This window comes from Hordeum vulgare, chromosome 1H (assembly GCF_904849725.1).
Source record: "Hordeum vulgare subsp. vulgare chromosome 1H, MorexV3_pseudomolecules_assembly, whole genome shotgun sequence".
In the NCBI taxonomy this organism is placed as follows: Eukaryota; Viridiplantae; Streptophyta; class Magnoliopsida; order Poales; family Poaceae; genus Hordeum; species Hordeum vulgare.
The window spans coordinates 328,852,167-328,996,345 of record NC_058518.1 but is presented as its reverse complement, the minus strand read 5'-3'; the positions used below and the strand labels follow the sequence as shown (position 1 = coordinate 328,996,345).

The 144,179-nt window shown below is 44.6% G+C and overlaps 1 non-coding gene across 1 annotated transcript; it reads right to left on the bottom strand.

Moving 5' to 3' along the window:
* Positions 1–51,284: 51,284 nt before the first annotated feature.
* On the bottom strand, positions 51,285–51,391 carry LOC123422833. Its single transcript, XR_006620746.1, has one exon. It is a non-coding gene; the product is annotated as a small nucleolar RNA R71 (small nucleolar RNA).
* Positions 51,392–144,179: the final 92,788 nt, after the last annotated feature.

Genomic DNA, 144,179 nt, shown 5'->3' with positions numbered 1-144,179 from the left:
TGCTGGTGTCTATTTTGCACGGGCTTTTACCCAATTTTCCGAAGCCCGAAAAAATTTAGAAAAAATATATATATAATTAGCGAAACAGAAGATTCCAGATCATCGAAGGAGGGCCAGGGGCCTCCCAGGCGGCCTGCTGGTGCTGCCAGGCCCTAGGCCGCGCCAGGAGGTCGCCTGCGTGGGTCCCACCTCCTTCGGTTCCCTCCTTTGGCCTATATTTAGAGTCCCGAGAGGAAACCCTCGCAAACTTTCTGGAATCGCGGATTTCTCCATCGTTCCGCCGCTGCAGCGCTTCCGAGATCGGGAGCGTCCGGATACCTCTTCCCGGCACCCTGTCGGAGGGAGGATTGATCTCCGGGTGCTTCTCCATCACCATGGACGCTTCCCGGATGTGTCGTGAGTAGTTCCCCTTGGACCATGACTCCATGGCCAGTAGATATGTGATGTCGTCCCTCCAATCTTGTGCTTCAATGGTTAGTCCTTGTGAGCTACCCTACATGATCAATGCATCTATGTAATTCTCTTGCTATTGCTATGCTCGGTTTGTTGGGATCCGATGGATTATGAGATTATGTTCAGATTGTTATGAGTTATATATTTAATTATCCTTTTATATTATGTTCCTTAGTGATTCATGCATGTTCTCCGTTGCTTTTTATTGCTTTGGCCAAGTAGTAGATCGTAACTCCAAGAGGGAGCATTATGCATGATCGTGGGTTCAGGCCCCTCGATGTCTAGCTTGAGTGATAGAAACATGAGACTAGGGGATGTGCTTGTTGCCACCAGGGATAAAACAACAGTGCTTGTGCCACGGTTACAAGGATTGTTTACCTTACGCATGGTTCGTTAATGCAGTTGTCTGTTGCTTTAAGTTTACACTTTGGGTGGGGCTCGCAACTTATTACCGGAGAGATGTTCTGGATAGATATCTCAAGGTGGATGATTAGTAAGTAGATGCTGATGAATAAACGGTCTACTTGTCTTGGCATACTGCCCATTACTATTGAACCTCTAACTATCAAGGAGCATAATTAGCATCGCGGTGCAAACATAATTCTGTCAATTGCCCAACTTTGATTTGTTTACCCTAGCATAGTTGTTTTTCGTCTTTTGGGAGAGAGACATCACTAGTGAACGTCATGTGACTCTGGTCCATATCACCATCATTATTTGCACCTCCATCATTTACCGCTTTCATTTAATTTTCCGTTGCAATCACTATTACCTTCCCGCTTGTGTTTTGATCCTTTGCAAACTACAAGGCCGGAGAGATTGACAACCTCTCTGTACTCGTTGGGAGCAAAGTTATTTGTTGTGTGTGCAGGTCTACATCTTCTGCTAGCGCCATGGTGGAAGACACCTACTTGTTGAGCCTAGGAGTTCTCCTGGTTCGATAAACTTTACAGTCTCCGTGTAAGGGAAATTTTGCTGCTGACTACATCTCCACCTTCCACTTGGGGTAACCAACGAGGGGCGAGAAGTATATCCATCAAATCGTCATCAAGCGAATTTCGGGCGCCGTTGTCGGGGACTCCAGTCTTCAATATAGGGGAGTTGCACACTATCTTTTACCTTTGCTTTTTAGTCTTGTTAGTTTGCTTTTTAGTTTTTCCTTTAGAGTCCTATACCAAAAATCACAAAAAAATAGTTGCTTTGTTCTTGCTCGTTGCCGCTGCTATGGGTTCCACTAAAAACACCATGTTGGGTGACTCCACTAGTCACAACAACCATGATTACACCTTCTCCTCTATTGCTCCAGTTACCAGTAAGGGTCTTTTTACAAGTAAACCATGTGACTATACTAGTCATTGTGGAGAATTATGCCCTTGGCATGGTTGCGTCAGGAAGCCAAAAGATCTTTGGTTTAAAGTTGCCCCTAAACATCCCCAAACTTGGGAAGACATCCAAACTCTTATAATAGAGATCAAATAAAACATCGAGGATGACACTACAATTTTACTTAGTAGCAATATTATTGATTTTAACAATTGTAGTCTCTCTGAAGTCATCACCTTTTTGCAAAGAATGGCTAAAGATCCCCACACTAGTACACTCAATATTGCCTTCACCGAGCATATTACCAATGCTCTTACCAAATCTAGGGAGGAGAAGCTCAGGTTGGGGAACGTTGCATGGGAAACAAAAGAATTCCTACGCACACGCAATACCTATCCATGGTGATGATCATCTATGAGAGGGGAGAGTGAATCTACATACCCTTGTAGATCGCTAAGCGGAAGCATATATAACGTGGTTGACGTAGTGGAACATCTTCGCGATCCAAATCGCAGCCCGTCCCACGATCTCATCACGATCTGTTCCGCGATCCCATCACGATCCTTCCCGATCTAGTGTCGAACGGACGGCACCTCCGCCTTGAGCACACGTACAGCCCGATGACGATCTCCACCTTCTTGATCCAGCAAGAGGGTCAGAGAGGTAGATGAGTTCTCCAGAACGGCAGCGTGGTGGTGGTGGTGGTGATCTATTCCTACAGGGCTTCGCCTAAGCACCGCAGAAATCCGATCTAGAGGAAGAACTACGAAGTAGAGGTTTACGGCTACACATGGCAAAGTTGTGTGTCAAAAACCATAAAACCTCAAGTATATATAGGAGGAGGGGAGGGGCTAGACTTGAGGCTCAAGGGATCCCCCTTGACTTCGAACAAAACATATATATGCCAGAATACCAGATACTAATGGAGCACCATGGGCTATACTAATGGCGCACTGCCTGGTGCGCCATTAGTATATATGCCGTGAGAGGCATACTAATGGAGCACCATGGGCTATACTAATGGCGCACTGCCTGGTGCGCCATTAGTATATATGTCGTGGGACGCATACTAATGGAGCACCATGGGCTATACTAATGGCGCACTGCCTGGTGCGCCATTAGTAAAAAATTCTAATGGCGTGATGCTAGTGGCGCACCTGTAGTGCGCCATTAGTAGCCAAAACAGGTGCGCCACTAGCAGGCCTTTTCCTAGTAGTGTCACTATCTTATCTAGAATATTAACTCCCACTTGATTAAAGCAATTGTTGCACTTAGACAATCTGAGCGCATGTTCAACGATTGAGCTTTTCTCCTTTACTTTGTAGACAAAGAATCTTGTCGGAGGTCTCATACCTCTCAACAAGGGCACGAGGATGAAATCCCAATTTCATCTCTTAGAACATCTCATATGTTCCATGACGTTCAAAATGTCTTCGGCACCACAATTCTAAAGTATTACGCACTAAACTATCACGTAGTCATCAAAAACGTGTATGTCAGATGTTCACAACATCCACAGACGATGCTCGAGGTTCAGCACACCGAGCGGTGCATTAAGGACATAAGCCTTCTGTGCAGCAATGAGGACAATCCTCAGTTTACGGACCCAGTCCACATAATTGCTACTATCATCTTTCAACTAAATTTTCTCTAGGAACATATCTAAAACAGTAGAGCTACAGCGCAAGCTACAACATAATTTGCAAAGACCTTTTGACTATGTTCTTGATAATTTAGTTTAGCTAATCATATTACTAATAACTCCCACTCAAATAGACATACCTCTAGTCATTCGAGTGGCGCATGATCCAAATCCACTAACTCAAGCCCAGTCATCACGTGAGATGAGTATAGTTTCAGTGGTGAACATATCCATGTTGATCATATCAACTATATGATTCATGCTCGACCTTTCGGTCTCTTGTGTTCTGAGGCCATTTCTGTACATGCTAGGCTCGTCAAATTTAACCCGAGTGTTCCGCGTGTGCAACTGTTTTGCACCCGTTGTACGTGAACATTGAGTCTATCACACTCGATCATCACGTGGTGTCTCGAAACGACGAACTATTGCAACGGTGCACAGTCAGGGAGAACACAATTTTATCTTGAAATTTTAGTGAGGGGTCACCTTATAATGCTACTGTCATTATAAGCAAAATAAGGTGCACAAAAAGGATTAACATCATATGCAATTCATAAGTGGCATGATATGGCCATGATCTTGTGCTTCTTGATCTCCATCACCAAAGCACCGGCATGATATTCATCATCACCGGCGCCACACCATGATCTCCATCATCGTGCCGCCATCGAGGTTGTCGTGCTATCTATGCTATTACTACTAAAGCTACAACCTAGCAATATAGTAAACGCATCTGCAAGAACAAACATTTGTTTAAAGACAACCCTATGGCTCATGCCGGTTGTCGTAGCATCGACGTGCAAGTCAACTATTACAACATGATCATCTCATACATCCAATATATCACATCATGTCTTTGGCCATATCACATCACATGCATACCCTACAAAAACAAGTTAGACGTCCACTAATTTGTTGTTGCGTGTTTTACGTTGCTGCTATGGGTATCTAGTATGATCGCATCTTACATACGCAAAGCCACAATAGTGATATGCAAATTGCTATTTAACCTTTCTCCAAGGACCGCCTCGGTCAAATCCGATTCAACTAAAGTTGAAGAAACAGACACCAGCCAGTCATTTGTATGCAACAAGTTGCATGTTAGTCGATGAAACCGGTCTCTCGTAAGCGTACGAGTAAGGTTGGTCCGGGCCTCTTCAATCCAACAATTCCGCCGAATCGAGAATAGACTAAGGAGGGCAGCAAATCGAACATCAACGCCCACAAAAACTTTTCTGTTCTACTAGAGATTTCATCTATGCATGAACCTAGCTCATGATGCCACTGTTGGGGAACGTTGCATGTGAAACATATTTTTTTCCTACGCACACGTAATACATATCCATGGTGATGATCTTCTACGAGAGGGGAGAGCGAATCTATGTACCCTTGTAGATCGCTAAGCGGAAGCGTATATAACGCGGTTGACATAATGGAACATCTTCACGATCCAAATCGCAGCCCGTCCCGTGATCTCATCACGATCCATCCCGCGATCCCATCACGATCCTTCCCGATCAAGTGCCGAACGGACGGCGCCTCCACCTTCAGCACACGTACAGCCCGATGACGATATCCACCTTCTTGATACAGCAAGAGGGGGCGGAGAGGTATATGAGTTCTCCAGCACGGCGGCATAGTGGTGGTGGTGGTGATCTATTCCTGCAGGGCTTCGCCTAAGCACCGCAGAAATCCGATCTAGAGGATGAACTACGAAGTAGAGGTTTAGGGTTGCACGTGGAAAAGTTGTGTGTCAAAAACCCTAAAACCTCAAGTATATATAGGAGGAGGAGAGGGGATAGCCTTGAGGATCAAGGGAGCCCCCTTGACTTCGGCCGAAGTGGAGGAGGGAGGAGTCCTCCTCCAATCCAAATTGGATTAGGACTGCTTCCTAAATTTCCCACATCTTTTGGATTTTCCACTTTTACCTCATGGGATTTCCTTGGATGACTTTGTCAGCCCATTATGCCTTATTGCGCATCCAATAAACCCATGTGGACCCCTTGGGGCGTGGTGGTCCCACCCAGTGGGCCCCCGGAACCCATTCGTCACTCCCGGTAAACTGTCGGCAATGCCCAAAAACCTTCCGGAATCCAAATACCAACTTCCTATATATCAGTCTTTGTTTCCGGACCATTCAGGAACTCCTCGTGACATCTGGGATCTCATCCGGGACTCTGAACAAAACTTCGGTCACCAACACATATAAGTCAACTATACTGAAACGTTAGTGAACCTTAAATGTGCAAACCCTGTGGGTTTGAGAACTATGCAGACATGACCTGAGACACTCTCTGGTCAATAACCAATAGCGGGACCTGGATGTCCATATTGGATCCCACATATTCTACGAAGATCTCTATTGGTTGAACCTCTATGTCAAGGATTCAGTTAATCCCGTATATTGTCCCTTTGTCCTTCGGTATGTTACTTGCCCGAGATTCGATCGTCGGTATCTTCATACCTAGGTCAATATCGTTACCGGCAAGTCTCTTTACTCGTTCTGTAATACAAGATCCCGTAACTAACTCCTTAGTCACATTTCTTGCAAGGCTTGTTGTGATGTTGTATTACCGAGTGAGCCCCGAGATACCTCTCCGTTACACGGAGTGACAAATCCCAGTCTTGATCCATGCCAACCCAACAGACACCTTTGGAGATACCTGTATAGCACCTTTATAGTCACCCAGTTACGTTGCGACGTTTGATAACCCACAAGGTATTCCTCCGGTGTCCGGGAGTTGCATGATCTCATGGTCATAGGAACAGATACATTGACATGCAGAAAACAGTAGCAATAAACTGACACGATCATACAGTACGTTTATAGTTTGGGTCTTGTCCATCACATCATTCTCCTAATGATGTGATCCCTTTATCAAGTGACAACACTTGTCTATGGTTAGAAAACCTTAACCATCTTTGATCAACGAGCTATTCAACTAGAGGCTTACTAGGGACAGTGTTTTGTCTATGTATCCACACATGTATTTGTGTTTCCAATCAATACAATTATAGCATGGATAATAAACAATTATCATGAACAAAGAAATATAATAATAACTAATTTATTATTGCCTCTAGGGCATATTTCCAACAGCTCAAGCTAGAGACTTCTATCCCTAGAGAACTAGAAGATGGTTGGGATCCTATGGTCAAGATTAAATTTAATAATGTCTCTTGCTTTGCATTGTGTAATGTTGGAGCTAGTGCTTCCGTTATGCCCAAAAGAATGTATGATATGCTTAATTGGAAACCTTATGATCCATGTTCTTCTGGTGTTCGTCTTGTTGATTCTTCCATAAAGAAACCTTTAGGGAGAATTGATGATGTTCTTATTATTGTCAATGATAATTATGTGCCCGTTGATTTTCTTATTATGGACAATGAATGTGATCCTTCATGTCCAATTATTTTGGGACGTCCTTTTGTTTGCACCGTTGGTGCTATCATTGACATGAAAGAGGGAATTATTAAATTCCAATTTCCTCTTAAAAAGGGATTGGGACACTTCCCTGTAAAGAATATTAAGTTACCTTATGAGTCCGTTACATGGGCAAGCTATTCTTTTGGGGTTGATAACACTTGATCTTCTTGCATTAAAAGAAAGCGCTTGTTGGGAAGCAACCCAATATGTTTTTACTTTATGTTTTATTGGTCTTGATGCTTGTTACTATTGTAGTAACATCATTGTATCTTTATTTTTAAGCTTTGTGCCAAGTTAGAGCCTGTGATTGCAAGAAAGTTCAAAATTTGTGACATGCTGTCCAGAAACAGATTTTGTTTGCTTGACGGAACAATTCACCAAAAATCACCATATCATCTTGTTGATCGGAATTGTTTTGACAACATGCTCTATATAATCGCCTTTCTGGCATCTATTCTGAGTTTTTTGATTTGAGTTGCAGAAGTACCCCAAAAAAATTATTTACTACCTGTTGTTCTGTTTTTCACAAATTCTGCCATGTTTTGGGTTTTCATTCTTTTGTGAATACTAAGCTTGCTTTTTATTTGCAAAAATCTTTTGGCATTCATGATAAGCAGTAGCTTTTCATGAAAATCTTTATTTCCAGCAGGTATTGAATTATTTTATTAAGGGTACTAACCACTCTAATCAGCTTATGATGAGTTTCGTATGAAGGGAGTTTTCAAGTATGCGATGGGAGAGATGATGAAAGAAGATATAGGAGTGTCAAACACTCAAGCTTGGTGATGCCCCATGCATCCCAAGAAATATTCAAGGAGAATCAAGCGTCTAAGCTTTGGGATGCCCCCGTGCATCCCCTTCTCTATCAACAATCATCAGGTTGTCCATCTCCATGCTATTTTTTATCACTTCATATCATATCTGCTATGCTTGGAGCGTCCCTCTATTTGCATTTTAGTTTGTTTTAGTTTTGGTAGATGTTCATAACAATTCGGAACCTAGCCTACATTGTTTGTGAGAGAGACACACTCCATTCCACTCTAGAACACAACATAGGTTTTCATGCTTATCTTTTTGTGTGTTCTTTATCCTTTCGTAGCTACTGTCATGCTTAGCTCTTAGTTTTCATGCTTATCTTTTAAAGAGCTTTTATTTAGGTTGCTTTTGGAAATCTCTTGAGTTATCATGCTTATCTTGTTTAGAGAGTTGGCTCGTTGCACTGAGTTGTGTGTCTTGCATGAGTAGGTAACCGAGGTTGCTATTTAAGTATAGTAGTAACTTGCAATAGTTTTGAGGTATTGATTTGAGTAATGTTTGGACTATTGGTGCCAAGAGCTTGAGCCTATTAGTGATAGGTGTTGTATTTTGGGAAATCTGTGTGTTTTTCAAAAACTAAAAATTAGTTGAGAACTCTAGCTACTAAATTGATCGCTAACCTATGGAGGGGTTGGAATATATAGAGTACCCTCACGTTACCATGAGTCGAGGATGCGTAAGGATAACCAAACCCCCAAACACTCCTCCTCGGGGTACTTGTCTCTTTGTGAATTTCCTAATTAGATAGAGAGTTACCGATGATAAGTGTATGAGTTCTTCGGACTAATGTGAGCATTCGATTTTTGGCACTTCCACCATCCATATTTTGCTAGCCTCTTCGGTACCGTGCATTGCCCTTTCTCACATTGAGAGTTGGTGCAAACTCCGCCGGTGCATCCAAACCCGTGACATGATACGCTTTGTCATACATAAGCCTCATTATATCTTTCCTCAAAACAGCCACCATACCTACCTATTAAAGCATTTCCATAGCCTTTCTGAGATACATTGCCATGCAACACCCACCATCTCATGACTTGATCTTCATGTCATAGATGATTTTGCTTGATCATAGAGCCACATGCTAGTTGGGCCTTGCCCTTATTACTGCTACATGACGTGCTAGTATCATTGCATCTCCTGCTACACTGGCAGAGGCATACATTTGCATACATCATGATAGTTTTCACTTGTCTTTATGTTGAGTAATTCTTATAAAGTGTGACGATTTTTATTTTTATTCATGTAAAACATAGAGTATTGCCCTTAAGAGAGGAAAAGATCCCAAAGAGGACAAACAAAAGATCCCAAAGAGGACAAATGAGAGATAAAAAGAAAGAGCCAAATAGGCCACACAAAAAATAAAAAATAAAAGAGAAAAGGAAAAAAAAGCAAAAAAGATATAAAAAGAGAGAAGGGGGCAACACTACTATTCCTTTTGAAAGATCCACACTTGTACTCCATTGTTATATTTGTACTACATAGAGATTATCATTCATGCATAACTATGTGGGGATCCTTACACTATAGAACTTGGTTTGCATATTCCAATGATGAGCCTCCTCAAATGAGATCTAGGTATTCATGAGCAAACAAGTTGGATGCACCCCCACTAGTTCCATTGGAGAGCTTACCTTAGCTCATATGTGCCTCCGTTACATGGCAATCCCTACTCCTCACATCATAACTATCATTTGGCTTTCTCTCGCCTATGGTTGTCCTCATTGATGTGAGCCTTTGACACATTTTTGTCTTCCTTCCCCATCATGATTCTATTTGCCATCATAAGTGCCAACATATCTTGCTTAAGCTCATCCATTGCATCAGTGCTCAAAGTCGAAAGGGAGAAGATCATTTTGACTTGTGCCTCACTAGTGGTCTAGGGATGAGTCAAAATAAGATTCCGAAGGAGACCAAGTGTCAAAGTTTAGTAGATTGAGTTCTCAATTAAAAAAATATTTTATGATCTCAACCCATCTCCCACTTCTTGCACGCAAACACCATTTGGAGACATTCGAGTCACGGACAGCGAGAGCTCTTGCACCTTTATGTTCTTACTTTGCTAAATTCAATACTAGATATAGACTCTTGCTTGTTATTGTCTTGACATGAATTCCATATCTCTGTCGGGACCCCGATCCTAAGCCATAGGAATCCAGCCTGTAACACATTGCATTCATTTGCGGTCTCACGCACGGTTAACCCCACGGCTGCCACCTTACCTTAGCCGGGACCGTTTGTGCCTTTTGACTCACGTATGCATTAGTGTTGCTAGCATCCCAATGTCAAAGAACCCGGGTCGACATATCTAGTCATAAACTCAAGTGGCTCATTTGTACATAGACAGGCATACATAACCCAGCAAAGCAGGTGTCGGTCATCAGCGAGTGTAGACGAGTCGTAGCAAGCTACAAGGACTCCATTACACCGGGTGACATTTCCCCGTAGGGACAGACACAGCAGCTAAGAAGGATACATGCCGGTCAACCAATGTGTCCGGAGTAGTAGCGAACTACCAAGGCTCGGTGGAATCACAAAGGGGCATTTCTCTATATAGAGAGCTACTAAGGGCATATGACTAGGTGTCGAATCCCATACATATCACAGTGCATCACGCGTACGCATGACATACTAGATATACATAGATACAACAATGGCATCACAACATAACCATACAACATCACGACATTTATTTAGAAGACTCGGAAGAGTCTTGCATAGTATGTTCATACAAGCAGGGGTCACACGACCCGACACTCAAAGTCATACAAACAGAGTCATACAAACCAACGGAAGCATAAAAGATGTCTGAGTACATACAGTTGAAAGGATAAGGCATAAAGCCTAACTATCTGCACGTCCCTTCTACACCAGCTACTCATCATCATCGATGTCTAGAAAGAACCCACCTGTTGGCTCGTGGGTATCCTCTACAACAATTATTAAGCAAACATGAGTACAAGAGTACTCAGCAAGACTTTAGAACAGATCTATCTACTCATGCTCAGGTATCAATAAAGGGAGTTGTGGTGTTTCATGCAGCAAGCCAGCTTTGACTCTTAGCTAGACTAAACTACAATTTCAAATAATTTTAACAATTTTCATAAGTCCTACACGAGTCCACTACCACCACAACAATACACATGAACTCCTTTCCGTCTCCCTACAGAAATGCCATACATGATACTCACGCTTATCTTGATACTTTTATGAGTAGCCATTAAAGTTATTACGAACAACATATGTTTCCAAGTTGTCCATATCCGTGGACGCGGCTATTAGCATAGATCATAACCCTGCAGGGGTGTACTTATTCACACACACTCTCGCCACTTATCGCTATGTGCACGCCATGCACCTCGGCAACCTTCAAGCGGAAGCCCAGCGAGGGAGTCGGCCACGACCGTTAACCACACTAATACCTAGTCCAGGTTTATCCCCTATTTGAGAGTAACCCGCACGGAAGTCCGGCCGAGGTTTCCGCCACGAACCCAAACGATGTCTGCAGGGTTCCCAAGCCCACCATTCGGGTGCTACTTGGTACACCGTGCCACTGCCTACCGCGTCATAACCCACCTCTAAGGTCATCACTATGCACGGCCTCTAGCATGACTATAAACACCATAAACTACTTGTGACTCCTGGATTGAGTACTAGGCGATTAATAAGTCGAGCGGGGTCATATTTCAGGGCCCATCATGTGGTAGTAACTAGTCTTGGATTACATACACGGAACTCAGTTCGTAAGGACGGTTCCAATGAAACAACCCGCCATGTACTCCTACATAGCCTTTCATCGGTACCTTTACCAAATCAGGTTCCACACTTATTCTTTGCCACTAGAATACATTCATCCATTCCTCTTCATCACCCAGATGAAACAGACCTGACACTACTCTAGGCATAGCAAGCATAGCAGGAAATAGCACAATCATGGCTCAAGCAACTACGAGGTATGCTAGGTTGCAAGGTTTGGCTATTTACTATGACAATAACAGGTCATGCAACGGAATAGGTTCAACTACCGAGGTAAAGCATTTGAAATATTTTGTTATAACGCAATAAGTGGGAGCAGGAGCACGAACATGGGATTATATCGGGATGATCAAAAGGGTGCTTGCCTTGTTGCTCAACAGATGGATTAAATCCGTGAGTCGGATAATCAGACGTATCCGGAAGGGCAGAGCCTACCGAAATAATAACGACAATCAATAACATTCATATGCAACAATATGATGCATGATCATGGCATGAAATAAAATGTAGCAGGAGCTAGTGTGCCTATCAAACCTTTGGGATGATGTTGATTTGAATTCAATTCAAATATTAGTTAACATAATATATTTATCATATTCATTTAATTGATTTGACGTGATGCTGTTTCATAACTTTGTTTGTCATGCATGAAAGTAGCACCATTGTGTTCATTAACTTTTTATGATTAATTTCATATATTATTTGTCAATTTTGGAGCTATAATTAATTTTCTATGAATTTCCAAAGTTTTGCACTTGTTCTAGAATTAATATAAATCAGAAATATAGTTACTGCATCACCATGACATCAGCAGGTCCAACTCGCCGTTGAAAGTCAAACCTGACTAGTGGGACCCACTCGTTAGTGACTCTAGCCAGATTTTAATTAAATTTAAAGTTAATTAGTTATTTAACAAGGGCTGGCCACATGTCAGTGGTTGTTTAGGGATTTAGTTAACTATTTATTTTTATTAGTCTAGACTTAATTAGCGAGGGGGTTGGCCCCACTTGCGAGTGACTCTAGGGAGTCAACCCCACCAGCGATGGGGTCAAACCCACCGGCGATGAGGCTCCGGCGACCACAAAGATGGCGGAGGGCATCGGGTTTTCGTTTCTAGTGACCAAAAGGACTGCGGAGTGGCTCAAACGATCGGCCACTCGATCGCGAGCAAGATGGAGCAAGCCTCGGGGACTGGGGTGACCGGAATCGACGCTGGCGACGAGCCCGGCGGCTACCGGAGCTCAGCCATCGTCGAGGTCATTGAAACCAAGTGCAAATCATGCGGGGTTGGGCTCCTAGAACATCTACGCGGCGAGCTGGAGCTGATGGAGGCCTCAGATGGACCAAGCGATCATCGTAGGGTCACCGGCGACGAGCTACATCGGCGGACCTCGTCAGGCTTCGGTGAAATCGGGGCTTAGAGCTCGGGATCGAGGAGGAAAACAAGAAGAGAAGCACCCTGAGCTCACAGGGAGTGCAGCGACGTAGAAAGTGGTCTCGGGGATGGCCTGGAGAGGAAGAACAGCGGTGGTGAACGTCGGCGATCCATGGAAGAAGATGCCGGCGTCGGGGAGATGTAGGGCTCGAGAGCTTGCGTGGCTTGCTGGATAGCTTCACGGAGTCATGGCGAGTCTTCTGCGTGGCTCACGGGAGAGAGAGAGAGGGGCTGGAGCGACGGCGAGCTCGAGCTCGGCTCGGGCTCTAATGGCGGCCGAGAGGGAGTGGGAGGAGAACGCGAATGAGGAGAGGATGAGAACGGGAATGGGTTCCGGGGAGGCTTATCTCCCTTGCCAGTGCGATGGAGGGGCCAGGCAGGCACGCAGGTGCGTGGCCTTGCTGGAACAAGCGGCGGCCACCTCCTGCTGCTCGCTGGCAAGAGGAAGACGACAGGAGGGGGAGCTGGGCTGGGCCTGAGAGACAGGTAACTCCTTTCCACTTTTTTTCATTTATATTTCTGTTTTAAACTTTCTCACATTTGTTTCAGTTTCTTTTTGGCTCCAAACTAATTCTGAAATGGAGGAAACAAAGTTGGGGTGTTATTTGAAATATTTCCAAACTCTCATAAAGTTTTCAACATTTATGAAACTCTGAAATATTTAAAAAACACATGTTTGGGTGATTTCAGTAGCTTTTATGAATAAAATAAAATGCTAATAGTAGATTTAAATATAAATCCACCCCTGAATTGTGGTTCCCAATATTTATCAAAAATGATGGACTTTTATGAAGGCCATTTTGGGTTCATTGATTTGTCACCACTTGAATTGTTTTGAATAGGAAGTTCCTAGAGATTTTGTTTTGATTTCCATTTTAATTTTTAATGCAAGAATGAAAATATGAGCACAATCTTGCTATTCATGAAAGGGGTAGCTAGGGATGTGACAACTCACCCCCACTCAAAAGAATCTCGTCCCGAGATTTGGAAGTCGTCGAGAATAGCGGGGGATACTCAAGTCGAAGACGGTCCTCTCTTTCCCATGTTGCCTCTTATTCAAAATGATTTGACCACTGAACTTTAAGAAACTTGAGGTTTCGACGTCGAGTGGTACGCTCAGCTTGATCAAGAATACAAACAGGGTATTCTCGGTATGAAAGGTTATCTTGGAGATCAAGCGTTTTGTGGTCCACTTAACGGATAGGATCCGAAAAGCTACGCCTGAGTTGCGAGACGTGGAAAACATCATGAACCTTGGAAAGATGCGGAGGAAGTTCCAACTGGTAGGCAACTTCTCCTCGTTTGACAAGAATGCGAAAAGGACCAATGTAACGAGGAGCCAGTTTGCCCTTGATACCCGAAAGTATGGGTACCCTTCAGAGGTGTAACCCGAAGGTAAGCCTTCTCGTCATCTCCAAAGGTCACGGCCTTATGATGACGATCATATTGGCTCTTTTGACGAGACTGGGCTGTTTTCAACTTTTCACGAATAATGCGAGAGACCTTCCAACGGCGCCAGAAACACGTGCTGACGGCAGACTGTTCTTGTCTTGATACTCCTCAGCAACGGCATCAGGAATCCTTCTACTACGGCTACGCCTTTAGGGACTTCCTAGGAAAATATGCAAAGGATTTCCCCGTGGCCTTGGAGCCTTGCGTTGGTGTTCCCTCGAAGCAGAAAGGGTTATGTAGCACAGCGGTGGTAAGTATTTCCCTCGGTTTTGAGAACCAAGGTATCGATCCAGTGAAGGAGTATCACAAGTGCCTGCACAAACACAAAAAGCTTGCTCCCAACGCTATGAAGGGGTTGTCAATCTCGTATAGATTGTTTGCCAAGTGAGAACTAAAAGCAACAAAGTAACAAAGCAAAGTAAAAGAAAAAGTGGAAACGATAGGTGTGAATAGACCCGAGGGTCGTAGTGTTCACTAGTGGCTTCTCTCATGAAAGCAAGTAGACGGTGGGTGAACAAATTACTATCGAGCAATTGATAGAACCGCGCAAAGTCGTGACATCATCTATGGCAATTATTATATCTATAGGCATCACGTCCAAAACAAGTAGACACATACTTTCCGCATCTACTACTATTACTCCACACGTCGACCGCTATCCAGCATGCATCTAGTGTATTAAGTCTGAAAGAATAGAGTAACGCCTTAAGCAAGATGACATGATGTAGATGGACAATATCATATCTACGACAAAGCCCATCTTGTTACCCTTGATGGCAACTACACGATGTGTGCCTTGCTGCCCCTACTGTCACTGAGAAAGGTCACCACACGGTAAGAACCCAAAACCAAGCACTTCTCCCATTGCAAGAATCATAGATCTAGTTGGCCAAACAAAACCCAAGACTCGGAGAGACTTACAAGGATATCAAATCATGCATATAAGAAATCAGCAAAGACTCAAATATATATCATAGATAATCTGATCACAAATCCACAATTCATCAGATCTCGACAAACACACCGCCAAAGAGGATTACATCGGATAGATCTCCATGAAGATCATGGAGAACTTTGTATTGAAGATCCAAGAGAGAGAAGAAGCCATCTAGCTACTAACTACGGACCCGTAGGTCTAAAGTGAACTACTCACGAGTCATTGGAGGGGCGATGATGTTGATGTAGAAGCCCTCCAACTCCAAAGTCCCCTCTGGCACGGCAGTGGAAAGGGTCTCCAGATGAGATCTCGCGGACACAGAAGCTTGCGGCGGCGGAAAAGTGTTTTCGTGGATTCCCTGATTTTTTTCGATAATTTAGGGAATATATAGACGAAGGAGCTAGGTCAGGGGGCGCCAGGGAGGCCACAAGACTGCTAGCCGCCCCCCTGGTGGCGGCTACAGGGCTTGTGGGCCCCCTGTAGCTCTCCTGGCTTGGCCCTCAAGCCCCCTGATCTTCTTCCGTTCGGGAAAAATTTATTTCGGGGATTTTATTCCATTTGGACTCTGTTCCAAAATCAGATCTGAAAAGAGCCAAAAACACAGAAAAACGGGAACTGGCACTTGGCACTGAATTAATAAGTTAGTCCCAAAAAAGATATAAAAGGTACATAAAACATCCAAAGATGACAAGATAACAGCATGAAACCATCAAAAATTATAGATACGTTTGAGACGTATCAACAACCAGTCATCAGCGTCGAGAGGATCGACGGAGTGATGGAACTTCGGGGGATTCAACTTCACGAAGTCATTGAGGGACACTACGTCATTTCGCGGCTAACGAGCCGTATTTTGCTCAATACTCTCTAGCAGACGGTTAGTCTCTCTCTTGTTTCTTTCCGCCTCAAGCATAACTTCCGCCACAGAAGGCGTGTGAGGCAATTCCTCATGTGCTGCCTGACTACCTTCTCCCTCCTCATGGGTAGGGGCACGGTTCAGCCTAGTGAACACCATCCTGTCCAACAAACTCACAGCTTAGACTAATATCAACATCAATACTAACTATGGATTAAGAATGCACTGGACACATGGAATGCGGGAATGAACATCCGAACAACATGGTAACAAGCAACTGCTATATATACACCATGGTTCATACACACCATTACATAGTTCAGTACAACCTCATACCGAAGAGCAAACTACTGAAAAGATGATACTACTCATCAGAGGCTTTCCAAGCTTCCTATACATTATTTATCTATGCCTCCGGAACTCATCTCACGACATAAGCATACTCCACAAGACATACGGGACTGTCGAAGTACAACTACTACCATACTACTCTTCCACTCACGGGTTCAAGCATCCGCGTAAAACATTTCATAAAGGTTGCATCCATGCCCTGGGAGCTCAACCTACGGATGAGGAAATACTCGAGTCTGAGACCCCTGGGAACCGTAAGGACACGGATGTGGCCTTGGTCCCCTGACTGGTGGTAGTAAAGGTCCCTGAAGAGGGGTAACTCCTCCTATAGCAGGCCAGTCAACATGAGCTGGAAGATGAGTCCTAACAGGGTTCAACATCTCCATATCTCCATACCCTGTCTGAACTGCACGTGCCAGCTGTTTCAAAGTTGTCCACAAGCGGGCACGTTAGCATAGAGCTCCATACGAAGGGCGCGAGCATCTCTGTCTCCATTCTCTAACATCTCAGCGGTGGACTGCAGCAGCGGATCCTCCATAGAGGAATCAAAGTAGACCCCACTAAGGTATCCTTCTTCTCCTGGCTGAGAAGCGAGAACATAGGAGAACTCTGAATTCTGTAGCAGTGCATGTCTGGCTATCATGATGGTCAACATTGAATAGGCAGCATCTTGTACCACCATGTCAACAGTAACCCCCAATCCATAAGACCAATGGATCGGCTCCTCGGCTCCAGGGTAATCTGGGAATACCCTAACAGTGCACAGGTACAGACTCTGGTTGAAATCCCGGTATTGCTCCTCCACTGTATACTCTGGGTACCAGCGGTAACCGGCTACTGACATCATCCTGGCCAGCATGGCCGTGTGACCCGGCACATCAATGCACCTAGTGAGACGAACCACCTGACGAGAAGGACGACCAGGCATCTGAAATAGAGGGTAATGCAAGAGGCATTAGAGCTCTGGAGATAAAATTGGGCAGCATAACGGATGTAAATGCTCAAAAACAATTTTGAGACAACCCACAAAAGATAGGATAGCATAACCACTCAAGTATCAAGTTAAATTCCATGGTCATCAAAACTTATTTTCTTTTCCTTGGAACAAAAGAGACTCGGATTAACTCTCGAGCCGTTTTCCTACCATCTGCCGATTAGTAACACGCGATCCTGAGAGATAGATAAGTAACCTAGTTCTTAATCCCCGCAGAAAAGATGAGGATGACCAGAATAGAATGACTTGAGAAGAGAAGCAAGAATCTTTCGTTCCCTTCCACAAACAATTCCCTTACATATAACTAAAGCAATTCTAGACTCAACTTCGACCAGTTTGGCTTGGTAATCCTACAGTCAGTCAGGCTCTGATACCAACGCTGTCGGGACCGGATCCTAAGCCATAGGAATTGTCACATCCCTGACACCTTAAGCAAGTTAGTCTTGTGCTCATGTCTTCTTTGCATTTGCATCTAAGAATTTTCAACAAGATCAAAGAAAGAGGTCAAGGAAAACTCAAAACCCTAGCCACTACTTTAAATAAAGGAGATCTCAAACTAGTTAAAATCAATGAACCCAAAATGGCCTCAAGAAATGTTCAAACTTTCTGATAAATCATGAAAGTAAATGAGCATTGGAGAAAACTATTTTCTTGACACTTTAAGCATTTTAAATAAATGCAAAAAGCTACTGATTTCAAGTTTTAAATTTGAAAACAGAAACTTTAAACTTTCAAAAATGTTGAAAACTTTAGGAATGGTTGGAAATATTCCAACAAATATTCTAGGGTGCCTCAAATAAATTTTACAAATTATCTGGGAGCTGAAATAAATAGAAAATTATTGAAATAGCTAAAACCGAAACAAAAACAGAAAAAAAAAGGAAAACTCTTACCTGTCGCTCACCTGGCCCGGCCCATCTCAGCTCCTGTCGTCTTCCTCCCCGCCAGTGGGCAGCAGGAGGTGGCCGCCGCGTTCTTCGGCGCGGCCACGCACCTGTGCGCCTACCTGGCCGCCGCCTCGCGCTGGCAAGCACGGGGATAAGCTCCCCGTGGCCGACCCTATCCATTCCCAGCGCCAGATCCCCCCCCCCTCCTCCCGGATCTCTCCTCCCTCCTTCTGCCGCCATTGGAGCCCGAGCAAAGCTCGAGCTACCCGTGCCCCTAGCCATAGGATCCCCTCTCTGAGTGCGCCGTTAGCTCCGCCTCGTCGTTCTGGTCCTCCCTGCAGAAGGAGAAGCTTCCCCGAGCCCTGCAACGCCCACGGCACCGTCGTCTTCAACCTTCGGCCGTCGGCGAGCTCTGCTCGATTCGTCGCCCCCAGGCCTTCCCCGAGCCATCTAAACCCTGCTCTGCACTCCCCGTGAGCATGCGGTCCTTTCCCCTAAGCTCTCCCGTCGATCCCCTCCTCTAGGCTAAGTTCCATCGGAGCCCGACGAGGACCGCCCCTGCAGCTCGTCGTCGGTAACCCTCCGGTGAAGTGATGGTCCGTCTGAGGCTGCCAACAGCCTCAGGACGTCGTGTAGGTGCGTTAGGTGCCCAGCCCCGAGCGTTTTGACCCCGTATCCGATGGCTTCGACGATGGTCGAACTTGGTCGCCGCCAAGCTCGTCGCCGGCGTTGATCCCGGCCACCCCAGCCCCTGGGGCTTGTTCCATCATGTGCGCCATCGAGTGGCCGTTCCTCCCATGGTCTCAGCCGTGCGTTTGGCCCTCTGTGCGCCATTTCCGAGCCCTCCCGACTTTCTGTTGCTCGCCGGAGGCTCCCCGCCGGCTAGGACGACCTCGCCGCCGGTGGATCTCGGATGGCCTGAGGCACTGACGTGTGGGGCCAGCCTCTGGGAGATTAAGTTAAAAGAAAATAAATTTAATTAATCTGCTAAGTCACTCACATGTGGGTCTAGTGGGTTTAATTAACTAAATAAGATTAATCCTAATCTAAAATTGACCAGAGAGACTGACCAGTGGGTCCCACTGGTCAGGTTTGACTTTCAACGGCAAGATGGACCTGCTGATGTCATGCTGATGCAATAAAAGTATTTTCCAGTATAAAAATAATTCCAGAAATGTTTAAAACTTCAAAAATTCATAGAAATTAATCTGTAACTCCAATGAAAATAATTTATATATGAAAAAGTATCAGAAAAATTCAAGGAATCTGAATATGCTACTTTCATGCATGTTTGAAAAAGTTACAGAACCCTAACATGTAGAATAATGAATAATTCAATTCTTATAATTACTTTATAAATGGAAATTGGAAAATATTCAAATTTCATTATGAATGACATGATCACACACTGTCCTAATTACAAATCAGTACCCTAACATGACATTTCATGCATGTTAACATCAAGTTGATCTGAGCATCAGGTCGAATCAATTAAATCGGTATCCGGGAATACCTCGTTTGAATTGATATACGAATATGATTCAAATCAATTACAAACCTAATACATGTTAATTACAATAGTTAATCACCTTGCATGCCATACTCATGCATCATCTTGCTTGCATATGATTGTTATTGATTGATGCCATTCATTTCGGTAGGCTCCGCACCCCCGGATTCCACCGAATATCCGTCTGACGGATATTGTCCCTCCTCTGAGCAACAAGGCAAGCAACCCTTTTGATCATCCCGATAATTCCCATGTTCTTGCTCCTGCACTTATTTATTGCATTAGGATCAAATGCTTCAACTGCTTTTGCCACGTTAGTTGAACCCACTTCCTTTGCATGACCTAACCTTGTCACAGTGAATAGCCGAACCTTGCAACCTAGCATACCTGGTAGTTGCTTGAGCTATGATGTGCCTTATCCTGCTATGCATGCTATGCTTAGAGTTGTGTATGGTCTGTCATCTGGGAGATGAACAGAATTGTGAGAATGTGCTCGGTAAGCAAAGGTTGCGTGTTGAACCTGACTTGGTAAAGGTACCGGTGAAAGGCTGTGTAGGAGTACATGGCGGGTTGTTTCATTGGAACCATCCATAGGAACTGAGTTCCGTGTATGTAATCCAAGACTAGATACTACCACATGTTGGGCCCTGAAATATGACCCCGCTCGGCCTATTAATCGCGTAGTACTCGGTCCAGGAGTTGCAAGTAGTTTATGGTGTTTATAGTAATGCTGGAGGCCGTGCATGGTGCTGACCTGAGAGGTGGGCCGTGATGCGGTAGGCAGTGGCACGGTGTACCAAGTGGCACCCGGATGGTGGGCTTGGGAACCCTACGCACAACGTTTGAGGCCGTGGCAGAAACCTCGGCCGGACTTCCGTACGGGTTACTCTCAGATAGGCGATAAACCTGGACTAGGTACTAGTGTGGTTAACGGTCGTGGCCGACTCCCTCGCTGGGCTTCCGCTTGAAGGTTGCCGAGGTGCATGACGTGCACATGGCGATAAGTGGCGAGAGCGTGTGTGACGAAGTACACCCCTGCAGGGTTATGATCTATTCGAATAGCCGCGTCCGCGGATATGGACTACTTGGAGACATATGTTGTTCATAGATAACTTCAATGGCTACTCATAAAATTGCCAAGATAAGCGTGAGTGTCGTGGACGGCATTTCTGTATGGAGACGGAATGATTCCACGATAGTGTATTGTTGTGGTGTTAGTGGACTCGTGTGCGAGAAATCAAGTTGTCAAAATTATTTAAAAATGCAAGTTGTCTAGCCACGAGTCAAATGTTGGCTTTCCGCATGAAACCCCACAATACCTTTTGATACCTTGCATGAGTAGTTAGTTATCTTAAAGTCTTGCTGAGTACCTTCGTACTCATGTTTGCTTAATAAATGTTGCAGAGGTTGCTAATGACCCTAATGGAGGGTTCTTCGTAGACATCGACGACGACGAGTAGCTGGTGTCCCAGCTACGATCTGGCCCTACGTTGGGTCTGTAGTATAGTCAGGCCATGTGCCTTCTAGTTGCCCTGTCTGTACTCAGACAGTTTAAACTCTTCCGCTGGCTTGTAACTGAATGACTGCTATTATGGGTCGTGAGACCCTTAATGTGTAATATTATGTGTGAGGCTCCTCCGAGCCTCTTAAATAAGGGTTGTATGTTTATGGTTATGTTGTGATGCCATCGATGTATCTATACATATCGGTATGCCATGCGTACGTGTGTCATACTTGATATGTATGGGGTTCGATTAATTAGTCCTGAACTTTAGTAGCACTCCTTACAAGGAAATACCCCTTTGTGATCCAATGAGCCTTGGTAGTACGCTACTGCTCCGGACACATTGGTTGACCGGCATGTGTCCTTCTTAGCTGTTGTGTATGTCCCCTTTGGGGAAATGACACGCGATGTAATGGAGTCCTTGTAGCTTGCTACGACTCGTCTACATCCGTTGATGACCGACACCTGCTTTGTTGGGTCATGTATGCATGTCCTTGTGCGGTACTGCCACTTTGGGTTATGACTAAACATGTCGATCCGGGTTCTTTGACATTGGAATGCTAGCGACACTATTGCATACGTGAGTCCAAAGACGCAAACGGTCCCAGCTAAGGTAAGGCTGCAGCCGTGGAGATAACCGTGCGTGAGACCGCAAAGGGATGCGATGTGTTACAGGCTGGATTCCTATGGCTTAGGATCGGGGTCCCGACAGCGTTGGTATCAGAGCCTAACTGACTGTAGGATTACTAAGCCAAACTGGTCGAAGTTGAGTCTAGAATTTCTTTAATTATATATAAGGGAATTGTTTGTGGAAGGGAACGTAAGACTCTTGTTCTCTTCTCAAGTTATTCTATTCTGGTCATCCTCGTCTTTTCTACGGGAATTAAGGACTAGGTTACTCATCTTCTTCTAGGCTCGTGTTTTTGATCGGTAGATTATAGGATTACGGGTCACGAGATATTGGGTTTCTGTCATTCCTAGGAAAAAGGAAGTAAGTTCGATGATCAGAGAGTTGAACTTGATAGTTGAGTGGTTACACTATTCCATTTTTGGGTTGTCTCAAAATTTGTTTTTGAGCATTTACAGCCGTTATGCTGACCAATTTCTCATTCAGAGCTCTAATGCTTTTGCATTACTCTCTATTTACAGATGCCTGGCCGTCCTTCTCGTCAGGTGGTATGTCTGACCAGGTGCATTGATGTGCCGGGTCATACGGCCATGCTGGTCAGGGTGATGTCGGTGTGCGGTTACCGCTGGTACCCCGAATACACAGTGGAGGAACAGTACTGAGACTTCAACCAGAGCCAGTACATCTGCACTGTTAGGGTATTTCCAGACTATCCTGGAGCTGAGAAGCCAATCCATTGGTCCTATGGGTTGGGAGTCACTGTTGACATGGCAGTACAAGATGCTGCCTATTCAATGCTGACCATTATGAGAGCGAGACATGCACTGCTGCAGAATTCAGAGTTCTGCTATGTTCCGGCCTCTCAGCCTGGTGAGGAGGGATACCTCAGTGGAGTCTATTTTGATTCTTCTATGGAGGATCCACTACTGCAGTCCACTATTGAGATGCTAGAGAACAGAGACAGGGATGCTCGTGCTCTCCGCATGGAGCTTTATGCTACTCGTGCCCGTCTGTGGACGGCTTTGACGCAGCTGGCACCGGTAGTCCAGACAGGGTATGGAGAGATGGAGATGCTGAACCCTGTTAGGACCCATCTTCCGGCTCACGTTGGAATTATGCCCTAGAGGCAATAATAAATGTATAGTTATTATTATAATTCCTGTATCAAGATAATAGTTTATTATCCATGCTATAATTGTATTGAATGAAGACTCATTTACATGTGTGGATACATAGACAAAACACCGTCCCTAGCATGCCTCTAGTTGGCTAGCCAGTTGATCGATGATAGTCAGTGTCTTCTGATTATGAACAAGGTGTTGTTGCTTGATAACTGGATCACGTCATTAGGAGAATCACGTGATGGACTAGACCCAAACTAATAGACGTAGCATGTTGATCGTGTCATTTTGTTGCTACTGTTTTCTGCGTGTCAAGTATTTATTCCTATGACCATGAGATCATATAACTCACTGACACCGGAGGAATACTTTGTGTGTATCAAACGTCGCAACGTAACTGGGTGACTATAAAGATGCTCTACAGGTATCTCCGAAGGTGTTAGTTGAGTTAGTATGGATCAAGACTGGGATTTGTCACTCCGTGTGACGGAGAGGTATCTCGGGGCCCACTCGGTAATACAACATCACACACAAGCCTTGCAAGCAATGTAACTTAGTGTAAGTTGCGGGATCTTGTATTACGGAACGAGTAAAGAGACTTGCCGGTAAACGAGATTGAAATAGGTATGCGAATACTGACGATCGAATCTCGGGCAAGTAACATACCGAAGGACAAAGGGAATGACATACGGGATTATACGAATCCTTGGCACTGAGGTTCAAACGATAAGATCTTCGTAGAATATGTAGGATCCAATATGGGCATCCAGGTCCCGCTATTGGATATTGACCGAGGAGTCTCTCGGGTCATGTCTACATAGTTCTCGAACCCGCAGGGTCTGCACACTTAAGGTTCGACGTTGTTTTATGCGTATTTGAGTTATATGGTTGGTTACCGAATGTTGTTCGGAGTCCCGGATGAGATCACGGACGTCACGAGGGTTTCCGGAATGATCCGGAAACGAAGATTGATATATAGGATGACCTCATTTGATTACCGGATGGTTTTCGGAGTTACCGGGAATGTACCGGGAATGACGAATGGGTTCTGGGGGTTCACCGGAGGGGGGCAACCCACTCCGGGGAAGCCCATAGGTATTTGGGGGGGTCACACCAGCCCTTAGTGGGCTGGTGGGACAGCCCACCAAATCCTATGCGCAAAGGAAGAGAAAATATCAAAGGAAAGAAAAAAAAAAGGGAGAGGTGGGAAGGGGGAAGGACTCCCTCCCACCAAACCAAGTAGGACTCGGTTTGGGGGGGGAGAGTCCTCCCCCCTGGCTCGGCCGACCCCTTGGGGTTCCCTTGGACCCCAAGGCAAGCTCTCCCTCCCTCCTCCTATATATATGGGGCTTTTAGGGCAGATTTGAGACGACTTTCTCACGGCTGCCCGACCACATACCTCCATAGTTTTTCCTCTAGATCGTGTTTCTGCGGAGCTCGGGCGGAGCCCTGCTGAGACAAGATCATCACCAACCTCCGAAGCGCCGTCACGCTGCCGGAGAACTCTTCTACCTCTCCGTCTCTCTTGCTGGATCAAGAAGGCCGAGATCATCGTCGAGCTGTACGTGTGCTGAACGCGGAGGTGCCGTCCGTTCGGTACTAGATCGTGGGACTGATCGCGGGATTGTTCGCGGGGCGGATCGAGGGACGTGAGGACGTTCCACTACATCAACCGTGATCTCTAATCGCTTCTGCTGTACGATCTACAAGGGTACGTAGATCACTCATCCCCTCTCGTAGATGGACATCACCATGATAGGTCTTCGTGCGCGTAGGAAAATTTTTGTTTCCCATGCGACGTTCCCCAACAGTGGTATCAGAGCTAGGTTCATGCGTAGATGTCTTCTCGAGTAGAACACAAAAGGTTTTGTGGGCGGTGATGTGCGTTTTGCTGCCCTCCTTAGTCTTTTCTTGATTCCGCGGTATTGTTGGATTGAAGCGGCTTGGACCGACATTACTCGTACGCTTACGAGAGACTGGTTTCATCGTTACGAGTAACCCCCTTTGCTCAAAGATGACTGGCAAGTGACGGTTTCTCCAACTTTAGTTGAATCGGATTTGACCGAGGAGGTCCTTGGATGAGGTTAAATAGCAACTCATATATCTCCGTTGTGGTGTTTGCGTAAGTAAGATGCGATCCTACTAGATACCCTTGGTCACCACGTAAAACATGCAACAACAATATTAGAGGACGTCTAACTTGTTTTTGCAGGGTATGATTGTGATGTGATATGGCCAATGATGTGATGTGATATATTGGATGTATGAGATGATCATGTTGTAATAGAAATATCGACTTGCACGTCGATGGTACGGCAACCGGCAGGAGCCATAGGGTTGTCTTTATACTAACATATGTGCTTGCAGATGCGTTTACTATTTTGCTAGGATGTAGCTTTAGTAGTGATAGCATAAGTAGCACGACAACCCCGATGGCGGCACGTTGATGGAGATCATGATGATGGAGATCATGGTGTGGCGCCGGTGACAAGAAGATCGTGCCGGTGCTTTGGTGATGGAGATCAAGAAGCACGTGATAATGGCCATATCATGTCACTTATGAATTGCATGTGATGTTAATCCTTTTATGCACCTTATTTTGCTTAGAACGACGGTAGCATTATGAGGTGATCTCTCACTAAAATTTCAAGACAAAATTGTGTTCTCCCCGACTGTGCACCGTTGCTACAGTTCGTCGTTTCGAGACACCACGTGATGATCGGGTGTGATAGACTCAACGTTCACATACAACGGGTGCAAGACAGTTGCGCACGCGGAACACTCGGGTTAAGCTTGACGAGCCTAGCATGTGCAGACATGGCCTCGGAACACATGAGACCGAAAGGTCGATCATGAATCATATAGTTGATATGATTAGCATAGGGATGCTTACCACTGAAACTACTCTCGACTCACGTGATGATCGGACTTGGGATAGCGTAAGTGGATCATGAACCACTCAAATGACTAGAGAGATGTACTTTTTGAGTGGGAGTTTAGCATATAATTTGATTAAGTTGAACTCTAATTATCTTGAACATAGTCTAAGTCCACTTTGAATATATTTGTGTTGTAGATCATGGCTCACGCAAGTGTCATCCTCAATTTTAATACGTTCCTAGAGAAAGCTAAGTTGAAAGATGATGGAAGCAACTTTGTAGACTGGGCTCGTAATCTTAAGCTAATCTTACAAGCTGGAAAGAAGGATTATGTCCTTAATGCTGCGCTAGGAGATGAACCACCCGCTACGGCTGATCAGGATGTTAAGAACGCTTGGCTAGCACGTAAGGACGACTACTCAATAGTTCAATGTGCAGTCTTGTATGGCTTAGAGCCGGGACTTCAACGTCGCTTTGAGCGTCATGGAGCATTTGAGATGTTCCAGGAGTTGAAGTTTATCTTTCAGAAGAACGCCCGGATCGAGAGGTATGAGACCTCCGATAAATTCTATGCTTGCAAGATGGAGGAAAGCTCGTTTGTCAGTGAACATGTGCTCAAGATGTCTGGGTACTCAAACCGTCTAGCTGAACTAGGGATTGAACTCCCGCAAGAAGCTATCACTGACAGAATCCTCCAATCACTGCCGCCAAGCTATAAAGGCTTTGTGTTGAACTACAACATGCAAGGGATGAACAAGTCTCCCGGCGAGTTGTTTGCGATGCTGAAAGTCGCAGAGTCTGAACTCCGTAAAGAGCATCAAGTGTTGATGGTGAGCAAGACCACCAGTTTCAAGAGAAACGGCAAAGGCAAGAAGGGCAATTCGAAGAAGAGCGGCAAGCCAGTTGCCAATCCGTCGAAGAAACCCAAGGCTGGACCTAAGCCTGAAACAGAGTGCTTCTATTGCAAGGGTATGGGTCACTGGAAGCGCAATTGCCCCAAGTATCTGGCAGATAAGAAGGCGGGCAAAGAAAAATCAGGTATATTTGATATACATGTTATTGATGTGTACTTAACCGGCTCTCGTAGTAGTGCCTGGGTATTCGATACCGGTTCTGTTGCTCACATTTGCAACTCGAAACAGGAACTGCGGAATAGACGGAGGCTGGCGAAAGACGAAGTGACGATGCGCGTAGGAAACGGTTCCAAGGTTGATGCAATCGCCGTCGGCACCGTGTCACTTCAACTACCATCGGGATTAGTGATGAACTTAAATCATTGTTATTTAGTGCCTGCGTTGAGCATGAACATTATATCTGGATCTTGTTTATTGCGAGACGGTTACTCTTTTAAGTCTGAGAATAATGGTTGTTCTATTTCTATGAGTAACATCTTTTATGGTCATGCACCGAATGTGAGAGGATTGTTCATATTGAATCTCGATAGAGATACGCATATACATAACATTGAGACCAAAAGAGTAATAGTAAACAATGATAGCGCCATATTTTTGTGGCACTGCCGCTTAGGTCATATTGGTGTAAAGCGCATGAAGAAACTCCATGCTGATGGACTTTTGGAGTCACTTGACTTTGATTCACTTGACACTTGCGAACCATGCCTCATGGGAAAGATGACTAAAACTCCGTTCTCCGGAACAATGGAGCGTGCAAGTGACTTATTGGAAATCATACATACCGATGTGTGTGGACCGATGAGCGTGGAGGCACGCGGCGGATATCGTTATTTTCTCACCTTCACTGACGATTTGAGTAGATATGGTTATGTCTACTTAATGAAGCACAAGTCTGAAACATTTGAAAAGTTCAAGCAATTTCAGAGTGAAGTAGAAAATCATCGTAACAAGAAGATCAAGTTCCTGCGGTCTGATCGTGGGGGTGAATATCTGAGTTTCGATTTTGGTACTCACTTAAGACAATGTGGAATTGTTTCGCAGTTAACACCGCCTGGAACACCACAGCGTAATGGTGTGTCCGAACGTCGTAATCGTACTTTATTAGAAATGGTGCGATCTATGATGTCTCTTACTGATTTGCCGTTATCGTTTTGGGGTTATGCATTAGAAACAGCTGCATTCACTTTAAATAGGGCACCATCGAAATCCGTTGAGACGACACCATACGAACTGTGGTATGGCAAAAGGCCAAAGTTGTCGTTTCTTAAAGTTTGGGGATGTGATGCTTATGTCAAAAAGCTTCAGCCTGAAAAGCTGGAACCCAAAGCGGAAAAGTGCGTCTTCATAGGCTACCCAAAAGAGACAGTTGGGTACACCTTCTATCTCAAATCCGAGGGCAAAGTGTTTGTTGCTAAGAACGGAACTTTTCTCGAGAAGGAGTTTCTCTCGAGAGAATTGAGTGGGAGGAAGATAGAACTTGACGAGGTTGTCGAACCTCTCATCCCTCTGGATGGTGGCGCAGGGCAAGGGGAAACCCCTGTGATTGCGACGCCGGTTGAGGAGGAAGTTAATGATGATGATCATGAAACTCCAGTTCAAGTTTCTGTTGAACCACGCAGGTCGACGAGATCACGCGCTGCTCCAGAGTGGTACGGTAATCCCGTCTTGACAATCATGTTGTTAGACAACAATGAACCTGCAAATTATGAAGAAGCAATGGTGGGCCCAGATTCCAACAAATGGCTAGAAGCCATGAAATCCGAGATAGGATCCATGTATGAGAACAAAGTATGGACTTTGGAGATACTACCTGAGGGCCGCAAGGCTATTCAGAACAAATGGATCTTTAAGAAGAAGACGGACGCTGACGGTAATGTGACCGTTTATAAAGCTCGACTTGTGGCAAAGGGTTTTTCACAAGTTCCAGGAATTGACTACGATGAGACTTTCTCTCCCGTAGCGATGCTTAAATCCGTCAGAATCATGTTAGCAATAGCTGCATTTTTCGATTATGAAATTTGGCAGATGGATGTCAAAACGGCGTTCCTTAACGGTTTCCTTAAGGAAGAGTTGTATATGATGCAACCCGAAGGTTTTGTCGATCCTAAAAATGCTGACAAAGTGTGCAAGCTCCAGCGATCCATTTATGGACTGGTGCAAGCATCTCGGAGTTGGAACAAACGCTTTGATGAGGTGATCAAAGCATTTGGGTTTATACAAGTGGTTGGAGAATCTTGTATTTACAAGAAAGTGAGTGGGAGCTCTGTGGCGTTTCTAATATTATATGTGGATGACATATTACTGATTGGAAACAACGTAGAGCTTTTGGAGAGCATAAAAGGTTACTTGAATAAAAGTTTCTCTATGAAGGACCTAGGAGAAGCTTCTTACATTCTAGGCATTAAGATCTATAGGGATAGATCAAAACGCCTGATAGGACTTTCACAAAGCACATACCTTGATAAAGTTTTGAAGAGGTTCAAAATGGAACAGTCCAAGAAAGGGTTCTTGCCAGTGTTACAAGGTACGAGATTGAGTAAGACTCAGTGCCCAGCAACTGATGAAGATAGAGAGCATATGCGCTCCGTCCCCTATGCTTCAGCCATAGGCTCTATCATGTATGCAATGCTGTGCACTAGACCGGATGTTAGCCTGGCCATAAGTATGGCAGGCAGGTTTCAGAGTAATCCAGGAGTGGATCACTGGACAGCGGTCAAGAATATCCTAAAGTACCTGAAAAGGACTAAGGAGATGTTTCTCGTGTATGGATGTGACGAAGAGCTCGCCGTAAAAGGTTACGTCGATGCAAGCTTTGACACAGATCCGGACGACTCTAAGTCGCAAACCGGATACGTATTTATTCTTAATGGGGGTGCAGTAAGCTGGTGCAGTTCCAAGCAAAGCGTCGTAGCAGATTCTACATGTGAAGCGGAGTACATGGCTGCCTCGGAGGCGGCTAAGGAGGGTGTCTGGATGAAGCAGCTCATGACGGATCTTGGAGTAGTGCCAAGTGCACTGGATCCAATAACCTTGTTCTGTGACAACACTGGTGCCATTGCCTTAGCAAAGGAACCAAGGTTTCACAAGAAGACCAGACACATCAAACGACGCTTCAACCTCATCCGCGACTACGTCGAGGAGGACGTAAATATATGCAAAGTGCACACGGATCTGAATGTAGCAGACCCGCTGACTAAACCTCTTCCACGGCCAAAACATGATCGACACCAGAACTGTATGGGTGTTAGATTTATTACAATGTAATTCACATGGTGATGTGAGGGCTAGATTATTGACTCTAGTGCAAGTGGGAGACTGTTGGAATTATGCCCTAGAGGCAATAATAAATGTATAGTTATTATTATAATTCCTGTATCAAGATAATAGTTTATTATCCATGCTATAATTGTATTGAATGAAGACTCATTTACATGTGTGGATACATAGACAAAACACCGTCCCTAGCATGCCTCTAGTTGGCTAGCCAGTTGATCGATGATAGTCAGTGTCTTCTGATTATGAACAAGGTGTTGTTGCTTGATAACTGGATCACGTCATTAGGAGAATCACGTGATGGACTAGACCCAAACTAATAGACGTAGCATGTTGATCGTGTCATTTTGTTGCTACTGTTTTCTGCGTGTCAAGTATTTATACCTATGACCATGAGATCATATAACTCACTGACACCGGAGGAATACTTTGTGTGTATCAAACGTCGCAACGTAACTGGGTGACTATAAAGATGCTCTACAGGTATCTCCGAAGGTGTTAGTTGAGTTAGTATGGATCAAGACTGGGATTTGTCACTCCGTGTGACGGAGAGGTATCTCGGGGCCCACTCGGTAATACAACATCACACACAAGCCTTGCAAGCAATGTAACTTAGTGTAAGTTGCGGGATCTTGTATTACGGAACGAGTAAAGAGACTTGCCGGTAAACGAGATTGAAATAGGTATGCGAATACTGACGATCGAATCTCGGGCAAGTAACATACCGAAGGACAAAGGGAATGACATACGGGATTATACGAATCCTTGGCACTGAGGTTCAAACGATAAGATCTTCGTAGAATATGTAGGATCCAATATGGGCATCCAGGTCCCGCTATTGGATATTGACCGAGGAGTCTCTCGGGTCATGTCTACATAGTTCTCGAACCCGCAGGGTCTGCACACTTAAGGTTCGACGTTGTTTTATGCGTATTTGAGTTATATGGTTGGTTACCGAATGTTGTTCGGAGTCCCGGATGAGATCACGGACGTCACGAGGGTTTCCGGAATGATCCGGAAATGAAGATTGATATATAGGATGACCTCATTTGATTACCGGAAGGTTTTCGGAGTTACCGGGAATGTACCGGGAATGACGAATGGGTTCCGGGGGTTCACCGGAGGGGGGCAACCCACTCCGGGGAAGCCCATAGGTATTTGGGGGGGTCACACCAGCCCTTAGTGGGCTGGTGGGACAGCCCACCAAATCCTATGCGCCATGGAAGAGAAAATATCAAAGGAAAGAAAAAAAAAGGGAGAGGTGGGAAGGGGGAAGGACTCCCTCCCACCAAACCAAGTAGGACTCGGTTTGGGGGGGGAGAGTCCTCCCCCCTGGCTCGGCCGACCCCTTGGGGTTCCCTTGGACCCCAAGGCAAGGTCTCCCTCCCTCCTCCTATATATATGGGGCTTTTAGGGCAGATTTGAGACGACTTTCTCACGGCTGCCCGACCACATACCTCCATAGTTTTTCCTCTAGATCGTGTTTCTGCGGAGCTCGGGCGGAGCCCTGCTGAGACAAGATCATCACCAACCTCCGGAGCGCCGTCACGCTGCCGGAGAACTCTTCTACCTCTCCGTCTCTCTTGCTGGATCAAGAAGGCCGAGATCATCGTCGAGCTGTACGTGTGCTAAACGCGGAGGTGCCGTCCGTTCGGTACTAGATCGTGGGACTGATCGCGGGATTGTTCGCGGGGCGGATCGAGGGACGTGAGGACGTTCCACTACATCAACCGCGATCTCTAATCGCTTCTGCTGTACGATCTACAAGGGTACGTAGATCACTCATCCCCTCTCGTAGATGGACATCACCATGATAGGTCTTCGTGCGCGTAGGAAAATTTTTGTTTCCCATGCGACGTTCCCCAACAGGAGAGATGGAGATGCTGAACCCTGTTAGGACCCATCTTCCGGCTCACGTTGACTGGCCAGCTATAGGAGGAGTCACACCTCTTCGGGGACCCCTCTTACCACCAGTCAGGGGACCAAGGCCACATCCATGTCCTTATGGATCCCAGGGATCTCAGGCTAGAGTGTTTCCTGATCCGCAGGTTGAGCTTCCAGGTCATGGAGGTAATCTCTATGAGATGTTCTATGCGGATGCCTGAGCTGTGAGCGGAAGGATAGTATGGTAGTAGCCGTACGTTCACAGTCCTGCGTGACTTGTGAAGTATGTCTGTGATGTGAAATGAATTCCGGAGGCCTAGATAAATAATGTATAGGAAGCTTGTAAGCCTCTGATGAGTAGTTTCATAATTTTAGTAGTTTGCTCTTCGGTTAAGGTTGTACTGAACTATGTAAGGGTGTGTATGAACCATGGTGTATATATAGCAGTTGTTTGTTACCATGCTGTTCGGATATTCATTTCCGCATTCCGTGTGTTCAGTACATTCTTAATCCATAGCTAGTATTGATATGATATTGGTCTAAGCTATGAGTTTGTTTGTCAGGATGGTGTTCACCAGGTTGAACCGTGCCCCTGCTCATGAGCAAGGCGAGGGTAGTCAAGCGTCGCAGGAAGACCTGCCTCATCCGCCTTCTCTGGTGGAAGTGATGCTTGAGGCAGAAAGAAACAAAAAGGAGACCAACCGACTGCTAGAGCGTATTGAGCAGAATACGGCTCGACATCCTAGGAATGCTGAAGTGTCCCTCAATGACTTTGTGAAGCTGAATCCTCCAAAGTTTCATCATTCCGTCGATCCCCTCGACGCTAATGACTGGTTGTGCAGCCTCTCACGCAATATTCGCTCTGCGAATGTGTCTGAGGCCGACAAGGTGACCTTTGCGGCGTATTTCCTAGTAGGACCCGCCAATCTATGGTGGGAGAATTTTGAAGCTATGCATCTCGCTGAACCAATAGCCACATGGGCAGACTTCAGTGCATCTTTTCGTCTGCACCATATTCCAGAGGGCCTGATGGACAGAAACAGAGAGGAGTTATGTGCCCTCACTCAGGGCAAGTTGAATGTGGATGCCTATAGCCGCGAGTTCGGTAATCTCGCCCGCTATGCAACAGAGGAGGTGTCTACCGATGCCAAGAAGCAAGCAAGATTCTATAAGGGTCTGAGCCCTGAGCTTCATCGTGATCTGCGCCTCCATGAGTGTGCAAGCTTTCAAGCCCTGGTCAACAAAGCGATCAGTGCCGAGACTGGTCATACTGACTTCGAAGCCACAAGGAAGCACTCCCGTGACTTTGGCTCGTCTTCTGGTTCCGCGTTTCCAAAACGCAGGCTGTGGGTTCCAAACAGTTCTCTGCCGCCAAGATACACTCCGAGGCCATCCTACATGGTGCCTCAGACGAATCAGGCCAACCCTCCAGCAAAAGTTTATGGTGGTCCAGCTAGTAATGCTGCACCACGTGCCAACCAAGTGATATGCTACAAGTGTGGAGAACCAGGGCACTATTCCCGTGAGTGTCCTCAAAATGTGGGTGCCAAGCAACCCGGAAAGTCCGTCGGGCAGGCCAAGTCGGGCAAAGCTTACTATGTGAAGCCAACTCCTGCACGTGGCCGTGTGAACTATGTGTCAGCAGAAGAAGCTGCAGAGGATCCCGACGTCATGCTGGGTACGCTTCTTGTTAATCATCACCCAGCGTCCGTTCTCTTTGACACTGGGTCATCTCATTCCTTCATTTCAGAAAGTTATGCACAGTTGCATAACATGTCTTTTTGTGATATGCCAATCCCATTGGTTGTCCAAACCCCTGGTAGTAAATGGCAAACCTCTAGGGTAACCTATGACAATGAAATTCTAGTAGACAGGCTAGTTTTTCTAGCCTCATTGATAGCCTTGAAATCTTAGGATATTAATATCATCTTGGGCATGGACTGGATGTCAGCTCACTATGCCAAGATTGATACTCATTCTAGAAATGTCCAGCTTACCCATCCCTCGGGTGAGATAGTAAATGTCTCTACTCGAGTTGCCAAATGCCAACTCTATTCCTTAAATGCCAACCCTCTTCCGGAACTTGAAGACATTCCGGTAGTCCGTGACTTCCCGGATGTTTTTCCAGAGGAACTGCCAGGAATTCCACCTAACAGAGATGTAGAGTTTGTGATAGATCTTGTTCCGGGAACTATCCCAATAGCCAGAAGACCATATAAGATGGCACCCCTGGAGCTAGCCGAACTTAAGAAGCAATTAGATGAGGCCTTGAACAAAGGTTTCATTCGTCCTAGCTCTTCTCCTTGGGCTTGCCCCGTCCTCTTCGTCAATAAGAAAGACGGAACGGATCGGATGGTTATAGATTACCGACCAGTTAATCTGGTCACCATAAAGAACAAGTATCCGCTCCCCAGGATCAACGACCTGTACGATCAGCTCGCTGGATCCTCAGTCTTCTCCAAAATGGATTTGAGGTTGGGATACCATCAAATCAAGATTAAGAACGGGGACATTCCAAAAACGGCTTTCGTTACTCGTTATGGCCAATACGAGTACACCGTCATGTCCTTCGGTTTAACCAATGCCCCAGCCACCTTCTCTCGTCTGATGAATTCAATCTTCATGGAGTATTTGGATAAATTCGTCGTGGTATACCTCGATGATATTCTCATCTACTCGAAGAACGAACAAGAACATGTCGAGCACCTAAGGCTGGTATTGATGAAACTTCGAGAGCATCGGCTTTATGCCAAATTTTCAAAATGTGAATTCTGGTTACCAGAAGTGACCTATCTAGGACACGTAGTCTCTGGTAAGGGTATTGCTGTCAATCCCGAGAGAGTTCAAGCTGTCCTTGATTGGACTCAACCTGAATCGGTTAAGCAAGTTAGGAGTTTTCTTGGTCTAGCGAGCTATTGTCGCCGCTTTGTCGAGAATTTCTCCAAGGTTGCAAAGCCTCTAACTGAACTCCTCAAGAAAGATAAAAGGTTCGAGTGGACACCATAGTGTGAGCATAGTTTTCAGGAACTGAAAAGACGCCTGACTTCCGCACCTGTGTTGCTACCACCAGATTTTTCTAAGGACTTTGTTATCTACTGCGACGCCTCGCGACAAGGATTAGGTTGCATTCTCTTGCAAGATCGTCATGTGATCTCGACAGTTGCGTCCACATGAGGATAAATATCCCACACATGACCTTGAGCTTGCAGCTGTGGTCCATGCACTAAAAACCTGGCGACATTACCTTCTGGGTAATCGTTGCGAAATATTCACTGATCACCAAAGTCTGAAATATATCTTCACCCAGCCGGATTTGAATCTCAGGCAAAGACGGTGGGTTGAGTTGATCTCGGATTACGACTTAGGGATAACTTACACCCCGGGGAAGGCCAATGTTATGGCCGATGCACTAAGTCGTAAATCTTATTGTAACAATTTGATGCTACAACAAGGTCAACCACCTCTCCATGAGGACTTTCGGAAGTTGAATCTTCATATTGTTCCTCAAGGATTCCTTTCTACACTGGTGGCGAAGCCTACTCTTAAGGATCAAATTATAGCTGGCCAAAAGCGTGACAAGGGTATATCACGGATCAAGGAGAATATTTTTAGCGGAAATGCTAAAGAATTCTCCATGAACGATCAAGGTGTTGTGTTCTTCCAGAATCGTTTAGTGGTTCCTAAGAACCCACATCTAAGGCAGTTAATCCTTAAGGAGGCTCACGATTCTCCTCTCACCATTCATCCCGGTAGTACTAAGATGTATCAGGACCTACGCCAGAGGTTCTGGTGGACTAGGATGAAGAGAGAAATTGCTGAGTTCGTTGCTAACTGTGACGTTTGTCGTCGAGTTAAGGCAGAACATCAAAGGCCTGCTGGCACCCTTCAACCTCTAGCTATTCCTGAATGGAAATGGGATAAAGTTAGCATGGATTTCATTACCGGATTTCCCAAGACCAAGAAAGGGAATAATGCTATCTTTGTGGTCATTGACCGTCTCTCCAAAGTGGCTCATTTTCTTCCTGTTCGTGAGAGTATAACAGCTAGCCAGCTAGCAGAGTTATATATCTCCCGAATAGTGTCTCTTCATGGTGTTCCCCTGGAGATTAACTCGGACCGTGGAAGTATCTTTACTTCTCGCTTCTGGGAAAGCTTTCAAAATGCCATGGGGACTCACCTATCTTTTAGCACTGCTTTCCATCCCCAATCAAGTGGTCAAGTAGAAAGAGTGAATCAAATCCTAGAAGATATGCTCCGAGCTTGTGTTATATCGTTCGGTATGAATTGGGAAAAGTGCCTTCCATTCGCCGAATTCGCTTATAACAATAGTTATCAATGAAGCTTGGGCAAAGCTCCTTTTGAAGTTCTCTATGGACGAAGATGTCGAACACCTCTTAATTGGTCAGAAACCGGAGAGAGGCAACTCTTTGGCCCGGATATGATCCAGGATGCAGAAGAGCAGGTTCGCATTATTCGTGAAAAGTTGAAAACAGCCCAGTCTCGTCAAAAGAGCCAATATGATCGTCATCATAAGGTTGTGACCTTTGAAGTTGACGAGAAGGCTTACCTACGGGTTACACCTTTGAAGGGTACCCATCGATTCGGTATCAAAGGCAAATTGGCTCCTCGTTACATTGGTCCTTTTCGCATTCTTGCCAAACGAGGAGAAGTTGCCTACCAGTTGGAACTTCCTCCACATCTTTCCAAGGTTCATGATGTTTTCCACGTCTCGCAACTCAGGCGTTGCTTTTCGGATCCTATCCATGAAGTGGACCACGAAACGCTTGATCTCCAAGATAACCTTTCATACCGAGAATACCCCGTGCGTATTCTTGATCAAGCTGAGCGTACCACTCGACGTCGAAACCTCAAGTTTCTTAAAGTTCAATGGTCGAATCATTCTGAAAAGGAGGCAACTTGGGAAAGAGAGGATCGTCTCCGACTTGAGTATCCTGCGTTATTCCCGACGACTTCTAAATCTCGGGACGAGATTCTTTTGAGTGGGGGTGAGTTGTCACATCCCTGACACCTTAAGCAAGTTAGTCTTGTGCTCATGTCTTCTTTGCATTTGCATCTAAGAATTTTCAACAAGATCAAAGAAAGAGGTGAAGGAAAACTCAAAACCCTAGCCACTACTTTAAATAAAGGAGATCTCAAACTAGTTAAAATCAATGACCCAAAATGGCCTCAAGAAATGTTCAAACTTTCTGATAAATCATGAAAGTAAATGAGCATTGGAGAAAACTATTTTCTTGACACTTTAAGCATTTTAAATAAATGCAAAAAGCTACTGATTTCAAGTTTTAAATTTGAAAACAGAAACTTAAACTTTCAAAAATGTTGAAAACTTTAGGAATGGTTGGAAATATTCCAACAAATATTCTAGGGTGCCTCAAATAAATTTTACAAATTATTTGGGAGCTGAAATAAATAGCAAATTATTGAAGTAGCTAAAACAGAAACAAAAACAGAAAAAAAATGGAAAACTCTTACGTGTCGCTCACCTGGCCCGGCCCATCTCAGCTCCTGTCGTCTTCCTCCCCACCAGTGGGCAGCAGGAGGTGGCCGCCGCGTTCTCCGGTGCAGCCACGCACCTGTGCGCCTGCCTGGCCGCTGCCTCGCGCTGGCAAGCACGGGGATAAGGTCCCCATGGCCGACCCTATCCATTCCCAGTGCCAGATCCCCCCCTCCTCTCGGATCTCTCCTCCCTCCTTCTGCCGCCATTGGAGCCCGAGCAAAGCTCGAGCTACCCGTGCCCCTAGCCATAGGATCCCCTCTCTGAGTGCGCCGTTAGCTCCGCCTCGTCGTTCTGGTCCTCCCTGTAGAAGCCGAAGCTTCCCCGAGCCCTGCAACGCCCACAGCACCGTCGTCTTCAACCTTCGGCCGCCGGCGAGCTCTGCTCGATTCGTCGCCCCCAGGCCTTCCCCGAGCCGTCTAAACCCTGCTCTGCACTCCCCGTGAGAATGCGGTCCTTTCCCCTAAGCTCTCTCCGTCGATCCCCTCCTCTAGGCTAAGTTCCATCGGAGCCCGACGAGGACCGCCGCTGCAGCTCGTCGCCAGTAACCCTCCGGTGAAGTGTTGGTCCGTCTGAGGCTGCCAACAGCCTCAGGACGTCGTGTAGGTGCGTTAGGTGCCCAGCCCCGAGCGTTTTGACCCCGTATACGATGGCTTCAACGATGGCCGAACTTGGTCGCCGCCAAGCTCGTCGCCGGCGTTGATCCCGGCCACCCCAGCCCCTAGGGCTTGTTCCATCGTGCGCGCCATCGAGTCGCCGTTCCTCCCATGGTCTCAGTCGTGCGTTTGGCCCTCTATGCGCCATTTCCGAGCCCTCCCGACGTTCTGGTGCTCGCCGGAGGCTCCCCGCCGGCGAGGACGACCTCGCCGCCGGTGGATCTCGGATGGCCTGAGGCACTGACGTGTGGGGCCAGCCTCTGGGAGATTAAGTTTAAAGAAAATAAATTTAATTAATCTGCTAAGTCACTGACATGTGGGTCCACTGGGTTTAATTAACTAAATAAGATTAATCCTAATCTAAAATTGACCAGAGAGACTGACCAGTGGGTCCCACTGGTCAGGTTTGACTTTCAACGGCAAGATGGACCTGCTGATGTCATGCTGATGCAATAAAAGTATTTTCCAGTATAAAAATAATTCCATAAATGTTTAAAACTTCAAAAATTCATAGAAATTAATCTGTAACTCCAATGAAAATAATTTATATATAAAAAAGTATCAGAAAAATTCAAGGAATCTGAATATGCTATTTTCATGCATGTTTGAAAAAGTTACAGAACCCTAACATGTAGAATAATGAATAATTCAATTCTTATAATTACTTTATAAATGTAAATTGGAAAATATTCAAATTTCATTATGAATGACATGATCACACACTGTCCTAATTACAAATCAGTACCCTAACATGACATTTCATGCATGTTAACATCAAGTTGATCTGAGCATCAGGTCGAATCAATTAAATCGGTATCCGGGAATACCTCGTTTGAATTGATATCCGAATATGATTCAAATCAATTACAAACCTAATACATGTTAATTACAATAGTTAATCACCTTGCATGCCATGCTCATGCATCATCTTGCTTGCATATGATTGTTATTGATTGATGCCATTCATTTCGATAGGCTCCGCACCCCCGGATTCCACCGAATATCCGTCTGACGGATATTGTCCCTCCTCTGAGCAACAAGGCAAGCAACCCTTTTGATCATCCCGATAATTCCCATGTTCTTTCTCCTGCACTTATTTATTGCATTAGGATCAAATGCTTCAACTGCTTTTGCCACGTTAGTTGAACCCACTTCCTTTGCATGACCTAACCTTGTCACAGTAAATAGCCGAACCTTGCAACCTAGCATACCTGGTAGTTGCTTGAGCTATCATGTGCCTTATCCTGCTATGCATGCTATGCTTAGAGTTGTGTATGGTCTGTCATCTGGGAGATGAACAGAATTGTGAGAATGTGTTAGGTAAGCAAAGGTTGTGTGTTGAACCTGACTTGGTAAAGGTACCGGTGAAAGGCTGTGTAGGAGTACATGGCGGGTTATTTCATTGGAACCGTCCATAGGAACTGAGTTCCGTGTATGTAATCCAAGACTAGATACTACCACATGCTGGGCCCTGAAATATGACCCCGCTCGGCCTATTAATCGCGTAGTACTCGGTCCAGGAGTTGCAAGTAGTTTATGGTGTTTATAGTAATGCTGGAGGCCGTGCATGGTGCTGACCTGAGAGGTGGGCCGTGATGCGGTAGGCAATGGCACGGTGTACCAAGTGGCACCCGGATGGTGAGCTTGGGAACCCTGCGCACATCGTTTGAGGCCGTGGCAGAAACCTCGGCCGGACTTCCGTACGGGTTACTCTCAGATAGGCGATAAACCTGGACTAGGTACTAGTGTGGTTAACGGTCGTGGCCGACTCCCTCGCTGGGCTTCCGCTTGAAGGTTGCCGAGGTGCATGACGTGCACATGGCGATAAGTGGCGAGAGCGTGTGTGACGAAGTACACCCCTACAGGGTTATGATCTATTCGAATAGCCGCGTCCGCGGATATGGACTACTTGGAGACATATGTTGTTCATAGATAACTTCAATGGCTACTCATAAAATTGCCAAGATAAGCGTGAGTGTCGTGGACGGCATTTTTGTATGGAGACGGAATGATTCCACGATAGTGTATTGTTGTGGTGTTAGTGGACTCGTGTGCGAGAAATCAAGTTGGCAAAATTATTTAAAAATGCAAGTTGTCTAGCCACGAGTCAAATGCTGGCTTTCCGCATGAAACCCCACAATACCTTTTGATACCTTGCATGAGTAGTTAGTTATCTTAAAGTCTTGCTGAGTACCTTCGTACTCATGTTTGCTTAATAAATGTTGCAGAGGTTGCTAATGACCCTAATGGAGGGTTCTTCGTAGACATCGACGACGACGAGTAGCTGGTGTCCCAGCTACAATCTGGCCCTACGTTGGGTCTGTAGTATAGTCAGGCCATGTGCCTTCTAGTTGCCCTGTCTGTACTCAGACAGTTTAAACTCTTCCGCTGGCTTGTAACTGAATGACTGCTATTATGGGTCGTGAGACCCTTAATGTGTAATATTATGTGTGAGGCTCCTCCGAGCCTCTTAAATAAGGGTTGTATGTTTATGGTTATGTTGTGATGCCATCGATGTATCTATACATATCGGTATGCCATGCGTACGTGTGTCGTACTTGATATGTATGGGGTTCGATTAATTAGTCGTGAACTTTAGTAGCACTCCTTACAAGGAAATGCCCCTTTGTGATCCAATGAGCCTTGGTAGTACGCTACTGCTCCGGACACATTGGTTGACCGGCATGTGTCCTTCTTAGCTGCTGTGTCTGTCCCCTTTGGGGAAATGTCACGCGATGTAATGGAGTCCTTGTAGCTAGCTACGACTTGTCAACATCCGCTGATGACCGACACCTGCTTTGTTGGGTCATGTATGCATGTCCTTGTGCGGTACTGCCACTTTGGGTTATGACTAAACATGTCGATCCGGGTTCTTTGACATTGGAATGCTAGCGACACTATTGCATACGTAAGTCAAAAGACGCAAACGGTCCCGGCTAAGGTAAGGCTGCAGCCGTGGAGTTAACCGTGCGTGAGACCGCAAAGGGATGCGATGTGTTATAGGCTGGATTCCTATGGCTTAGGATCGGTTCCCGACACGAATCCAACATGTAACACATTGTATCCCTTAGCGGTCTCACGCACGGTTAACCCCATGGCTGCCACCTTACCTTAGCCGGGACCGTTTGCGCCTTTTGACTCACGTATGTATTAGTGTCGCTAGCATCCCAATGTCAAACAGCCCGGGTCGACACATCTAGTCATAAACTCAAGAGGCTCGTCTGTATGGAGACAGACATACATAACCCAGCAAAGGAGGTGTCGGTCATCAGCGAGTGTAGACAAGTCATAGCAAGCTACAAGGACTCCATTACACCGCGTGACATTTCCCTATAGGGACAGACACAGTAGCTAAGAAGGATACATGTGAGTCAACCAATGTGTCCCGAGCAGTAGCGAACTACCAAGGCTCGGTGGAATCACAAAGGGGCATTTCTCTCTATAGAGAGCTACTAAGGGCATACGACTAGGTGTCGAATCCCATACATATCACAGTGCATCACACGTACGCATGACATACTAGATATGCATAGATACAACAATGGCATCACAACATAACCATATAACATCATGACATTTATTTAGAAGACTCGGAAGAGTCTTGCATAATATGTTCATACAAGCAGGGGTCACATGACCCGACACTCAAAGTCATCTAAACAGATTCATACAAACCAACGGAAGCATAAAAGTTGTCTGAGTACACACAGTTGAAAGGATAAGGCATAAAGCCTCACTATCTAGAGATCCCTTCTGAAAGGGGCCAGGTCGTAGCTGGGATACCAGCTACTCCTCATCATCGATGTCTAGAAAGAACCCACCTCTTGGCTCGTGGGAATCCTCTGCAACAATTATTAAGCAAACATGAGTACAAGAGTACTCAGCAAGACTTTAGAACAGATCTATCTACTCATGCTCAGGTATCAATAAAGGGGGTTGTGGTGTTTCATGCATCAAGCTAGCTTTGAATCTTCGCTAGACTAAACTACAATTTTAAATAGTTTTAACAACTTTGATAAGTCGTACACAAGTCCACTACCACCACAACAATACACTATCATGAACTCCTTTCCATCTCCCTATGGAAATGCCATATATGATACTCGCGCTTATCTTGATACTTTTATGAGTAGGTATTAAAGTTATCTATGAACAACATATGTTTCCAAGTAGTCCACATCCGCGGATGCGGCTATTCGAATAGATCATAACCCTGCAGGGGTGTACTTCTTCACACACGCTCTCACCACTTATCGCTATGTGCATGTCATGCACCTCGGCAGCCTTCAAGCGGAAGCCCAGCGAGGGAGTCGGCCACGACCATTAACCACACTAATACCTAGTCCAGGTTTATCGCCTATTTGAGAGTAACCCGCATGGAAGTCCGTCCGAGGTTTCCACCACGGCCATAAACGATGTCCGCAGGGTTCCCAAGCCCACCATCCGGGTGCTACTTGGTACACCGTGCCACTGGCTACCGCATCATAGCCCACCTCTAAGGTCAGCACTATGCACAGCCTCCAGCATGACTATGAACACCAGAAACAACTTGCGACTCCTGGATCGAGTACTAGGCGATTAATAAGTCGAGCGGGGTCATATTTCAGGGCCCAACATATGGTAGTAACTAGTCTTGGATTACATACACGGAACTCAGTTTCTAAGGACAGTTCCAATGAAACAACCCGCCATGTACTCCTACATAGTCTTTCATCGGTACCTTTACCAAATCAGATTCCACACTTATTCTTTGTCACTAGAACACATTCATCCATTCATGTTCATCACCCAGATGAAACAGACCTGACACTACTCTAGGCATAGCAAGCATAGCAGGAAATAGCACAATCATGGCTCAAGCAACTACCAGGTATGCTAGGTTGCAACGTTTGGCTATTTACTATGACAATGATAGGTCATGCAAAGAAATAGGTTCAGCTACCGAGGTAATGCATTTGAAATATTTTGTCCTAATGCAATAAGTGGGATTAGGAGCAAGAACATGGGATTATATCGGGATGATCAAAAGGATGCTTGCCTTGTTGCTCAGCAGAGGTATTAAATCCGCAGTCGGATAATCAGATGTATCCCGAAGGGCAGAGCCTACCGAAATAATAACGACAATCAATAACATTCATATGCAATAATATGATGCATGATCATGGCATGAAATGAAATGTAGCATGAGCTAGTGTGGCTATCAAACCTTTGGGATGATGCTGATTTGAATTCAATTCAAATATTAGTTAACATAATATATTTATCATATTCATTTAATTGATTTGAGTCATGTTGTTTCATAACTTTGTTTGTCATGCATGAAAGTAGCACCATTGTGTTCATTGAATTTTTATGATTAATTTGCATATATTATTTGTCAAATTTGGAGTTATAATTAATTTTATATGAATTTCCAAAGTTCTGCACTTATTCTAGAATTAATATAAATCAGAAATATAGTTACTGGATCAGCATGACATCAGCAGGTCCAACTCGCCGTTGAAAGTCAAACCTGACCAGTTGGACCCACTCGTCAGTGACTCTGGCCAGATTATAATTAAATTTAAAGTTAATTAGTTATTTAATAGGGGTTGGCCCACATGTCAGTGGCTATTTAGGGATTTAGTTAACTATTTATTTTTATTAGTCTAAACTTAATTAGCCAGGGGGCTGGCCCCACTTGCCAGTGACTCTGGGGAGTCAACCCCACCGGCGATGGGGTCAAACCCACGGGCGATGAGGCTCCGGCGACCATAGAGATGGCGGAGGGCATCGGGTTTTCATTTCTAGCAACCAAAAGGACGGCGGAGTGGCTCAAATGATCGGCCACTCGATCGCGAGCAAGATGGAGCAAACCTCGGGGACTGGGGTGACCGGAATCGATGCCGACGACGAGCTCGGCGGCTACCAGAGCTCGGCCATCGTCAAGGTCATCGAAACCGAGTGCAATCCGTGAAGGGTTGGGCTCCTAGAACATCTACGCGACGAGCTCGAGCTGATGGAGGCCTCAGATGGACCAGCAGATCACCGTAGGGTCACCAGCGACGAGCTACAGCGGCAGACCTCGTCGGGCTCCTGTGAAATTGGGGCTTAGAGCTCGGGATCGAGGGGGAAAACAAGGGGGAAAGCACCCTGAGCTCACAGGGAGTGCAGCGACGTCGAAAGCGGGCTCGGGGATGGCCTGGAGAGGGAGAACGGCAGCGGTGAACGTCGGCGATCTAAGGAAGAAGATGACGGTGTTGGGGCAATCCAGGGCTTGAGAGCTTGCATGGCTTGCTGGATAGCTTCAGGGAGTCATGGTGAGTCTTCTGCGCGGCTCGGAGGAGAGAGAGGGGCTGGAGCGACGGCGAGCTCGAGCACAGCTCGGGCTCTAATGGCGGCCGAGAGGGAGAGGGAGGAGAGCGCGAGTGGGGAGATGATGAGAACGGGAATGGGTTCCGAGGAGGCTTATCTCCCTTGCCAGCGCGATGGAGGGGCCAGGCAGGCATGCAGGTGCGTGGCCTCGCCAGAACGAGCGGCGGCCACCTCATGCTGCTCGCTCGCATGAGGAAGACGACAAGAGGGGGAGCTGGGCTGAGCCTGAGCGACAGGTAACTCCTTTCCACTTTTTTTCATTTCTATTTCTATTTTAAACTTTCTGACATTTGTTTCATTTTCTTTTTGGCTCCAGACTAATTCTAAATAGAGGAAACAAAGTTGGGGTGTTATTTGAAATATTTCCAAACCCTCATAAAGTTTTCAACATTTATGAAACTCTGAAATATTTAAAAATCACATGTTTGGGTGATTTCAGTAGCTTTTATGAATGAAATAAAATGCTAATAGTAGATTTAAAAATAAATCCACCCCTGAATTGTGGTTTCCAATATTTATCAAAAATGATGGACTTCTAGGAAGGCCATTTTGGGTTCATTGATTTGCCACCACTTGAATTGTTTTGAATAGGAAGTTGCTAGGGATTTTCTTTTGATTTCCATTTTCATTTTTAATGCAAGAAATAAAATATGAGCACAATCTTGCTATTCATGAAAGGGGTAGCTAGGGATGTGACTATCTCACTTACTTTACTTTGAAGTTCTTATATGTGTGTTAGCATGTCACCACAGAAATTATTGTGCTATCATTTATCTACAAGAGGACGAGAAGAAATTAAGCTTGGAGATGTTGATACGTCTTAAACGTATCTATAATTTCTGCTTGTTCCATGATCTTTTGGTGAAATTGTTATATGTTTTGCTATATTTTTATATCATTTTACACATATTTGGACTAACTTACTAACTCAGTGCACCCAGTGCTAGTTTTTGTCTGTTTATGTCTATTTTGCACTGGCTTTTACTCAATTTTCCGAAGCCCAAAAAAATCCAGAAAAAATATATAAAAAATCAGCGAAAAATAAGCTTACAGATCATCGAAGGAGGGCTAGAGGGGGGCCAAGGGCCTCCTAGGCGGCCTGTTGGCGCAGTTAGGCCCTACGCTGCGCCAGGAGGTCGCCTGGGTGGGTCCCACCTCCTCCGATGCCCTCCTTTGGCCAAGATTTAGAGTCTCGAGAGGAAACCCTCACAGACTTTCTGGAATCGCGTATTTCTCCATCGCTCCGCTGCCGCTGCGCTTCCGAGATCAGGAGCGTCAGGAGACCTCTTCTCGGCACCCTGTCGTAGGGATGATTGACCTCGGGAGCTTCTCCACTGCCATGGACGCCTCCCGGATGTGTCGTGAGTAGTTCCCCTTGGACCATGAGTCCATGACCTCTAGCTATGTGATGTCTTCTCTCCAATCTTGTGCTTCAATGGTTAGTCCTTGTGGGCTGCCCTACATGATCAAGGCATCTATGTAATTCTCTTGCTATTGCTATGCTCAGTTTGTTGGGATCCGATGGATTATGAGATTATGTTCAGATTTTTATGAGTTATATATTTGATTATCCTTTTATATTATGTTCCTTAGTGATTCATGCATGTTCTCCATTGCTTTTTATTGCTTTGGCCAAGTAGTAGATCGTAACTCCAAGAGGGAGCATTATGCATGAATTTGGGTTCAGGCCCCTCGATGTCTAGCTTGAGTGATAGAAACATGAGACTAGGGGGTGTGCTTGTTGCCACCAGGGAGAAAACATTGGTGCTCACGGTTGAAAGGATTGTTTACCTTACGCATAGTTCGTTAATGCAGTTGTTTGTTGCTTTGAGTTTACACTTTGGGTGGGGCTCGCAACTTAATACCATAGAGATGTTCTGGATAGATATCTCATGGTGGATTATTAGTAAGTAGATGCTGATGAACAAACGGTGTACTTGTCTTGGCGTACTGCCCATTACTATTGAACCTCTAACTATCAAGGAGCATAATTAGCATTGCGGTGCAATCATAATTATGTCAATTGCCCAACTGTGATTTGTTTACCCTAGCATAGTTGTTTATTGTCTTTTGGGAGAGAGACAGCACTAGTGAAAGTCATGTGACTCTGGTCCATATCACCATCATTGTTTACACCTCCATCATTTACCACTTTCATTTACTTTTCATTGCAATCACTATTACCTTCCCGCTTGTGTTTTGATCCTTTGCAAACTACAAGTCCGGAGAGATTGACAACCTCTCTATACTCGTTGGGATCAAAGTTATTTGTTGTGAGTGCAGGTCCACGTCTTCTGCTAGCGCCAGGGTGGAAGGCACCTACTTGAGCCTAGGAGTCATCATGGTTCGTTAAACCTTACAGTCTTCGTGTAAGGGAAATTTTGATGCTGACTACATCTCCACCTTCCACTTGGGGTAACCAACGAGGGGCGAGAAGTGTATCCATCAACTCGTCATCAGTGGTTTGCTAGGTGGTGGAAAGGTGAGAGGTTTTCATGGCAATGTTGGGAGGCTGACACTAAAAAGGTGGTAGGCAGCGAGATATAGCGAAAGAAACGAGACAACTAGAATGGCAATGATAGTAATGGTATCTAGGGAAATTATCATCTTGCCTATGATCCCGCTTGGAAGAAAAACGAATCTGTGAAGCAGACGAACCAACATAGTCGAACGGATCCTTACACTCCGAAGTGGTTCGAAACTCTAATGAGAAGAAGCTAACCGGAAACAAGAATCACACACGATATTCACCACGACACACGCACGACATGATGCACAATCAAATATCATGCATGCCCATTTCAATTATGCAAGGCATGGCATGGCAATTCACAACAATCAAACACTACACATTAAGTGAAGCTCAATATGCAAAGAGTTGCATATTGACGAAACTCCACATACAATTATTTAGTTCACTCCCTTTTAGGTACATGGCATATTAAAATGTTGTTAACATGGCAAGAGGTGAAGCATGTGATTGTACACGTTATTCTAGTCAGTTTACATAAGTAGAACATTTGAACGGAGCTACGATTAAAAGATACGTGCAACACAAGATATTATGCCATGAATGCAACATCCATGAAATTTTCTAAAAACATTGGCAAGAAGGATATGAAGCATGTGTCGCCATGGCGAAAGAAAGGGAACCATAGCGGTAAAACAAAAACGATGACATGCCAACATTTCGGTCCCGATAACTCGATGAGATACCGGTGCAAACGAATTGGGGGCGTGTGCATGTCATGCAAGGAATGATGGGGTGATCCCGGTTACCGGGTTCCCATGTATCGGTGGCGCGGCAAAAGAGGGACAACGTGCAACGAGCAATCATATATGGTGCAAACATACGGTTCATATCATACATCACATGCTGGTCCACGGGTGATCTTCTCGGTGGTTATACCTTCGAAGCGTGCAATTCAGAGCGGATCGAGTCATTGCGGTGTAGATGTACATGGGTCATTGTGGACGACGTGGAAGTAGTCGTTCCCGCGAAGGTAGTTGAAGTAGTGGTACACGGGTCTTCGATGACGGTAGTCATGCACGCTCCGTAGATGTTCGAGGTCGTTGAGGACATCATGGAAGTAGTGGTACACGGCTCTCTTATCGGTTCCACGGTGACAGTAGTCATACACGGTTGGAGAGGAACTTCGCGATTCCTGGGTCTTTGATAGTAGGTGTGGCACTTGCACACTCAGGCTTGGCAATAAGGGGCTTGATATGAACCAAACGAAATGACACAAAAGCCTACGGGCATCGGTATCCAACCGGACAAAATATTTGGCTGCATCTGAAGGTCGTGGGTTTCGCGGATGGGGTGCTCGTGGCAGCAGCAAGGCAGAGCAAAGGGGCTCCCTAAAGCCATGGAGTTGTCTAGCAGCGGGATGCTGGTGTCGGGATTGGAAAATAGCTCAGGTAGCCATGGGGTTCCTGCGAACAGCATGGAGAGAGATGGTCGACGAGGCCGGGTCTACATCGTGCGTAGGCCGAGCAAAGCGGGCTAGCAGCAACTCGTAGAGCTAGGGGCGAGGCCATGGACAGCGCTCGGGATGCGGAGTTGCATCAGAGCAGGGGTGCACCCACGGCAAGGAGGAGGGTCTTGAGGCGAGCTCTTGGTGGACGGCGGGGCAGCGGGAGGCGCTACGGGGAGGAGCAGGGATCCGCGAGGCTCGTGGCGAGATGGAGGCGAGATCCGGGCTGCGGGATGGGGTGCGAGGCGCAGTAGGTCACCAGGGTTGGTTGGCAAGGCGGAGCGGCAACGGTGTTAGCCAGCCAAAGCAGTAGAGCAGATGAGCTTGGGAGGTAGGGCATGCAGGGAGAGGAGCGGCATCGGCCGGAGCTGGCAGCGCTGGAGGCGGGGGCGATGTGGGGCGGCTCGCTGGTGCTCCGGTGCGGCGGGCGCCTCACGGGCTATGGCAGTAGCACTCTGGTGGCTGCGGGGTGAGGAGCAGGGGAGCTCGGGCTGGCTCATGGGCTAGAGGAAGGAGGAGACGGCTGCGGTTGGCCCGATGGGGAAAACTAGGTGGGGTGGCGGCTGATACGTCTCCAACGTATCTATAATTTTTCACTGTTCGATGCTGATATATTATCATTCTAGGATACTTTTGGGGCATTTATATACCAATTTATAATATTTTTTAGCACTAACCTATTGACCCAGTGCCGAGTGCTAGTTCCTATTTTCTGCGTGTTTTTTTTGCTGTGCGGGTTTACCCTACCAAACGAAGTCCAAATGCCACGAAACTTTAATATCATTTTTTCTGGACGATATGAATACCTTCAAGCATCGAAAGTGGACAAGAGGCCGCATGAGGGAGGCACAAGCCAACAGGGCGCAGCCCAGGGCTTCGTCGTGCCCTAATGGCTTGTGGCCCCCTGGATGCCTCCCGACGTCCCTCGCTGGCCTATAAATTCACAAATATTCCGAAAACCCTAAGAGCGTTCCTGAACCACTTTTTCCACCTCCGCAAGTCTCTGTTCCGACGGGAGGCCATCTAAACCTCCGTTCCGGCGATCTGTCGGAGGGGAGATCAATCACGAAGGGCCTCTACATCAACCTTGCTGCCATCACCATGATGTGTGAGTAGTTCACCACAGACCTATGGGTCCGTAGGTAGTACCTAGATGGCAATCTCTCTCTCTCTCTTATGATCTTCAAAAACATGTTCATGGTATCTTTGCTTTGATCTATCCGATGTAATCACTATGTATGGTGTGTTTGTTGGGATCTAATGAATTGTGGGTTTATGTTCAGATTATTCATGAAAACTATTTGAGTCACCTCTGATTATCATGATTCTTAATTGCATGATCGTCATAGCTTCGTAATGCTCTCCGGTCTATTGAGATAGTTTGCCCGACTAGATTAATATTTCTTCAGTGGGAGTGGTGCGTTGTAGTAGGTTCAACCTGGCGAATTTCCATATCCTAGTGACAGAAGGGGACAAGATGCGTCTTTGTGTTTCTGCTACTAATGATAAAACGATGGGGTTTATTCAAATTAACTGAGTTAACTTTGTCTACATCATGTCATTGTTCTCCAAGCATTACTCTGTTTTTACTTAATACGTAGAGAGGCAAGCATAGAAGCGCTCTTGAAGTGGAGTAATAGTAATAGGTGCAGGTAGGATTCAGCCTATTTTCTTATGGATGTGATGCCTATATACACATGATCATTGCCGTGAAAATCGCATAATTATTGGATGTTCTATCAATTGCCCAATAATAATTTGTTTACCCACCATATGCCTTTGTCATGAGAGATGCCATAGGGAACACTACGGCCCCTGGGTCTATTCACTTATATATTTACAAACACTACTATTACCTTTGTGCCATTATTTGTGGTTTATTTTATTTTGCAATTTCAAATTATCAACAATTATCTACACACCTCATTTGCTTGCAAATAACGAGATCAAGGGGATTGACAACCCTCTCGCCCGCGTTGGGTGCAAGTTGTTTGTTTGTCTGCAGTCGCTGAAGACGGTTGAGGATTGGTAATCCTATCGGTTTGATCAACCTTGGTTTCATAACTAAGGGAAATACTTACCCTCATTGTGCTGTGATAACTCGTTCCTCTTCATGGAAGACCCAACGCAGATCACAGTCATCAGGAAGGATTTCTGGAGCCGTTGCCGGGGAATACCATCACCGACTATCAAGTACCTTCTCACAAATTTTCATTCACTTGTTCTTCTTTTTATTTTATGTTATATTTAGTTTGTCACATAAAAAATAAAAATACAAAAATATTTACCTTTGTTTGTTGCTAGTTTACTTCGTCGCTTGCTAGTTTACTTGTCATGCTTGTTGCTTTGCTTTTTCGGTCACCATGTCTCAAGATACTACTAGATTGTGTGACTTCTCAAATACTAATAATAATGATTTTATTAGTACTCCTATACCACCCACCACTAGTGTGGAGGCTTTTGATATTAATGTTGCATTGCTGAATCTTGTGATGAAAGATCAATTTTCGGGAAGTCCTAATGAGGATCCCGCTGCTCATCTTAATACCTTTGTTGAATTATGTGATATTCAAAATAAAAGGATAGGTATAATGATTTTGTGAAATTAAAATTATTTCCTTTTTTGCTAAGAGATAAAGCTAAAGCTTGGTTTTCATCTTTACCTCGTAATAGTATTGGAACGTGGGATAAGTGCAAGGATGCTTTCATTACCAAGTATTTTCCTCCTGCTAAGATCATCTCCCTTAGAAATCAAATAATGAATTTTGAACAGAAAGATCATGAGCACGTTGCACAAGCATGGGAGAGATTGAAATTAATGATAAGAAATTTCCCAACTCATGGTTTAAACTTGTGGACGATTATCCAAAATTTCTATGTTGGACTAAATTTTGTGTCTAGAAATCTTCTAGATTCTGCTGCATGTGGTACCTTCATGGATGTGACCTTAGTAGAGGTCACCAAACATCTGGACAATATTATGACAAATTATTCTCAATGGCATACCGGAAGAGCTCCAACTGGTAAGAAGATAAATTCTATTGAAGAAATTGCTACTTTGAGTGAAAAAGTAGATGCTCTTATTGTTGGAAATATGCCCTAGAGGCAATAATAAAATGGTTATTATCATATTCCTTGTTAATGATAATCATCTATTGTTCATGCTATAATTGTATTAACAGGAAACAGTAATACATGTGTGAATAAATAGATCACAATGTGTCCCTAGCAAGCCTCTAGTTGGCTGGCTCGTTGATCAATAGATGATCATGGTTTCCTGATCATGGACATTGGATGTCATTGATAACGGGATCACATCATTAGGAGAATGATGTGATGGACAAGACCCAATCCTAAGCATATCACTAGATCGTGTTGTTCGTATGCTAAAGCTTTTCTAATGTCAAGTGTCTTTTCCTTCGACCGTGAGATTGTGCAACTCCCGGATACCGTAGGAGTGCTTTGGGTGTATCAAACGTCACAACGTAACTGGGTGACTATAAAGGTGCACTACGGGTATCTCCGAAAGTGTCTGTTGGGTTGGTACGTATCGAGATCGGGATTTGTCACTCCGTGTGACGGAGAGGTACCTCTGGGCCCACTCGGTAGAACATCATTATGAGCTCAATGTGACTAAGGAGTTAGTCACAGGATGATGTGTTACGGAACGAGTAAAGAGACTTACCGGTAACGAGATTGAACAAGGTATGGGATACCGACGACCGAATCTCGGGCAAGTTCTATATCGACAGATAAAGGGAATTGCATACGGGATTGATTGAATCCTTGACATCGCGGTACATCCGATGAGATCATCGTGGAACATGTGGAAGCCCCCATGGGTATCCGGACCCCGCTGATGGTTATTGGCCGGAGAGGTGTCTCGGTCATGTCTCCATGCCTCCCGAACTCGTAGGTTCGATGATGCTAGGGTTATAGGGAATTGTTATACGAGGTTACCGAAGGTTGTTTAGAGTCCCGGATGAGATCCTGGACGTCATGAGGAGCTCCGGAATGGTCCACAGATAGAAATTGATATATAGGATGGATGGGTTTGGACGCCGGAAATGTTTCGTGCACCACCGGCAAAGTGTCGGGACCACCGGAAGGGTTCCGGAGGCCCACTGGGAGGAGCCACCAGCCCGAGGAGTCTACATGGGCCAAGTGTGAGAGGGAACCAGCCCCTGGGTGGGCTGGTGCGCCCCCCACACCCAGCCCAAGGCGCCTAGAGAGGGAAGGGGGGAAACCTTAAGTCAGGTGGGCCTAAGGCCCACCAGGGGTGCGCCAACCCCCCCCCCTCTCCCCTCCTGGCCGCCACCTCCAGTCCCACCTAGGGCTGCCGCACCCCTTAGGGGTGGGAACCCTAGGGGGTGATACATCTCCAACGTATCTATAATTTTTTATGGTTCCATGCTATTATCTTGTCAATTTGGATGTTTTATATGCATGAATATGCTATTTTATATCTTTTTTGGGACTAACATATTAATTTAGTGCCAAGTGCCAGTTTTCATTTCTTCCGTGTTTTTGACCCTTTTTCAGACGGAGTCCAAATGGAATAAAACTTTGCGATGATTTTTTTGGACCAAAAGAGACCCCCGAAGGTTTGGAAGAAGGCCACAAGAGCCATGAGGGAGTCACAAGCCCGGGAGGCACGACCCCCCCCCCTAGGCCGCACCTACCAGGCTTGTGACCTCATCGTGGGCCCAACCAACGTAATTCCAACGCCATAAATTCCTATAAATACAGAAACCCCTAAAAATAAACCTAGATCGGGAGTTCCGCCGCCGCATGCCTCTCTAGCCACCAAAAACCAATCTGGAGCCCGTCCCGGCACCCTGCCCGAGGGGGAATCCATCTCCAGTGGCCATCTTCATCATCCCGGCGATCTCCATGATGAGGAGGGAGTAGTTCTCCCTCGGGGCTGAGGGTATCTACGAGTAGCTATGTGTTTGATCTCTCTCTCTCGTGTTCTTGAGATGTCTTGATCTTGATGTACTGCGGGCTTTGCTACTATAGTTGGATCTTATGATGTTCTTCCCCCTCTCCCTTCTTGTAATGAATTGAGTTTCCCCTTTGAATTTATCTTATCGAATTGAGTCTTTGAGAACACTTGATGTATGTCTTGCACGTGTCTATCTATGGTGATCAACTTGCGGGTTTGTGACATTGGGAACCTATGCATATGGGTTGGCACACGTTTGGATATTCATGTGAGTACTCGATGTATGTTTTGGTGATCAACTTGCTGGTTTCGTGACATTGGAAACCTGTGCATATGGGTTGGCACACGTTTTTACTCTCCGGTAGAAACTTCGAGGCACTCTTTGAAGTTCTATGTGTTGGTTGAATAGATGATTCTGAGATTGTGTGATGCATATCGTATAATCATGCCCATGGATACTTGAGGTGACAATAGAGTATCTAGGTGACATTAGGGTCTTGGTTGATGTGTGTCTTAAGGTGTTATTCTAGTACGAACTCTATGATGGATCGAACGGAAAGAATAGCTTCGTGTTATTTTACTACGGACTCTTGAATAGATCGATCAGAAAGAATAACTTTGTGGTGGTTTCGTACCCGACAATAATCTCTTCGTTTGTTCTCCGCTATTAGTGACTTTGGAGTGACTCTTTTTTGCATGTTGAGGGCTAGTTATATGATCCAATTATGTTATCATTGTTGAGAGAACTTCACTAGTGAAAGTATGAACCCTAGGCCTTGTTTCCACGCATTGCAATACCGTTCGTGCTCACTTTTACTTTTAGTTACCTTGCTGTTTTTGTAATTTCAGATTACAAAAACCTATATCTACCATCCATATTGCACTTGTATGACCATCTCTTCGTCGAACTAGTGCACCTATACAACTTACCATTGTATTGGGTGTGTTTGGGACACAAGAGACTCTTTGTCATTTGGTTGCAGGGTTGCTTGAGAGAGACCATCTTCATCCTACGCCTCCCGCGGATTGATAAACCTTAGGTCACCCACTTGAGGGAAAATTGCTACTGTCCTACAAACCTCTGCACTTGGAGGCCCAACAACGTCTACAAGAAGAAGGTTGCGTAGTAGACATCAAGCTCTTTTCTGGCGTCGTTGCCGGGGAGGCTACGTAAGCGGCACTAACATCCCGCCAACGAGGCTCTTTTCTGGCGCCGTTGCCGGGGAGGTTAGCGCTTGAAGGTATATCTCTAGATCTTGCAATCGAATCTTTCATTTTCTTGTTTTTCACTAGTTTAGTCTATAAAATAAAACTACAAAAAAATGGAATTGAGGTTGCCTCATATGCTCCATCTTTTCAATGTCTTTCGTGAGCATGATGGGAAGGAAAATTGTGCTCAAGTGCTGAAACAAGAATTACATAGAATGCTTGGCATAGAATATGTGAATGATGAGCATGATTGCAATGTTGTTAGCATGAATTCTTTGAATACCCATGAAGCTAATGATATGCAAAGCCACAAGCTTGGGGATGCTATATTTGATGAATATGATCTTTTTAGTTCTTCCACTTTAAATGATCAAAAGCATGCCCCCTAACTATGATGATTATTGCGAGGATACTTATGCTATAAAGAAGAGGGATGATAAAACTTGTCATACTCTCAAGAACCCCTTTGCTAAACTTTGCTTTTTCATTGTGGACACAATTTGTAGTGCTCAAGTCTTTTACGATACTCCCACTACTATTCTTGAGAATATATTTGCTTATGTGGAGAGTAGTAAAATTCATATGCTTGTAGATCATGAAACGAAAGCCTTAGGTGCTGGTTATATTGTTGAATTCATTCATGATGCTACTGAAAACTACTATGAGATAGGATCATATGCTTCTACTTATTGCAATAGTATCAAGCTTCCTATCCATGTGTTGAAATTTTTGAAGCTATGCTTGTTTTGCCTTCCTATGCTAGTTGATTCTTGCTCCAACAAGTTGTTTGTTCACAAAATTCCTATGCATAGGAAGTGGGTTAGACTTAAATGTGCAATCCATATGCTCCATGATGCTCTCATTGTGCTTCAATCCTTATCTTTTATGTGAGCATCATTGAAATCATCATGCCTAGCTAAGGGCGTTAAACAAAAACGCTTGTTGGGAGGCAACCCAATGAATTTATTTTTGATTTTTTTCTTTCTATTTTGTTTTGTCCACACCATCATAATTCTGTTCTGATTGTGTTTTTTGTGTTTTAATTAGTGTTTGTGCCAAGTAAAGCCTTTATGATTAGTTTGGGTGATAGTTGTTTAATAATGCTGAAAAAGACAGAAACTTTCTGCTCACGAAATAATTTTATTTTATATCCAAAGAGAGATTTTGAGTTGATTATTTTTGCTTCTGATTGATATGCAAATTTCCCTAATTGTCATAAGTTTTGAGAATTTTTGGAGGTGCAGAAGTATGGATCTCATTCATATCATTACAGATTGTTCTGTTTTTGACAGATTCTGTTTTCAATGCATAGTTTGCTTGTTTTGGTGTTTCCATAGATTATTTTGAGTAATATAAATTGTGGAAATAGTAAGATACAGTAGGCATTGTGTGAAAATAATTATGAGTCCTGTTTTTACAGTACCAAGTGATTGATTTGCTCGTTATCATACTAACCCATCTCACAAAGTTCCGTTAAGTTTTGTGTTGTGAAGTTTTCAAGTTTTGGGTAGAGTTTCGATGGACTATAGAACAAGGAGCGGCAAGAGGCTAAGCTTGGGGATGCCCAGGGCATCCCAAGCCATATTCAAGGATACCAAAAAGCCTAAGCTTGGGGATGCCCCGGGAAGGCATCCCCTCTTTCGTCTTCAATCCATCGGTAACTTTACTTGGGGCTATATTTTTATTCACCACATGATATGTGTTTTGCTTGGAGCGTCATTTTATTTTGTTAGAATAAGGTACTTAGGATCTGAAATTCTTAGATGGGAGAGTCTCCACATAGCCAACTAGTTGTTCAACTACTCATTGTGCTTCACTTATATCTTTGAAGAGCATTGCAATAGTCTATTTTATAGAACTAGTTGAACTCTCGTGCTTCACTTAGATCATTTTGAGAGTCTTAAACAACATGGTACCTTGCTAAAGTTATCAATCTAGTCCTAATATGATAGGCATCCAAAGAGGATAAAAACCTTCAAATTCATGTGCATTGATTAGTAAGAGAAGTTTGATTCCTCTCAATTGGTTTTGAGATATGGATATGGTAATATTAGAGTTATGTTAGTAGGGTGTTGTGAATCTAGAAATACTTGTGTTGAAGTTAGTGATTCCCATAGCATGCACGTATGGTGAACCGCTATGTTAGGAAGTCGGAGCATAATTGATTTTTTGACTGTCATCCTTTGTGTGGCGGTCGGGATCGCGCGATGGTTAACACCTACCAACCCTTCCCCTAGGAGTATGCGTTTAGCACTTTGTTTCGGTTACTAATAAAAACTTTCGCAATAGGTATATGAGTTCTTCATGACTAATGTGATTCCATGGTATAGATGCACTTTTACCTTCCACCATTTCTAGCCTCTCTAGTACCGTGCAACTTTCGCCGGTGCACAAACCCACCATATACCTTCCTCAAAACAGCCACCATACCTACCTATTATGGCATTTTCATAGCCATTCCGAGATATATTTCCATGAAACTCCCACCGTTCCGTCTCATGACATGTGTCGTCACTTTAATATTGCCATTACATGATCGTGAGATAGCTAGCGAGATGTTTCAACGTCATACGCTAAGCTAGATCGTTGCTCATCCTGGTACACTGCCGGAGGCATTTCATATAGAGTCATCATTGCTCTAAGTATTGAGTTGTGAGTAAATAAAAGTGTGATGATCATCATTATTATAGCATTGTCCCATGTGAGGATATAAAAAAAGAGGCCAAAGATGCCCACCAAAAAAAGAGGCCAAAGAGCCCAAACAAAAAAAAGAGAAAAAGAGAGAAGGGACAATGCTACTATCTTTTTCCACACTTGTGCTTCAAAAAGCACCATGTTCTTCATGATAGAGAGTCTCTTGTTTTGACACTTCCATATACTAGTGGGAATTTTCATTATATAACTTGGCTTGTATATTCCAATGATGGGCTTCCTCAAAATTGCCCTAGGTCTTCGTGAGCAAGCAAGTTGGGTGCACACCCACTAGTTTTCCTTTTGAGCTTTCACACACTTATAGCTCTTGTGCATCCGTTGCATGGTAATCCCTACTCTTTCACATTGATATCTATTGATGGGCAGCTCCATAGCCCTTGATACGCCAAGTCAATGTGACCATCTCCTCCTTTTTTTATCTCACAACCTCCACCACACTCTATTCCACCTATAGTGCTATATCCATGGCTCACGCTCATGTATTGCGTGAGAGTTGAAAAAGGTTTGAGAAAGTAAGAGTACAAAAACAATTACTTGGCCAATACCGGGGTTGTGCATGATTTAAATTAGTTGTGTGGGGATGATGGGGCATAGCCAGACTATATGATTTTGTAGGGATAACTTTCTTTGGCCTTGTTATTTCGAAAGTTCATGATTAACTTGCTAGTTTGCTTGAAGTATTATTGTTTTCATGTCAATAGCAAACTATTGTATTGAATCTTACGGATTGAACATTCATGCCACAAGAAAGAAGTTACAAAGGACAAATATGTTAGGTAGCATTCCACATCAAAAATTCGGTCTTTATCACTTCCCTACTCGAGGACGAGCAGGAGTTAAGCTCGGGGATGCTTGATACGTCTCCAACGTATCTATAATTTTTATGGTTCCATGTTATTATCTTGTCAACTTTGGATGTTTCATATGCATGAATATGCTATTTTATATCTTTTTTGGGACTAACCTATTAACTCAGTGCCAAGTGCCAGCTTCTATTTTTTCTATGTTTTTGACCCTTTTTCACACGGAGTCCAAATGGAATAAAACTTTGCGATGATTTTTTTGGACCAAAAGAGACCCCCGAAGGTTTGGAAGAAGGCCAGAAGAGCCACAAGGGAGTCACAAGCCCGGGAGGCGTGACCCCCCCCCCCCCCCAGGCCGCACCTACCAGGCTTGTGACCTCTTTCTGGGCCCAACCGACGTAATTCCACCGCCATAAATTCCTATAAATACAGAAACCCTCAAAAAGAAACCTAGATCGGGAGTGACGCCGCCACAAGCCTCTGTAGCCACCAAAAACCAATCTGGAGCCCGTTCCGGCACCCTGCCGGAGGGGGAATCCATCTTCGGTGGCCATCTTCATCATCCCGGCGATCTCCATGTCGAGGAGGGAGTAGTTCTCCCTCGGGGCTGAGGGTATGTACCAGTAGCTATGTGTTTGATCTCTCTCTCTCATGTTCTTGAGATGTCTTGATCTCGATGTACCACGGGCTTTGCTACTATAGTTGGATCTTATGATGTTCTTCCCCCTCTCCCTTCTTGTAATGAATTGAGTTTCCCCTTTGAAGTTATCTTATCGGATTGAGTCTTTGAAAACACTTGATGTATGTCTTGCACGTGTCTATCTGCGGTGATCAACTTGCGGGTTTGTGACATTGGGAACCTATGCATATGGGTTGGCACATGTTTGGATATTCATGTGAGTACTCGATGTATGTTTTGGTGATCAACTTGCGGGTTTCGCGACATTGGGAACCTATTCATATGGGTTGGCACACGTTTTGACTCTCCGGTAGAAACTTCGGGTCACTCTTTGAAGTTCTATGTGTTGGTTGAATAGATGATTCTGAGATTGTGTGATGCATATCGTATAATCATGCCCGCGGATACTTGAGGTGACAATGGAGTATCTAGGTGACATTAGGGTCTTGGTTGATGTGTGTCTTAAGGTGTTATTCTAGTACGAACTCTATTATGGATCGAACGGAAAGAATAGCTTCGTGTTATTTTACTACAGACTCTTGAATAGATTGATCAGAAAGAAAAACTTTGTGGTGGTTTCGTACCCGACAATAATCTCTTCGTTTGTTTTCCGCTATTAGTGACTTTGGAGTGACTCTTTGTTGCATGTTGAGGGCTAGTTATATGATCCAATTATGTTATCATTGTTGAGAGAACTTCACTAGTGAAAGTATGAACCCTAGGCCTTGTTTCCACGCATTGCAATATTGTTCATGCTCACTTTTGCTTTTAGTTACCTTGTTGTTTTTGTAATTTTAGATTACAAATTACAAAAACATATATCTACCATCCATATTGCACTTGTATCACCATCTCTTCGCCGAACCAGTGCACCTATACAACTTACCATTGTATTGGGTGTGTTGGGGACACAAGAGACTCTTTGTCATTTGGTTGCAGGGTTGCTTGAGAGAGACCATCCTCATCCTACGCCTCCCGCGGATTGATAAACCCTAGGTCACCCACTTGAGGGAAAATTGCTACTGTCCTACAAACCTCTGCACTTGGAGGCCCAACAACGTCTACAAGAAGAAGGTTGCATAGTACACATCAGGGGGCGCCACCCTCCCCTTCCCCCTATATATAGTGGGGGTTTTGGCCATTGCAGACACGGGAATTCATCTCTCTCTCGGCGCAGCCCTGCTCCTCTTCTTCCTCCTCTCCCACGGTGTTTGGCGAAGCCCTGCCGGGAGACCTTGTCGCTCCATCGCCACCAAGCCGTCGTGCTGTCGGAGCTCTTCCCCAACCTCTCCCTCCTCCTTGTTGGATCAAGGTGCGGGAGACGTCACCGGGCTGCACGTGTGTTGAACACAGAGGTGACGTGGTTCAGCACTAGATCGGAATCACACCGTGATCTGAATTGCCGCGAGTATGACTCCATCAACCGCGTTCTAGCAACGCTTACGCTTAGCGATCTTCAAAGGTGTGAAGATGTTATCACCCCTCTCTCGTTGCTGGTCTCTCCATAGGAAGATCTGAATATGGCGAAGGAAAATTTTGAATTTATGCTACGTTACCCAACAGTGGCATCCGAGCCAGGTTTCTATGCGTAGATTCTTTGCACGAGTAGAACACAAAAGGTTGTGGGCGCTGATTTTGTCAATTGCTTGCCGCTACTAGTCTTATTCTTTTTCGGCAGTATTGTGGGATGAAGCGGCCCGGACCGACCTTACACGTACGCTTACGTGGGACAGGTTCCAGTGGCTAACATGCACTAGGTGCATAAGGGGGCTAGCGGGTGTTTGTCTCTCCCACTCTAATCGGATTGGATTTGATGAAAAGAGTCCGTATGGAGGGTAAATAGCTTTGGCATATCATCGTTGTGGCTGTCGCATAGGTAAGAAGGCGTTCTTGCTAGAAACCCAAATCAGCCACGTAAAACTTGCAACAACAATTATAGGACGTCTAACTTGTTTTTGCAGGGTTTGACATGTGATGTGATATGGCCAAAGGATGTGATGTTACATGTGTGATGTATGAGATGATCATGTTCTTGTAATAGGATTCACGACTTGCATGTCGATGAGTATGACAACTGGCAGGAGCCATAGGAGTTGTCTTAATTTATTGTATGAGATGCAACGCCATGTGTTTACTACCTTTACTTCATTGCTAACGGTTAGCTGTAGTAGTAGTAGTAGTAGTAGTAGTAGTAGTAGTAGTAGTAGTAGTAGTAGTAGTAGTAGTAGTAGTTGGTGTGACGACTTCAAGGAGACACGATGATGCAGATCATGATGATGGATATCATGGTGTCACGCCGGTGACGATGATGATCATGCGATGCCCGAAGATGGAGATCGAAGGAGCAAAGATGATAATGGCCATATCATGTCACTATATGATTGCATGTGATGTTTATCATGTTTTTCATCTTATTACTTAGAACGACGGTAGCATAATAAGATGATCTCTCATAAAATTTCGAGAACATATTCCCCTAATTGTGCATCGTTGCAAAGGATCGTTGTCTCGAAGCACCACGTGATGATCGGGTGTGATAGATTCTAACGTTCGTATACAACTTGTGTAAGCCAGATTTACACACGCGAAACACTTAGGTTGGCTCGACGAGCTTAGCATGTACAGACATGACCTCGAATACAAGAGACCGAAAGGTCGAACATGAGTCGTATGGTTGAATACGATCAGCATGAAGTTTCTCACCATCGACGACTAGTCCGTCTCACATGATGATCGGACACGGGTTAGTCGACATGGATCATGTATCACTTAGATGACTAGAGGGATGTCGATTTAAGTGGTACTTCATACTTGAATTGATTAGATGAACTTAATTATCATGAACTTACTCTAAAAGTTGTCTTTACAAATATTGTAGATCCAATGGCCAACGCACGTGTCAACCTCAATTTCAACGCGTTCCTAGAGAAAAACAAGCTGAAAAATGATGGTAGCAACTATGCGGACTGGGTCCGCAACTTGAAGCTCATCCTCATTGCATCCAAGAAAGCTTATGTCCTTGATGCGCCGCTAGGTGACCCTCCTGTTCCCGCGGCAGCCCAAGATGTTCAGAACATCTGGCAGACGCGGAGTGGTGACTACTCTCTGGTTAGGTGTGGCATGTTATACAGTTTAGAACCGGGGCTCCAAAGGAATTTTGAGCAACACGGAGCATATGAGATGTTCCAGGAGCTGAAGCTAGTTTTTCAAGCTCATGCCCGGGTCGAGATATATGAAGTCTCCGACAAGTTCTTTAGCTGTAAGATGGAGGAGAACAGTTCTGCTAGTGAGCATATACTCATAATGTCTGGGTTGCACGGTCGTCTGACTCAGCTTGGAGTCGAACTTCTGGATGACGCTGTAATTGACAGAATCCTCCAGTCTCTCCCACCAAGCTACAAGGGTTTTGTGCTGAACTACAACATGCAAGGGATGGAGAAAACCATTCCCGAGTTGTACTCGATGCTGAAATCTGCAGAAGTAGAAATCAAGAAAGAGCATCAAGTGTTGATGGTCAACAAGACCACCAGTTTCAAGAAGGGCAAGGGTAAGAAGAACTTCAAGAAAGACGGCAAACCGGTGCCGCACCCGGTAAGCCAGATGTCGGGAAGAATAAAAAGAATGGACCCAAGCCTGAGACTGAGTGCTTCTATTGCAAGGGAAAAGGTCACTGGAAGCGGAACTGCTCCAAGTACTTAGCTGATAAGAAGGCCGGCAACGTTAAAGGTATATATGATATACATGTTATTGATGTGTACCTTACTAGCACTCGTAGTAGCTCCTGGGTATTTGATAGCAGTGTTGTTGCTCACATTTGCAACTCAAAGCAGGAACTGCGGAATAAACGGAGGTTGGCCAAGGACGAGGTGACGATGCGCGTCGGGAATGGCTCCAAGGTCGATGTGATCGCTGTCGGCGCGCTGCCTCTACATCTACCTTCGGGATTAGTTTTAAAGCTTAATAATTGTTATTTAGTACCAGCTTTAAGCATGAACATTGTATCAGGGTCTTGCTTAATGCGAGACGGCTACTCATTTAAGTCACAGAATAATGGTTGTTCTATTTATATGAGTGATATGTTTTATGGTCATGCTCCGCTGGTGAATGGTTTATTCTTGATGAATCTCGATCGTGATGTTACACATATTCATAGTGTGAATACCAAAAGATGCAAAGTTGATAATGATAGTCCCACATACTTATGGCACTGTCGCCTTGGTCATATCGGTGTTAAGCGCATGAAGAAACTCCATACTGATGGAATGTTAAAGTCTCTTGACTTTGAATCATTTGACACATGCGAGCCGTGCCTCATGTGCAAGATGACTAAGACTCCATTCTCAGGAATAATGGAGAGAGCAACCGACTTATTGGAAATAATGCATATTGATGAGTGTGGTCCAATGAACGTTGAAGCTCGCGGTGGCTATAGTTATGTTCTCACTCTCACCGACGATTTGAGTAGGTATGGGTATATCTACTTGATGAAGCACAAATCTGAAATATTTGAAAAGTCCAAGGAATTTCAGAGTGAGGTTGAGAATCAACGTGACAGAAAAATAAAATGTCTACGATCTGATCATGGAGGAGAATATTTGAGTCACGAGTTTGGCACACACCTAAGGAAGTGTGGAATTGTTTCCCGCCTGGCACACCGCAACGTAACGGAGTGTCTGAACATCGTAATCGCACTTTATTAGATATGGTGTGATCTATGATGTCTCTTACCGACTTACCGCTATCATTTTGGGGATGCGCATTGGAAACTGCAGCATTCACTTTAAATACGGCACCGTCTAAATCCGTTGAGACGACACCGTTTGAATTATGGTTTGGCAAGAAACCTAAGTTGTCGTTTCTAAAAGTTTGGGGCTACGATGCTTATGTGAAGAAACTTCAACCAGAGAAGCTCGAACCCAAAGCGGAGAAATGTGTATTCATAGGATACCCTAAGGAAACTATTGGGTATACCTTCTATCTTAGATCCGAAGGTAAAATCTTTGTTGCCAAGAATGGATCCTTTCTAGAGAAAGAGTTTCTCTCAAAAGAAGTAAGTGGGAGGAAAGTAGAACTTGATGAGGTAATTGTACCCCCTCTCGAATCGGAGAGTAGCGCAGCGCGGGAAATTGTTCATGGGGCGCCTACGCCAACTGAAGAGGAAGTTAATGATGATGATCATGAAGCTTCGGATCAAGTTGCTACTGAACCACGAAGGTCCACAAGGGTATGTTCCGCACCAGAGTGGTACGGCAACCCTGTGATGGAAATCATGTTGTTAGACAACGGTAAACCTTCAAACTATGAAGAAGCAATGGCGGTCCCGGATTCCAACAAATGGTTTGAGGCCATGAAATCCGAGATAGGATCCATGTATGAGAACAAAGTATGGACTTTGGTGGACTTGCCCGATGATCGGCAAGCCATAGAAAATAAATGGATCTTCAAGAAGAAGACTGACGCAAATGGTAATGTGATCGTTTATAAAGCTCGACTTGTCGCAAAGGGTTTTCGACAAATTCAAGGAGTTGACTATGATGAGACTTTCTCTCTCGTAGCGAAGCTAAAGTCAGTCTGAATCATGTTAGCAATTGCCGCTTTTCATGATTACGAAATTTGGCAAATGGACGTCAAAATAGCGTTCCTTAACGGGTATCTTAAGGAAGAGTTGTATATGATGCAACCAGAAGGTTTTGTCGATCCTAAGAGTGCTAATAAGGTATGCAAGCTCCAGCGCTCCATCTATGGGATGGTGCAAGCATCTCGGAGTTGGAACATTCGCTTTAATGAGGTGATTAAAGCGTTTGGGTTCATACAGGTTTATGGAGAAGCATGTATGTACAAGAAAGTGAGTGGGAGCTATGTAGCTTTTCTCATACTATATGTGGATGACATATTATTGATGGGGAATGATATAGAGTTATTGGAGAGCATAAAGGCCTACTTGAATAAAAGTTTTTCAATGAAGGACCTTGGAGAAGCTACATACATATTAGGCATCAAGATCTACAGAGATAGATCGAGACGCCTCATAGGTCTTTCACAAAGTACATACCTTGATAAGATATTGAAGAAGTTCAATATGGAAAACTCGATGAAAGGGTTCTTGCCAGTTTTGCAAGGTAAGAGATTGATTTAGACTCAGTCACCGACCACGACAGCAGATAGAGAGAAGATGAGTATTGTCCCCTACGCTTCATCCGTAGGCTCTCTAATGTATGCCATGTTGTGTACCAGGCCTGATATAAACCTTGCCATAAGTTTGGTAGGGAGGTACCAAAGTGATCCCGGTATGGAACACTGGACATCGGTCAAGAATATCCTTAAGTACCTGAAAAGGACTAAGGAGATGTTTCTCGTTTATGGAGGTGACGAAGAGCTCATCATAAAGGGTTACGTCGATGCTAGCTTCGACACAGATCCGGATGACTCTAAGTCACAAACCGGATACGTGTATGTTTTGAATGGTGGGGCAGTGAGCTGGTGCAGCAGCAAGAAAGACGTCGTGGCAGCATCTACATGTGAAGCGGAGTACATAGCTGCTTCGGAAGTGGCTCATGAAGGGATCTGGATGAAGGAGTTCATCACCGACCTTGGAGTGGTTCCGAGCGTGTCTGGTTCGATGACACTCTTCTGTGATAACACTGGAGCCATTGCCATAGCCAAGGAGCCCAGATTTCACCGGAAGACCAAGCACATCCAACGCCGCTACAACTCCATCCAGGACCGGGTCTAGAGAGGAGTCATAGATATTTGTAAAGTAAACACGGATCTGAATATTGCAGACCCATTGACTAAACCTCTTCCTCGAGCAAAACATGATCAACACCACAATGCTATGGGTGTTCGATTCATCACAATGTAACTAGAGTATTGACTCTAGTGCAAGTGGGAGACTATTGGAAATATGCCCTAGAGGCAATAATAAAATGGTTATTATCATATTTCCTTGTTCATGATAATCGTCTATTGTTCATGCTATAATTGTATTAACAGGAAACAGTAATACATGTGTGAATAAATAGATCAAAATGTGTCCCTAGCAAGCCTCTAGTTGGCTAGCTCCTTGATCAATAGATGATCATGGTTTCCTGATCATGGACATTGGATGTCATTGATAACGGGACCACATCATTAGGAGAATGATGTGATGGACAAGACCCAATCCTAAGCATAGCACTAGATCGTGTTGTTCGTATGCTAAAGCTTTTCTAATGTGAAGTGTCTTTTCCTTCGACCGTGAGATTGTGCAACTCCTGGATACCGTAGGAGTGCTTTGGGAGTATCAAATGTCACAACGTAACTAGGTGACTATAAACGTGCACTACGGGTATCTCCGAAAGTGTCTGTTGGGTTGGTACGAATCGAGATCGGTATTTGTCACTTCGTGTGACGGAGAGGTACCTCTGGGCCCACTCAGTAGAACATCATCATGAGCACAATGTGACTAAGGAGTTAGTCACGGGATGACGTGCTACAGAACGAGTAAAGAGACTTAGCGTTAACGAGATTGAACAAGGTATGGGATACCGACGATCGAATCTCAGGCAAGTTCTATACCGACAGACAAAGGGAATTGTATACGAGATTGATTAAATCCTTGACATCGTGGTTCATCCGATGAGATCATCATGGAACATGTGGGAGCCACCATGGGTATCCAGACCCCGCAGATGGTTATTGGCCAGAGAGGTGTCTCGGTCATGTCTGCATGCCTCCCGAACCCGTAGGTTCTACACACTTAAGGTTCGATGACGCTGGGTTATATGGAATTGTTATACGAGGTTATTGAAGGTTGTTCGGAGTCCCGGATGAGATCTCGGGCGTCACGAGGACCTCCAGAATGGTCCGAAGGTAAAGATTGATATATAGGATGGATGGGTTTGGACGCCGGAAATGTTTCGTGCACCACCGGCAAAGTGTCGGGACCACAGGAAGGGTTCCGGAAGCCCACCGAGAGGGGCCACCAGCCCGAGGACGCTACATTGGCCAAGTGTGAGAGGGAACCAGCCCCTGGGTGGGCTGGTGCGCCCCCACACCCAGCCCAAGGCGCCTAGAGAGGGAAGGGGGAAACCCTAAGTCAGGTGGGCCTAAGGCCCACCACGGGTGCGCCACCCCCCCCCCCTCTCCCCTCCTGGCAGCCACCTCCTGCCCCATCTAGGGATGCCGCACCCCTTAGGGGTGGAAACCCTAGGGGGCGCCACTGTAATGCCCCAAGAGTGTAACTTGTCATATTTGGAACCTACTGTATGTGGGTCCATCTTGTCATTGATATGAGAGCTCAATGCATGTGTTATTTCATGTGTCACCTTGTTTTGTTTTTCCTTTGCATGCATGCATTCCATTCATCCATGCCTATTGTGTTTGTTGCCTTGTGATTATATGTGATGGTGTGAGGACATGTGATGTGATGTGATGGTGATATGTAATGAAGTGGGTGTTGCTTGAAGTAGAAAGCTTCTATGTTAGTTTCAAATAGGATTCAAAACATCCCCCTCTCTATTTATCTCAAGCCAAGATTCGTTTGCTCCCTCCTTGGTTCAAAAATGTCCATGATTTAGTATGTTTTGTGGTGGATGTGAAGATATGTATTTGTTTTTTTGAAACTTTGTTTGAGAGGTGTAAATATTCACAAAACATAGAATTAAATTATGTTTTGTAAATATTTAGTTGCTCAAAATGTTCCTTTTATATTTTGTTCAAATGGGTCATAATTCCCTTATGATCAGGGGCATTTTTATTTTAATTTAGGTGCCTTGGTTTTTCCCTGGGAGATTATTTTATTGTTGGTGTGGTTCTAAATAGAAAACCCCAGGGGTTTTCTCTTTTATCAGGCGCGGCATGGGCCTCCTTTCTTTCCCTCCCGAGGCCCATATCTCTCTCTCTTTCCCCAGCGAGCCCAACCGTGCGTTCCTCTCTTCCTTCTCCTAACGGCGTCGACCTGTGTGTGCTGTCCGTCAGAGACTACAGAGAGAGAGCGAGAAGGTTTGACGTCGTCCGTCCCATCCGCGGCTCATATAGCCTCGGCGTGTGTGCCCCCTTGGCCTAGGGTTCCTCGTTTTCCCCTCCTAGCGCTGCCACCTCCCTCCATCTCTCTCTTCCTCCTCCAGGTAAGGTCTGTAGTTTCGGGTATCACAAAGAGATCAGAAGAGCGTCGTTGTCGTCCTTCGTGCGTCCCTCGCCTCCGGCGCCGACCAGCATGTCCGGGAGCTCGGGGAGAGCCCCCGCGTTGCATTCCCGTCGTCGGTGAGGCCGGGGAGCGACCACACTGACGGGAAGCTCCTCCTCTCCGACGTGTTCCCGGCGGACTCCTTCCCCTACTTCGGTTCTACAACAGCGAGTCGTGAGGCTTCTTCAGATCGTCATCAGATCTTCTTCAGGCTTCTTCCCGATCGGCATCCCCTTCTCCTTTCTCTAGGTGATCCTAGCTCTTCCTCCCATCCCCCTCGTTAGATCCGACCGATGATCGTTGTCGTGCCTCTGTTCGAAGAGGAGGACGGCAGAACCTATGTTGTGCATGTGTGTTCGTTGTGTCATATGCTTGGGCTTGTGCAGGTAGCAGAGCAGTAGTGGTAGCGCAGGTGTACCCCCTCTCTGGCGCAGTAGTAGAGGCGCTCCGGCGATCGTCTCTGTCGTCGTCTCTCTGTGCATAGCAGAGCAGGGCGACCATGTTGTCTTGGTAGTTTACCTTGTAGAACCCGTCTGTTAGGCCAAGACCTGTAGCGTAGCATAGTGGTTTGCAGTGTGGCCTGTTGATCAGGTGGTGTTGGGTTCGAGTCCATGCGGTGCCACCACCTTTATGGGTGTTCATTTCGGCACAGTAGCGCAGGGGGGTGGTTTAACCTGCTTGACCTCTCTGCTCTGTCAAGTGCATGTTCAGTAGCCGAGTGGTGTGCTGAAGTGTGTGTTAGCAGGGGGTCCTGGGTTCGATCCCTCCCCATTCCTTTTTTTGTGCTTTTCTTTTTCTGTTTTGCATTGTTTGCTTGCATACTTGCTGTGGGTGCTAGTCCACAATGTGAGGTATTTTTGTTGCCTCCTAAGCAGCAGGTTGACCTTGTTTATGATGCTAGAGAGCAAGTGTAGATGTATCTTTGTGTGGTCCATGTGTAAGTATTTGAATTCTAGTGTATGTTGAGCTATCTCATGTATGAGAGTGTGTTAGCATGTGTATATGTACTAGGGTAGTGATGCATTGTGTATGTGCAAGCTTCATGATGTGCATGTGGGTGAACCATCGCCCTAGGTTGTGTAGGTGTGTATGTGAGTATGTGTGGGTCCCCCCCCCCACATACTTTGTGTGTGTGTGGAGGAGTTCATGTGATGTTGTGTGTGCTTGTGTGTGTGTGTCTCACACATGCTCAAGGCATGTTGTGCCTTGATAAGCATGTGTGCAAGTATGTATAGGTGTAGAGATGCTTGTGTGAGTGTAAACTAGTGTGTATGTGATAATTAGTATGTGTAGGTGTTTATTATATGTTGTGCTTGATGCATGTGTGCATGTGGTGGTGTGCTAAGGCATATGAGCATGAGGTCTACCCCTCATGTCACCATTGGACTTGTGAGAGTGTGCAAGTGCTTGTGTAGGTAATGTTCTAGTGAGAAGCGCATGTGATGATATTCATCCCTATGTGATTCCATGTAAATCTTCTTCTTAGCTTGGTGCCCAATTATTCTATGCAAGTGCCTATGTATTATATATGTTTTTGGGGTAGAATCATCCCAAGAATCCAATGGTGGGTTCAGATTTCACTTTGGAACACTTTCTGGGAATGTCATATTTCTGTTTGTTCAATGTTTAGAGCTTGGTTCCATGTGATGTGATGAGCCCAAGAGGTTGATTCCTTGTTGTGGCAGTAGAGGGTGAACCCCTCTATAGCATGTTGGTTTTGTTTTATGCTTAGGAGTTCATATGTGCAAGTTTTGCCTAGTCAAAGTAGGCATGTCGCTGAAAATTCCAGTTTAGTGAAAATCACAGATTTTCACTAAGTCTGGGAAACTCCTGTTAGTTTCTTCCCTTGTAGTTGTGCTTGTAGAAGTTTATGTGTTGGGATTCAGCCCTGGCTATCAACTGGAAAGTTGTAGATTTTGTACTTGTCTAGCTCTTTTTCAATTTTCATTCCATTTGGATTCCTGTAGATATTCTTTTGGGTGTTGTCAAAATGCTTCAGAGCATAAACAGCTAGTGAGAAACAGAGATTTTCACTAAGTCCCTGAAAACTGGAATTTTTGTCCAAGTTAGCAGTTGTAGAACTTTCTGTGTGTAAGTCCTTTGTATTATATTTTTGTCATGCTTGTAGAGCTTTTGAATAGCTTCTGCCACATATCCTTTTTGGCCTATTTGGGTGGTTGTAGGTGCGTTGCATGTAGGCCTCAAACTGCTATGATGTTGATTAGGACAGATTGTGTAGTTTTGGTGTTTTGATGCTTGTGAGTGCATAGTTGATGGTGTGGTGATATTCCTTGCACCACCCCATCCATACTTGTTTGTTTTTGTTTTGGCAACCTGGGAATACCAGAAGTATGCCATTGGAGTGTGTTGTGATGGATTTGACACGTAGGACTATATTTCTTGTTTCGTTGTTTCCGGTTGATCCGTAGCTCCGTTCGTAACATTCTTTATATGTTTTTGCATCATTTTCGCGTGACGCATCTGTTCATGTCATCCTCATGCATGTAAAGATATCTTAGAGTGCAGTTCTGTCCAGGAACTTGTATTTTCTTCTCATGCATGTGCAAGTGACTAGAATAGAGATGCATGTTCATTTTCATCTCATGCATCATGTGCTTGTTGCATCTTGTTGTGCTGTTGTTCATTGGATGCTATTTTTATGTTGGGTAGCACCGGGATCGGAGAACGAGTACGTGGATCCGGGAGAGTACGTGCAGGACGAACAAGAGCAGTTCCAAGCTGGCGACATCACAGGCAAGATGATATGACCTTGATTCCATCTCTAGACTTGTTATGCTAGATTCATGTTTCCTTCGTCATATGCTCGCTACCTACCACTGAAATAATTGCCTCCTAATATTGCCATGAAACCAAAACACTTTTCCCCTCCTAGCAGATAATGAATGGCTAAGTAGGCTTTGCTCAGCTACTAATGTTAGCCTTGCTAGTTGCAGGTGCATTTGTCTCATGTGATAACAAGAGTTTGATATAATTATATTAAATCTGTTATTTAATTAATGCACCTATATACTTGGTAAATAACAAAAGTCCTAGACTTTTGCCGGGTGTTTTGTTCTGTTATTGCCGCCATAGTTACTGGCTACCGGTGTTTGATTCCATAACTGATCGCTCCTAACACATTCAGAGTTGTTATGGGGACCCCCTTGATAAATCATGTAGTGTTAAGACTTGTCCGATAGGACCCAACATTGGTTTTAATTTGTTAATCACTTAATAATAATCTGCATAGGGAATAGCTACCCCGAGGAATTAATCAACAACCCGGGCCAGTGCTCCTCATGAGTGTTGGTCTACCCACCTAGCAGTCGGCAATACCACCTCGGGGAAACTTGAGGCATTGGTCATTGTCCACTGTGCATAGACGGCGTTGTCCTAAGACTGAGATACGCGGCTCTTATCAGGGTCGTAGACACACCGGGAGGTCCTGCTAGTCTTGTCTTACCTTAGGGATATATCTTGCGTATAGGAATCCCGGTGAATCTTTGGTCCTCCCTAGAGTTGAGGTTTTCCTCTAAGGAATCCGACGAGATCACGAGATTCGTGATAGAGGATTACTTTGCGGCCCCTGACCGTTTGTGATGGACTAGTTGGAGCACCCCTGCAGGGTTTAATCTTTCAGAAAGCCATGCTCACGGTTATGTGGCAACTTGGAATATTTGTTAACATCCGGTTATAGATAACTTGAACCTAATCTAATAAATCTGCGAACTGTGTGCGTAACCGTGACTGTCCCCTTCGAAGACCTCTCTTCGATCGGGAATACGGTGGGGTTATGATTGCCGTAATTAGGTGTTCACGATCACTTAGTGATCAGCTAGTCATCGATCGCTAGTATAGACCACCTTAAATACTTGTTCTACGTAAGTTAGCCACCATAAATTCTTAGGATGCTGCAACCTAAACACTGAACCTTCCTTACCTAATAACTTGACTAGTTCTGGCACCGAGGTCATAGATTGCTGAGTCCCCGTGGCTCACAGATTACTTCAACACCCCAACAGGTACAGGTACGCCCGACACAGGTTATCCCGACGGCACGGAGCTGGCGTGGCAGTACGATGAGGAGACGGACCGCTTGTACGTGAACTATCCAGAAGACTGAGGCGTGGTCGTGATCGTGGGCAACCATGCAGGGTAGCATAGCCTTTTCTCATGTTATGTAGTCCGTAGCGGAACTACCTTGTTTGAATAAATGCGTGATGTAACTCTGATATTATTTATGAGATGACAGTTGAATCCTTAATTGTCATTCTATTGTTATGTATGTGCTATGTTATCGTGCTTGCAAAACGCATAGATGCGCTTCTTTCCATTTTGGGGCCTCGTTCCCTAAATCGGAAATGACCGAATCTTAGTCGTTACAAGTTGGTAATCAGAGCCTTACGACCATAGGAGCCTTTGTGTGATCGTACTTGGCCGAGTCGAGTCTAGTAAAATGTTTTGAGTCTTAGTTATATCGGAGAGTAGGATTCTTTTTTCTCCTCTTCCATGCTCTGGTGAGGTTCCCGATTTAGGAAATCTTAATTCTACTCCTCTTCTCGATCAAAAAAATTAGGATCACGCGGGTATTTTTGAAATCTATATGATATCGATGTGACGGAATTCTGTCTTGGTGCCTCCTGTCTGCCATGATTTCTTCCAGGGAGTTTAGCTCCAGGGGATTCTTGCGCACATCGCCATCATTTAGATTTCAGAGTATCTAAGAACGAAGGATGTTCGTAATTGCTTCAATACTAGTAGTAACGAGATAACCCCGATGTCCCCAGTACTGGTGCAGATTGTTCGTGAGTACTGCCATACTTTGTATCATTGTGATCACGAGGGTCTGTTGTAGATGAAGGTCCGAGATTCTGGTTATTTGTTGACGGATGTGATACAGTAGACGGGTTAGTATAGGAGTTGTGTGAATATTACTCCTTGTATCCGTGTACCAGATTGCATGACCATATATTTCGGGAATTCATAGGTGGGATATCAAGTAGTAACTTATAGGACAATCTTTCTACAGATGCATGATGTGAGGTTGGGATTCGATATTCAGTGGGTATGTTTGTTCACGGTCGTCTTACAACGGTTCTCGTTGTGTCTTAAGAGTCCTTGTAGCTCGCTATGACTCGGGGATACTTCGTAAGTCGTGTGCACTACCTTGCACAGGATGGCTACTGTAAATTCGAGCCCGTGCGATCTTATCCACGAAGATATCGGATGAAATCTCGATCATATGTTTGTTCCAAGCAGTTCTAGCTCATACTTGTTTGCAAGTGGTCTTAATCAGAATTTTGTCAACCGTCACTTTGAGGAAGCATTCTTACTATTTTGTTTAAGTGCAATTGCTAATATTCCTGTTCAGATATTCCTGTCGTTTTTGATTCAGCTATACCTTCAATTTATTCTGTGGGCTAATGTGTTGTCCTTCTTCAGGATGGCTCCACCAACTCGTCAGAATCCAGGTCGTGACGATGTGCCGCCACCACCTCCTTCTCCAGAGAATCCTCCTCTGTCGCCGCCTCCTCCTGCAGAGGCTTGGCAAGCGGTGATGGCTACTACAAATGCAAACACTCAGATGTTGATACAGTTGTTGCAAGAGAGGACTAATCAGCAGCAAGGCAATTTCCAGCATGGTGACAATCAGTTTGCTAATGTGAGTCGGTTCCTGTCAAATCAGCCGAAGACTTTCACTTCCTGTGACCAGTCATTTGATGCTGAGGATTGGATCCGCGACATGAACAAGCACTTTGAATGCAGCAATGTTCGTCCTAAGGATTTCGTCAAGTTTGCTACATTCCAGCTGAAGGGGCAAGCATCTATCTGGTGGCAACAGTTGTAGGATTCCAGAGGTGCTAGAGTGATCACTTGGGATGAGTCCTGCCGTGACTTCAGATCCCACTACATTCCGTCTAGCTTCGTGGAGGAAATGCTTGAGAAGTTCAGGCGCTTGAAGCAGGGTGGTAACTCCGTGTACAAGTACAACGTCGAGTTCCACGAGCTAGCCCGATACGCCTTGCAGGATATCCGTGATGAGAAGAGCAAGATTTATCAGTTCAGAGGTGGCTTGAAATAAGATTTGCAGTTAGCTCTCGCTTTGCACAATCCTGAGGAGTTCGATATGTTCTACAACTTAGCTCTCAGGGATGAGGCAGCTTTTCTCAGGGTGGAGAATTCTAAGAAGCGCTTCAGAGATTCCAGCTCGTCTTCTACTCAGGTGGTTCAGAAGCAATAGAAGTATTGGGTGTCTCCTCCTCCTCCTCGGCACACGCAGCAGTTCAAGCATTCTGGTGGTCGTGGTTCTTCCCACCCACCCAACCCAGCTTTCCAGCAGAGATTCCAACAGCAGAAGCATGGGCCTCCTCAGACACAGTACCGTCAGCCAACAGATATTACTTGTCACAAGTGTGGGCAGAAGGGTCACTATGCCAACAAGTGCACTTCTCAGCTCCGTCTTCCGCCTCCTCCTCTAGGCAAACCTCCAAGCAATGCTCTTGTGAAGTTCAACCCCAGGTCTGCTCGAGTCAACATGGTGAATGCAGCTGAGGCAGAAAACTCGTCAGATGTGATCATGGGTAACCTCCTCGTTAATGATATTCCAGCTAAAGTGTTGTTTGATTCTGTTGCATCGCATTCGTTTATCTCAAGGCCATTCTCATTTAAGCATGGGTTCTCAACTCGTGATTTGCCTAAGCCTCTATCAATTGTGTCTCCTGGCAAGATCATGAATTCCCACATGGTGGTTCCGAATGTTTCTGTCAAGATGGGTAGTTATTCTTTTCTGGCCTCTCCTGTTGTCTTGGGCAATTCCTACATCGATTTGATCCTTGGTATGGACTGGTTGGCCATGAACAATGCATCGATTGATTGTGAAGCTAAAGAAGTAAAGCTTACTCACTCTTCGGAGGACGTGATTATATTCGCGGCGCGCGATGATACAATCCGCCTGTTCTCTTTGAATGAAAAGGGTGAGCTTAATCCTATTTCGCAAGTCCCAGTGGTCTGCGAATATGAAGATGTGTTTCCAGAAGAGCTGCCAGGAATGCCTCCGCACCGAGAAGTTGAATTTGTCATTGAGCTTGAACCAGGTACTGAGCTTGTGTGCAAACGGTCGTACAAGTTGGGTCCAAAAGAGTTGAAGGAACTTAAGAGGCAACTCGATGAGCAGGAGCGTTTGGGTCTTATCAGACCGAGCTCGTCTCCATGGGGCTGTGGAGTTCTGTTTGTCAAGAAGAAGGATGGCACGGACCGGTTGTGTGTTGATTACCGTCCATTGAACAAGAAGACAATCAGGAACAAGTATCCACTTCCGAACATAAATGAGTTGTTCGAACAGTTGAAAGGGGCTAAGATCTTCTCCAAGCTCGATCTCAGAATGGGCTATCATCAAATTCGCATTCGCGAAGAGGATATTCCGAAGACTGCTTTCAGGACTAGTTTTGGCTCGTATGAGTATACGGTCATGTCTTTTGGTCTGGCAAATGCTCCTCCGACATTTTGTCGATTGATGAACTACATATTCTCTCCGTTCAAGAATGAGTTCGTCTTGTTGTATCTTGACGATATTCTGGTCTTCTCTGAAACTGAGGAAGAACATGAAGAACATCTTAGGTTGGTGCTTGATAAGCTGAGAGAGTACAAATTATATGCCAAGTTTTCCAAGTGTGAGTTCTGGTTGAAAGAAGTCGTCTATCTTGGGCACATCATCTCTGCCGAGGGCATCAAAGTTGATCCATCGAAGGTGCAGGCCATTGTTGAATGGGAGCCTCCGTAGAATGTGAAGCAGCTTCGAAGCTTTCTCGGGCTTGCAAGCTATTGTAGAAGGTTCGTTGAGAACTTCTCCAAGATTGCAAAGCCTCTCTCAAATCTTCTTCAGAAGGGTGTGAAGTATGCTTGGTCTCCAGAGTGTCAGTTGGCCTTCGACACACTCAAAGAGAAGCTCACCTCTACTCCAGTCTTGGTTCCTCCTGATGATTCCAAGCCTTACCTAGTGTTCTGCGACGCCTCTCTTCAAGGTCTTGGTGCAGTTCTGATGCAAGAGTAGAAAGTGGTTTCTTATACCTCTAGGCAGTTGAAGCCAGCGGAGAAGAATTATCCTGTGCATGATCTTGAGCTGGCAGCAGTGCTACATGCTCTGATGACTTGGAGACACCTCTTGTTGGAACGAAAGGTTGAAGTGTTCACCGATCACAAGAGTCTCAAGTACATCTTCACCCAGCCTAACCTGAATCTCTGGCAAACTCGTTGGGTGGAAATGCTCCAAGATTTTAATCCGAGCGTTGAGTACACGCCAGGCAAAGCTAATGTCGTGGCAAATGCTTTGAGCAGGAAGGCTTACTGCAACAGTCTCATTCTGAAGACTCTCCAGCCTGACCTTTGTGAGTCTTTCAGAAAGCTCAAGCTTCAGTTAGTACCTTAGGGATTTCTTGCAAATCTTCAAATCTCTCCTACCTTGGAAGATCAGGTCCGAGCAGCACAGCTTCTTGATGCAATGGTGAAGAAAGTCAAGATTGGCATGGCAAAGGGACTTCTCAAATTTAAGTGCTTCAGTGTTGATGCCAGAGACACGTTGTTCTTTGAGGATCGTCTTGTCGTTCCGAAAGGTGATCTCAGAAAGGTAATCATGGAAGAAGCTCATAACTCTCTGCTCTCTATACATCCTGGAAGCTCCAAGATGTATCAGGACTTGAAACAGACCTTCTGGTGGACTCGCATGAAGCGTGAGATTGCCTAGTTCATAAATGAATGTGATGTGTGTCGAAGGGTGAAAGCAGAGCATCAACGTCCAGCAGGTCTTTTGCATCCTTTGCCCATTCCCGAGTGGAAGTTCGACCATATTGATATGGATTTCGTCACCGGATTTCTGAAGTCCAAGAAGTGTAATGATGCCATCTTCGTCATCATTGACAAGTTGAGTAAAGTGGCTCATTTTTTTCCAGTCAAGGAATCCATTTCCGCAGCTCATCTTGCAGAACTGTACACTTCTAGGATAGTGTCTTTGCACGACGTGCCTATGATGATTTCTTCAGATCGCGGAAGTATCTTCACTTCCAAGTTCTGGGACTCTTTTCAGTCTCCGATGGGCACGAAGATACGCTTCAGCGCAGCTTTTCATCCTCATACTAGTGGTCAAGTGGAGCGAATCAATCAGGTCCTTGAGGATATGCTGAGAGCCTACGTTATCTCTTTTGGCATGAAGTGGGAAGACTGCCTGCCTTTCGCTGAGTTCTCGTATAACAATAGTTATCAAGCTAGTTCAGGCAAAGCTCCGTTTGAGATTCTCTATGGCGGGAAGTGCCATACCCCGCTCAACTGGTCCGAGACCGGCGAGCGTTAGATTCTTGGGAATGACTTGATAGAAGAAGCTAAAGAGATGTGTCGGGTCATTCGGGATAATCTTAGAGCAGCTCAGTCCCGTTAGAAGAGCTATTATTATAGCAAGCATCGTGACATGTCTTATGAGCTTGATGATTTCGTCTATTTCAAGGTATCCCCTATGAAGGGTACACAACGCTTTGGCATCAAAGGCAAGCTGGCGCCTTGTTTCGTTGGTCCTTTCAAAGTTGTTGGCAAGAGAGGCGACCTTGCGTACCATCTCAAGCTCCCGTCAAACTTTGCAAATGTGCATGACATGTTCCATGTATCTCAGCTCCGGAGATGCTTCAAGACTCCCGAGCGCACTGTTCATCTTCAAGACATCGACCTTCAACCCGACCTATCCTATCGTGAGCAGCCAGTTATGGTTCTCGAGGCGACTAAGCGCAAGACCCGCAACAACACTGTCAAATTCCTCAAGGTGCAATGGTCACACCATTCCGGTAAAGAGGCTACTTGGGAACGCGAGGATCACCTCCGTTCTGAATTCCCGGAGTTCTTTCAGTCTTAGATCTCGGGTCGAGATCTTTTTGTAGTGTGGGAGAGTTTGTAATGCCCCAAGAGTGTAACTTTCCATATTTGGAACCTACTGTATGTGGGTCCATCTTGTCATTGATATGAGAGCTCAATGCATGTGTTATTTCATGTGTCACCTTGTTTTGTTTTTCCTTTGCATGCATGCATTCCATTCATCCATGCCTATTGTGTTTATTGCCTTGTGATCATATGTGATGGTGTGATGACATGTGATGTGATGTGATGATGATATGTAATGAAGTGGGTGTTGCTTGAAGTAGAAAGCTTCTATGTTAGTTTCAAATAGGATTCAAAACATCCCCCCTCTCTATTTATCTCAAGCCAAGATTCTTTTGCTCCCTCCTTGGTTCAAAAATGTCCATGATTTAGTATGTTTTGTGCTGGATGTGAAGATATGTATTTGCTGTTTTGAAACTTTGTTTGAGAGGTGCAAATATTCCTTTTATATTTTATTAGAATGGGTCATAATTCCCTTATGACCAGGGACATTTTTATTTTTATTTAGGTGCCTTGGTTTTTCCCTGGGAGATTATTTTATTGCTGGTGTGGATCTAAATAGAAAACCCCAGGGGTTTTCTCTTTTATCAGGCGTAGCATGGGCCTCCTTTCTTTCCCTCCCGAGGCCCATATCTCTGTGTTTCCCCAGGGAGCCCAACCGTGCGTTCCTTTCTTCCTTCTCATGACGGCTTCGACCTGTGTGTGCTTTCCGTCAGAGACTTCAGAGAGAGAGAGAGAGAAGGTTTGACGCCATCCGTCCCATCCGTGGCTCATATAGCCTCGGCGTGCATGCCCCCTTGGCATAGGGTTTCGCGTTTTCCCCTCCTAGCGCCGCCACCTCCCTCCATCTCTCTCTTCCTCCTCCAGGTAAGGTCTGTAGTTTCGGGTATCACAAAGACATCAGAAGAGCGTCACCGTCGTCCTCTGTGCGTCCCTCGCCTCCGGCGCCGGCCAGCATGTCCGAGAGCTCGGGGAGAGCCCCCGCGTTCCATTCCCGTCGTTGGTGAGGCCGGGGAGCGACCACACCAGCGGGCAGCTCCTCCTCTCCGGCGTGTTCCCGGCAGACTCCTTCCCCTACTTCGGTTCTGCAACAGCGCGTCGTCAGATCTTCTTCAGGCTTCTTCCTGATCGGCATCCCCTTCTCCTTTCTCTAGGCGAGCCTAGCTCTTCCTACCATCCCCCTCGTTAGATCCGGCTGATGATCGTTGTCGTGCCTCTGTTCGAAGAGGAGGACGGCAGAACCTGTGTTGTGCATGTGTGTTCGTTGTGTCATATACTCGAGCTTGTGCATGTAGCAGAGCAGTAGTGGTAGCGTAGGTGTACCCCCTCTCTGGCACAGTAGTAGCAGTAGTAGAGGCACTCCAGCGATAGTCTTTGTCGTCGTCTCTCTGTGCATAGCAGAGCAGGGCGACCATGTTGTCTTGGTAGTTTACCTTGTAGAACCCCTCTGTTAGTCCAAGGTCCATAGCGTAGCGTAGTGGTCTGAAGTGTGGCCGGTTGATCAGGTGGTGCTGGGTTCCAGTCCCCGCGGTGCCACCCCCTTTCTGGGTGTTTATTTCGGCACAGTATCGCAGGGGATGGTTTAACCTGCTTGACCTCTCTACTCTGTCAAGTGCATGTTCAGTAGCCGAGTGGTGTGCTGCAGTGTGTGTTAGCAAGGGGTCGTGGGTTTGATCCCTCCCCATTCCTTTTATATTTTTTTGTGCTTTTCTTTTTCTGTTTTGCATTGTTTTCTTGCATACTTGCCGTGGGTGCTAGTGTTGGAAATATGCCCTAGAGGCAATAATAAATTAGTTATTATTATGTTTCTTAGTTCATGATAATCGTTTATTATCCATGCTATAATTGTATTGATTGGAAACACAATACTTGTGTGGATACATAGACAAAACACTGTCCCTAGTAAGCCTCTAGTTGACTAGCTCGTTGATCAAAGATGGTCAAGGTTTCCTGGCCATAGGCAAGTGTTGTCACTTGATAACAGGATCACATCATTAGGAGAATCATGTGATGGACTAGACCCAAACTAATAGACGTAGCATGTTGATCGTGTCATTTTGTTGCTACTGTTTTCTGCGTGTCAAGTATTTATTCCTATGACCATGAGATCATATAACTCACTGACACCGGAGGAATGCTTTGTGTGTATCAAACGTCGCAACGTAACTGGGTGACTATAAAGATGCTCTACAGGTATCTCCGAAGGTGTTAGTTGAGTTAGTATGGATCAAGACTGGGATTTGTCACTCCGTGTGAACGGAGAGGTATCTCGGGGCCCACTCGGTAATACAACATCACACACAAGCCTTGCAAGCAATGTAACTTAGTGTAAGTTGCGGGATCTTGTATTACGGAACGAGTAAAGAGACTTGCCAGTAAACGAGATTGAAATAGGTATACGGATACTGACGATCGAATCTCGGGCAAGTAACATACCGAAGGACAAAGGGAATGACATGCGGGATTATATGAATCCTTGGCACTGAGGTTCAAACGATAAGATCTTCGTAGAATATGTAGGATCCAATATGGGCATCCAGGTCCCGCTATTGGATATTGACCGAGGAGTCTCTCGGGTCATGTCTACATAGTTCTCGAACCCGCAGGGTCTGCACACTTAAGGTTCGACGTTGTTTTATGCGTATTTGAGTTATATGGTTGGTTACCGAATGTTGTTCGGAGTCCCGGATGAGATCACAGACGTCACGAGGGTTTCCGGAATGGTCCGTAAACGAAGATTGATATATAGGATGACCTCATTTGGTTACCGGAAGGTTTTCGTGCATTACCGGAAAAGTTTCGGGCTCATCGGTAGTGTACCGGGAGTGCCGGGAGGGGTGCCGGGGACCATCGGGAGGGGTGTCACGCCCCAAGGGGTCTCATGGGCTATGGGAAGAGATAAACCAGCCCCTAGTGGGCTGGAATAAGTTCCCACTAAGGCCCATAAGGTTTGAGAAGGAAAAAACACAAGGTGGAAAGCGTTTCCAAGTGGGAAGGTGGAATCCTACTCCAAGTAGGATTGGAGTAGGACTCCTCCACCTCCAATTTCGGCCAAACCTTTAGGTTTTGAGGCTGCCTCCTCCCCTCCCTCCCACCTATATATACGGAGGTTTTAGGGCTGATTTGAGACGACTTTCTCACGGCTGCCCGACCACATACCTCCATAGTTTTTCCTCTAGATCGCGTTTCTGCGGAGCTCGGGCGGAGCCCTGCTGAGACAAGATCATCACCAACCTCCGGAGCGCCGTCACGCTGCCGGAGAACTCTTCTACCTCTCCGTCTCTCTTGCTGGATCAAGAAGGCCGAGATCATCGTCGAGCTGTACGTGTGCTGAACGCGGAGGTGCCGTCCGTTCGGTACTAGATCGTGGGACTGATCGCGGGATTGTTCGCGGGGCGGATCGAGGGACGTGAGGACGTTCCACTACATCAACCGCGTTCTCTAACGCTTCTGCTGTAGATCTACAAGGGTACGTAGATCACTCATCCCCTCTCGTAGATGGACATCACCATGATAGGTCTTCGTGCGCGTAGGAAATTTTTTGTTTCCCATGCGACGTTCCCCAACAGTGGCATCATGATCTAGGTTCATGCGTAGATGTCTTCTCGAGTAGAACACAAAAGGTTTTGTGGGCGGTGATGTGCGTTTTGCTTCCCTCCTTAGTCTTTTCTTGATTCCGCGGTATTGTTGGATTGAAGCGGCTTGGACCGACATTACTCGTACGCTTACGAGAGACTGGTTTCATTGTTACGAGTAAACCCCTTTGCTCAAAGATGACTGGCAAGTGACGGTTTCTCCAACTTTAGTTGAATCGGATTTGACCGAGGAGGTCCTTGGATGAGGTTAAATAGCAATTCATATATCTCCGTTGTGGTGTTTGCGTAAGTAAGATGCGATCCTACTAGATACCCTTGGTCACCACGTAAAACATGCAACAACAAAATTAGAGGACGTCTAACTTGTTTTTGCAGGGTATGATTGTGATGTGATATGGCCAATGATGTGATGTGATATATTGGATGTATGAGATGATCATGTTGTAATAGAAATATCGACTTGCACGTCGATGGTACGGCAACCGGCAGGAGCCATAGGGTTGTCTTTATACTAACATATGTGCTTGCAGATGCGTTTACTATTTTGCTAGGATGTAGCTTTAGTAGTAATAGCATAAGTAGCACGACAACCCCGATGGCAACATGTTGATGGATGATCATGGTGTGGCGCCGGTGACAAGAAGATCGTGCCGGTGCTTTGGTGATGGAGATCAAGAAGCACGTGATGATGGCCATATCATGTCACTTATGAATTGCATGTGATGTTAATCCTTTTATGCACCTTATTTTGCTTAGAACGACGGTAGCATTATGAGGTGATCTCTCACTAAAATTTCAAGACGAAATTGTGTTCTCCCCGACTGTGCACCGTTGCGACAGTTCTTCGTTTCGAGACACCACGTGATGATCGGGTGTGATAGACTCAACGTTCACATACAACGGGTGCAAAACAGTTGCACACGCGGAACACTCGGGTTAAGCTTGACGAGCCTAGCATGTGCAGACATGGCCTCGGAACACATGAGACCGAAAGGTCGAGCATGAATCGTATAGTTGATATGATTAGCATAGGGATGCTTACCACTGAAACTATTCTCGACTCACGTGATGATCGGACTTGAGATAGCAGATTTGGATCATGTACCACTCAAATGACTAGAGAGATGTACTTTTTGAGTGGGAGTTCTTAAGTAATATGATTAATTGAACTAATTGTCATGAACATAGTCTAATGGTCTTTGCGAATGACGATGTAGCTTGCGCTATAGCTCTACTGTTTTTATATGTTCCTAGAGAAAATTTAGTTGAAAATTGATAGTAGCAACCTTTGCAGACTGAGTCTGTAAAACCAAGGATTGTCCTCGTTGCTACGCAGAAGGCTTATGTCCTTAATGCACCACTCGGTGTGCTGCACCTCGAGCGTTGTCTGTGGATGCTATGAACATCCGACATACACGTTACTGATGACTACACGATAGTTCAGTGCAAGATACTTGATGGCTTAGAAGCAAGGCGCCGAAAACGTTGTAAAACGTCATGGCACATAAGTGATGTTCCGAAGAGATGAAATTGTGATTTCATGCTTGTGCCCTTGTTAAGAGGTACGAGACCTCCAAACAAGATTCTTTGTCCACAAGGTAAAGGAGAAAAGCTCAATCGTTGAGCGTATGCTCAGATTGTCTGAGTACGACAATCGCTTGAATCAAGTGGGAGTTAATCTTCCAGATGAGATAGTGATGGTTCTCCAAAGTCACTGCCACCAAGCTATGGGAGCTTCGTGATGAACTATAACATATCAAGGATAGATACTATGATCTTTTGAGTGATTCGCGATGTTTGACACTGCGAAAGTAGAAATCAAGAAGGAGCATCAATAGTTGATGGTTAGTAAAACCACTAAGTTTCAAGAAAGGCAAGGGCTAGAAGGGATACTTCGTGAAACGGCAAAACAGTTGCTGCACTAATGAAGAGACCCAAGATTAAACCCAAACCCGAGACTAAGTGCTTCTGTAATAAGGGGAACAGTCACTGAGGCGGAGCAACTCTAGATACTTGGTGGATAAGAAGGCTGGCAAAAGTCGAGAGAAGTATATATGTGATATACATAATGTTGATGTGTACTTTACTAGTACTCCTAGTAGCACGAGGGTATTGGATACCGGTTCGGTTGCTAAGTGATTAGTGACGCGAAATGAAAGCTACGGCATAAACGGAGACTAGCTAAAGGCGAGGTGACGATACGTGTTGGAAGTGTTTCCAAGGTTGATATAATCAAACGTCGCACGCTCCCTCTACCATCGGGATTGGTGTTGAACCTAAATAATTGTTATTTGGTGTTTGCGTTAAGTGTGAACATGATTGGATCGTGTTTATTGCAATACGATTATTCATTTAAAGAGAATAATGGTTACTCTATTTTCTTGAATAATCACCTTCAATGGTTTATTGAATCTCGATCGTAGTGTTACACATGTTCATGATATTGGTGCCAAAAGATACGAGTTGATGATGATAGTACCACTTACTTGTGGCACTGCCGCTTGAGTCATGTTAGTATAAATTGCATGAAGAGGCTCCATGCTGATGGATCTTTGTACTCACCTGATTTCGAATCACTAGTGACATGCAAATCATACCACATGAGCAAGGCCTTGTTTTCATTGAGATGAAATAAGATAGTAACTTGTTGGAAGTGATACATTTTGATGTATGCAGTCCAATGGGTGCTGAGGCACGCAGTGGATATCATTATGTTCTTACTTCACTGACGATTTGAGTAGATACTAGAGTATTTACTTAATGAATCACAAGTCTGAAATATTGAAAGGTTCAATTCTGTTTCAGAGTGAAGTTCGTCGTAACAAGAGGATAAACTGTCTACGATATGATCATAGAAATGAATATCTGAGTTACGAGTTTTGGTACGCAGTTAAGACAATGTGGAAGTTGTTTCACAGTTCATGCCACCTGGAACATCATAGTGTGATGATGTGTCTGAACATCATAGCCACACACTATTTGGTATGATGCATACTATGATGTCTCTTATCGAATTACCACTATCGTTTATGGGTTATGCATTAGAGACAACCGCACTCACTTTAAATAGGGCACCACGTATTTCTGTTGAGATGACACAGTATAGACTGAGGTTTAGAGAAATCTAAACTGTCGTTTCTTGAAAGTTTGGGGTTTCGACACTTATGTGAAAAAGTTTCAGTCTGATAAGCTCGAACCCAAAGCGGATAAATGCATCTTCATAGGATATCCAAAACAGTTGGGTACATCTCCTATCTCAGATCCGAAAGCAAAGTGTTTGTTTCTAGAAACGGATCCTTTCTTGAGGAAAGGTTTCTCTCGAAAGAATTGAATGGGAGGGTCGTAGAACTTGATGAGGTTATTGAACCATCACTTCAACCAGTGTGTAGCAGGGCGCAGGAAGTTGTTCCTGTGGCGCCTACACCAATTGAAGTGGAAGCTGATGATGGTGATCATTGAGCTTCGAATCAAGTTACTACAAACCTCGTAGGTCGACAAGGTTGCGTACTGCTGCAGAGTAGTACGGTAACCCTGTCTTGGAGGTCATGTTGTTGAGCAGCAGTGAACCTACGAGTTATGGAGAAAGCGATGGTGGGCCCAGATTCCGACAAATGGCTGGAAGCCATGAAATCCGAGAGAGGATCCATGTATGAAAACAAAGTGTAGACTTTAAAAGAACTACTTGATGGTCATAAGACGATTGAGTAAATATGGATCTTTAAAAGAAGACAGACGATGATGGTGATAAGTCACTATTAAGAAAAGCTCGACTTGTCGCAAAGATGTTTGCGACAAGATCAAACAGTTGACTATGATGAGACTTTCTCACTCGTAGCGATGCTAAAGGTCTGTTAGAATTATGTTAGTTGTTGATGCATTATTTATGAAATATTGCACGTAGGACGTCAAAACATTGTTTTCTCGACGGTTTCCTTGAGCAAAACATTGTATGTGATACAACCAGAAGGTTTTGTCGATCCTAAAGATACTAGCAAGTATGCAAGCTCCAGCGATCCTTCAATGGACTGGTGCAAGCATCTCGGAGTTGGAATATATATACTTTGATGAGATGATCAAAGATTTTGGGTTTATACAAGGTTTACGAGAAACTTGTATTTCCAAAGAAGTGAGTGGGAGCACTATAGAATTTCTGATAAGTATATGTGGTTGACATATTGTGGATCAGAAGTAATGTAGAATTTCTGTAAAGCATACAAGGTTGTTTGAAAGGAGTTTTTCAAAGGAATACCTAGATTGTGCTACTTGAACATTGAGCATCAAAGATCTATGGAGATAGATCGAAAGCGCTTAATAGAAGTTTCAACAAGATGCATGCCTTGACAAGTTTTGAAAGAGTTCAAAATAAAATCAGCAAAGAAGGAGTTCTTGGTTGCGTTGTGAGGTGTGAATTTGAGTAAGACTCAAAACCCGACCCCGGCAGAATAAACAGAATAGACGAAGGTCGTCTTCTATGCCTTAGCCGTAGAATCTAAAGTATGCCATGCTGTGTACCGCACCTGATGTGTGCCTTGACTCAAAGTATGTTGAGAGGTACAGAGAGTGATCCATGATTGAATCACTAGCAGCGGTCAAAATTTATCCTTAGTAACTAATGGACTAAGGAATTTTTCTCAATTATGGAGGTGGTTAAAGAGTTTGTCGTAAAGGGTTACGTCAATGCAAGCTTTGACACTAATCCGAATAACTATGAGTAGTAAAACGGATTCGTATAGTAGAGTAGATATTTGGAGCATTTCAGAATAGCACGTAGTAGCAGCATCTATAAGATGACATAAAGATTTGTAAAGAACGCACGGATCTGAAAGTTTCAGAACCGTTGACTAAAACCTCTCTCACGAGCAAGACGTGATCAGACCCCATAACTATATGGGCGTTGGATTCGTTGGAATCACATGGTGATGTGAACTAGATTATTGACTCTAGTGCAAGTGGGAGACTGTTGGAAATATGCCCTAGAGGCAATAATAAATTAGTTATTATTATGTTTCTTAGTTCATGATAATCGTTTATTATCCATGCTATAATTGTATTGATTGGAAACACAATACTTGTGTGGATACATAGACAAAACACTGTCCCTAGTAAGCCTCTAGTTGACTAGCTCGTTGATCAAAGATGGTCAAGGTTTCCTGGCCATAGGCAAGTGTTGTCACTTGATAACGGGATCACATCATTAGGAGAATCATGTGATGGACTAGACCCAAACTAATAGACGTAGCATGTTGATCGTGTCATTTTGTTGCTACTGTTTTCTGCGTGTCAAGTATTTATTCCTATGACCATGAGATCATATAACTCACTGACACCGGAGGAATGCTTTGTGTGTATCAAACGTCGCAACGTAACTGGGTGACTATAAAGATGCTCTACAGGTATCTCCGAAGGTGTTAGTTGAGTTAGTATGGATCAAGACTGGGATTTGTCACTCCGTGTGAACGGAGAGGTATCTCGGGGCCCACTCGGTAATACAACATCACACACAAGCCTTGCAAGCAATGTAACTTAGTGTAAGTTGCGGGATCTTGTATTACGGAACGAGTAAAGAGACTTGCCAGTAAACGAGATTGAAATAGGTATACGGATACTGACGATCGAATCTCGGGCAAGTAACATACCGAAGGACAAAGGGAATGACATACGGGATTATATGAATCCTTGGCACTGAGGTTCAAACGATAAGATCTTCGTAGAATATGTAGGATCCAATATGGGCATCCAGGTCCCGCTATTGGATATTGACCGAGGAGTCTCTCGGGTCATGTCTACATAGTTCTCGAACCCGCAGGGTCTGCACACTTAAGGTTCGACGTTGTTTTATGCGTATTTGAGTTATATGGTTGGTTACCGAATGTTGTTCGGAGTCCCGGATGAGATCACGGACGTCACGAGGGTTTCCGGAATGGTCCGGAAACGAAGATTGATATATAGGATGACCTCATTTGGTTACCGGAAGGTTTTCGTGCATTACCGGAAAAGTTTCGGGCTCATCGGTAGTGTACCGGGAGTGCCGGGAGGGGTGCCGGGGACCATCGGGAGGGGTGTCACGCCCCAAGGGGTCTCATGGGCTATGGGAAGAGATAAACCAGCCCCTAGTGGGCTGGAATAAGTTCCCACTAAGGCCCATAAGGTTTGAGAAGGAAAAAACACAAGGTGGAAAGAGTTTCCAAGTGGGAAGGTGGAATCCTACTCCAAGTAGGATTGGAGTAGGACTCCTCCACCTCCAATTTCGGCCAAACCTTTAGGTTTTGAGGCTGCCTCCTCCCCTCCCTCCCACCTATATATACGGAGGTTTTAGGGCTGATTTGAGACGACTTTCTCACGGCTGCCCGACCACATACCTCCATAGTTTTTCCTCTAGATCGCGTTTCTGCGGAGCTCGGGCGGAGCCCTGCTGAGACAAGATCATCACCAACCTCCGGAGCGCCGTCACGCTGCCGGAGAACTCTTCTACCTCTCCGTCTCTCTTGCTGGATCAAGAAGGCCGAGATCATCGTCGAGCTGTACGTGTGCTGAACGCGGAGGTGCCGTCCGTTCGATACTAGATCGTGGGACTGATCGCGGGATTGTTCGCGGGGCGGATCGAGGGACGTGAGGACGTTCCACTACATCAACCGCGTTCTCTAACGCTTCTGCTGTAGATCTACAAGGGTACGTAGATCACTCATCCCCTCTCGTAGATGGACATCACCATGATAGGTCTTCGTGCGCGTAGGAAATTTTTTGTTTCCCATGCGACGTTCCCCAACAGCTAGTCCACCATGTGAAGTATTTTTGTTGCCTCCCAAGCAGCAGGTTGACCTTGTTTATGATGCTAGAGAGCAAGTGTAGATGTATCTTTGTGTGGTGCATGTGTAAGTATTTGAATTCTAGTGTATGTTGAGCTAGCTCATGTATGAGAGTGTGTTAGCATGTGTATATGCACTAGGGTAGTGATGCATTGTGTATGTGCAAGCTTCATGATGTGCATGTGGGTGAACCATCACCCTAGGTTGTGTAGGTGTGTATGTGAGTGTGTGTGGGTTTCCCCCCCCCCCCACATACTTTGTGTGTGTGTGTAGGAGTTCATGTGATGTTGTGTGTGCTTGTGTGTGTGTGTGTCTCACACATGCACAAGGCATGTTGTGCCTTGATAAGCACATGTGCAAGTATGTGTAGGTGTAGAGATGCGTGTGTGAGTGTAAACTAGTGTGTATGTGACAATTAGTATGTGTAGGTGTTTATTATATGTTGTGCTTGATGCATGTGTGCGTGTGGTGGTGCGCTAAGGCATATGAGCATGAGGTCTACCCCTCATGTCACCATTGGACTTGTGAGAGTGTGCAAGTGCTTGTATAGGTAATGTTCTAGTGAGAAGCACATGTGATGATGCACTATTCATCCTTATGTGATTCCATGTAAATCTTCTTCTTAGCTTGGTGCCCAATTATTCTATGCAAGTGCATATGTATTATATATGTTTTTGGGGTAAAATCATCCCAGGAATTCAATGGTGGGTTCATATTCCACTTTGGAACACTTTCTGGGAATGTCATATTTCTGTTTGTTCAATGTTTAGAGCTTGGTTCCATGTGACGTGATGAGCCCAAGAGGTTGATTCCTTGTTGTGGCAGTAGAGGGTGAACCCCTCTATAGCATGTTGGTTTTGATTTATGCTTAGGAGTTCATATGTGCAAGTTGTGCCTAGTAAAAGTAGGCATGTGGCTGAAAATTCCAGTTTAGTGAAAATCTGTGATTTTCACTAAGTCTGAGAAACTGCTGTTATTTTCTTCCCTTGTAGTTGTGCTTGTAGAAGTTTATGTGCTGGGATTCAGCCGTGGCTATCAAGTGTAAAGTTGTAGCTTTTGTACTTGTCCTGCTCTCTGTCAATTTTCATTCCATTTGGATTCATGTAGATATTGTTTTGGGTGCTGCCAAAATGCTTCAGAGCATAAACAGCCAGTGAGAAACTGAGATTTTCACTAAGTCCCTGAAAACTGATATTTTTGTCCAAGTTAGCAGTTGTAGAACTTTCTGTGTGTAACTCCTTTGTATTATCTTTTTGCTCGTGCTTGTAGAGATTTTGAATAGCTTATGTCACATATCCTTTTTGGCCTATTCGGGTGTCTGTAGGTGCTTTTCATGTAAGCCTCAAACTGCTATGATGTTGTTCAGGACAGATTGTGTAGTTTTGATGTTTTGATGCTTGTGAGTGCATATTTGATGGTGTGGTGATATTCCTTCCACCACCCCATCCATACTTGTTTGTTTTGTGTTTTGGCAACCTGGGAATACCAGAACACTTTTCCCCTCCTAGCAAATATTGAATGGCTAAGTAGGCTTTGCTCAGCTACTAATGTTAGTGTTGCTAGTTGCATGTGCATTTGTCTCATGTGATAACATGAGTTTGATATCATTATGTTAAATCTGTTATTTAATTAATGCACCTATATACTTGGTAAATAACAGAAGGCCTGGCATTTTGCCGGGTGTTTTGTTCTGTTATTGCCGCCATAGTTACCGGCTACCGATGTTTGATTCCATAACTGATCACTCCTAACACGTTCGGGGTTGTTATGGGGACCCCCTTGATAAATCGTGTAGTGTTAAGACTTGTCCGGCAGGACCCAGCATTGGTTTTAATTTGCTAATCACTTAATAATAATCTGCATAGGGAATAGCTACCCCGAGGAATTAATCAACAACCCGGGCCAGTGCTCCTCATGAGTGTTGGTCCACCCACCTAGCAGTCGGCAATACCACCTCGGGGAAGCTTGAGGCATTGGTCATTGTCCACTATGCATAGACGGTGTTGTCCTGAGACTGAGATACGCGGCTCTTATCAAGGTCGTCGACACACCGGGAGGTTCTGCCAGTCTTGTCTTACCTTAGCGATATATCTTGCGTATAGGAATCCCGGTGAAGCTTCGATTCTCCCCAGAGTTGAGGTTTTCCTCTAAGGAATCTGACGAGATCACGAGATTCGTGATAGAGGATTACTTTGCGGCCCGTGAATGTTTGTGATGGACTAGTTGGAGCACCCCTGCAGGGTTTAATATTTCGGAAAGCCGTGCCCGCGGTTATGTGGCAACTTGGAATATTTGTTAACATCCGGTTATAGATAACTTGAACCTAATCTAATAAAATTGCCAACTGTGTGCATAACCGTGACTGTCCCCTTCGAAGACCTCTCTTCGATCGGGAACACGGTGGGGTTATGATTGCCGTAAGTAGGTGTTCAGGATCACTTAGTGATCAGCTAGTCATCGATCGCTAGTATAGACCACCTTCAATACTTGTTTTGCGTAAGTTAGCCACCATAAATACTTAGGATGCTGCAACCTAAACACTGAACCTTCCTTACCTAATAACTTGACTAGTTCTGGCACCGAGGTTATAGATTGTTGAGTCCCCGTGGCTCACAGATTACTTCAACACCCCAACAAGTACAGGTACGCCCGACACAGGTGACCCCAACGGCACGCAGCTGGCGTGGCAGTACAATGAGGAGACGGTCCGCTTGTACGTGAACTATCCAGAAGACTGAGGCATGGTCGTGATCATGGGCAAGCATGTAGGGTAGCATAGCCTTTTCTCATGTTATGTAGTCCGTAGCGGAACTACCTTGTTTGATTAAATGTGTGATGTAACTCTGATATTATTTATGAGATGACAGTTGAATCCCTAATTGTCATTCTATTGTTATGTATGTGCTATGTTATCGTGCTTGCGAAACGCTTAGATGCGCTTCTTTCCATTTTGGGGCCTCGTAGACCTAAATCGGAAAGGACCACATCTTAGTCGTTACAGCCACCCTCCCCTTCCCCCTATATATAGTGGGGGTTTTGGCCATTGGAGACACGGGAATTCATATCTCTCTAGGCGCATCCCTGCTCCTCTTCTTCCTCCTCTCGCACGGTGCTTGGCGAAGTCCCCACCACGCCATCGTGCTGCTGGAGCTCTTCACCAACCTCTCCCTCCTCCTTGCTGGATCAAGATGCGGGAGACGTCACCGGGCTGCACGTGTGTTGAACGCAGAGGTGGCGTTGTTCGGCACTAGATCGGAATCACACCACGATCTGAATCACCGCGAGTACGACTCCATCAACCGCGTTCTAGCAACGCTTCCGCTTAGCGATCTTCAAAGGTATGAAGATGCTCTCACCCCTCTCTCGTTCCTGGTCTCTCTATAGGAAGATCTGAATATAGCGTAGGAAAATTTTGAATTTATGCTACGTTAACCAACACTTATGAATATAGTTGCTACTAAAAATACTGATGTTGATCCCAATGATATGCATTTTTCTACCTTGATTGAGCAAAATAATGATGCTATTGATGTGAACTTCATCTCACGAAATAATTTCAACAACAATGCGTATAGAGGAAATTTCAATGCTAGACCGTATCCCGGTAATTCCTCTAATACCTATGGAAATTCTTATGGTAATTCTTATCAAAATTCTTCTACAAATGCTAATAGTATACCCTCTTATCTTGAGAATACAATTAAAGAATTTATTAATTCACAAAAAGTTTTCAATACTATGGTAGAAGAAAAATTGCATGTTGTTGATACTTTGGCTATAAACATGGATAGAATTGCTATTGATGTCGAAACTCTTAAAAGCAAGGTGATGCCACCTAAGCATGATTTCAATTATTCTATTAAATATATCCATATATCTATTAATGAAAGTAAGGATAGGACCGGTAAGTTGAGAGCTAAGCAGGAATTCTTAGAAAAGGTTCTTCCACCCAGTTTTTACCGGAAACATGATGAAGATATTAAAATGATTGGTGTTTCTCCTATTGAATCTTTGTTTACCTCTCTGACTATAAATGATAAAGGTACTGGAGATAACTCAACCCTAGTTGAGGAGCGTCCCGTTTGCTTGGAGGGTGATAATTTTGGTGCTAAAATTGAAAAAAACGGGTTTGGAGATGTCAAAACTTTAGCTAGTGATGTGCCCACTATCTTGGATTATAAGGACTTTAATTATGATAAATGTTCCATAGTAGAATGTATTTCCTTGCTGCAATCCATTATTATCTCACCCAATGCTTATGAATAAAACAAAGCTTTTACCGAACATATAGTAGAAGTTATGATGAAAGCTTATGATGAGAAACTTGAACTTGAAGTTTCTATTCCTAGAAAATTGCATGATGAGTGAGAACCTACTATCAAAATAAATATAAATAAATATGAATGCAATGCTTTGTGTGATGTTGGTGCTAGTGTTTCAACCATACCAAAAACTTTGTCTGATGTGCTTGGTCTCACCAATATTGAAGTGTGGTCCCTAAACTTGCATCTTGCGGATTCTACCATCAAGATACCTTCAGGTAGAATTAATGATGTGCTTATTATTGAAAATCAAAATTATGTGTCTGTAGATCTCATTGTGCTTCATATTGATTGCAATCCTTCTTTTCCCATAATACTTGGAAGGCCATTCTTACGAACTATAGGTGCAATTATTGACATGAAGGAGGGAAACATAAGGTTCCAATTCCCATTAAAGAAAGGGATGGAACACTTTCTTAGAAACAGAATTAAACCACCTTATGAATCAGCCATGAGAGCCACTTATGGGTTGAGTGTCAAAGATGACAACACTTGAAACTATGCATTATGCCTAGCTAGGGGCATAAAACAATAGCGCTTATTCGGAGGCAACCCAATAGTTATCTTAATTTTTTCTTTTTGTTTTGGTTCTTTTGTGTTGACATGATTATTGCCTCTATAATGATTATGTTTTTATGTTTTAATTAGTGTTTGTGACAAGTAAAGCCTTTGGGATAATTTATTTGATGAGTATGATTGATGTTGTGCAAAAACAGAAACTTTCGTCTCCAGTGCAGAATTTTTAATTCTCTGCTGGAGAGGGCTAAATTCTTGAAATTTTGTCCAAGTATTTCTGTAAAAATTCTCCACGTTGTCCTGATTTTTCAGAATTGTTAGAGTTACACAAGTATAGGCTCTTTACAGATTGCTACAGACTGTTCTGTTTTAAACAGATTCTGTTTTGCCTCCATAGTTTGCTTGTTTTGATGATCTATGGATTATATGGGCGTGTATAAGTCATGGATAAGTTAGAATACAGTAACTATTATGCAATTATAAATTAATAATCAATTTATAAAAGAACCTAAAATATGCAATATGTTTCTTATACTAACGGATCTCACGAAGTTTTGTTGAGTTTTGTGTGATTGAAGTTTCCAAGTTTTGAGTGTGATCGCGGTGGATCATGGAATAAGGAGTAGCAAGAGCCTAAGCTTGGGGACGCCCAAGGCACCCCAATTATTATTATAAGGAAGACTCAAGCGTCTAAGCGTGGGCATCCCTCTTTTGTCTCAAACCATCGGTATGTCACTTGGAGCTACATTTTTATTCATCGCATGATATGTGTTTTGCTTGGAGCGTCGTTTGCTTTTGTTTGCTTTTACTTTCAGTTTGTCACAATCATCATTTGATGGACACACCTATTAGAGAGAGACTCAGCTTCATTATGATTTGCTAGAATACTCTATGTGCTTCACTTATATCTTTTGAGCTTGGCAGTTGCTCTAGTACTTCACTTATATCTTTTCGAGCACGATGGCATGTAGATTTTATTGAAATAATTTGCTCTCGTTCTTCACTTATATTTGTTTGAGAGATGAAAAAATAGGATGGTAATTTCATGGGTCATAAGACTAGTCCAAAAATAATAGGCATTCAATGAATGATAATCAAAACCATCATGTAGCACACATAGAGAAATTGTGAGTTAATGACATTGATATGGTAATATGAAAAAGGTGTAAGTCCATAATTGTTAATTCATATAAGTGTCTGGATTAAAGGGGTGTCAACTTGTTGTTCATCTAAATATTAAAGAGGCATGGTGATGATGTGTGAGCATTCTTATTCCTCGTTAAAACCTAGTGTTGTCTCGAGTCGGGGTCACGCGGCGGTTAACTCCTACCAACCCCCTCCCTCGGGGCATGCGAATAGTGCTTTGATGTGTGACAAAACTAATAAAACTTTGCAATAAGTATGTGAATTCTTTATGACTAATGTGACACCTTGGACATACGCATCTTTACCTTCTCATATTTGCTAGCCTCTTTGGTACCGTGCATAGCCCATTCTCACCTCGAGGATTGGTGCAACTTTCGCCGATGCATCCACACCCCGCAGCATGATACGCTCTGTTGCACATAAGCCTCATTATATCTTCCTCAAACAGCCACCATACCTACCTATTATGGCATTTCCACACCCATTCCGAGATATATTACCATGCAAATTCCATCATCACTTCACATGACTAGTTCGTTCATCGTCATATTGCTTTGCATGATCATATAGAGCTGACATAGTATTTGTGGCAACGCCACCTTCCATCATGTTTTTATACATGTCATGCTAGATCATTGCACATCCTGGTACACTGCCAGAGGCATTCTCAGATAGTCATATATTCCTATCGGTTCTCCATATTGAGTTCTAAGTAAATAAAAGTGTGATGATCATCCTTGTTAGAGCATTGTCCTAGTGAGAAAAGGATGATGGAGACTATGATTCCCCCACAAGTCGGGATGAGACTCCGGACAAAAAATAAAAAAATGGAGGAGGCCAAATGAGCCCACCATATATATATATATATATAAAATATGGGGAGGCTAAAATAAATAAAGAAAAAAATAGAAAAGCCCACCATATAAAAAATTGAGAGAAAAAGAGAGAAGGGACAATGCTACTATCCTTTACCATACTTGTGCCTCAAAGTGGCACCATGATCTTCATAGCGAGAGTTTCCTACGTTGTCACCTCCATATGCTAGTGGGAATTATCTTATCACAATAAACTTGGCTTGTATATTCTAATGACGGGCTTCCTCAAACGACCTAGGTCTTCATGAGCAAGCAAGTTGGATGCACACCCCACTTAGCTTCAGTTGAGCTTTCATACACTTGTAGCTCTAGTGCGTCGTTTGTATGGCAATCCATACTCTTCCCATTGACATCTATCTATGGGCATCTCAATAGCTCGTTGGTACGCCTAGTTAATGTGAGATTATCTTCTCCACTTTTTACCCCTTTGATATCTACCACCATATTCTATTCCACCTATATGATATGTCCAATGGTTCACGCTCATGTATTGCGTGAAGAATAAAAAGTTGATCCATATTGAAAAAGTACAATCCAATTGCCTGACTTGAACACCGTTGTGCTTAACATTTGTATTTATGTGGTGAAGACAGAGTCATGCCATGCTAATACAATAAAGATGAATAGGGGTAAACATTCTTTTAGGATCGTATACTTTGAAAATCAATAATTGTGTTGCTTATACTTAGTAAATATTATTATGTTGTTGTTTGTTAATTCATCATTTCTCAATGATCATACATACAAGAGATTACATTACGGATAGCATTTCACATCAAAAATTGTGTTTTTATCATTTACCTACTCGAGGACGAGTAGGAATTAAGCTTGGGGATAGCGATACGTCTCCAACGTATCTATAATTTCTTTTTGTTCCATGCTGATATATTATCATTCTAGGGTACTTTTTGGGCATTTATATACCAATTGATAATATTTTTAGTACTAACCTATTGACACAGTACCCAGTGCCACTTCCTGTTTTTTGCGTGTGTTGTTTTTGCTTTGCATGAGTGCAAATGCCACGAAACTTTAATATGATTTTTTCTAGGCTATACGAAGACCTGCAAGCATCGGAATTAGACAAGAGGCTGCACGAGGGAGGCACAAGCGAACAGGACGCGGCCCAGGGCTTGGTCGCGCCCTGATGGCTTGTGGGCCCTCTAAATACCTCCCGATGTCCCTCTCTAGCCTATAAATTCACAAATTTTCCGAAAACCCTAAGAGCACTCCTGAAACACTTTTTCCGACGCTGGAAGTCTTTGTTCCGACAGGAGGCCATCTAAACCTCCGTTCCGGCGATCTTCCAGAGGGGAGATCAATCACGGAGGGCCTCTACATCAACCTTGTTGCCCTCACCATGATGTGTGAGTAGTTCACCACAGACCTACGGGTCTGTAGGCAGTACCTAGATGGCAATCTCTCTCTCTTATGATCTTCAATACCATGTTCATCGCATCTTCGCTTTGATCTATCTGATGTAATCACTATGTATGGTGTGTTTGTTGGGGTCCGATGAATTGTGGGTTTATGTTCATATTATTCATGAAATTCTAATTATTATGATTCTTAATTGCATGATCATCATAGCTTCATAATGCTCTCTAATCTATTGAGATAGTTTTGCCAACTAGATTAATATTTCTTCAGTGGGAGTGGTGTGTTGTAGTAGGTTCAACGTGGAAAATTTCTATATCCTAGTGACAAAAGGGGACAAGATGTGTCTTTGTGTTGCTCCTACTAAGGATGAAACGATGAAGTTTATTCAGATTAATTGAGTTACTTTGTCTACATCATGTCATTGTTCTCCAAGCATTACTCTGTTTTTACTTAATACGTAGAGAGGCAAGCATAGAAGCGCTCTTGAAGTGGAGTAATAGTAATAGGTGCAGGAAGGAGTCGACCTATTTCCTTATAGACGTTATGCCAATATACACATGATCATTGCCGTGAAAATCACATAATTGTTCGTTGTTCTATCAACTGCCCAACAGTAATTTGTTTACCCACCATATGCCTTTGACATGAGAGATTCCACTAGGGAACACTATGGCCCCGGGTCTATTCACTTATATATTTACAAACGCTACCTTGCTGCCATTATTTATGTTTTATTTTATTTTGCAATTTACAATTATCTACATGCCTCATTTGCTTGCAAATAACGAGATCAAGGGGATTGACAACCCTCTTGCCCGCGTTGGGTGCAAGTTGTTTGTCTTTTTGTCTGCAGTCGCTGAAGACGGTTGAGGATTGGTGTTCCTATTGGTTTGATAAACCTTGGTTTCATAACTGAGGGAGATACTTACCCGCATTGTGTTGCGATAACCCGTTCCTCTTCACGGAAAACCCAACGCACATCACAGTCGTCAGCGGCGCTGCGAGATTAGGGTAGGCTAGGGCTAGGTTTTGTCTAAAAGGGGCTAGGGTAGACTACATATAGCAATTGGGTTAGACTTTAGGGGCATTTGGACCCTCCGAATAAATCGGATGGTCGGAAATAGCTAGGTTAAGGAGTCCAGTGGACAAACCAATGACGATTTACAAAAAAACGAGGTTGATCCGGATCCAACGGTCACGACCGCCCGGTTCAGGTCCGGGGGAAGTTTCCGGACTAGGTTGCGGGTAGGTCGGTGCAGTGTGCACAGAGGCTAGGCAGGGATGAGACGGAAAACGGGCAGCCCGGCAACAAATTTTTATAAAACTAAAATCTCCGAAGATTGACCAGCAATAGTGTCGTTATAGGTTTAACAGTTCAGGTATCAAATGAACTCCGATTGCGACAAAATTCGGCACGCGGCCTACCTACCTTGAAATAAAACCGCACGCCAAGTTTCAATCCAATCTGAGAAAGTTTTATACACACTTTCAAAAACAATATTTTAACAATGTCGCGTGTGTGTGCGTTTGTGGTTGGTTTCGAAACGGTCAACGACAAAACGGAGAGAACCAACAACTAATAGCGGATGCAAGTTTTGAAAACTAACGACAACAGAGTGCCGATGCAATGCGGATGATGCAAATAATGCGATGATGAATGTGACAAACAAGTAATCATAGGGCGGCAACAGAATAAAAGGGGAATCTTCTGGAGCATCGGTTGCGGGTTGTTACACAGGCGCGAGCGACCCTATCGACGGTGTCGCGGACTAGTTGCTAGCCTCGTCTTCGCAGAAATAGTTCGCACAAAGACGATGGACAGAGGCGGAGAAATGCAGTGCTCGCGCCATGACAACGTTAGTGCAGTATGACGAGAGAGAGCCCGCCAAGATAACCAACGTCGAAAACGACTCTAGAGAAATAGGATGCGGGCAGGAAGGTAAAGTGGAACGACGTCGGTGTCAAAAGGGACAAGCAGCAGGGCTATGAGCGAGAGGATAGAGGATAAAAAATACAGTGTGCACTTAATTGCTGTGTGGGTGTAGCAAGAACGTCGAAACAAAAAAATTGCAACACGTATGTTGTGTGGAACTGCGTGGTGAAGCTGTCGGTCAAAGGAAAATGGTCGACCATACACGATGACGTTGACAAAATTCATCCAAAATAGCTCTAAACATAAACTTAAAATTAAACATTTACGGTCGATGAAACTAGGAACCGATCGCAAAAATAGCATCATAAATATCGATGTGCATCTTTTTCGTATATAGCTTATCTCGATTCGAAGCATCGTTCTGTAAATTAGAAGAGAGAAGCGAGAAAGGAGATAAGGAAGTAGCTTAGACTATCTACAGCCGGACCCCTCAAACCCTTCTTAAACACCCGGGCAGGTCGCCCGGTCACTTCCGTGTCACAAAAATTCGACCTAAACGGGCCCCTCAAACCGGTGTCAAATGCCCGGGCTGACCGGCACCTCATATTTCCAGCCAAAATATGGGGCAGATATGGGGGCGCCCAGGCACGCTCGCCTGGCCCGCATCTACCCCACATATATTCGTCCACATCCGCTCGCCGGACCAGATCCTAGCCACTACACTCCCCTCCCCTCCACTCCCATATGCCACTCAATCTCACCTCCGGCATGGCACGCAGCGGATTCGCGTCCTTCACTCCAGATCCGTCAACCACGAGCTCGTCTCATGCGGCCCCAAGGAGGAGATGACAGTCTGGCTTGCGCTCCGCCGCTCCCACGAGGCGGGCGAACGACGGCATCGCTCGGACTCGCAACGCTTGGAATCCATTGCGTCCGCACAACCGGTGGATGGACCCGGCGTTGCTGCCTCATCGGCTAGTGTCCCATGTTCTACTCTACCTCACTGGTGACCCGACCGACACTATGAGGGGCGCATCCAGCCACTGGACATGGGCACGACGGAGTCGTACGAGCTCCGCTTAGTATTAGGTTTACGTTGCAAGTAATGGTATGGTTTTGAGGTTTCTAATTTGAGGTATATATATGTAGGATGCATTAACTGAGGCGCGACCGGTGAGTGGTCTTGGACGTGCTCGGACGCGTCCGTGGGTGTTCGAGGGGTTGTATTTGAGGGGTTCGGTTGTAGATGCTCTTACTCGAGGTAGAAGAAGATAACACGTACACGGGTTCCACCCATTTAGGCTAGCTATGTGTCGTACGGACCAGCCTCTAAAGAAACTCCAGATCCGAACGTGCCAAGCAAAACAAACCCAGATACGCATGTGATGCAAGTCCAACAATAAATACACGTAATCAATCAACACGTTTTTTTGTATGAGCCGATTTAACACATATACAAGCAACCAAACGCGTCCATGGTGTTTTCATGAGCGAGGCCCAACACGACTCCATGTTCCAAGGCCACAAAAGGGGATTTGGGAGCTCCTATGCAGCGCTGCACGCGTCCGTTAACGATCAGGCGCGTGCAGCGTTGCTAGCATGGGTCGGACCATCCTAGTGCTGCCTAGTTTTTTTATAATGAACATAAAAATATGAAATTGAAAAAGGTTTATAGATTTAAAGAAAAAATAATCATATTTTATAAAAAGTTTTATCAATTTTGTAAAACATCATCAATTTGAAAAGAAGTTAATTGAAAACAAAAAAAATCATCCAATTTAGGAAAAGTTCATTCAGTTTTTTAAAAGCTCAATAAATTTTAAAAAAGTTCATAAAAAGTTCGTTTTATTAAAGAAAAATACATTCAACTGAAAAAAAGTTCATAAATCTTAAAAATGTTCATCCATTTTCAAAAAGATGTTCATCAAAATTCAAAAAAGTTCATCAATATTCAAAAAGGTTCATCAATCTTAAAAATATTTGTCGGAATTTTAAAAATGTTCATCAATATTCAAATCAGTTCATACAATTTAAAAAAAATGTCAAATGACACCTAAATGGGACGGTCCATTTACAAACGCCACAGGCGCTAGTTAAAAAAATACAAGTTAACTATCCGTGTGTCGCCAAATAGGAAATGCCAGGTGCTTCGGCTCACTCATGCCCGCACTGCAAGCGACGAGCTACTAGGCTGACCTAATACAGTGCTCCATGAGAAAGCAACTTTTAAGTTCGAGTTCGTTTGAGCTCGTATGAATAGTAAATAAAAATGTTCAACAAAACCTGAATTTTTTTCTAATATGCTTTCAATATGTGTTTGTAAATTTTTATTATGAGATTACATTCGTGTAATGTTTGGCGAAAAAAATCAGTGTTTAAAAATGCTTACAAAAGTAGCATTTTCGAAGCATTGTTTTTTTGTCATGTCTTTCTCAAATGTGATCTCATGATAAAAAAATTCAAGCACTTGAATCATTTTTTAAAGTTCATAAATAGCATTCATGATTGTTTGAAATGTTTAAGATTTTTTTAAAATTTTACTGTTCATGTAGTTGCATTTAAGCTTGAGCTCAAATACTCCACGTCCGCTCCGTCATTTCTTTGTTAATTCCTTCTTATCTGTTCATCCTCTGTTTTATGTTAAAATATTCTAAATATACTAAATATTTTCTCTCTCTCCCTCTCATATATATATTCTGGATCATGAAAAATATGAAGCATTACAATAAAATAGTGATGAAGGATCATCAAGAACAAGCATATTATCATCATTACAATGATCACCACTACTCACCATATCATTACCTTGTGGCAATCCACATGTAGGTGACGTAGATGAAGTTGAGAAGACAACACGACCGAAGGTGGAGGGAGAAAGATCATCCCTACAAATCTTGGACACACCATATTTATCTTGAAGCTTTGTCCACAACTCATGAGCAACCCGGAATGGCATGAGTTAAAATAAAACTACGTTGCTCAAAGCATCAAAAAGCACATTAGAAGCTTGAGCATTGAGATAAGAGTTTTTGTCATCCTCTAAATATATATATTTTGAGAATCCTTTGGAGGAGAAAACCCCATATCAACAATTTTCTCTAAATTTGGATCGATGACCCTAAAGAAATTAAGCATGTAAACTACCCAAACATAAAAATATGTGCCACTGAAACTAAGAGGGTCAGAGAAACCTAATCCCCTGGTCGACATCCTTACTCTCTAGGTGGTAAAACCTAATAATGAGAGACCTAGCTCTGATACCGGTTGAAAGGAAATGGATGTCGCCTACAGTGGGGTGAATAGGCGCTTTTAAATAATTACAGTATATGCTTGAACAAATGCGGAATAAAACTAATGTTTAATTTGTTAAGCACAAAACCTAAAATAACTAGGCTCACCTATGTGCACTAACAACTTATGCTAAGCAAGATAAACAACTAATTGATGGCAAGATATATAACAAGAAACAATATGGCTATCACAAAGTAAAGTGCATAAGTAAAGGGCACGGGTAAGAGATAATCAAGGCACGCGGAGACGATGATGTATCCCGAAATTCACACCCTTGTGGATGCTAATCTCTGTTTGGAGCGGTGTGGTGGCACAATGCTCCCAAGATGCCACTAAGGCCACCATAATCTCCTCATGCCCTCACACAATGCAAGATGCCATGATTCCACTAAGTGACCCTTCAGGGCGATCACCAAACCCATACAAACAAGGTTGGGGAAATATCCATAACTTAATTTGAGGGTCTCAACAACACCACGAAGCTTCACCATAATGGAATATGGCTTCAAGGTAACCTCAAATGCTGAGGGAAATCTCCACAACCTAATTGGAGACCCCGACGCTTGCCCGGAGCTTTACACCACAATGATTGATCTCCGAACATAAACTTAAAATTAAGCATTTACGGTCGACGAAACTAGGAACCGGTCGCAAAAATAGCATCATAATATCGATGTGCATCTTTTTTCGTATATAGCTTATCTCGAATCGAAGCATCGTTCTGTAAATTAGAAGAGAGAAGCGAGAAAGGAGATAAGGAAGTTGCTTAGACCATCTATAGACGGACCCCTCAAACCCTTCTTAAACGCTCGAGCAGGCCGCCCAGTCACTGCCCGGTCACAAAAATTCGACCAAGACGGCCCCCTCAAATCGGCGTCAAACGCCCGGGCTGACCGGCACCCCCACATCTCCAACCGAAATATGGGGCGGATATGGGGGCGTCCAGGCACGCTCGCTTGGCCTGCACTGGCCCGCATCTACCCCACATATATTCGTCCACAACCGCTCGCCGGAACAGACCCTAGCCACTTCACTCCCCTCCACTCAACTCCCACCTGCCACCCAAGCTCACCTCTGGCATGGCAGGCAGCGGATCCGAGTCCTTCACCTCCAGATCCGTCGACCACGAGCTCGTCTCACGCAGCCCCAAGGAGGAGATGGCAGTCTGGCTTACGCTCCGCCGCTCCCAGGAGGCGGCCGAACAACGGAGCGCTCGGACTCGCAACGCCGGGAATCCATTGCGAACGCACAACCGGTGGTTGGATCTGGCGTTGCTGCCTCGTCGGCTAGTGTCCCATGTTCTACTCTACCTCATTGGCGACCCAACCGACACTATGAGGGGCACAGCCAGCCAATTGACATGGGCATGACGGAGTCAGGCGAGTTCCGCTTAGTACTAGGTTTACGTTGCATGTAATACTATAGATTTAAGGTTTCTAATTTGAGGTATCCATATGTATGATGCATTAACTGAGGCACGACCGGTGAGTGGTCTCGGACGTGCTCGGACGCGTCCGTGGGTGTTTGAGGGGCTGGATTTGAGGGGTCCAGCTATAGATGCTCTTACTCGAGGTAGAAGAAGATAACACGTACACGGGATCCACACATTCAGGCTAGCTATGTGTCGCACGAACCAGCCTCTAAAGGAACTCTAGATCTGAACGTGCCAAGCAAAATAAACCCAGATACACTTTAAGTTCCATGTGATAGTTCCATGTGATGCAAGTCCAACAATAAACACACGTAATCAATCAACATGTTTTTTTATATGGACCGATTTAACCCATATACAAGCAACCAAACGCGCCTATGGTGTTTTCATGAGCGAGGCCCAACTCGACTCCCCGTTCCAAGGCAAGGGAAGGGACTTTGGGAGCTCCTAACGACCACGCGTGTATAGCACTGCTAGGATGGGTCGGACCATGAGAGTGTTGCCCAGTTTTTTTATAATGAAAATAAAAATATGAAATCAAAAAAGTTTTAGAGATTTAAAGAAAAAGTAATCATATTTTTAAAAAGGTTTATCATTTTTTGTAAAAAATCGTCAATTTGAAAAGTTCATTAAAAATGAAAAATTCTTCCAATTTAGAAAAAGTTCAATAAGTTTTTTAAAACTTCAATAATTTTTTTAAAAGTTCATTTACTTTAAGAAAATACATTGAACTAAAAAAATCATAAATCGTAAAAATATTCATCCATTTTCAAAAAGATGTTCATCAAAATTCAAAAAAGTTCATCAATATTCAAAAAGTTTCATCAATCTTAAAAATATTCGTTGAAATTTTAAAAAGTTCATGAATATTCAAATCAGTCCATACAATTTTAAAAAAAATGTCAAGTGACACCTAAATGGGACGGTCCATTTACAAACGTCACGGGCGCTAGTTAAATAAATGGACGTTAACTGCCCTGTGTCGCCAAATAGGAAATGCCACGGGCTTCGGCTCGCTCATGCCCGTGCTGCAAGCGACGAGCTACTAGACTGACCTAGTACAGTGGTGCGTGAAAAAGTACCTTCTAAGCTTGAGTTCGTTTGAGCTCGTATGAACAGTAAATAAAAATGTTCAACAAAAACTGAATTTTTTTCTGATATACTTTCGATATGTGTTTGTAAAATTTTATTTTGAGATTACATTCGTGTAAGGTGTGGCGAAAAAAAAATCAGTGTTTAGAAATGCTTACTAAAGTAGCATTTTCAAAGCATTATTTTTTTATCACGTCTTTCTTGAATGTGATCTCATGATAAAAAAATCAAGCACTTGAAACATTTTTTAAAGTTCATAAATAAAATTCATGATTGTTCGAAATGTTTAAGATTTTTTTACAATTTTACTGTTCATGTAGTTGCATTTAAGCTTGAGCTCCAATACTCCACGTCCGCTCCGTCATGTGTTTGTTAATTCCTTCTTATCTGTTTATTCCTCTATTTTTTGTTAAAATATTCTAAATATACTAAATATCTTTTCTCTCTCTCCCTCTCATATATATATTCTCGATCATGAAAAAATGTTCATGAACTGTAAAATTAATTGAGACACAAACTTTAATAGGATGATAGAGTTAAAAATAAGTTCTCACGACATTTAGAAAAAAATGTTTTTTTCTAAAAATGTTATATAAATTAAAGAAACTTTTCATGTTATTCAAAAAACAGGTCATGGTCTCAAAAATATGTTGGTTGAATTAAAAAATATTCAAAAAAATTGAGATAGTTAAAAAATAGATAATTCTAGATCAAAGGTCTCCTTAAAAGATTCTTTGGTGGTTTGTTCATTTTCAAGAGCTTGAGATAGCTCCGCGATCTCATTAGCGTAATCATGCTCATGGCCTTTCATTATCTGAATGGTGGCCTCATGCTCCTCGAGATGAGTTTCTAACTCCTCATTTTATTTCTTGCCCTCAATGGCAATAGACATGATTTCCATGAAGTTGGAACGAGCAATTTTATTCTTATGTAGAGCTTTAAAAATCATTTACCCCTTAATTTTTAAGGAAGAAATATTATCACTCTCTTCATGATTATCCTCATCCTTAGTCTCGTCAACATCATCATCATGAGACATATTTGGATTCAAAGTAGCACATATCTTTGAAGCCTTGATCATAAGGCAAAAGTGATAAACAATAGATGATGATGTAGGATCCCTTGAAGCATCATTCAAGGCCACATCTTGTTTCGTGGAGTGATGGATTTCCTCTACATTGTTAGTAGAACAACTTGAGGGAATAGATAGATTTTTACCATGGCAACAAGATATAGAAAGTATATCATCATGAGATTTAGTCAAGCAGTTTTTACATGATATGCAAGGACTATGAACACAAGCATGTAAAATATTTAGAGTGCTCGAAGTGTTACCGCCAAAAGATGAAGCATTACAATAAGATAGGGATGAAGGATCATCAAGAACAAGCCTATTATCATCATTACAATGATCACCACTACTCACCATATCATTACCTTGTAGCAATCCACATGTAGGTGACGTAGATGAAGTTGAGAAGACCACATGACCGAAGGTGGAGGGAGAACGATCATCCCTACAAATCTTGGACACACCATATTTATCTTGAAGCTTTGTCCACAACTCATGAGCATCCCGAAATGGCATGAGTTGAAATATAACTACATTGCTCAAAGCATCAAAAACACATTAGAAGCTTGAGCATTTAGATAAGAGTTTTTCTCATCCTCTAAATATATGTTTTGAGAATCCTTTGAAGGAGAAAAACCCATATCTACAATTTGCTCCAAATTTGGATCCATGACCCTAAAGAGATCAAGCATGCGGATTATCCAAACATCAAAATTTGTGCCATTGAAACTGAGAGGGTCAGAGAAAGCTAATCCCCTTGCCGATATCCTTAATCTCTAGGTGGTAAAACCTAATAATGAGAGACCTAGATCTGATATCGATTGAGAGGAGTCAAAGGATGTGGATGTCACCTAGAGGGGCGTGAATAGGCACTTTGGAATAATTACGGTTTAGGCTTGAACAAATGCGAAATAAAACTAATGTTTAATTTGTCAATCACAAAACCTAAAATAATTAGGCTCACCTATGTGCACCAACAACTTATGCTAAACAAGATAAACAACTAAGTGATAGTAAGATATATAACAAGAAATAATATGACTATCACAAAGTAAAGTGCATACGTAAAGGGCTCGGGTAAGAGATAACCAAGGCACGCGGAGACGATGATGTATCCCAAAGTTCACACCCTTGTGGATGCTAATTTCCATTTGGAGCGGTGTGGTGGCACAATGTTCCCCAAGATGCCACAAAGGCCACCATAATCTCCTCACGCCCTTGCATAATGCAAGATGTCGTGATTCCACTAAGTGACCCTTGAGGGCGATCACCGAACCCATACAAACAAGGTTGGGGCAATATCCACAACTTAATTACAGGGTCTCAACAACACCACGAAGCTTCACCACAATGGAATATGGCTTCGAGGTAACCTCAAATGCTCAGGGCAATCTCCACAACCTAACTGGAGACCCCGACGCTTGCCCGGAGCTTTACACCACAATGATTGAGCTCCGAGGCACCACCAAGCTTCTAGGATGCCAAAGCGCCCAAGAAGAACAAGTATTAGGGTACCAAGCACACAAGAGCAATAAGCTTCTTAAACTTCACTTCCACATATGACCATAGAGAACTCAAATCGATGCAACTAATGCAATGTCAAGAACACACAAAGTGGTCAAGTCCCTCACACTCAAATCCCTCCACAACAACAAAATCTATGGAGGAACATGAGAGGAAGAACAAGGAATCTCAAAGAACTCCAAGATCAAGATCCAAGGGGTTCCCCTCACACAGAGGAGAAAGTGATTGGTGGAAATATGGATCTAGATCTCCTCTCTCTTTTCCCACAAGAACTAGCAAGAATAATTGGAGGGATTGAGAGTTAGCAAGCTCTAAGAATGTCAACAATGGGGGGGAAACGAGCTCAAGAGTTGGGGAACCATTGGGGAAGAAGACCCCCTTAAATAGGTCCCCACAAATTTCCCTGTTATGTGCAGAATTACACACGGGCGGCACAACCGGTGATGTGGGCGGTACAACCGGCATGACTCGTACAACCGCCCAACCACGGGACCACAACAGAAACGTGGCCGACGATTCCACTCAACTCGAGCGTTGGACACGAAAAAGTCCCATGCGGTATAACCGCCTGGAACACGAGTAGTACCGGGCAATATAATATAGCGGTACAACCGGTCCACCTCCGCCCAATAACCGAAGTTCGACAGAACCGTGTTCGGTTGAAGCCCGGTGCTAGGCCGGTTCAACCGCCCAGGGCTGCCACCGTGGGTCACCCAGCTGTGAGTGGTACAACTACCCGGGGGTAGCGGTACAACCGCTGGGGACCACTCAGTGGCAGCACCCCCATGGTATAAGCCCTAGAGTGGTGGTTAGACCGGATGACACGAGCGAGCGGCACAATCGTATCAACAAAATAGGTAAGACTAGAACTTCCATAACTTGTGCAAACGAGCTTCGAATTGAGCAAACTCAAGCTTGGTTGATTCAGGATGACAAGAGCTACAACATCAGTTATGAAAATGCCAATGATACAGAGATGTGAAACGCCTATGAATGAAGAACCGACAAAAACTCTAACATAAAAAACATAATATAAGATGCACATGAACTCCGTTTTCGATGACCTCAAGCTTGTCATAAAGATGACCATAAGCTCTAAAACTCAGAAAGAGAAACACCAAATAAGAACCAATAAATATGATGCAAGGATGCAAATGGTTAGAGCTCTCAACGAACGATACGATCAAGCTACTCACTTGCGAGCCCCCTTGATAGTAGGAAAATCTATCCTAAAATAGAAAACCTATCAAGGGCAAACCTATACCTTGCACATAGTCCACTTGAGTTAGAGGATGACAATCTTGACTTCCTCAAGATGGATCATCTTTCTTGATTGCGTTGGCTTGATAAAGACTAGTTGATTTCTCCCTCATAGTCACTATGGGCAAGCCACTCTTTAGCACATCTTCACAAGTCAATTGCCACCACATTGGATGGCAAGCTTCAAGCATGATATCTTCGTGATGCTCCACTCTAACTTGCACACAACAAACTTGATGGCGATCACCACTTGACGTCATCCTTCATGGGTTGTATGAGATTTTCCTCTTGATGCACGCTCATGAAAACCAACCTAAACCCACATAGAACTCTCACGAAGACCATGGGTTAGTCCACAAAGCATAATGGACAATGTGTACCATATCATGGGATCACTTGATCCCTCTCGGTGCATCTTATACGTTTTGTGTATTGATCATCTTGATTTACTCTTTGACTTAGTCTTGATCAACCTTGTGTCTTTATGACAATTCTTTGGATAATACCTTGAATACCACCTTGGTCATTATATAAAATCCTTAAAACCAACAGATGGATTTCAAGAAGTGTCTATGGATAAACCCTTCGAATATAACTTAAGGCCACCATTAGTCCATAAGTTTTTTTGTTCGGTTTCTTCATGAAAAAAAGTTCATCAACACGTGTCAACATGTGATCTAATTTTGAAGATCTCAATGCAAGAAATCCAACGATGAAACGATTCGAGATTTGAACGAACAGTTTAAGAGATAAAACGTTTTAAAATACGGATCAGCGAAAAAAAAGAAAACTCTCAGTTTGCGATAAATAATACACATGCAGTACGTCATTTGTTGTAACCTAAAAAAGTGGAATTGCTTTTTAAAATAAGTATTTATTAATTAGTGATTTCGAGGCGAAACCGAAGGAATTCTCTAAGGTATAGCCCTCGCGAGTAAATAGACGTATCCATCACTTAGACAGTGTGTTTGTAAGGTCCACAAAGCCCACCGAGCTAGGCTATCTATATTGCTCGATCGAGCTAAACTATCAATATTGTTCGGTTGAGCTTAGCCCAAGTCAACTCCACATGCATTTATGATGGCAACAACATGGAAATTACTATGGCGAGCTTCTATACGACGCTAATTGCGTCTAAATGTCCAATTTTCGCGCATGCGTGGCAAATCTGAACCTCTTCCGCGCGCTAAGCTTGCCGCTGTGACCAATTCCCTCTTGTGCTAAATTTGCACAACAGTAGCAAAGAAATAACAAGGACATTGATAAAAATTAAGTGTTGCTAAAAAAATCCCAAAATTGCAAACAACAACATTTTACAAAAATTACGAAGAATTTTCTAACACACACAAACTTTTTTATGAAAAAGGAACAAACATTGAAAACAAGAAATATTTCTCAAAATTTTGAGATCGCGAACATTTTTTAAATTGTGAACAAATTTTGAAGCATAAACAAATTTCAAATTCATGAAAAAAATTATGAACAGTTTTAAAAATGTGAAATTATTTTGAAACCATAAATTTTTTTGAATTGAGAACAATTTTTCGAAATATAAACAAATTTCAAATTCATGCACAATATTATAAAAATAATAAACATTTTTCAAATTGTGAACAAATTTTGAAACATCAATCATTTTTCGAATTGTGAAAAAATTGAAACTTGAACAAGTTTCAAGTTCATGAACAATATTATAAAATTGTGCACATTTTTCGAATTGTGACAAAAATTTGAAACCATAAACATCTTTTGAATTGCGAACAAATTTCAAACCATGAATTTTTTTCAAATTGTAAAAAAATATTAAGCAAAATTTGGAACTGTGAACATTTGTTAAAAACAAACTTGACAAAAATAAAAGATATCTAAAGAAAAAGGAAAAAAGAATACCAAACAAGAGAGAAAAGAAAAAGGAAAGAAGAAAAATAAAGGGAAAAACAAAAGAAGAAATGAAAACCAAATGAAAACCGGAAAACCGGTTCAGAAAACCTCTAAAAGGTTACCAAAACCTATGAAAATGAACTGGAATCTATAAAAAGTTCCTAAAACCAAGATCAGTGAAACACGCTAACGGGCCAGCCCGGCGTCAAATAGGATACTCCAAAACTATGTCTCGTAGTAAGTTAGATGGAAGGATCTCTCATAGAGAGGGGCTACAATATCAGGCCTGCCCTTTAGCGAACATATTCAAAAAAATTGATTGAAGTTAAAATTATGCGCTCGCGAGGAATCGGTCCTATGATCTCCTAGTCACTTCGCAACAATGTTAGCTACTGCGCCAGCATCTATTTGGTGTACAAGGTGTAGGGCGTAACTTACGAGAAGGAAAAAAGAACCAGTTTTCACACTAGTTCATTTCTTTTTCCTGTGTTTACTTTTTTTTCTATCCATTTTTATTCGGTTTTCTTTGTTTTTTCTGTTTCGCCTTTAACTTTTGTTTTTTTTCTTTACTTATTTTTCTCCTTTTTTCTACCATTGTTTTGATTGGTTTTTATTCATTTTCTTGTTTTATTCTTTGGGCTTTTATTTCTTTCTTGGGTTTCAATCCTATTTTAAAATTTTGTGTCTTTTCTTTCTCTTCTCCGGTTTTATTGTATTAATTTCACTTTTTTCATTTCTTTCTTCGGTTTATATCTCATTTCCTTTATTCAATTGTTTATTTTGTATTTTGGGTTCCTTTTGTTTCTTTTGATTTTCATTTATAAATGTTGTGTATGCGTTGAAAATGTTTTCCTAATTCGTTTTAAACATTTCCAATACAATTTTATCATTTTAAGTACATGTTTAACACTTTTTATGTATATTTTTTAAATGCTTGATTAACAAGTTGTAAAGACAATATCAAAATTTTCGAATATATAGGCAATATTTTTCCATGCACAGTTAACAGTTTTTCAAGTCGTTGATGAAAATTGTCTGTATGCAATATTCATATTTTTAACACAAGTTCAACATTTTTTGTATACAAATTCCAAAAATTCAGATGCTTGAATAAGATTTTCAAATGTTTGTTCAATATTTTTCCAAATGCAGAATTAACATTTTGCAAATACTGGTTCAATATTTTTTCGTATCGTTGATTAAGATGTTTTAAAAAGTTGTTTAAGATTTCATATGGTTGATTAAGATTTCATATACTCCCTCCGGTCCTAAATATAAGTCTTTTTAGAGATTTCACGAGGGGCTACATACGGAGCAAAATAAGTGAATTTATATTCTAATGTATACATGTGTATGTAGTTTTTTCAATTAAAAACTCTAAAAAGACTTATATTTAGGTATGGATGGAGTACACTATAAAATAATCATCATTTTTTAATAGATGGTCAATATTTTTCTATAAATATTTAACATTGTTCAAATGCTTGATCATCATTTTTCTAAATACATGATCCAAAAATCATCATCTATTTAATACATAATCAACATTTTTCTATGTATGTATAACATTCTTCAAATGATTGACCAACATTTTTAAAATATATGTATCCCTGGTTGCATGTATTTTTAATTGTGGAAGCAAAGGAAAGAATTTCTTCCCCAATTGCATGTATCCCTTATTTGCCTAGTCGAAATTATTTACTTGTTGTTAATTAACAAACTAGACAAGAGTAATTTCGTTTCAAATCCTCTATAATTTTTTCACACTTCAGATGCAAGCCCAGGTATAAACGTCTATACACTCAAATGTACGAATACACATACACACCCTTTTTGCTATAAGCACCTTCAAAAAGGTTAGTCGACATATCATCTTAAGATTTATATAGTTATTGTTCACGAAAACGTTTCATCTCACTGAACGTACATTATCATAAATTCAAAATGAATTTAAAAATAATCTGAGCACCAAGACTTATAGAGTGATAGCGAGAATACCACCGTGCCTTAAAGTGAGTATTTCCGACGCAGTCACAAACCTCGACTCGTTACGTTTCGGGACCCCATGCACCTCACGCGCACGGCGCACCTGCCCTGCCTCGGGCGAGGCGCGTCCCTGCACAGTGTGCAGTACACCGTCCCTGCCCTACCCTTGTGCCGCACCATCTGTAGTGCGATCTAGGTTGACCAACGACCACCACGAGTCCGAGTGTGTGTGTGTGTGTGAGAGAGGGCGCGCAAGATGCAAGAAGCAAGAAGGCATGGTCCCCTGTGCGGGTGTGGCCAATGATTGCAGCTGGCCAGCGATAAAGAAACCTATCCATGGCTAGCCGGCGTGACGACACATGTCCCTGGCCCTGCGTCACCCGCTCCCCAGCCGACGTATGCGTCGAAGGCTGGCGGTGTCAGGGGGTGGAGTAGCGTCAGGGGTAAAATATTGTTTACGCCATCCGGAAAGCTGCGCTCCTTGTTTGTAAAGGCAGGCAGCACAACTGCATCATCATCAACAACTTGGTGTGCCGACTGCCGATCTGCGCAGCAGGCATGAGCTCATCTCTGCAGTGCCCATGGATCGGATTCGGATAGGCATCATGGCATGGCCGGGTCCCTTCTCGCCCCATCCAAATGGCATGGCGACACATGTCATACTTGTCTTCTGATCCTGCTCGCGCCGTAATACCAGTAGGCAGCAAGCAAAAGGAGGAGGAGACACTAAAATAGCCAAAAAAAGGTATAATACACAGAGTCGGATGGGAGCAGCAGATGCCAAAGGCAAAGGTGAAGCCCAAGCCAAGCAACGAGGCAAAGCAAAGCAGAACCAAAGCCACGCCCCTTTTGCGCGCGCGCATCGCAACTACACAAACCAACGGATGCAATCGCATGTGCCGTGTCGAGTTGTTCGGCCCGTCGCCTCTCCCTCGCCCCCCGGAGAGCGTGGCGTGCACCCACACAGCATGGCGTGGGTGTAAAGCGGCGGCCCGGCCACATGGCGCCTCCGGCATCATTCGCGCGCGGGCCCCTTGCCCGTTGTCGACGACGACGGATGATTGGTTCCGTCCCTGGCATGCAGCTCCGTCGAGATCGATCGTTGGATGTGTGGGCGGTTGGCTCCGGAGTTATCACGCATGGGCCCTTGTATTCTCGTATTCATGTGTGTATCTTCTCTCCGTCTCCGTGGTCTCTGTACTAGACGGCTCGGAAACCGTCGTGCATTATTGGGGGTCGTTAGATGCGCCAACGCTGCGCGTTTTTTCTCGATCTGTCAGTCTGTCTGTTCCTGAGTGCGTGACAGCGTGAGCGTTGGCCTCCTTTTGCCAGGATCCAGCGCTGGGTTTGGAGCAGCGCCGGGCGCGGCACGTGACGCGTGACGGCATCAGCGGTGGCACGCGCACATGCATGCATGCCGCCGCCTCGTCTCCCGTGGGTGGGCGCCAAGATTCAAATGTGTTTGCGGATGTGATCGGGATTCGGGATTGGGGGTCGGGAGCAGCAGCGGCACGATCGGATCAGAGGCTGGCGGTCCAATCCTTGCGTCACGGGATGGCCCACCGGGAATAATTCTGCACTGCCCCGGCAGGCCCGAAGTCCAGTGAGCCGCCGGAGCTCCAGCACGATGTCAGCCAGGAACAGAGGATAAGGCCTTTTTTTTCTTTCAAATAAGTCACTAACTTATAAATTGAAAAGTGCAAAAAGTGATTTATTTTATCAAACAGAACCAACTTATAAGTCACCCTAACTTATAAGTCATAAGTTGCTCCACCCCAACTTAAAACTTATAAATCACCCATTTTTGCATGAAAAGGTGACTTATAAGTCAGATGACAACCAAACAGGCGTGACTTATAAGTCAATGGTTTTAAGTCACGTGACTTATTGAAACCAAACAGGTGTTGGGGAACATCGCATGGGAAACAAAAATTTTCCTATGCGCACAAAGACCTATCATGGTGATGTCCATCTACGAGAGGGGATGAGTGATCTACGTATCCTTGTAGACCGTACAGCAGAAGCGTTAGTGAACGTGGTTGATGTAGTGGAAAGTCCTCACGTCCCTCGATCCGCCCCGCGAACCGTCCCGCGATCAGTCCCACGATCTAGTGCCGAACGGACGGCACCTCCGCGTTCAGCACACGTACAGCTCGACGATGATCTCGGCCTTCTTGATCCAGCAAGAGAGACGGAGAGGTAGAAGAGTTCTCCGACAGCGTGACGGCGCTCCGGAGGTTGGTGGTGATCTTATCTCAGCAGGGCTCCGCCCGAGCTCCGCAGAAACGCGATCTAGAGGAAAAACCGTGGAGGTATGGGGTCGGGCTGCCGTGGCAAAGTCGTCTCAAATCAGCCCTAAAACCTCCGTATATATAGGTGAGAGAGGGGGGGGGGGCCTTGCCTTGGGGCTCAAGAAGCCCCAAGGGGGTCGGCCGAGCCAAGGGGGGAAGGTCTCCCCTTCCAAACCGAATCCAACTTGGTTTGGAAGGTGGAGTCCTTCTTCCCTTTCCCACCTCCTCCCTTTTTTTCTTTTCTCTTTGATTTTCTTCGTATGGCGCATTTGGCCTTCTTGGGCTGTCCCACCAGCCCACTAAGGGCTGGTGCGCCACCCCCAAGGCCTATGGGCTTCCCCGGGTGGGTTGCCTCCCCCGGTGAACACCCGGAACCCATTCGTCATTCCCGATAACTCCGAAAACCTTCCGGTAATCAAATGAGTCGTCGTGACGTCCGTGATCTCATCCGGGACACCGAACAACATTCGGTAACCAACCATATAACTCAAATACGCATAAAACAACGTCGAACCTTAAGTGTGCAGACCCTGCGGGTTCGAGAACTATGTAGACATGACCCGAGAGACTCCTCGGTCAATATCCAATAGCGGGACCTGGATGCCCATATTGGATCCTACATATTCTACGAAGATCTTATCGTTTGAACCTCAGTGCTAATGATTCATATAATCCCGTATGTCATTCCCTTTGTCCTTCGGTATGTTACTTGCCCGAGATTCTATCGTCAGTATCCGTATACCTATTTCAATCTCGTTTACCGGCAAGTCTCTTTACTCGTTCCGTAATACAAGATCCCGCAACTTACACTAAGTCACGTTGCTTGCAAGGCTTGTGTGTGATGTTGTATTACCGAGTGGGCCCCGAGATACCTCTCCGTCACACGGAGTGAAAAATCCCAGTCTTGATCCATACTAACTCAACGAACACCTTCGGAGATACCTGTAGAGCATCTTTATAGTCACCCAGTTACATTGCGACGTTTGATACACACAAAGCATTCCTCCGGTGTCAGTGAGTTATATGATCTTATGGTCATAGGAACAAATACCTGACACGCAGAAAACAGTAGCAACAAAATGACACGATCAACATGCTACGTCTATTAATTTGGGTCTAGTCCATCACATGATTCTCCTAATGATGTGATCCCGTTATCAAGTGACAACACTTGCCTATGGTCAGGAAACCTTGACCATCTTTGATCAACGAGCTAGTCAACTAGAGGCTTACTAGGGACAGTGTTTTGTCTATGTATCCACACATGCATTGTGTTTCCAATCAATACAATTATAGCATGGATAATAAACGATTATCATGAACAAAGAAATATAATAATAACTACTTATTATTGCCTCTAGGGCATATTTACAACAGTCTTCCACTTGCACTAGAGTCAATAATATAGTTCACATCACCATGTGATTCCAACGAATCCAACACCCATATAGTCATGGGGTCTGATCACGTCTTGCTCGTGAGAGCGGTTTTAGTCAACGGTTCTGAAACTTTCAGACCCGTGTGTTCTTTACAAATCTTTATGTCATCTTATAGATGCTGCTACTATGTGCTATTCGGAAATACTCCAAATATCTACTCTACTATACGAATCTGTTTCACTACTCATAGTTATTCGGATTAGTGTCAAAGCTTGCATCGACGTAACCCTTTACGACGAACTCTTTAACCACCTCCATAATCGAGAAAAATTCCTTAGCCTTTTAGTTACTAAGGATAACTTTGACCGCTGATCAGTGATTCAATCCTGGATCACTCTGTGTACCTCTTAACCGACTTGCTGCAAGGCACACATCAGGTGCGGTACTCAGCATGGCATACTTTAGATTCTACGGCTAAGGCGTAGAAGACGATCTTCGTCTATTCTCTTTATTCTGCCGTGGTCGGGTTTTGAGTCTCACTCAAATTCACACCTTACAACGCAACCAAGAACTCCTTCTTTGCTGATCTATTTTGAACTCCTTCAAAAACTTGTCAAGGCATGCATCTTGTTGAAACTTCCATTAAGCGCTTTCGATCTATCTCCATAGATCTTTGATGCTCAACGTTCAAGTAGCTCAATCCAGGTATTCCTTTGAAAACTCCTTTCAAACAACCTTGTATGCTTTACAGAAATTCTACATTACTTCTGATCCACAATACGTCAACCACATATACTTATCAGAAATTCTATAGTGCTCCCACTCACTTCTTTGGAAATACAAGTTTCTCATAAACCTTGTACAAACCCAAAATCTTTTATCATCTCATCAAAGTGTATATTCCAACTCCGAGATGCTTCCACCAGTCCATTGAAGGATCACTGGAGCTTGCATACTTGCTAGTATCTTTAGGATCGACAAAACCTCGTGGTTGTATCACATACAATGTTTGCTCGAGGAAACCGTCGAGGAAACAATGTTTTGACATCCTGTGTGCAATATTTCATAAATAACGCACCAACTACTAATATAATTCTAACAGACTTTTAGCATCGCTACGAGTGAGAAAGTCTCATCATAGTCAACTGTTTGATCTTGTCGGAAACATCTTTGCGACAAGTCGAGCTTTTCTTAATAGTGACTTATCACCATCATCGTCTGTCTTCCTTTTAAAGATCCATCTTTACTCAATAGTCTTACTACCATCAAGTAGTTCCTCCAAAGTCTACACTTTGTTTTATATATGGATCCTTTCTCGGATTTCATGGCTTCTAGCCATTTGTTGGAATCTGGGCCCACCATTGCTTCTTCATAATTTGCAGGTTCATTGTTGTCTAACAACATGATTGACAAGACAGGATTACCGTACCACTCTGGAGCAGCACGTGGTCTCGTCGACCTGCGAGGTTCGACAGAAACTTGAACTGGAGTTTCAAGATCATCATCATTAACTTCCTCCTCAACCGGCGTCGCAACGACAGAGGTTTCCCCTTGCCCTGCGCCACCATCCAGAGGGATGAGAGGTTCGACAACCTCATCAAGTTCTATCCTCCTCCCACTCAATTCTCTCGAGAGAAACTCCTTCTCGAGAAAAGCTCCGTTTTTAGCAACAAACACTTTGCCCTCAGATTTGAGATAGAAGGTGTACCGAACTGTCTCTTTTGGGTAACCTATGAAGATGCACTTTTCCGCTTTGGGTTCCAGCTTTTCAGGCTGAAGCTTTTTGACATAAGCATCACATCCCCAAACTTTAAGAAACGACAACTTTGGCCTTTTGCCATACCACAGTTCGTATGGTGTTGTCTCAACGGATTTTGATGGTGCCCTATTTAAAGTGAATGCAGCTGTTTCTAATGCATAACCCCAAAACGATAACGGCAAATCGGTAAGAGACATCATAGATCGCACCATCCCTAATAAAGTACGATTACGACGTTCGGACACACCATTACGCTGTGGTGTTCCAGGCGGTGTCAACTGTGAAACAATTCCACATTGTCTTAAGTGAGCACCAAACTTGAAACTCAGATATTCACTCCCACGATCAGACCGTAGGAACTTGATCTTCTTGTTACGATGATTTTCAACTTCACTCTGAAATTTCTTGAACTTTTCAAATGTTTCAGACTTGTGCTTCATTAAGTAGACATAACCATATCTACTCAAATCGTCACTGAAGGTGAGAAAATAACGATATCCGCCGCGTGCCTCTACGCTCATCGGACCACACACATCGGTATGTATGATTTCCAACAAGTCACTTGCACGCTCCATTGTTCCGGAGAACGGAGTTTTAGTCATCTTGCCCATGAGGCATGGTTCGCACGTGTCAAGTGAGTCAAAGTCAAGTGACTCTAAAAGTCCATCAGCATGGAGTTTCTTCATGCGCTTTACACCAATATGACCTAAGCGGCAGTGCCACAAAAATATGGCGCTATCATTGTTAACTCTAACTCTTTTGGTCTCAATGTTATGTATGTGTGTATCGCTATCAAGATTCAATATGAACAATCCTCTCACATTGGGTGCATGACCATAAAAGATGTTACTCATAGAAATAGAACAACCATTATTCTCTGACTTAAAAGAGTAACCGTCTCGCAATAAACAAGATCCAGATATAATGTTCATGCTCAACGCAGGCACTAAATAACAATGATTCAAGTTCATAACTAATCCTGATGGTAACTGAAGTGAAACTGTGCCGATGGCGATTGCATCAACCTTGGAACCATTTCCTACGCGCATCGTTGTTGGAATTATGCCCTACAGGCAATAATAAATGTATATTTATTATTATAATTCTTGTATCAAGATAATAGTTTATTATCCATGCTCTAATTGTATTGAATGAAGACTCATTTACATGTGTGGATACATAGACAAAACACCGTCCCTAGCATGCCTTTAGTTGGCTAGCCAGTTCATCAATGATAGTCAGTGTCTTCTGATTATGAACAAGGTGTTGTTGCTTGATAACTGGATCAAGTCATTGGGAGAATCACGTGATGGACTAGACCCAAACTAATAGACGTAGCATGTTGATCGTGTCATTTTGTTGCTACTGTTTTCTGCGTGTCAAGTATTTATTCCTATGACCATGAGATCATATAACTCACTGACACCGGAGGAATGCTTTTTGTGTATCAAACGTCGCAACGTAACTGGGTGACTATAAAGATGCTCTACAGGTATCTCCGAAGGTGTTGGTTGAGTTAGTATGGATCAAGACTGGGATTTGTAACTCCGTATGACGGAGAGGTATCTCGGGGCCCACTCGGTAATACAACATCACACACAAGCCTTGCAAGCAATGTAACTTAGTGTAAGTTGCGGGATCTTGTATTACGGAACGAGTAAAGAGACTTGCCGGTAAACGAGATTGAAATAGGTATGCGGATACTGACGATCGAATCTCGGGCAAGTAACATACCGAAGGACAAAGGGAATGACATACGGGATTATACGAATCCTTGGCACTGAGGTTCAAACGATAAGATCTTCGTAGAATATGTAGGATCCAATATGGGCATCCAGGTCCCGCTATTGGATATTGACCGAGGAGTCTCTCGGGTCATGTCTACATAGTTCTCGAACCCGCAGGGTCTGCACACTTAAGGTTCGACGTTGTTTTATGCGTATTTGAGTTATATGGTTGGTTACCGAATGTTGTTCGGAGTCCCGGATGAGATCACGGACGTCACGAGGGTTTCCGAAATGGTCCGAAAACGAAGATTGATATATAGGATGACCTCATTTGATTACCAGAAGGTTTTCGGAGTTACCGGGAATGTACCGGGAATGACGAATGGGTTCTGGGAGTTCACCGGGGGGGGGGGGGGCAACCCACCCCGGGGAAGCCCATAGGCCATAAGGGTGGCGCACCAGCCCTTAGTGGGCTGGTGGGACAGCCCAAAAGGGCCCTATGCGCCAAGGATAAGAAATCAAAGGAAAAAGGAAAAAAAAGGAGGAGGTGGGAAGGGAGGGGGACTCCCTCCCACCAAACCTAGTCCAACTCGGTTTGGGGGGGGGGGGGGAGAGTCCTCCCCCTTGGCTCGGCCGACCCCTTGAGGGTCCTTGGACCCCAAGGCAAGGCCCTCCTCCCTCCCACCTATATATACAGAGGTTTTAGGGCTGATTTGAGACGACTTTTCCACGGCAGCCCGACCACATACCTCCACGGTTTTTCCTCTAGATCGCGTTTCTGCGTAGCTCGGGCAGAGCCCTGCTGAGACAAGATCATCACCAACCTCCGGAGCGCAGTCACGCTGCCAGAGAACTCTTCTACCTCTCCGTCTCTCTTGCTGGATCAAGAAGGCCGAGATCATCGTCGAGCTGTACGTGTGCTGAACGCGGAGGTGCCGTCCGTTCGGTACTAGATCGTGGGACTGATCGCGGGATTGTTCGCGGGGCGGATCGAGGGACGTGAGGACGTTCCACTACATCAACCGCGTTCTCTAACGCTTCTGCTGTACGATCTACAAGGGTACGTAGATCACTCATCCCCTCTCGTAGATGGACATCACCATGATAGGTCTTCGTGCGCGTAGGAAATTTTTTGTTTCCCATGCGACGTTCCCCAACAGTGGCATCATGAGCTAGGTTCATGCGTAGATGTCTTCTCGAGTAGAACACAAAAGGTTTTGTGGGCGGTGATGTGCGCTTTGCTGCCCTCCTTAGTCTTTTCTTGATTCCGCGGTATTGTTGGATTGAAGCGGCTTGGACCGACATTACTCGTACGCTTACGAGAGACTGGTTTCATCGTTACGAGTAACCCCATTTGCTCAAAGATGACTGGCAAGTGACGGTTTCTCCAACTTTAGTTGAATCGGATTTGACCGAGGAGGTCCTTGGATGAGGTTAAAAAGAAACTCATATATCTCCGTTGTGGTGTTTGCGTAAGTAAGATGCGATCCTACTAGATACCCTTGGTCACCACGTAAAACATGCAACAACAAAATTAGAGGACGTCTAACTTGTTTTTGCAGGGTATGATTGTGATGTGATATGGCCAACGATGTGATGTGATATATTGGATGTATGAGATGATCATGTTGTAATAGAAATATCGACTTGCATGTCGATGGTACGGCAACCGGAAGGAGCCATAGGGTTGTCTTTATACTAACGTTTGTGCTTGCAGATGCGTTTACTATTTTGCTAGGATGTAGCTTTAGTAGTAATAGCATAAGTAGCACGACAAACCCGTTGCAACACGTTGATGGATGATCATGGTGTGGCGCCGGTGACAAGAAGATCGTGCCGGTGCTTTCGTGATGGAGATCAAGAAGCATGTGATGATGGCCATATCATGTCACTTATGAATTGCATGTGATGTTAATCCTTTTATGCACCTTATTTTGCTTAGAACGACGGTAGCATTATGAGGTGATCTCTCACTAAAATTTCAAGACGAAATTGTGTTCTCCCCGACTGTGCACCGTTGCTACAGTTCGTCGTTTCGAGACACCACGTGATGATCGGGTGTGATAGACTCAACGTTCACATACAACGGGTGCAAAACAGTTGCGCACGCGGAACACTCGGGTTAAGCTTGACGAGCCTAGCATGTGCAGACATGGCCTCGGAACACATGAGACCGAAAGGTTGATCGTGAATCATATAGTTGATATGATTAGCACAGGGATGTTTACCACTGAAACTATACCCAACTCACGTGATGATCGGACTTGGGATAGTGTAAGTGGATCATGAACCACTCAAATGACTAGAGAGATGTACTTTTTGAGTGGGAGTTTAGCATATAATTTGATTAAGTTGAACTCTAATTATCTTGAACATAGTCTAAGTCCACTTTGAATATATTTGTGTTGTAGATCATGGCTCACGCGACAGTCATCCTGAATTTTAATACGTTCCTAGAGAAAGCTAAGTTGAAAGATGATGGAAGCAACTTTGTAGACTGGGCTCGTAATCTTAAGCTAATCTTACAAGCTGGGAAGAAGGATTATGTCCTTAATGCTGCGCTAGGAGATTAACCACCCGCTACGGCTGATCAGGATGTTAAGAACGCTTGGTTAGCACGTAAGGAGGACTACTCGATAGTTCAATGTGCAGTCTTGTATGGCTTAGAACCGGGACTTCAACGTCGCTTTGAGCGTCATGGAGCATTTGAGATGTTCCAGGAGTTGGAGTTTATCTTTCAGAAGAACGCCCGGATCGAGAGGTATGAGACCTCCGATAAATTCTATGCTTGCAAGATGGAGGAAAACTCGTCTGTCAGTGAACATGTGCTCAAAATGTCTGGGTACTCAAACCGTCTAGCTGAACTGGGGATTGAACTCCCGCAAGAAGCTATCACTGACAGAATCCTTCAATCACTGCCACCAAGCTATAAAGGCTTTGTGTTGAACTACAACATGCAAGGGATGAACAAGTCTCCCGGTGAGTTGTTTGCGATGCTGAAAGTCGCAGAGTCTGAACTCCGTAAAGAGCATCAAGTGTTGATGGTGAGCAAGACCACTAGTTTCAAGAGAAACGGCAAAGGCAAGAAGGGCAATTCGAAGAAGAGCGGCAAGCCTGTTGCCAATCCGCCGAAGAAACCCAAGGCTGGACCTAAGCCTGAAACAGAGTGCTTCTATTGCAAGGGTATGGGTCACTGGAAGCGCAATTGCCCCAAGTATTTGGCAGATAAGAAGGCAGGCAAAGAAAAATCAGGTATATTTGATATACATGTTATTGATGTGTACTTAACCGGCTCTCGTAGTAGTGCCTGGGTATTCGATACCGGTTCTGTTGCTCACATTTGCAACTCGAAGCAGGAACTACGGAATAGACGAAGGCTGGCGAAAGACGAAGTGACGATGCGCGTAGGAAATGGTTCCAAGGTTGATGCAATCGCCGTCGGCACAGTGTCACTTCAGCTACCATCGGGATTAGTGATGACCTTAAATCATTGTTATTTAGTGCCTGCGTTGAGCATGAACATTATATCTGGATCTTGTTTATTGCGAGACGGTTACTCTTTTAAGTCTGAGAATAATGGTTGTTCTATTTCTATGAGTAACATCTTTTATGGTCATGCACCGAATGTGAGAGGATTGTTCATATTGAATCTTGATAGCGATACGCATATACATAACATTGAGACCAAAAGAGTTAGAGTAAACAATGATAGCTCCATATTTTTGTGGCACTGCCGCTTGGGTCATATTGGTGTAAAGCGCATGAAGAAACTCCATGCTGATGGACATTTGGAGTCACTTGACTTTGATTCACTTGACACGTGCGAACCATGCCTCATGGGCAAGATGACTAAGACTCCGTTCTCCGGAACAATGGAGCGTGCAAGTGACTTGTTGGAAATCATACATACCGATGTGTGTGGTCCAATGAGCGTAGAGGCACGTGGCGGGTATCGTTATTTTCTCACCTTCACTGACGATTTAAGTAGATATGGTTATGTCTACTTGATGAAGCACAAGTCTGAAACATTTGAAAAGTTCAAGCAATTTCAGAGTGAAGTGGAAAATCATCGTAACAAGAAGATCAAGTTCCTACGATCTGATCGTGGGGGTGAATATCTGAGTTTCGAGTTTGGTGCTCACTTAAGACAATGTGGAATTGTTTCGCAGTTAACACCGCCTGGAACACCACATCGTAATGGTGTGTCCGAACGTCGTAATCGTACTTTGTTAGAGATGGTGCGATCTATGATGTCTCTTACTGATTTGCCGTTATCATTTTGGGGTTATGCATTAGAAACAGCTGCATTCACTTTAAATAGGGCACCATCAAAATCCGTTGAGACGACACCATACGAACTGTGGTATGGCAAAAGGCCAAAGTTGTCGTTTCTTAAAGTTTGGGGATGTGATGCTTATGTCAAAAAGCTTCAGCCTGAAAAGCTGGAACCCAAAGCGGAAAGGTGTGTCTTCATAGGTTACCCAAAAGAGACAGTTGGGTACACCTTCTATCTCAAATCCGAGGGCAAAGTGTTTGTTGCTAAAAACAGAGCTTTTCTCGAGAAGGAGTTTCTCTCGAGAGAATTGAGTGGGAGGAAGATAGAACTTGACGAGGTTGTCGAACCTCTCATCCCTCTGGATGGTGGCGCAGGGCAAGGGGAAACCTCTGTCGTTGCGACGCCGGTTGAGGAGGAAGTTAATGATGATGATCATGAAACTCCAGTTCAAGTTTCTGTTGAACCACGCAGGTCGACGAGATCACGCGCTGCTCCAGAGTGGTACGGTAATCCCGTCTTATCAATCATGTTGTTAGACAACAATGAACCTGCAAATTATGAAGAAGCAATGGTGGGCCCAGATTCCAACAAATGGCTAGAAGCCATGAAATCCGAGATAGGATCCATGTATGAGAACAAAGTGTGGACTTTGGAGATACTACCTGAGGGCCGCAAGGCTATTCAGAACAAATGGATCTTTAAGAAGAAGACGGACGCTGACGGTAATGTGACCGTTTATAAAGCTCGACTTGTGGCAAAGGGTTTTTCACAAGTTCCAGGAGTTGACTACGATGAGACTTTCTCACCCGTAGCGATGCTTAAGTCCGTCAGAATCATGTTAGCAATAGCTGCATTTTTCGATTATGAAATCTGGCAGATGGATGTCAAAACAGCGTTCCTTAACGGTTTCCTTAAGGAAGAGTTGTATATGATGCAACCCGAAGGTTTTGTCGATCCTAAAAATGCTGACAAGGTGTCCAAGCTCCAGCAATCCATTTATGGACTGGTGCAAGCATCTCGGAGTTGGAACACACGCTTTGATGAGGTGATCAAAGCATTTGGGTTTATACAAGTGGTTGGAGAATCTTGTATTTACAAGAAAGTGAGTGGGAGCTCTGTGGCGTTTCTAATATTATATGTGGATGACATATTACTGATTGGAAACAACGTAGAGCTTTTGGAGAGCATAAAAGGTTACTTGAATAAAAGTTTCTCTATGAAGGACCTAGGAGAAGCTGCTTACATTCTAGGCATTAAGATCTATAGGGATAGATCAAAACGCCTGATAGGACTTTCACAAAGCACATACCTTGATAAAGTTTTGAAGAGGTTCAAAATGGAACAGTCCAAGAAAGGGTTCTTGCCAGTTTTACAAGGTACGAGATTGAGTAAGACTCAGTGCCCAACAACTGATGAAGATAGAGAGCATATGCGCTCCGTCCCCTATGCTTCAGCCATAGGTTCTATCATGTATGCGATGCTGTGCACTAGACCGGATGTTAGCCTGGCCATAAGTATGGCAGGTAGGTTCAAGAGTAATCCAGGAGTGGATCACTGGACAGCGGTCAAGAATATCCTGAAGTACCTGAAAAGGACTAAGGAGATGTTTCTCATGTATGGAGGTGACGAAGAGCTCGCCGTAAAAGGTTACGTCGATGCAAGCTTTGACATAGATCCGGACGACTCTAAGTCGCAAACCGGATACGTATTTATTCTTAATGGGGGTGCAGTAAGCTGGTGCAGTTCCAAGCAAAGCGTCGTAGCAGATTCTACATGTGAAGCGGAGTACATGGCTGCCTCGGAGGCGGCTAAGGAGGGTGTCTGGATGAAGCAGTTCATGACGGATCTTGGAGTGGTGCCAAGTGCACTGGATCCGATAACCTTGTTCTGTGACAACACGGGTGCCATTGCCTTAGAAAAGGAACCACGGTTTCACAAGAAGACCAGACACATCAAACGACGCTTCAACCTCATCCGCGACTACGTCGAGGAAGAGGACGTAAATATATGCAAAGTGCACACGGATCTGAATGTAGCAGACCCGCTGACTAAACCTCTTCCATGGCCAAAACATGATCGACACCAGAACTGTATGGGTGTTAGATTTATTACAATGTAATTCACATGGTGATGTGAGGGCTAGATTATTGACTCTAGTGCAAGTGGGAGACTGTTGGAATTATGCCCTAGAGGCAATAATAAATGTATAGTTATTATTATAATTCCTGTATCAAGATAATAGTTTATTATCCATGCTATAATTGTATTGAATGAAGACTCATTTACATGTGTGGATACATAGACAAAACACCGTCCCTAGCATGCCTCTAGTTGGCTAGCCAGTTCATAAATGATAGTCAGTGTCTTCTGATTATGAACAAGGTGTTGTTGCTTGATAACTGGATCACGTCATTGGGAGAATCACGTGATGGACTAGACCCAAACTAATAGACGTAGCATGTTGATCGTGTCATTTTGTTGCTACTGTTTTCTGCGTGTCAAGTATTTATTCCTATGACCATGAGATGATATAACTCACTGACACCGGAGGAATGCTTTGTGTGTATCAAACGTCGCAACGTAACTGGGTGACTATAAAGATGCTCTACAGGTATCTCCGAAGGTGTTGGTTGAGTTAGTATGGATCAAGACCGGGATTTGTCACTCCGTATGAAGGAGAGGTATCTCGGGGCCCACTCGGTAATACAACATCACACACAAGCCTTGCAAGCAATGTAACTTAGTGTAAGTTGCGAGATCTTGTATTACGGAACGAGTAAAGAGACTTGCCAGTAAACGAGATTGAAATAGGTATGCGGATACTGACGATCGAATCTCGGGCAAGTAACATACCGAAGGACAAAGGGAATGACATACGGGACTATACGAATCCTTGGCACTGAGGTTCAAACGATAAGATCTTCGTAGAATATGTAGGATCCAATATGGGCATCCAGGTCCCGCTATTGGATATTGACCGAGGAGTCTCTCGGGTCATGTCTACATAGTTCTCGAACCCGCAGGGTCTGCACACTTAAGGTTCGACGTTGTTTTATGCGTATTTGAGTTATATGGTTGGTTACCGAATGTTGTTCGGAGTCCCAGATGAGATCACGGACGTCATGAGGGTTTCCGGAATGGTCCGGAAACGAAGATTGATATATAGGATGACCTCATTTGATTACCGGAAGGTTTTCGGAGTTACCGGGAATGTACCGGGAATGACGAATGGGTTCCGGGAGTTCACCGGGGGGGGGGGGGGGGGCAACCCACCCCGGGGAAGCCCATAGGCCATAAGGGTGGCGCACCAGCCCTTAGTGGGCTGGTGGGACAGCCCAAAAGGGCCCTATGCGCCAAGGATAAGAAATCAAAGGAAAAAGGAAAAAAAAGGGAGGAGGTGGGAAGGGAGGGGGACTCCCTCCCACCAAACCTAGTCCAACTCGGTTTGGGGGGGGGGGAGAGTCCTACCCCTTGGCTCGGCCGACCCCTTGAGGGTCCTTGGACCCCAAGGCAAGGCCCCCCTCCCTCGCACCTATATATACGGAGGTTTTAGGGCTGATTTGAGACGACTTTTCCACGGCAGCCCGACCACATACCTCCACGGTTTTTCCTCTAGATCGCGTTTCTGTGGAGCTCGGGTGGAGCCCTGCTGAGACAAGATCATCACCAACCTCCGGAGCGCCGTCACGCTGCCGGAGAACTCTTCTACCTCTCCGTCTCTCTTGCTGGATCAAGAAGGCCGAGATCATCGTCGAGCTGTACGTGTGATGAACGCGGAGGTGCCGTCTGTTCGGTACTAGATCGTGGGACTGATCGCGGGATTGTTCGCGGGGCGGATCGAGGGACGTGAGGACGTTCCACTACATCAACCGCGTTCTCTAACGCTTCTGATGTACGATCTACAAGGGTACGTAGATCACTCATCCCCTCTCGTAGATGGACATCACCATGATAGGTCTTCGTGCGCGTAGGAAAATTTTTGTTTCCCATGCGACGTTCCCCAACAATCGTCACTTCATCTTTCGCCAGCCTTCGTCTATTCCGCAGTTCCTGTTTCGAGTTGCAAATATGAGCAACAGAACCGGTATCGAATACCCAGGCACTACTACGAGAGCCGGTTAAGTACGCATCAATAACATGTATATCAAATATACCAGATTTTTCTTTGGCCGCCTTCTTATCAGCCAGATACTTGGGGCAATTGCGCTTCCAGTGACCCATACCCTTGCAATAGTAACACTCTGTTTCAGGCTTAGGTCCAGCTTTGGGTTTCTTTGTCGGATTGGCAACAGGCTTGCCGCTCTTCTTTGATTTACCCTTCTTGCCTTTGCCATTTCTCTTGAAACCAGTGGTCTTATTCACCATCAACACTTGATGTTCTTTACGGAGTTCAGACTCTGCGACTTTCAGCATCGCAAACAACTCGTCGGGTGACTTGTTCATCCCTTGCATGTTGTAGTTCAACACAAAGCCTTTATAGCTTGGCGGCAGTGATTGAAGGATTCTGTCAGTGATAGCCTCTTGCGGGAGTTCAATCCCCAGCTTAGCTAGACGGTTTGAGTACCCAGACATTTTGAGCACATGTTCACTGACAGACGAGTTCTCCTCCATCTTGCAAGCATAGAATTTATCGGAGGTCTCATACCTCTCGATCCGGGCGTTCTTTTGAAAGATAAACTTCAACTCCTGGAACATCTCAAATGCTCCATGACGCTCAAAGCGACGTTGAAGTCCCGGTTCTAAGCCATACAAGACTGCACATTGAACTACTGAGTAGTCCTCCTTACGTGCTAACCAAGCGTTCTTAACATCCTGATCAGCCGTAGCGGGTGGTTCATCTCCTAGCGCAGCATTAAGGACATAATCCTTCTTCCCAGCTTGTAAGATTAGCTTAAGATTACGAGCCCAGTCTACAAAGTTGCTTCCATCATCTTTCAACTTAGCTTTCTCTAGGAACGTATTAAAATTCAGGGTGACTGTCGCGTGAGCCATGATCTACAACACAAATATATTCATAGTGGACTTAGACTATGTTCAATATAATTAGAGTTTAACTTAATCAAATTATTCGCTAAACTCCCACTCAAAAAGTACATCTCTCTAGTCATTTGAGAGGTTCATGATCCACTTACACTAGCTCAAGTCCGATCATCACGTGAGTTGAGTATATTTCAGTGGTAAGCATCCCTATGCTAATCATATCATCTATATGATTCATGATCAAACTTTTGATCTCATGTGTTCCGAGGCCATGTCTGCACATGCTAGGCTCGTCAAGCTTAACCCGAGTGTTCCGCGTGCGCAACTGTTTTGCACCCGTTGTATGTGAACGTTGAGTCTATCACACCCGATCATCACGTGGTGTCTCGAAACGACGAACTGTAGCAACGGTGCACAGTCGGGGAGAACACAATTTCGTCTTGAAATTTTAGTGAGAGATAACCTCATAATGCTACCGTCGTTCTAAGCAAAATAAGGTGCATAAAAGGATTAACATCACATGCAATTCATAAGTGACATGATATGGCCATCATCACGTGCTCCTTGATCTCCATCACCAAAGCACCGACACGATCTTCTTGTCACCGGCGCCACACCATGATCTCCATCAACGTGTTGCCATCGGGGTTGTCGTGCTACTCATGCTATTACTACTAAAGCTACATCCTAGCAAAATAGTAAACACATCTGCAAGCACAAACGTTAGTATAAAGACAACCCTATGGCTCCTGCCGGTTGCCGTACCATCAAGGTGCAAGTCGATATTATCTATTACAACATGATCATCTCATACATCCAATATATCACATAACATCGTTGGCCATATCACATCACAAGCATACCCTGCAAAACAAGTTAGACGTCCTCTAATTTTGTTGTTGCATGTTTTACGTGGTGACCATGGGTATCTAGTAGGATCGCATCTTACTTACGCAAACACCACAACGGAGATATATGAGTTGCTATTTAACCTCATCCAAGGACCTCCTCGGTCAAATCCGATTCAACTAAAGTTGGAGAAACCGACACCCGCCAGTCATCTTTGAGCAACGGAGTTACTCGTAGCGATGAAACCAGTCTCTCGTAAGCGTACGAGTAATGTCGGTCCGAGCCACTTCGATCCAACAATACCGCGGAATCAAGAAAAGACTAAGGAGGGCAGCAAAACGCACATCACCGCCCACAAAAACTTTTGTGTTCTACTCGAGAAGACATCTACGCATGAACCTAGCTCATGATGCCACTGTTGGGGAACGTCGCATGGGAAACAAAAAATTTCCTATGCGCACGAAGACCTATCATCGTGATGTCCATCTACGAGATGGGATGAGTGATCTACGTACCCTTGTAGACCGTACAGCAGAAGCGTTAGTGAACGCGGTTGATGTAGTGGAACGTCCTCACGTCCCTCGATCCGCCCTGCGAACCGTCCCACGATCTAGTGCCGAACGGACGGCACCTCCGCGTTCAGCACACGTACAGCTCGACGATGATCTCGGCCTTCTTGATCCAGCAAGAGAGACGGAGAGGTAGAAGAGTTCTCCGGCAGCGTGACGGCGCTCCGGAGGTTGGTGGTGATCTTATCTCAGCAGGGCTCCGCCCGAGCTCCACAGAAACGCGATCTAGAGGAAAAACCTGTTGGGGTAACGTAGCATAAATTCAAAATTTTCCTACGCATAGAACTTGCCCGAGATTCGATCGTCGGTATACCTATACCTTGTTCAATCTCGTTACCGGTAAGTCTCTTTACTCGTTCCGTAGCACGTCATCGTGTGACTAACTCCTTAGTCACATTAAGTTCATGATGATGTTCTACCGAGTGGGCCCAGAGATACCTCTCCGTCACACGGAGTGACAAATCCCGATCTCGATTCGTACCAACCCAACGGACACTTTCGGAGGTACCCGTAGTGCACCTTTATAGTCACCCAGTTACGTTGTGACGTTTGATAAACCCAAAGCACTCCTACGGTATCCGGGAGTTGCACAATCTCACGGTCGAAGGAAAAGACACTTGACATTAGAAAAGCTTTAGCATACGAACAATACGATCTAGTGCTATGCTTAGGATTGGGTCTTGTCCATCACATTATTCTCCCAATGATGTGATCCCGTTATCAATGACATCTAATGCCCATGATCAGGAAACCATGATCATCTATTGACTAACGAGCTAGCCAACTAGAGGCTTGCTAGGGACACATTGTGATCTATTTATTCACACATGTATTACTGTTTCCTGTTAATACAATTATAGCATGAACAATAGACGATTATCATGAACAAGGAAATATGATAATAACCATTTTATTATTGCCTCTAGGGCATATTTCCAACAGTCTCCCACTTGCACTAGAGTCAATAATCTAGTTACATTGTGATGTATCGAATACCCATAGCATTATGTTGTTGATCATGTTTTGCTCGTGGAAGAGGTTTAGTCAATGGGTCTGTAATATTCAGATCCGTGTGTACTTTACAAATATCTATCACTCCACTCTGGACATGGTCCTAGATGGAGTTGTAGCGGCGTTTGATGTGCTTCGTCTTCCGGTGAAACCTGGGCTCCTTGGCTATGGCAATGGCCCCAGTGTTATCACAGAAGAGTGTCATTGGACCCGACGCGCTTGGAACCACTCCAAGGTCGGTGATGAGCTCCTTCATCCAAATTCCTTCATGAGGTGCTTCTGAAGCAGCTATGTACTCCGCTTCACATGTAGATGCTGCCACGACTTCTTGCTTGCTGCTGCACCAGCTCACTGCCCCACCATTCAACACATATACGTATCCGGTCTGTGACTTAGAGTCATCCGGATCTGTGTCGAAGCTAGCGTCGACGTAACCCTTTACGACGAGCTCTTCGTCACCTCCATAAACGAGAAACATTTCCTTAGTCCTTTTCAGGTACTTAAGGATATTCTTGACCACTGTCCAGTGCTCCATACCTGGATCACTTTGGTACCTCCCTACCAAACTTATGGCAAGGTTTATATCAGGTCTGGTACACAGCATGGCATACATTAGAGAGCCCACGGCTGAAGCGTAGGGGACATAACTCATCTTCTCTCTATCTGCTGCCGTGGTCGGCGACTGAGTCTTACTCAATCTCATACCTTGCAAAACTGGCAAGAACCCTTTCTTTGAGTTTTCCATATTGAACTTCTTCAATATCTTGTCAAGGTATGTACTTTGCGAAAGACCTATGAGGCGTCTTGATCTATCTCTATAGATCTTGATGCCTAACATGTATGCAGCTTCTCCAAGGTCCTTCATTGAAAAACTCTTGTTCAAATAGGCCTTTATGCTCTCCAACATCTCTATATTATTCCCCATTAATAATATGTCATCCACATACAGTATGAGGAAAGCTACAGAGCTCCCACTCACTTTCTTGTACAGACATGCTTCTCCGTAAACCTGTATGAACCCAAACGCTTTAATGACCTCATTAAAGCGAATGTTCCAACTCCGAGATGCTTGCACCAGCCCATAGATGGAGCGCTGGAGCTTGCACACTTTTTAGCACCCTTAGGGTCGACAAAACCTTCTGGTTGCATCATATACAACTCTTCCTTAAGGTTCCCGTTAAGGAACGCTGTTTTGACGTCCATTTGCCAAATTTCATAATCATAAAAGGCGGCAATCGCTAACATGATTCGGACTGATTTCAGCTTCGCTATGGGAGAGAAAGTCTCTTCGTAGTCAACTCCTTGAATTTGTCGAAAACCCTTTGCGACAAGTCGAGCTTTGTAAACGGTTATATTACCGTTTGCATCAGTCTTCTTCTTGAAGATCCATTTATTTTCTATGGCTCGCCGGTCATTGGGCAAGTCCACCAAAGTCCATACTTTGTTCTCATACATGGACCCTATCTCGGATTTCATAGCCTCAAGCCATTTGTTGGAATCCGGGCCCGCCATCGCTTCTTCATAGTTCGAAGGTTCACCGTTGTCTAACAACATGATTTCCATCACAGGGTTGCCGTACCACTCTGGTGCGGAGCGTGCCCTTGTGGACCTTTGCGGTTCAGTAATAACTTGATCTGAAGCTTCATGATCATCATCATTAACTTCCTCTTCAGTCGGTGTAGGCGCCACAGGAACAACTTCCCGCGCCGCGCTACTACCCTGTTCGAGAGGGGGTGTAATTACCTCATCAAGTTCTACCTTCCTCCCACTTACTTCTTTCGAGAGAAACTCTTTCTCTAGAAAGGATCCGTTCTTGGCAACAAAGGTTTTACCTTCGGTATAAGATAGAAGGTATACCCAATAGTTTCCTTAGGGTATCCTATGAATACACATTTCTCCGCTTTGGGTTCGAGCTTTTCTGGTTGAAGTTTCTTCACATAAGCATCGCAACCCCAAACTTTAAGAAACGACAACTTAGGTTTCTTGCCAAACCACAGTTCATACGGTGTCGTCTGAATAGATTTAGACGGTGCCCTATTTAAAGTGAATGCTGCAGTTTCTAATGCGTATCCCCAAAATGATAGCGGTAAGTCGGTAAGAGACATCATAGATCGTACCATATCTAATAAAGTGCGATTACGACGTTCAGACACTCCGTTGCGTTGCGGTGTGCCAGGAGGCGTCAGATGTGAAACGATTCCACACTTCCTTAGGTGTGTGCCAAACTCGTGACTCAAATATTCTCCTCCACGATCAGATCGTAGACATTTCATTTGTCTGTCACGTTGATTCTCAACCTCACTCTGAAATTCCTTGAACTTTTCAAACGTCTCAGATTTGTGTTTCATCAAGTAGATACACCCATACCTACTCAAATCATCGGTGAGAGTGAGAACATAACGATAACCACCGCGAGCTTCAACGTTCATTGGACCACACACATCAGTATGTATTATTTCCAATAAGTTGGTTGCTCTCTCGATTATTCCTGAGAATGGAGTCTTAGTCATCTTGCCCATGAGGCACGGTTCGCAAGTGTCAAATGATTCAAAGTCAAGAGACTCTAGTAGTCCATCAATATGGAACTTCTTCATGCGCTTAACGCCGATATGACCAAGGCGGCAGTGCCACAAGTATGTGGGACTGTCATTATCAACTTTATATCTTTTGGTACTCACACTATGAATATGTGTAACATCATGATCGAGATTCATCAAGAATAAACCATTCACCAGCGCAGCATGACCATAAAACATATCACTCATATAAATACAACAACCATTATTCTCTGACTTAAATGAGTAGCCGTCTCGCATTAAGCAAGACCCTGATACAATGTTCATGCTTAAAGCTGGTACTAAATAACAGTTATTAAGGTTTAAAACTAATCCCGATAGTAGATGTAGAGGTAGAGTGCCGACAGCGATCACATCGACCTTCGAACCATTCCCGACGCGCATCGTCACCTCGTCCTTGGCCAGTCTCCGCTTATTCCGCAGTTCCTGCTTTGAGTTGCAAATGTGAGAAAAATCACCGGTATCAAATATCCAGGAGCTACTACGAGCGCTGGTAAGGTACACATCAATAACATGTATATCACATATACCTTTAACATTGCCGGCCTTCTTGTCCGCTAAGTATTTGGGGCAGTTCCGCTTCCAGTGACCTTTTCCCTTGCAATAGAAGCACTCAGTCTCAGTCTTGGATCCATTCTTTTTCTTCTTCCCAGCATCTGGCTTACCGGGCGCGGCAACAGCTTTACTGTCTTTCTTGAAGTTCTTCTTACCCTTGCCTTTCTTGAAACTAGTGGTCTTGTTGACCATCAACACTTGATGCTCTTTCTTGATTTCTACTTCTGCAGATTTGAGCATCGAGTACAACTCGGGAATGGTCTTCTCCATCCCTTGCATGTTGTAGTTAAGCACACAGCCTTTGTAGCTTGGTGGGAGAGACTGGAGGATTCTGTCAATTATAGCATCATCCGGAAGTTCGACTCCAAGTGAAGTCAGACGACCGTGTAACCCAGACATTTTGAGTATGTGCTCACTGACAGAACTGTTCTCCTCCATCTTACAGCTAAAGAACTTGTCGGAGACTTCATATCTCTCGACACGGGCATGAGCTTGAAAAACTAGCTTCAGCTCCTGGAACATCTCATATGCCCCGTGTTGCTCAAAACGCCTTTGGAGCCCCGTTTCTAAACTGTATAACATGCCACACCTAACCAGAGAGTAGTCATCACTCCGCGTTTGCCAGACATTCAGAATGTCCTGGGTTGCTGCGGGAGCGGGAGGGTCACCTAGCGGCGCATCAAGGACATAAGCCTTTTTAGCTGCTTCAAGGATGAGCTTCAAGTTGCGAACCCAGTCCGCATAGTTGCTACCATCATCTTTCAGCTTGTTTTTCTCTAGGAATGCGTTGAAATTGAGGTTGACGTTGGCCATCTACAATATTTATAAAGACAACTTTTAGACTAAGTTCATGACAATTAAGTTCATTTAATCAAATTAAGTATGAACTCCCACTTAAATCGACATCCCTCTAGTCATCTAAGTGATACATGATCCATGTTGACTAACCCGTGTCCGATCATCACATGAGACGGACTAGTCACCATGGTGAGCAACTCCATGCTGATCGTATTCAACCATACGACTCATGTTCGACCTTTCGGTCTCTTGTATTCGAGGTCATGTATGTACATGCTAAGCTCGTCGAGTCAACCTAGGTGTTTCGCGTGTGTAAATCTGGCTTACACCCGTTGTATGCGAACGTTAGAATCTATCACACCCGATCATCACGTGGTGCTTCGAGACAACGAACCTTCGCAACGGTGCACACTTAGGGGAATACGTTCTCGGATTTTTTTAAGAGGGATCATCTTATTATGCTACCGTCGTTCTAAGCAATAAGATGTAAAACATGATAAACATCACAATGCAATCATATAGTGACATGATATGGCCATTATCATCTTTGCTCTTTCGATCTCCATCTTCAGGCATCGCATGATCATCATCGTCCCCGGCGTGACACCATGATCTCCATCATCATGATCTCCATCATCGTGTCTCCGTGAAGTCGTCACGCCAACTACTACTATCACTACTACTATAGCTAACCGTTAGCAATGAAGTAAAAGTAGTAAGCACATGGCGTTGCATCTCATACAATAAATTAAGACAACTCCTATGGCTCCTGCCGGTTGCCATACTCATCGACATGCAAGTCGTGAAACCTATTACAATAACATGATCATCTCATACATCATACATGCAACATCACAACTTTGGCCATATCACATCACATGTCAAACCCTGCAAAAACAAGTTAGACGTCCTCTAATTGTTGTTGCAAGTTTTACGTGGCTGATTTGGGTTTCTAGCAAGAACGCCTTCTTACCTACGTGACAGCCACAACGATGATATGCCAAAGCTATTTACCCTTCATAAGGACCCTTTTCATCAAATCCAGTCCGACTAGAGTAGGAGAGACAGACACCCGCTAGCCACCTTTATGCACGATGTGCATGCCTGTCGGTGGAACCACTCTCACGTAAGCGTACGTGTAAAGTCGGTCCGGGCCGCTTCATCCCACAATACCACCGGAAAAGAATAAGACTAGTAGCGGCAAGCAAATTGACAAATCATCGCCCACAACTTTTGTGTTCTACTCGTGCATAGAATCTACGCATAGAAAACCTGGCTCGGATGCCACTGTTGGGGTAACGTAGCATAAATTCAAAATTTTCCTACGCATATTCAGAACTTCCTATGGAGAGACCAGCAACGAGAGAGGGGTAAGAGCATCTTCGTACCTTTGAAGATCGCTAAGCGGAAGCGTTGCTAGAACGCGGTTGATGGAGTCGTACTCGCAGGGATTCCGATCTAGTGCCGAACTACGGCACCTCCGCGTTCAACACACGTGCAGCCCGGTGACGTCTCCCGCATCTTGATCCAGCAAGGAGGAGGGAGAGGTTGGGGAAGAACTCCAGCAGCACGACGGCGTGGTGTCAATGGAGAGACGAGGTCTCCCGGCACGGCTTCGCCAAGCACCGGCAGAGAGAAGGAGGAAGAAGAGCAGGGCTGCGCCGAGAGAGAGGGAAAACCGTGTGTCTCAATGGCCAAAAACCCCTCTCTATTTATAGGAGGAGGGGGAGGGCTGCGCCACCCCTAGGGTTCCCTCCCTAGGGGCCGGCGGCCACCAGATGGGAGAGGGGGGCGGCGGCTAGGGTGGGAGGGGGTGTGGCGCACCACCTGGTGGGCCTAAGGCCCACCTGCGCCTAGGGTTGCCCCCTCTCCCCACCACTAGCGCATTGGGCTGGGTGTGGGAGGCGCACCAGCCCACCTAGGGGCTGGTTCCCTTCCCCACTTAGCCCATCTAGCCTCCCGGGGTCGTTGCCCCCTTTCGGTGGTCCGCCGGGGCCACCTCCGGTGGTCCTGGGTTCTCGGTACGTTACCGGTGACGCCCGAAACACTTCCGGTGTCCGAAACCATCCGTCCTATATATCAATCTTTACCTCCGGACCATTCCGGAGCTCCTCGTGACGTCCGGGGTCTCATCCGGGACTCCGAACAACTTTCGGTAACCTCGTATAACAATTCCCTATAAGCCTAGCGTCATCGAACCTTAAGTGTGTAGACCCTACGGGTTCGGGAGACAGGCAGACATGACCGAGACACCTCTCTGGCCAATAACCATCAGCGGGGTATGGATACCCATGGTTGCTCCCACTTGCTCCAAGATGATCTCATCGGATGAACCACGATGTCAAGGATTCAATCAATCCTGTATACGATTCCCTTTGTCTGTCGGTATAGAACTTGCCCGAGATTCGATCGTCGGTATACCTATACCTTGTTCAATCTCGTTACCGGTAAGTCTCTTTACTCGTTCCGTAGCACGTCATCGTGTGACTAACTCCTTAGTCACATTAAGTTCATGATGATGTTCTACCGAGTGGGCCCAGAGATACCTCTCCGTCACACGGAGTGACAAATCCCGATCTCGATTCGTACCAACCCAACGGACACTTTCGGAGGTACCCGTAGTGCACCTTTATAGTCACCCAGTTACGTTGTGACGTTTGATACACCCAAAGCACTCCTACGGTATCCGGGAGTTGCACAATCTCACGGTCGAAGGAAAAGACACTTGACATTAGAAAAGCTTTAGCATACGAACAATACGATCTAGTGCTATGCTTAGGATTGGGTCTTGTCCATCACATCATTCTCCCAATGACGTGATCCCGTTATCAATGACATCTAATGCCCATGATCAGGAAACCATGATCATCTATTGACTAACGAGCTAGCCAACTAGAGGCTTGCTAGGGACACATTGTGATCTATTTATTCACACATGTATTACTGTTTCCTGTTAATACAATTATAGCATGAACAATAGACGATTATCATGAACAAGGAAATATGATAATAACCATTTTATTATTGCCTCTAGGGCATATTTCCAACAGTCTCCCACTTGCACTAGAGTCAATAAAATGACACGATCAACATGCTACGTCTATTAGTTTGGGTCTAGTCCATCACATGATTCTCCTAATGATGTGATCCCGTTATCGAGTGACAACACTTGCCTATGGTCAGGAAACCTTGACCATCTTTGATCAACGAGCTAGTCAACTAGAGGCTTACTAGGGACAATGTTTTGTCTATGTATCCACACATGCACTGTGTTTCCAATCAATACAATTATAGCATGGATAATAAACGATTATCATGAACAAAGAAATATAATAATAACTAATTATTATTGCCTCTAGGGCATATTTTCAACAACAGGGCCTAAGACCCAAACGGACGGTCATTTTATCCCGTCTTTTATCCATTTGAATTGGCTCAACAGATACCAACGTTCGTTTCGGCGTTTGAATCGACGCATGCGCAACGCTGATCTGATTCATTTTTACCGACGTGTAAAAATATATTTATAAAAATAATAAGCAAAAGTTCACGCGTTTCCATTACATTAATTAAACATAAAAAACCTAAACAAGGAGGCAACCCTAGGCGACGTCGTCGTTGTCGTCGGGGCCGGTGAGGTCGACCAGCGTAGGTCCAGGGCGGCCAAGGGAAACGTCGTGTTTCAGAGCGCATCTGCGTGCGCCTCCGTCGACTGTCCCGCCTGCGCGGGCTGTGCTGGTGGCGGTGATAGCCCAGCAGCACGGATGCACTCCTCCTCCTCTATATCCCGTCGTTCCTCCTCCGTCTCCTTGTAGAGCTCCATGAGCCGAAGGCCTTCGACGTGTTCTGCCCGCAAGCGCTCCGTCTTTCAAAGCCCGAGGTAGGCTTGCTCCTGCTGCGGTCTAGCGCCCAACCAGATGGGCGGCGCACTGGCAAACTCGCAGACGTAGCCGATCCACTCGTAGACCTCCCGCGGCTCCATAGACTCAGACTTCAACGGAGGTGGCACGACGCAGTCGTCGGCGACCGACAACACGATGGCCTCCGCGAGCTGGTGCTGCTACGCCTCCTCCTCGTCGGCCTTGCGCCGCTCTTCCTCCTCACTCTCGCGGAGCACAACTACCAGCGCCGCTTGGTAGGCGGCCTCAGCCTCCCGCTCCTCGTCGCTGGCGACAGGCAGGAGCGGCGGAGGGCCTCCTGGCTGCAGGTCGCGCACGCCATGCTGACGCTGTTCCTCGTGCTCGACCGCGAACCAGACCTCCCAGTGAGAGGAGTGGGCCGCGTATGCAGGGTTTTGTCGATGCTTCGGCGTCAGCAGACACCGACGGAGGTCACCTCCTCCGCGTGCAACCACGCCGATCGCGGCACGTCGGCACCGGTATCCTCTCCGGATCCAGATGCCAGTGGTGCCGGAGGGTGACGTCGGGGTAAGGCAGTGGCACGCATTGCTTCTAGTGCCACCGCGCTTGGTGCATCAAAACGTTCACACGCTGGCGAGACCGGCGGGAAGACGCCGGCGGGGAGATGGCGCGGGGGTAGAGCAGGGCCCTGCCCTTGTTTTTGGAAAGAGCCGACCATGGTGCTAGGGTTTGGACATGGACGAGGTGGCGAGATGGGGACAAATGGGTTTTAGAAGCAGATGAGGCGGAACCCACCGCACGGACAGATTAAAAAAGGCCGACCGCGGTCATTGACGCGTGGGTCCAAGAAGAACGACCGTCATTAATAATGTTGACCGCGGTTGGTTGAGGTGAACACCGACACACAGAGAGCGCGCGGACGCGAGCATTTCAGTCTCAAGTTTGGACCACGAGGACGCGAAGCGAATACGTTATGGTAATGGATCGACGTGTTAGGTCATCTGTCTTTTCCGAACGGCTCCAAACGAACGACGACCGATGAAATGGGTCGTCTTGTTAAAGTTGCCTGGTGGGCTTCTTTCGCTTCATGGGGTTGGTTTACAAAGGAAAGGCGACATGATCTCCGCGAAAGCGCTGATGTTTGGTAAGGCTACTTAAGAGCATCTCCACTAGGCGTTCAAAAACTGCTCCGCGCGTTAAAAGATTTTTTTTTGGGCGCCGGACTGCTCCAGCAGAAGCTGCAAAACGCTGCGCGCGCTAAAAACTTCTGGGCGCGCGCTTAAAAACGCTATCGCGCGCAGCATATTTGGTGCGCCGGCTTGCGCCGCAGCAAACTCTGAGCGGCTGCAGATGAGACCGCTGGATCGGACTGGATTGGGCGCCGCACTGGCGCGCGTCTGTTGGAGATGCTTCGGTACCCGCGCTTCAAAACTGCTACAGTGACGCGCTAAAAAATTTATTGGGCGCGGATTTTTTGCGCTGTCGTTGGAGATGTTCTAAGGCCGTGCCTGCCACCATTCTCGTACTGTACGACATTACTCTTCGCGCCATGGAATTACAAGGGACGGCTAGCTATACGAGCGTCGTGTTCGTCGACTTGGTGTCGGGCTGTCGACGGAGCTCCGGCTCTGGCACGAGCGTTTTCCCCAGCCCTACAGCTGCTGGTCAAAGTAGAGCCCGCCGCGAGCCGCAGCACATGCAGATGCAACCTACTAGCTCGCGCGCCCGCTGGACGACACCGAGGCAAGCGGGCAACGCACCGATCGTCTCCGCGCAGCAACACTGCAGGCCGAACGCATATGCTGGGATCGGCGCCTGCATCTGCATGTACGCCGGTTTCAAACTTTAGAGAGTTTCAGACTTAGTAGCTACAAGAAGCATTGGAGCGTGCGTTCACGGAGGCGTCAAAGGTGGCATATATATCGATCATGTATGGCACATGGCGTGCCGCTCCGATGATCACCCTGTCGATCATTTGGCAAAGACGCGCGGTACCACCCTAGATGATCGACAGTGTCCAGCTATAGCTACCTAGACTAGTTAGAAAGATGATGATCAATAGTATAGTGATCGTGGAATGTTCTCGGGGGACCAACAGCAGATTTATATGCTACTGATGGACCATCGCGTTCGTTATCTCACATGCATCTGTGGGTGACATGATGCGCCGGGCGTCATGGATAAGGTGAGGCCCGGACTCCAGAGCATATGAGGTATGCATTGCATTCACGGAAAAAAAATATTATACTCTCTTTGTTTTAAAATAAGTATTTCAACTTTGTACTAATTCTAATACAAAGTTGTATTAAGCTTGAGATACTTATTTTGAGATGAAGGGAGTAGTATTGTACGAGATGCGTGACCTCCAAGCTACTCCCGTATATGGAGATTGGAGCAACGTTATAATAACTGCCGAAAGTTCGGAATTTGAACATGACAAATCGGATGTTTAGTTGACACGCACGTAATTTTCTGTTAAAAAAGTGCCCTGAACATACAATTGTCATGCTTGCTAATTAAACTTGTCAGTCTTGCATAACTAAAGTTATCATACAAAACATTTGATTTTTTATGGTCAAATCCTGAACGTTCAGAATTTATCGGGTCCTAAAAGTTTCATCTTCAGGCTAATTGCACACTGTTGTTCACGATAGATATAAGCTTGATGGCTCATGTCGTTGTATGCATGGCTGCCTCCATCGCCCATACCTTAATAACAATTCCATCCCTCCCACTGATGATTGAATATGCCTCATGGAACTTCTTAAATAAAATCAGTGCATCTTCTTTCTCCCCCCCCCCCTTCTCTATAATCATGTACTGCATCCATTTTACACTAGCGAGAGTATTTACAGTCGGTCATTGCAAATATGACCCCCTAAACGTGTGCTGACACGTCAGGTTAGAGGGCGGGCGTGCCCCTATTTGTCTGTATGCGCAGCCACACTTCTTATTTTATTTTTCATATGTCCGTTCACTTGCACGTGATTGGTGAGAGAAAGAGAGAAAAAAAAAGAATGAATAGAGAAAGAAAAAGATGGTCCGGGGTGGGGTCGCGCGTGTGTGGCGGACGGACCGGACGTGCCCAGGCGCGTCCGTGATCCCTCATATCCTTCCCATATTTAAGATGGATATGAGGATTTGCGGATAGTTCGAACGTGTAGGGATGATACGAAGGGTCCGGTTGAGTCATTTTTTTCCTTCTTTCTCCTGTTCGGTCATTGATCGGACGCGTCTGCGGACGTATGAGGGATCATTTGAGGGGCCCTGCTGTAGATGTTGTGAGATCTCATTTTTTCTTCTCTCCAGCCCACACCAAGGGGGCTTGAGTTTTTCTCTTTTCTCCAGCAAGGCCCTCGTCCCCCATCATCAGCCTCCATCTAGGTCTAGAGAGACGGAGGGGAACTAAGGACATCTCCAATGTCGATCCGTAAACCGGACATTGCATCCCTTTGTGGACACAGATGTAAGAGGTGTTCATTCAAAACTATTCGCATATATTTCAAAACAGTTTTAAATTAACTGAACGAACTACATGCAAACCGAATGGTTTTCGTAGATACCGGACGAATTATTTATATTTCAAACATATTTTAACTGAACAAAACCGGGCTACCGTAAAGCTAGTCTATGGTCGACGCTTCTAGTTTGCGGAAAAAAATACGCTGAACAGGTCTGCGTACCGATACAAGCCCGAGTGAATGGCGAAAGACGTCGGACAGCGCGGTCCGGACGGATTGTTGATGCCCTAACTACATGTTTGTTAATCTATCAACTGGGCTAAGAAAATATTTGAGAATGACAATCCTTAGTCAAGCACATACATTTATCATGTGGGATGATCGTTCACAGGCAATGTCGTGTTGGTATGTTCTCCATTTATAGTACTGTAGTACCATATGGGTTTGACCTATCGACGAGGTGACCAGGGTGTTGCCTAGCTCCTGTCCCCCGTATGGCCGCCTGTAAACCAGCAGCAATGCCCAACCACAGCTAGCATTGCCCCAACGCCAAGTATGTGTTGGGCATGTGCCATGCTCCCTCTGATTAACCTAGCTGCTAGCCCCATTACGCTGGCACGTATTCATGGATGAAGATATCACGCATGTTCGGATGAATTATAAGTTGGCTAGCTCTCTATGCCCCTTTCCGTCCACCCCGGAAACCCTTTTCTCCGTTCCGAAGATGTGCGTTTCATGAGCAGGTAGCACGACGTACCACTGTGTTCTCCTCTGGCGCCTTCCCATTGTTGTTATCGCATGCTGTTGTGACGGTCGTTAGGCCTATGATGCATGCCGGCCTCATGCTACCATTTTTGCATGTGCTTTGCATGACACAGTTTGGTTAGTTAACTATCTAGTGGTGACGTCCGCCAGTAGTTGGATGTGACATTGCAAAGCTAGCTTAATTAGCCGGATGATTAACTAATGTTCAAAACTAAAAAGGTCTCCTCCTTTTCGGTTGTCGCACTCGCAAACCGGGAACTAACCAGCATGTCCTACAATCTGGACCTCTCATGGCTGGTTCTTGCACCCTGCTTTTCGATCGTGAACAACCTGAACCTCTACCCTTGGAGTGTGGTCGATAATCATGATATCTCGCATGTTTATTGTTCTGCATTGCATTGCGTACTTGCTCCAGATTAACAACTTTCGCATGGAGATATGATTCTGCAGGTTGTTAAGGATGGCAACTAATTGCACTCACTTTAGATTGCAAAAGGTGAGCGTCTTTTCTGTCCTCGATAATTGTGGCCTACAGGTTCCCTGCTTTACATGCGTTAGTAGTAACCATGTTGCATGCACATCTACCAGGCCACACAAGATCGCGCTTAAACGGGTGTTGCATGTGATGTGCTCCTGCTCGGGGTATCATATCAAGAGGTCAGGCTGGAAGCTCAAGCAACTTGCAGAGTAACATTCCCATCCTACTAAGAAAAGGCGACTCTTCTTCTTCTTGCTATGCACACCAATAATTACACCTTAATTACTTTGGAAGCACCCATTATTCTTTGAAAAAAGAATCCGTCTTCGCGTACGAACGAATTCTTGTGAAATATAGTTAAGCCACTATGAAGATATATATGATTGCACCCCACGGTGTGCATGCCAATGGTGGAATGTCTGGAAATCAGTTGACCAAGCGGCACATGGCTAAATCGCAAGACTGCGATCCGGTGAGAGAATTTCATTTAAGCTATAGAAGTTAGGCCTCACTATACAAGAAATATAAGTTCGTTATGCAATCTGTTTGCCCATTCATTGGTTATATAGCCAAAGTTCCTGCAGCATGACGCGAATCCAGCAGTTTTGAGCGTGGGGCGATCACACCGATAGACGATGGCAGCCAACTTCTCCATACCGGAGCAGTGCTAACCCGGTAGATACAAAATTCAGAGTTGCATCTGAGATGTCTGAAATTTTGGACAAAATAACTAGTATCCGAAAAACAAAGGGGACGACGCGTGTGGCGACAGCACCCGCTCGGGGCGACGCGTGTGGCGACACACCTACCGCCATTAATG